The sequence below is a fragment of the Dermacentor silvarum genome, chromosome 11 (genome assembly GCF_013339745.2).
Source record: "Dermacentor silvarum isolate Dsil-2018 chromosome 11, BIME_Dsil_1.4, whole genome shotgun sequence".
Classification (NCBI taxonomy): Eukaryota; Metazoa; Arthropoda; class Arachnida; order Ixodida; family Ixodidae; genus Dermacentor; species Dermacentor silvarum.
In genome coordinates this window covers 39,929,428-40,073,606 of record NC_051164.1, presented here as the reverse complement: position 1 = coordinate 40,073,606, position 144,179 = coordinate 39,929,428, and the positions used below count along the sequence as shown (strand labels likewise).

The 144,179-nt window shown below is 46.1% G+C and overlaps 4 protein-coding genes and 1 pseudogene across 4 annotated transcripts; 3 read left to right on the top strand and 2 right to left on the bottom strand.

Moving 5' to 3' along the window:
- Positions 1 to 13,777: 13,777 nt before the first annotated feature.
- LOC119432530 (neprilysin-1-like) lies at positions 13,778 to 32,731 on the bottom strand. Its single transcript, XM_049658278.1, has 10 exons — positions 32,413 to 32,731; positions 29,131 to 29,286; positions 24,529 to 25,343; positions 22,652 to 23,071; positions 20,238 to 20,497; positions 18,750 to 19,118; positions 16,344 to 16,621; positions 15,278 to 15,572; positions 14,069 to 14,155; positions 13,778 to 14,006 (listed from the first exon to the last, which is right to left on the bottom strand). Exons 1-10 carry the CDS (start codon positions 32,729 to 32,731, stop codon positions 13,778 to 13,780), a joined length of 3,228 nt encoding a protein of 1,075 aa, XP_049514235.1.
- Positions 32,732 to 57,205: 24,474 nt separating this feature from the next.
- LOC125941242 (multidrug resistance-associated protein 1-like) lies at positions 57,206 to 60,510 on the top strand. Its single transcript, XM_049658178.1, has 3 exons — positions 57,206 to 57,337; positions 58,063 to 58,206; positions 60,380 to 60,510. The coding sequence occupies exons 1-3, from the start codon at positions 57,266 to 57,268 to the stop codon at positions 60,482 to 60,484; spliced, it is 321 nt and encodes a 106-aa protein (XP_049514135.1). The 5' UTR covers positions 57,206 to 57,265; the 3' UTR covers positions 60,485 to 60,510.
- A 1,185-nt stretch (positions 60,511 to 61,695) lies between these two features.
- Positions 61,696 to 68,760, top strand: LOC125941290 (multidrug resistance-associated protein 1-like). Its single transcript, XM_049658277.1, has 5 exons — positions 61,696 to 61,712; positions 64,019 to 64,274; positions 66,249 to 66,472; positions 66,680 to 66,800; positions 68,512 to 68,760. Exons 1-5 carry the CDS (start codon positions 61,696 to 61,698, stop codon positions 68,758 to 68,760), a joined length of 867 nt encoding a protein of 288 aa, XP_049514234.1.
- A 2,164-nt stretch (positions 68,761 to 70,924) lies between these two features.
- Positions 70,925 to 89,351, top strand: LOC119432528 (multidrug resistance-associated protein 1-like). Its single transcript, XM_037699692.2, has 12 exons — positions 70,925 to 71,053; positions 76,023 to 76,118; positions 77,009 to 77,129; positions 78,482 to 78,626; positions 79,780 to 79,945; positions 80,989 to 81,315; positions 82,143 to 82,244; positions 82,808 to 82,951; positions 83,657 to 83,815; positions 84,400 to 84,566; positions 85,558 to 85,752; positions 87,529 to 89,351. Exons 1-12 carry the CDS (start codon positions 70,943 to 70,945, stop codon positions 87,698 to 87,700), a joined length of 1,905 nt encoding a protein of 634 aa, XP_037555620.2. The 5' UTR covers positions 70,925 to 70,942; the 3' UTR covers positions 87,701 to 89,351.
- Positions 89,352 to 90,263: 912 nt separating this feature from the next.
- On the bottom strand, positions 90,264 to 104,237 carry LOC119434019 (uncharacterized; annotated as a pseudogene).
- Positions 104,238 to 144,179: the final 39,942 nt, after the last annotated feature.

The following is a 144,179-nucleotide window of genomic DNA, read 5'->3' as shown; positions in this document are numbered from 1 at the left end:
GACTGTAGGGCGGCTGGGGAACCGTTGACATCTTTCAATCGGCCAGGAAGCGGGTCACGAGGAAAGCGGTGCAGGCTGCATGGTGCGTTGTCATGGTGAAGTTTCGAATCGCCACCGATATCAGGCCGGGTGCGATGAATCCTTCGTTTGAGTCGCTTGAGCACTTTAACGTAGAATTTGGCGTTCATGGTTGTGCCCTGTGGCACAAACTCATGGTGGACAAGGCCACTGATGTCAAAGAACACAATCAGCATGGTCTTGGCCTTTGACTTGCTAATTCTGGCCTTCTTGGGGCAAGGGGACGCCGAGCTGTGCCACTTGGCACTTAGCCTTTTTGTTTCGGGGTCGTATTCAAACACCCAAGTCTTATCACCTGTGATGACATTGTGCAAAACATGAGGGTCACTTTCGCACAAGTTCCAAACCTACTGGCACGTTTCAACTCGGTTCGATTGTTGGTCGTCCATTAACATTTTGCGCAAGATCTTCGCGCACACTTTTCGCATCTGAAAATTATTCGTCAAAATCTTGTCAACGGTACTTTTTGGAATGTTTACTGTCTGTGCCACTCGATGACGGTCCTTTGTTCCAACGAACACTCAAACGAGGGTCTGAGTACAAAAGATCTCTCTCACGCGTCACATTTTCGTCGGTGATGGTCGTTGATGGCGGTACAGTGCGGGCTTCATCGCTGACCTCTTCACAACCTTCTAAAAAGACCTTGTGCCCCCGGTAAACTTGACGTTGTGACAATTATCACCAAAAGCTGTCTTTATAATAGGAAAAGTTTCCTCTGCAGACTTGCCGAGTTTCACACAAAACTCGATGGCGGTCCTTTGTTCCAACGAGCGCTGCATTACAGCTTGCACGGTAAATCAAAATGAGTTGACAAAAAAATGCCAGGCCTGCGCGGCACACGCAGCACAGTCAACAGCGTAAGCTAGAGGAGCATTTCGACAGTACTACCTAGTAATTTGAGTGAATGCGTCAGGAACGCGCTTGGGACGCCGTCGCGCGTGCAAGCCGATGCGTTCCATCGCCGATGGCTAGCGCCGTTCGGCCCTGCCATGCAAGCGGCGGACAATGCAACTACGGCTGTCACATTCGCTCCCACTGCAACGCGCCCGACGCGGCCTGCTTGGGACTCCGTCGCGCGTGCAAGCCGACGCGTTCCATCGCCGGCGGCATCATCGCGACCCGAAACGGCTATTGGAATGAGCCCATAACAGCTTACGCTGTAAAACCTTGTCCTTACTCTCCAGATGGTCGCAGACGACTGAGCGACCGCGCGTGCGTAAGCTAACTTCCCCCTACACTAATCTCAACTGGTATTAGCGCGCTGCGACGTATAGTCGCTTCACAATATAATCACTGACATTACTTTTCGGACAAACCCTGTATATGAACACTTCAGCAAGTGATCTCTTTCATCAAGCAGGTTGGTCGTGGAACCGATGACAGCCAATGAGGCAACCGATGACACCCCAAGGGGCAACTAAGTTGATCAGGCGCGAAGGCACTCGCGCGGACATCGGCGTGCTTGGCAAAAGGGACGTCCCCTCGTTCATTCGACGCCACCGACGGGACGAGTAAGGCACCGCCGGCGCCAAGAGGTCGAGGTGTTCATGAGAAAAAACAACTACGGCAACTTCGCAACACCACACCCCGACGGAATACAACTAAGCTTGTGAGCGAGCTAGCTTTACTTCCACATGGCTGATATCACTGGTACTCGCGAAAAATACTTTTGAAGAATGCTAGTGGCCATATTTTTTGCGACAGGGCCGTCCCCCTGTCAGCGAGGGGGCGATGCGGAAATCTGAGGGGGGGGGGGGGGTCAGGACATCCGGACATCCCCCCTGGATCCGCGCCTGCTGCTGAGAGAGTATACCCCCCCATATTCATAAACGCTCCTCGACTTGAACTTGACTTGCCACCGCCTTGGGCAGCGCGTTCGAAACGCGTTGAAGGTAAGGCGGAGAGGCCACAGCGTCTTACACCAGCTTCTTACACGTGCCGTAACGCGCTAGCACAAACGCGTTAGAAACGCGGCCTTTCGTTAATGTTGGGTATTTATTGCCATCGTGGTGCGTGTGTCTATGTGCGCTTCGTGGCGTAGTGGTTAGCGCCGCGCGTTCGGAAGCGAGGGGTCCCTGGTTCGATTCCGTGCTACGGACACAACTTTCGGATTTTTTTTTCATAAAACGCCGGAAGCGTTCTCCGGAAGCCGGCTTCCGGAATCGGAAGCGGAATCGGAAGTGGAAACGGAAGCGGAACCGGAAGTGGAACCGGAAGCGGAAGTCGGCTTCCGGTTATACTATACGTATACATATATATGTATATATGGGTATACATACATATAGGGACACACAACGCCATCTATTGAGCAATTCATAAAACTAGACGTGGCTACCTACTACGACGGGGACGAACGGGTGCCGCTATAAGGAGCTTCGCCCCTAAAAACCCGAGCCCGGCTCGGGCCCGGGTCACAAAGCACATGCCGTACGTGCCCGAGCCTGGCCCGAGCCCGTGAAAAAACTGCCCTACCCAGCCCGGGCTTTCGGGTAAGCCCGAGCCCGTGCAGTGCTCTAGCAGTGTGTCCCCAAAATTTTCAGTTGGACCTGGTGAGAGGCTAAAGCCTAACAGCTGATGCCAGCTATAGGCAAGAAAATGCGGCATTAAAAAAAATGCGTTACGTCCCGCCAAGTTCAACTTACTGCCACTCGTCTGCGTTCACTTTCTCGGCCTAACAACGCCCGATAAGATGAGCAACCTATACTAATCGTCGCCAACAGCAACGCGGCCGGAGCTTGATTTGTCGGCACACGACGTCACGGGAACATCAGCACTGTATGGAGACGCCCATTAAACCTAAATATTTTCAGTGCAGCGTAACGCTCTGATATCTATACAGGAAAGACTAAATTTTAATTGCAACAAAAACAACGTAACTTACCCGCTGTACCCTCTGTGGTCATCGTTGTAGTCCGGGTGTTCATCTCTGCTGCTTGCTTGCTTGCTTGCTTGCTTGCTTGCATTCAAAAGTGGCTCGTACCCACTATGGGGGATTGGCCAAGAATCGGGTGATTGAAGGAAAACAATTATCGGAGTCTAATAAGGATCACTTTTGAAAATTCTTGAATGACGAAAGGAACTTATTCATATAAAATTTAAGAATTTAGCAAGGAAATCGTCCTGATTCAATTATGTACCCCACAACAGCTGCACCAACATCCCTATGACAATGTCCGAGAGAAGAGGCACCCAAAGACAGAATTTAATCCAGCACTCTAAATTTTTCTTCTAAAGCATGTTTTCTTAATGAGGAAAAACGGCGGCATGACAGGAAGAAGTGTTCTATTGTTTCGTCTTCACCACAGTATGAGCACAAAGAGGAGGGCGCCAGACCAGATCGATGCAGATAAAAGTTTCATGTAGGAATGCGACATCTGAATTTGGTAAAGAGGACTTCAAGCTTTCTATTATAGCAGAATTTTCTGTTCCAAGGAAATAGGAGGTGTCGATAATCAGTTCCAGGAGTCTTGCATGACTGCCCGCCTCCTGAACCTAGCCGCGGTTATGTAAGCTGATACAGGAAGAATCGGAAGGATTGGACCGCCAAGGGCAGCTCTCGCTAAGCTGACAGCTAATTCACTGATAATTAATCCTTTGTGACTAGGTACCCATACCAATCTAATTAGTTTTAAGTTAGAAGGTTAGAAGACAATGGAATTTACGCGAAACTAGTGAGCCACTATTTGCAGTGAGAGATGAACATAATGACAAAGAATCCGTTACTATTACAACTTCCGAGATTGATGAGTGCACTTTTCGTAGAGCCAATGTGACCGCCAGAAACCCAGCTAGAAATACTGGTATGTAGTCTGGAAGTCTTAAGGAGAACGACCAGTCGAAAGCGGAAGAGAAAATTCCAATTCCAGATTTTTCTTCTGATTGCGAGGCATCTGTCGCTATGACGGCTTTTATTTTTAACTACAATAAGTGAGTTTATAATATCCCATTTAATATATTGTAAGAAAGGAGTTTTGCGTTGTTTGGATATATATCGTCGAGAATAATTTGGAGATTCTCTCTCTCACTGCAAATTGGAGGGATCTCGCATAATCGTACATCTAAGGGACCAACAAATGCCTGCACGAAAACGACCTGAGGACTGTGGAACCGGGGCCAGGAAGATTGAAAAAATATTGCAGGCGGGGAAATGAAAATGATTTGTAATTTTATAGGGAATTCATACATTTTTAAGACTGTTTTGACCGTTAATAACCAAAATCTGCACAAAAGAGAAGGTAAATGTGTTTCTAGGTATAACACATTGTTGGCAACGAACTTTGGCAATCCAAGGCACAGGCGTAAAGCTTCCCGTTCCAGAAGAACAAGGGGATGTAATTTGCATGCCGGCGCACCTTGATTTAGAACACATCCGAATTACAAAATTGGCCTACGTTTTATAAATCATCACAAGAGAGTCTCTCCGCATTCCTGATCGACTGTTGCAAAGCCTTCTTAGCATTACAAATGCTCGCACCCCCTTTTTATTTATGTATTCAATGTGCGTGCGCCTTCTTCTTTCTGGGGTTTTACGTGCCAAAACCAGTTCTGATTATGAGGCACGCCGTAGTGGAGGGCTCCGGAATAATTTTGGCCCCCTGGGGTTCTTTAACGTGCACTACAACGCAAGCACACGGGCGTTTTTGCATTTCGCCTCCGTCGAAATGCGGCCGCCGCGGCCGGGATTCGATCCCGCGATCTCGTGCTCAGCAGCGCAACGCCTTAGCTGACTGAAATGTGCGTGCGCCAATTTAGCCTGTCATCATATATTATGCCCAGGTATTTTACCGAGTCTACCTGAAGCTATGTTCTGTAGGTGGTAGGTTAGGTTTATATGTATTGAATCTATTAAAGGAAAAACTATTATTGCACATTTACTGACATTTAGGGAGAGGCGAATATTCAATAACCAGTTTTCTATGGCGCAGGTATGTTTGTAATCGATTATATAAAGAGTGGATGTCAATGTCAGATGCAAAAAAAGCAATGTCATCTGCGTAGACATATGCGTATATGTCATTATGACAAGGTATAGAGCTTAGTAATATATTAAATAATAAAGGGGACGTGACAGCTCCTTGTCGAACTCCACGAGATTGTCGACGTCTATTTGAAGAACATCCTTTCAAAGAACAATAAAATTTTCGGTCAGTCAGAAACTCGCTAAACCATTTTTTATGCATTTTGGGAAATCAAGGTTAAATAATCGATTCAATAAAACTTCGTGTTCTACACTATCGTAAGCTTTTGATATATCTAAAGTTACTAGAGCTGCAATTTGTCTCTGGCGACGTGCTAGTTTTATATGGCTTTCCAGGTCCACATGAGCGTGCCAAATGGAACAGCCAGATCTAAAGCCAATTTGGAAAGGGCTGAGCGCTTCTTTGTCCTCTACTAATTTTATAAGACGAAAATTTAAAATTCTTTCTATTAATTTCACTAAATTGGAGGTTAGAGCAATTGGTCGAATATTATCAAGCGTGTATCCGTCACCATTATTTGTAAGAATCGGAATAACTTTAGCGAGTTTCCAACTGGAAGGTATCCACGAAAATTGAATAGAATAATTCACTACGTCTAAAACGTCATCTGGGGACTCCTTGAATAAAATTTTTATCATTTTTGAGGTTAATCCGTCAACACCAGGGGCGGCATGTGGCATACTTTCCACTGCTGGGGCAATTCTAACATTGTGATCTCCGTAATATCCTCGGACAGTATGCGTAACTTGGACGACGGCGATAACAATGACGTGAACCGGATTTCTAGACCTTTTGCAATTTCTTCTACCATTTGCGTCATTTCTTCATCTCTGCTGCCATAGTGATCCTCTTCTTGTTCCCAACAAATGACACTTGCCCACTGCGGTGATTGGCGACGAAGCAGGAAACTTTATTAAAGCAACAATACCGCAGATTTGAGCGACTTTTGCAGTATTATAACATAATTTCCAGCGAAGCTGTTTGTTTTGAGAAGTTGCATTAAGGATTTGAGTTGCTGGAATAGAGCTACACGCATTAAGCCATTGCCCGTGTATGACTCGTCAGTTTGCAATGTTGCCCGCATATAACACTTACGAACATTTGCTTATGAAATGTTCAGTAAAGGCCAACTTCAACCACACAATTTTAACTTCGCATGCATATCAGTGTGAGAATTTAAATATTTGGGAGTGTATTTCACCACTGATTTATATTGGACACGTCACATTGATCATATTACTGCCAAAGCATCTCGTGTGCTAGGATTTATGAAAAGAAACGCAAAACAATTTCCAATCAAAGCAAAGGCTCTACTCTATCTCTCTAGTGTCCGATCAATACTTGAATATGCCAGCACGGTTTGGGATCCTTGGACATGAACAAGCATAGACAAACTGGAAAGAGTTCAGAGTAGGGCTGTGCGCTTTGTATTTAAAGATTAGGAATTTTACTGTAACAGAGGCCAAAAATAAAATTGGGTGGGACATGCTGCAAAAACGACGTTTAATTCATAGATTCAAACTGTTCCACAATAGTTTTCACTCAAGAACAGGTATAAATCGCTTGAATTACATTTGCCCGACTGCGTGTCTATGAGAGTTGATCATGAACTCAAAGTGAAAGAAACTTCATGTAAAACAAATATGTTTAAAAAATCCTTTTTCCCCAATACAATCCGTGCCTGGAATCGGTTACCACGCGATGTTGTGAACATAACTTCAAATGACATGTTTGTACAGACGCTTCACGATGCAATAGTATAGTAATGAGCATGATGTGGTGTTTGGGCCTATGTTACCTCTATTATGTTTCCTTTCGTTTTTTCTGTTATGTAATCCCCCCCCCCCCCCCCCCCCCCACTGTAATGCCTATGGAAGGCGCTGTGGGTACCTTGGTAAAAATATAAATATCAGCTAATAATTCCCGAAATTTCGCGAAGTTCGACCTTGGTGGCTCTAAGAGTTATTCAAGGAAACCAGGCTAAATTCTGCGCTATTCGTATAGTTTACGTAATTTACGGGCAAACGCCATATTCAACCCAAAAATTTTGAAATTTGCCTACACAGCGGGGATAATCTGTGCCCTATTTTTACCAAATGCAAAAAAAAGATCTTGTTGATTTCACCGAAAAAACACTGCACACTACTCATTTAACGCTTGAAAATAGTCAAGAAACGAGGGTTGAGCATTTATTTGCAACGCGATCATAATTAGGCAGAAACGTTGAACTTTACCAACACATAACCCCTAAAATAAGGCCCCCGTTTCCACTGAACGTGAACTCCGTGTTGTCAACTGATGTTGTCCTAGGACACCTGTTGAAGGTGTCGTGGTCGAATTCGGGCCATGATTGAATCCGCGACCTTGAGTTCAGCAGTGCAAAGCCAAAGCCACTGGAATACCGCGGCGCGTCCCAACCAAGTACCGTATAGTCAGATGACCAGAGAGAACATGGAAACTCCAGAAACGCACGAGCGCCGCTTCTGTATCGCTTTGCCAAAAATAAATTGATTACGTGCAGCCTGCCTCACCTCTGTTAACGTAACCAACTGCACCGGGCGTTCCTTGTTGGTATTTACACAGTTATCTTTTTGCGTACTTTTCATTTCTCTGACGTTAGAATGGGTTCCTCGACATCGTGTCATCCACGAAAACATTGCTGAGGCCTTCTTCTCCAGACGGCCTACAAATCAAACAGAGTCTACCACATACCCCTGTACTGCTTATTCTAGACTACGCCTCCTCGTAGGCCGCGAAATTCACCTCCGTCGTCAGACGCGTGCCCTAATTCATTCACGTTCTGCGGTAATCCCCCGTGACCTGACCAGAAAATATGACATGATGCTACGCAGGTTTTTTGGGCGCCGCACTAACACCTCATGCACGTCACGGAAAAGTGGAAGGGAAACAGGGCTGGCTCCGAAACGGGAAATGAAGTGGAAACCAACACCGCCACGCCAGGAAGCAGTGCCAGACACGCCAGTGACGGTCCCGAACGGGTTAACACTGAAGTAGCGGAAGCGGAAACAGACAACAAATCGAAGGGTGACGACAGTACAGAGGGGGTAGGAATCGCGGATTCGTGTGGAAACACCAAGGGCGAGGAGGAGCAACCGAGTTGAGTGGTTTTTGTTGTGGATTCGAACGTGCGAAGGGCGGGAACGGCCATCAGAGGGGGAGCAGGTGCAGACGACCAAGTGCAGATAAGTACGCTTCCGGGGAAACCGTTCAGGAAAGTGATGGAGAAGGCCAGGCAACACGTCTGGCACACAATGAAAGAGCGGAACCTCCTGCATTGTGGTAGGGGGGGGGGGGGGTGCAAAGCATGAATCTGTGGTTCCCACATTCTGCGGGAATCAGTTTAGGCGAAGCTTTCATTGATTTTTCTCGAGAATGCTGTTGATGCTTAACGATCATTTGCAAGTAGCGACCACGTGACCCAAATGGACAGTGCTGATGTCCCCCGTTGAGACCCGCATCGCTCAACATAAGCTTGTTGCACTCGATCATGCGCATGGCACGCATGATGAAGATGGAACGACAAAGCCAGCGTGAAAAATGACGGTAGTATTAGTACCCTTCACTGACACGTTTAATATATCAAATTTAGCCATTCTCTTATGTATGTACGGATGGACGCCGTTAGCGTTTACAACATGATGTTTCAGCTTTGTTACATTGTTTGGATGGTCAGCGAAATCCGTAAAACGTAATGCTGGCAACCCTAATACTAAGAGAATCATATACGTTGGGCGTGTCGGTATTCCATACTTGTGAAAAACAGCGCGAATAAGCAAAGTACAAGGAAGTGGACGAGAGGGGTCACAGGCGCTGACTTACAACAGAAAAGTTAAATGAAAGCACGAGAATAAGTGGACTGCGAGATTACATGTGGAATAAATGGCTCCAGAGATGTAAATATGTGTATCACAGTAACCGATTTCTAGGATCTGCAGTGCAAAACAAAAAATAAATTAGCAGTCTGCAAGGTGGACTGTAGCTTGCTTTTAAATGTTACAATCACTATCGATTTGGTGAGACTGAAGAAAGGCATTTCTTTTTCGACGGATCAAGATAGGAGCGCCCATGGTAGAGCTTGCGGCTGAACACATGGTAGCCAGTTTGATTCATGGTGGCAGCGGCCACTGCATTCGGAGAAACGTGGAATAAAAAAAAAAACGCTCATGTATTAGGCACAACCTGCTTTACGGCGTCCCTCATATCCCAGTGTTAAGTTTCGAGACTTAAAACTTCAAAAAGCTTTTGCTGAAAATGTAACTTTTTAAACAAGCGCTGGTAACTGAATAACCTACCTTGTCTTGGGAACAAGGTTGTTATTACGTTAGAAATAGGGAAATAAGGTAACTAATGCCATACAGTCACAGCTAAATTTTTACTTCGATATGTATGGTGAACCTCATGCAACCTAATTATCCGCTTCTATTACGTACGAAAGAACACATTTATTTTTTTTAAATTCAAACGTAGACACACGCTTACCGGTCACTAGCATTCCCTGACTACAGTAAATAGGGTTGAAAAAGGAAGTGTCCATACACCTCTATATGCTATAGCTTCATGGCCCTCATATTAAACGATATCACATGGTCACACAAAACTTTGTGTATATTCTAATTATTACGCATATATGTGGTCTGGCATTCGCAAAATCGACTTTTTTATGTAGGTTACACTGCGTCGCAACAACCACAGACCAGTTTAAGAAAAAATAACAGTGTTCCAGAAAGCGCTCAAATTGGAAGCGTTCGCTTTTCACATGGGAAATTTAGACAGTAAGAGCGAAGCTAATTAAAGCTTAAATGCAATCTCTCGACTATGGAAATGCTCTTCTCGTCTGAAAAAGAAATATGAACATTATAAAGAGAGTCACAGATGTGGCCTCGCTAGACGAGTCTTCTTTCAGTAAAAAGCCACGCAACGACAGCATACCTTCTCCATACACAAGAAAACAATTGTTTTAGATACACTTGCGAAGGATGACCGGACACACCAATAAAGTGTTGCAGCCATACTTGACAAGCACTGCTTCACGAAAAGTTAACAGGTCTCTAAAGTAATAAAGGGACGTGATTTGATGCCACTTTTATAGAACCTGAACATTTTTCATTAACGTTTGTCTTATTAGCTTACCTACTACAACATGTACTTATTTTTCTACAATTTAATGCCACTTTACATCTCTCACGACTTCAACATACAAGAATATCTGTTAGAGACCGCAGTATACGCAAATATTATGTATGTTAAAAAATGCGCACTGTGAACATCAAGAAAATTGGTCGAAATCCAAAGGCAGAATTGTTATCAAATTCAAGTGACAGCTTACCAGTAGATTTGCTGAGACGTGCTACTGGTTAGCTATACTTGTTATCGTAATAGGCCGTGTGGGGCGCTGTGGCAGCGCACTGCCTCAAGGATTGAATCACTCCGCGTCGTTAACCACATGAAAGTCCTCACAAGGTCTCACATCGCGCAATGCTATCAATATTCGCCTATCAAGTTATAACATTTGATTACACGTCATCCGGGATCGGCCAACCATTGATTTCAGTTTCCGTGTTCGGCCCAGTTTATTCGACCAGACAGCCGTCCACAGAAAGCGGGGAAAAGAGCCAATGAAAGCTTGGCGTTAATAATCTGGTTCTGTATACACAAAGCTTCTAGTTTGTTGTATTAGTTTGTTGTAGTTAGTATGTGCTGGTTGCCGTTGGCCTTTCGCGTTCTCTAACGACATGTTAGCATTACTAACAGTTTTACCGTAACACATTCTTTGGGAATAGAGGCCATGCTTTTTTTTTATCTTGGCTATGACGTGGCGACTCTGGCTGCCGACGCTCCTGGTTCTTTTCGAACTTCAAGGAAGACTTCTCTTCTGCGTCTTTAACATAAGCGTGATAATGCTTAGCAGCTGTTCCGCTGCCTTCGCGGCGCGAACCACCCTCCACTGTGCCAGGCAGCGTCAGTCGAGGGACACAAAGCTCTGAACTTCAACCTTCGGTTTAAACTCAAACACACTGAAGTAGCTGTATGGGGAATTCATGTACTGCAAAGGCTCCTACTAGGAAATTACTCCACTCAAGATAACCATAATTGCCTGTAAGCATAAAGATATAAAATACCCAGTAACCATTACGTTTCCCATTTTTTTTCTGCTGAGGCAACCAAAAAACGCTAATATTCCTGGTCATTTGATTGCTTTACGGTTACATCTGGCGATGCTCATCTTCAGCTTCACTTGAGCAGAGTTTGCTGTTCGGATAGTGGACGCATGATTTTAAAGACAAAAGAGAGCAAGCAACAGGACACGAAGCTAGAAGCAAGGAAGGTGACAAGAAGCAGCTTTACTGTTTTCTTCACAAATTACTTCTCACAGTGAACCACTACGAGTCCAATAAAAATGTCTGAGTGTTGAACCACTAATGGCAATTTACGTATTTCTGTGTGTTTATTTTGTGTATCAGTGTTTTATTGTGCATCACTTCAAATACGTAATCATTCAGCTACCAGATTAACACTTGCCTAACGAGAAAAAACACCAGCCTGGAGTTTTCCGAAGTTCATGTCCAACGCCAAGCAAGACAGGACAGTGCTTTTTTTTTTTTCGAAATCTGTTGCCCATGTTGAATGCAATATTCTTGCAGGTGTCACTCTTGCCAATGTATCGAGAGCACACCTGAGCAGACTTGAGCACATTATAGCATCGACAATGGTGGAGGACGGTGGCAGCGAGCTAAGCATTTCGTTTCACCGATAACCTGAAGTACAGCTCGTTGCCTGTTCGATTAGTAGTACACTACAGACGATGGTTAGCCTCGCTTGATGTGGCATATGCTGGCGGTCGACAGCCAAGAATATCTGATCACAGACGTGTTTACAGCACTTATGCTACTGCTTCCACTGCTAGTATCACCGAGGGGTATGCTAGGTGGCCGGCGGCTTCCTTCTAGCGAACATCGAATGCGCTCTAAACGCATATACAGCGCAGCTTATCGGAGAAAGTTGTTTGCACTACTTCTGCAGTACCGCCATGAAAGGGGAACGGGCGCTATTGCTTCATGTGGCTGACACAGCCCTTCATGCAACCAGCTGGTTTAGTCGTCGATGTAAATGTAGAGCCTAGGTGTCATTTTCTTGTGCTTTTCTTTTTTTCCTCATTGTCGATCGTGTAGGACAGTCTTGGCGATAACCGTGCATAACGCCACGAACGATCACCAACCGATTCTCGGGTACTTTTAATAACTGATCTCTAATAATAGTTCAATAATACTTTAATAATACTTTAATAGTAGTACTAATGACCTGTAATAAATAGTACAAGTCAGTACTTTCAGCATCCGGTTGCACATGCTGTTGTGCTGGTTTGAAAATGTCATTGGTACCGAAGCTTCATTGCCTCTTTACCCCACTTTGTGGGAGCTGGCTGGAGTCTTCATAGCAGCCACAGGCCCATTACCCACTACCACATTGCTCACTAGCAACTACTCGCTATTCTTGTCTGTAGGCGGCGCCAGGGTCCCGTAGAAGGCGCATGCAATGCACTCACGGCTTTAGTCACGCCTTCCGTGTTCTTAGGGCCTGGTGCAACTTAAACTGAAACATGGGGCGAAGTGGTAACCGTTGGAGGCGTTTAGAGAGCAACGCGACTTATTTGTAGGTGCGAACGTGAGAGTATTATGTGCGGGATGAATTTGGTTCGGTGCGCAGCGTCCCACATAGGCTATGGTTCCAATCGGACGTATCACTGCTGTTGGAGCAACACAATTAACCCTGAGTAATGTTTTCGCGATAAAGGCGTGTCGAGCTTGGCGGGGTACTGCACGTGCAAGAGACCATTGTAAACAGGCTTTCACTCTCGCGAGTTCTGCGTGTTTTTTCGTTATAATTTGCGGCATTAGCGTTACATTTGCACATTTTCGTCAAACGTCAAAGAAAGCTTCGCTCAACACCGATTTTTACAATGTGAGGGATCGACAGATTTTTTTTCATCGCTTGCCTCCTTTCGTGATTGATGCCAGAAATTTTATCCACTGGAACATTACTTCCATGATGCATTGCGGATCGTAAATAAGATATTTCGCTTTTGTGACAGCAAACGGTGATGAGCTAAAACCAACACTTCCGAGATCGCGATATCTATAGCATTGTGCAGACTGACTGCACGCCCCATATATAACGTGCAAAAAATTTCAGAGGTCTCGCTAAACCATTGCATTTGTCGAAGAATTGCCACATAGTCGGAAAGCACTTGGTTAAAGCCCAATGCCTCTCTGTTGTTTTCAGTCGATTTGCAGAGCGAGAGCCGTTCGTCGGAGCGGCTTGAGCACGACCCAATACGGCCTCTTGAAAAATATAATGAAGTTGTACTTGATGAAAATATCGTTGTGACCCTCTCGTCACTCATAAACGAGCCCGTGCGACGACTGCGCGTACACGCTGAAGCCAGCTCTCATGGGAAACGAAGGGAGCACTGTGAGAGAAGTTGTGTCCATAGTTAGAACTACAGCCTACATATTAAAAACTTAACGTAAATTAACAAACATCTGGTCGAGTGCATAATGATGGAAGGTTACGTAGTCGCCGACGTATTCGCATATATATTATTTGCCCAGTAAAAATGAGGAATAGAAATAAATACAAATTAAAAGAACAAGTAACAAGAGACACAGCAGGAAACAAAGCGAAACCCACCGGAAACAGTCTCACGTAAAACCACACTTATCAATAGGGTTCATCGGGCTCCCAAGCTCGCAAGTGAACGCATTCGCAAAGCCATTCACGTTGCGGAACGGCTCGTCGCACTCGTCGCCAGTGGAGTAGCGTACTCCGTCGTGACCGCCGCAGAGGACGTAGCACGAGGCAACAAAGAACATAGCGGTGGCACTGTAACCACCGAATCCTTCGAGATACTCGTCATTGTCCCCACTCCTCCTGCGTGGTAAGCCTCGAGCGATACCTCAAGGGCTAGCGTTCGCGTCAGCAAGCGAAGGAACCTGACCGAAGAGTCACTGTCGCCGGAGCGGTTGGCGTTGGTGGCGCATTGCAAGGTGGAGATGGCAGTACCGGGTGAATCCGCGTACCTGCGCAATTAAATTAAGCGTTGAAATACCGAAAATGGACTCTCGGCACGTTAAATTTGAAGGCGTTTGCAGTACACTATATGTAGTGTGGGTCATTAGGCAGCCGGTTGGTAAGGTCATGACGGTGCGGTCTCCTAATACAATGGGAAGTAGGAGTATATGGGCGGAATGTACCACTGGAAAGATGGAGCACACAGTTATAAAAAAAATTAGGAAATGTAAGAGTGGTATGTATGATGAGAAGAAAACTTGACGATGTTGCAGTGGTTGCTTAAAGCAATAACACATCGTTTAAACCTACAAAGCAAGACTATGTAACGTGTACTCTACCTTTTACATGCACAGCCGCTGTCCTACGTCATGCGTTGCGCGAACACGCTTTGAGCGCCTTTTTTATTCTTCTGCGGGAGAAGCCTTAATGTCTGCAACTTACAAACAGTGCTTGTCTAAGTTAAAGTGCTAGAAATGTGTCTTCTATGTTCGTATAAAGTCTGACGGCGGCAGCACGTCATGCCAGGGCAGCTTTACCAGCGCCCAATCAAATTTACCAATAATTTTCTTGTGTAAGATAACTTTCATGGCTTTCTCAAAGGCGAATAGCGTGTAAAATCTCTGTCTAAGAAAACCCCCGGAACATTATAACATTGTTTAAAGGCAACAGCGACAACCAAATCCATGAGATTAGGCAATGGTGCACCTGGAAGCCAGATGCTTTTTACCATATAGACTGTGCAGTGCGACTGAGCAAATGCGCTTTGGCACCAAGCTTTGGCACCACTCTGTTAATAGCCCGTTATACATTAAGCCGAAACCTTTGGCACAACACTCACATTATTTCAATGTTGTGTATGAGAATCAGATACATCGTAGCATACGAACCACATACTGCGTGCACTGCTGATCGCAGATGTAAAACGCTTATTCAGTGGAGCGCAGCCCGACGCGCTGCATTTTCTCTCATCTAAGAGCCTTCACCCTCCATCACCACACCGCGAATTGTCGGAAGTATTTGCGATTGTGTCGGAGTAGGCATGCAGAGTAGTGGCCACAATGCAAGATCTTTCGTTAAAGCTACTTGTCTCACACAGACGGCACTCTTGTTCAAGCGTCCAGACAGGCTACCTCTGCAAGAAGAGCTCGCTCAGCGCCGAAGCCACGTGGTTCCCGAGGCCTCCTTGGTTTATGAACTGCGTGGCACTCTCATCGAACGAAGGAAAGGACAGTCCGTACGGAAGCACAGCCAGGAAGTCAGCAGGAAGTAGAACAGTCCATTCGGCGAACTCGATCTGCTCGGAAGCAGCCCAGCGATCGCGTTCGTCCGCGAGTTGCAGAGCGATCGACTGCCAGTTCTCGACCAGAGAGTCGTCCATATCGCCCGGGTTGAGTACCGGCGCCGTGGCCTGCTGTGCGCAAGTCACTGTGAGCATGCTTTCACACTCGACATAAGCGAGCACAGTGCATAGAGTACCGATAATTGTTTATCAAGCCAGATAGTCATCGTCATACGTAACATTTCTTTTTCTTAGGCAGGTAGGAATGTTTGTGCCACACTAGCATTAAAGGCGAACTGTGCTGCAGCTTCGTCTAGGATGCGCCGTGCTTGTTTTGCACGGCCAAAGAATTTACCTCTTTGACGAGCTTGTGGACGCTTCATCGTACCCGAGAGAGTTTGATACAGTACGAATAAAACTAGGGTATAAAGAAATTGAGTTCATCATTGACTACACAATGATTCTGCACTTTTATATGTCAGGCTTACTCTGACTATAAACTGCTGAACTGATACGCACTGACCCGGCTGAAAATAATTTCAATAATGTCAAATTGAGAACTTTTTCAGGAAGTGCCTAAGACAGGGCACATGGAGGGGAAATGATGTCATAGGCTTATGCCGATGTGGCTTAGTAACTGACATGCATTTACTTCCGTATGGTGAAGTTACTTTCGACCGTCCTAAATTTACAGGTATACTAGCCCACATAATTTAATTTCGTTAAGCTTCGGCTCTCTGTTACCATGCGAAATGCGAAAATCTCAATGTCAATTTGCTCACGGTGACATATGCTCAAGTTCTTGTATCAGTGAGCACATAATTCCCCAGAGAAATACTCTAGGCAATAGGCAACAGGCTTACATCAAAGGTACTGAATACAAATACTACAGTAAACAGTGTCGAGCGGCTGCTTACCTTGCGTCCGCAACCCGGAGTGAGGGTCAAAGTATCCGAGGGCCACGTCGGTAGCGGTGTCCCAGTCCCGGACCACGGTGTAATTTAGGTCCCGGTACGGCCATTTGTCGATTCGCTGCGCGAACGCTTTGAAAGTGTTGGCCACCACACGCCTCGCCGAGTTGACAGCTCGCTCAGAGAGGAGCTCGTCGAAGTAATCGAGGAACAACTGGTTGCCGCCAAGCAGGTACGCCTTGCTCAAGCAAAAGGCGCCATGGTGTAGGTCCGCGCAGTCTTCGCTGTGCAAGAAACCCCCGATATGAAAACACGTACCACGTTTACGAGTGTAATAGTATCGTGTAGTTATCGGACGCATTGATTACCTTGGCGAACTTTCAAACAAAGCACGTTAGCTACTTATATGTGTAGGGATTTCCAAAACACTTCGTACAGCTGCTGCGGAAAAAGATTGACAATCACAATTGACCGATAACAGGAGCAGGGAAATTGCGGTACTCGGCACTCTTGTTCTCGTGCACACTGGTATTTAAAGTGCCAGATGATTCATGTTTCAAAGAGGGGGTGCCTGGCACTCTCGTTTTAGGTGTGCTACGGAACAACAATGTCCAGTGTCCCAATTTATATGCTCGGGTCATTGGTCACTCGCGCTAATATTTTTCCACTGCAGCAGTACTTTTGCAAGGGTAGAGAGTTTTGGCCTTTTTGGTACGACAGATGTTAGCAATCTTTAGTGCTGAATTCTGCAGAGAGGTAAACTGGCCGACAAACCACAAAATATTTCAATATTGATTTTATTAGTAGTCCGGAACGCTGATGTTTATGTGCACCACGCCACACATGCGCATAATAAGCTGCATGAAATCACCTTTCTATATATATATATATATATATATATACAAAGGAGTGTACGTATTTCGGGCCAAGCTTGTCGCACTTTGCCGCTTCCGCTATTCACCATGTCAACCCTTTGCCTCAAGACATTTCTGGAACACGAACATGCACGTCACGTGCTGCAGTGTTCCGTCGTGTATCCGCGATGCAGCTTCTAGTAAGATCCTTCCTGAAAGTCACCGTTTCTGTTTGTCCTGCCTACACTGTCTCAATAATGTTGCGCTTCGTGATAGCGAACCATCTTCGTTTGTCGTCCGACACAGGGGCATGATGATGTAGAACTAGAGAAAGGACATGGTGGTATTCTCGAAATTCTATAACAGACGAAAGATAGACGCTTATCAAGAACGAAACTAATAGCCCCCTTAAATTCATTTACTAATTAATTTACGATGAATATGTATTCACTAAACTTACAGATTCATGTTTTTGTCATTCGCAAAAATTCACAGGACTTAGATTCCACTGTCCAACTCGCCTTGCCTGCGGTACTTTAACATCTCTGCTATTAACACTGTACCCTAATATCATTTGAAATTATCTCTAGCAGATTTATAGCTAATTCACAAAAAAATGTTAGCCAATTCTAGTGGGTTTATATAGCTACTTTAGTACAAGCTTTAAAAGGCAAACCTTGTTATTTTCCATTCCTCAGGAGTATGAGTAGTATCGAGTATGCATCATTTACGGCAACCACCGGTCGTTGAGGAGATGAAGCACTGTCTTCTCAGCAAGAAAGCCTGAATCACGCGTGAATTGTCACTCAATGCCTTTCTCATCAATTTACATAGCAACGGCTCCCCCATGCTGCTTGACAATAACATCGTACAGGATGAGATCGAAATTTGTCTCGTTAAACCAGTTTTCAAGTAACTCCGATTTACTGTTCTACTTCAGAAAAGGCATGTCGAAGTAGGAAATATGGTAGAAGGGCTAAATCAACTTCATGACCTCGACTAGTACTGTGATCAATTTGACTTTAGTATTAGTTAATAGAAGATTCTCTGAACAAATGCCAGTCATTTGGCTGTGATCTTTCATTCCTCAATCAAGAAAAAAAGCGACACGGAGTATGACTGCCAAGTGTTTGCTGCGGAAATTCCCAAGGTAAAGGACGGTCATGAAAGAAGAAAGAAAACGCGTACAAAGCAAGGTCATATGGGTCTTAGTTGTAGTTGCGCTGTACGCTATTGTGGACAATTTTTTTTATTTATGACATTTCAAGAGGGCATAGTCCTTTTCTCATCATGCTTGAAAACGCTCATGATAATTATCCGTGAATTCGCTTGCCACACATTGTGTACCTGAAGTGATCATTGAGTTCCGAGGCCTAGTGAAAGGTTGACAGGTCCAGCTTCAAGCAACCACGGAAAGCTTTCTGCGCACCAGGGCAACGCAATGTGCTACGAAAACTAGGCCAGCACGCTTTCGTGGCATACACTTTCAGGTTTCTGTGTCTTCCCAGTTTTTAAAAATGTTTTTTGAGAATCCATAACCAATGTTTCGGATGCTCACCAACCGTAGAAATTGACTAGTAGCCGTCGGTTGGCGAACAGTGCTGCGGTCTGGACGGTGGACCAGGAGTAGAACGTGTGCATGCCCCGTTCACCGTTCGCTTTCCATAGTTTCAGAAAGGTCGTAACGTAGCCGGGCTTGCTCGTCTCAAAGACCAAGGGACCCGACATGCTACCGTACCGTCCCAGCTCCGTCATCCAGCGTTCTTTGCTGAGTTCCGGCACCACGCTGAACACATCGACCGATTCGAGCGCGCGAGAACCTTTAGAGAGATTCAGTGCCCCTGCTAGAGGGACCATGTAGGTGTTGTGGAGCTTGACGTGGTTCAGAAAATTGAGAGTCTCCCCTGCTGTGCCGCCGAAGTCCCGCCTGCATGGAGAGTGAAGGCGACAGTGAAAATGTTTTGAGATACGTGACTTTTTGAACCAATTAAATAGGGATTATTCACTGCACGGCCTTTGAATTTTCGATATAAAAGAGAGTCATGTTATGTAGGTGGTTTGATTAAAAGGAAACTGTTCGGGAATGTAAAAGTTGTGACTCACGTGCACTTGTTTTAGAAACTCGAGGGAGGATTTCTTTATACCAAAGGTGCTAATGACGTCAGGTGCTAAATGCCAAAACAAGAGGAACAAATATTGAACACCTTCGTACAGCTTGCATTGAAGTTAATGTTGAATCGAGTCTGAAGTTTTCTCTCTTTACCTATTGTTGATGTATGCTTTATTCGTTTACTTGCTACGTATTCGAAATTCTCTTTGAACATTAGATATTGAACGAAGCTCCAGGCCATGTTCTAATATCTACTGCAGTTCCTGCACTCTGTCACGAGATCTTGATCTCACCCATGCAATGATAAAGAACACAGCAGTTAACCAGCCCATCTATAGCAGTACAATATAGGTGACTATGCAGTGAAACCTCATTAGAACGAATTGTATGTAAAGAAATGCTGGATATAACGAAGTACGTGAAAAAACAACACTAGAAACCCGCTTAGAGAGACATAGTGCAGTGCACGCAATAATGAGTATAACGCCTTAATAGGTATAACGAACTAATCCTGACTCCCCCTCAAACTTCATTATAACGAGGTCTTACTATACATATATGCCGATTCGTCATGTGTTATTTCCAGACCGTTGAAGGTGTCGGCCATCCAGTCAGCCATCAGTGTCACCTAGATAATCTCAACGAGGGGCTAGGGTGGCGGGAAAAAAAGCGTGCTGTCGTTCCCGAACAATCCGCCACGATATCTAGGCCTTCAGGCGCCACAGATCTCTCACGCTGGAGCACTGACAACAACAGCACGACAGAGTCTTATCTCGGTAGTGCAAGCGTGCACACCCTTTGCATCGTCGTTGAGGATATGACCACCGACCACCTACAAACCAGGGCGAAAACAAAGCCAAGAGCCAAAGCAGCAATTCCCTCTTAAATGAAACAGCTACAGCTGTCCTAAGTAACTTCTCTAGAATAAACGCTTGCCTGAGTGTTTCGAAGTAGACCTCGGCTGCTCGGACATTCTTGGCCAACTTTCGGTGCTTCTCCACGATGCGCTCGATTTCTCGGAGCGGAGCCAGTGTGACGACGGTTGCATTCGGGTAGCGCTTGATGGACACGTGGAGCACCGCACTCCACCGGAGTCTCAGTGACACGTGCAGCAAAGTTCGAAGCAGATCTACTGGGTCCGAGCCTTTGGGCAGTCGGGGCCAAGTTACGCCGGCATGGAGAAGAGCCGCTTTTACCTTCCATTTGAAAAGAAAATGAAAGTAAATCACATACATCAGCAGGGTTATCACAAGTGAAATAACAATGTGTGAATGGACAAGAAATTTCCGCCTTCGCTAAGAAGCCTTCTCGCAGTAAACTGCATAATCGCGAAGAAGGCATTTCTGGTGACCATCACTCTCTTTGAACCGAACCACAGACTACTTTTCGAGTGTTTCTCACCCTTTCTCTAACGAATGTTCACTAAGAACTTCAATCGACTTTCACAAGACGTGTACTCGAAGGGTTTGTACGGACGCACGTAACCAATCATTGCATAAGGCATACTGTTGAATTGCTCCAGAATAATTTACAAGTGCCTATTTTACAGAGATATACAATGCCGCGACCAGGAGTGTTTCATGTTTTGTATGGGCATATAATACCGAAAAATGCCGTTCAAGATAACTCATCTCACAATGAAGTCGACGGTAACGCGAATAGCAATCGAGCAATGTAGCAACAGCCCACATTCCTAAAGTCACGTTTATTTAACGAATGTAGCGGTAATTCTGAGGCTTTTATTGCTGTGGCTATATGGCACATGCTCCGATATCGTCCGGCTTTGCTATTGCTATTGTAGCTGGCCAAGGTCGCCAATGAGCATTGAGGTGTGAGGACGACTGAATGACGCCGACGCAGTGACAATTCAATGACGAAGAAGGAAGGAATGATGTCGATCGACTGACAAAAGTGTGTAACGATTACGGAACGACGATAACGAGATGTCGATTCTGAAATTATGACAATGATATAACGACGACAACGAGGACAACAACAATGATAAGGACAATGACATGACGACGAGTGTGTGATTACGATGTCGTGACGACGACGCAATGAGGACGATGGCCTGACAACAGCCGCATAATCGTTATTGAATGGCGACAGCATGGCTACGTTACCAAGACGAACAATTGAAACAACGTTGTAGGATCGACGATGATGGTCGTACAACAATGACATGACAATGGGATGATGATACTGAAGTATGATGGATGGACGGACGGACGCAAAACGGCTGAAGTATAGCAAGGAATGATATTCACACTAAAGTAAGTACCACGCTGGGCTATATGGTTATTGTCTCCCACTTGGCAGTCCTATCCGTCTAAAGTCATTAGGCGATTTCTTTGCGGATAACCCGACTTCACCTGCCCATACCACCTACAGCCGACAATTACCTGCTTGCATTTTCGTCCAGGACAACACCTACGTAACTATGACCCGTTATATACATATCGTGTCCCAGCTAACGTTAGCCAAGCTACTGAAAGAAATAAGCAATTTAAATTACACTGTGCAAGATACGGTTTTAAGACCAGGGGTGTTCGGTCGTCGGGCTTTTGACAACCGAGCAACATAGGCCTTATAATCGTATCTTCCACGGTGTTTTTTTTTATTAATTCCCTTCATTTAACAGCTTGGATAGCGTCAGCTGGGACACATGGTATAAAACTCACCGTGTACACTCCTACCATGTTGCTGGAATTTCTTTTATATGTATCTCTTATAGCGGCCACAGAGTAAGTTCTTAGCATCTTGAAGTACAAAAGTGTCTCATCAGTAGCCAATCTTAACGTTTCCCTGTAGGTATATAAATCTCCTTTCTATCCCGTTCATTGCTTCTACCCTTTTTCTCTATGTTACAAATCATTCTATAATGAATGGAAACATTTAAATAACTGTCGCCTCTGATTTCTTGCTTTTCAAGGCCTTGTATTAACTACATCGCTGTTTTCTTTGCTTGATGATTACGCTGTTCATCCTCAGTACGAACATGGGTTAGGCCGCTCGTTCAACGAAGTGTTTTTAGATTATCCCAAAACTTCATGGAGTGCTGTTTATAATTCTTTCGAATCTCTGTCACCCACTGAATGTTTACAGCCTTAATATTTTCCTTCAAAATATTAGCATGCCATTCTTAAGTTTTTATTTTCCCTTTTCCTGTCGGAATTCTGTAGCCGCTTATTTGACTCATGCCCTTGGTACTACTGCCTTATATTTGATTTACAAGTGGAGTCCAGTACAACCGGCGGCTTTCGGCCACTCCAGCAACCACATGATCTACTGCTCCTTGCGAACAACTGGCACACGCAACAAGAATCCAGTAAAGGTGGCTCTGCCGTTACCTTCGGCAGCTCGTCGGCATCGCCGCTGCGCACGGCGTCACAGCTGCGGTAGAAAGCGGCCGCCCTCTGTAGTGGCTTCTGCGTCTTGTGCGGAACGGGCACCGAACGTAGCAGGTAGGACATGCGGCGCAGCTCGGACAGGAACGCCATCTGGCGTACGGAGAGTTGGTTATGACGACGCCATCCACCGCACACGAAGCGCGTGAAGCCTTCGCACGGATTAAACGAGGAGTTCAAGGTCACCGCTAGGCGGTGCGAGTATTCGCGGCATGGTTCCGTGCGACATACGGCGGCGGAGCCGCGCCGCCTATCGCCAACGCCACCTCCGAAGACACCCAGTAGCAGAATCAAGGCGATCCCCGCCGCTAGAAGGAGCAGAACGCACAAGATGGCGCCCGTTGGTTGGTTCTTGAGGAAAGCCTGCATAGTGGTGACAGGGGACGCTTAGAAACTTTCGGTCATTGTGCTCCGTTCTATTGACTGTTGCGTCCACAGCGTCTCTCATGGCCCGCGAACTCTGCATCTCCACAATAATACTTCCAGTAGTCCTGCACGTTGCGCGGGCACATTCCCTCTATTCTAATGCGGATGAACATCTTTTATACTTTTTATATGCGTACTTTTTGTTTGTGTTGTGTCACCCACAGGTGCGAAGCCGGGATAGTGATAAATAGTGCAATAGTGCAAATAGTGCAATAGTGCAATAGTGCAGATAGTGCTGTACGGATAACGCACTTATATGGCACGATGTCGGAAACCTGTGGCCACGACGTATGGAGACGCTCTGAAAGCTTCTGTTACGTCCGCATGAAAGCTGTAGCTGTAATAGCAGTGTATAGTTCACTGGCGATCTACCTCTTGCAGTAAGAATCCAATTGTATAGAGCATTGTAGTAAGCCCATTCTTGATTAAAAACTTAGTCAACTCACGCTGCTTGATTGCGGTTGTGAATGTTACTACGCGCTACTTTTACAGAAACTGTGGACATAGAGAATGGTTATTTTGTCGCGCTTATTCACTGTCATCATTTTTTCCCCTCCACCTTCCCTTTTTTCGATGTCCACTTCCTGTCTGCCGAGCAATACAGTACCTTACTAGCAATAAAATGAAACATTCACGGCAGCTGCAGTCGTTTCTTGTTTGCTACTTATCCGTGAGCTACGCACCAGGTAACCATACAATTAATTATGGACCACCTATAAGGTTACGAAAATACCAGGATAAACAAGTAACAAAATAAAGTCGATCGCGGTTAAGTCAATCAACGTTAACATGACACAGGAGCAAACGGGTGGAGCGTAAAGTCACAGTAAAGTTTAATTCCAGTGGGCACAGTTCATGCAAGTTAGAGCTCCCTGTCATCATGAACTAGGTAATTAGCCACTGAGCTTTATTCGGATCCTGTAGCATACATTGATGACTGGTAAACCCCGACAGTCGTCTTGCTTTATTTGGCTACGAGAGATCAGGTACTCTATTCTTTAATTCATGCGTTCGAAAGTGGTAATGGAAAAAGACTGGCACATGACAACGGCGACCTGAAGGGCGATTGTGCGATACCTGGCTCTGTTCCGAAATAGGAACGGAGCTTTAGGTGCTGGGATTCTTCGCCCGCTTTCAGCGGGGGTTGAAACTGACTACCGAACTACCCTCGAGTCTAAAGAGAGGAATGGACTGCAACTATTATTGTCAGCTGTAACGAAACATAGATAAGTTTCTACGTTCCGATAACCAGTGACTTGTAATAGTATTTTTCGTTGCAGCCGTACAGCGTTCAGAGAAGTTATTGACGGTTCCAGGTACGAGATGCGCCGTAAATGCTCTCAGCTCAGCAATGATTCACCACGAAAAATAAACTATCAATGCATTACACGTACCTTCACACCCCTGTCACCCTTCTCAGTGAAGAATCCTTGCGTCGTGGTCGAGAGGAATTGCGGTGGGCTCTGCAGGCTTCCGAATGCCTCTGAGCGTCTGGAGCCGTTGCGGCGTTCTCCGAAGCGCAGGTGTGACCCCCGCGCCCACGTCGAGGTCGTCAAGACCGCGGCAGTGTTTCCGCGCGACCCGAATGACAGTGGCAGCAATTTGGATTGTCGGCGTGGCCGTTGCTTCATCCACGGCGGATCAAACACGTGCTCCTTCAGCTGCAGGCCAGACGCAGCTGAAGTAGTGGGCGTACGGCAGCCCTCCGAACCCCTCTCGGAGAGGTCGCTGTGCTCCGAAGACTCGCTTTGACGCCAATGCGCGGGAGGTGGCCTCAACTTTGACGACGTTGCCCGAGCAGTGGGTGTTTCGGAAAGCCCTCCGGCACCAACCTCGGTGTTGACAATGCCTTTGCGAGAATCTCGCGCACTGCCGCGGGGCGTTGAGCTTCCTGCAGACTTGGTAGTTGGCAGCGAGATTTTACCTTTCTCGGCGATTTCTTGCTCGGCGGTGTCTTCGCCCTGGTCTACCAATTCCCGACCGGACAACGGTATAGCTGGATGCTGTTCGAGCTGGCCTGACAAAGATGGAGTTCGCCCACCGCGCGCAGCTTTGTTCCTTTGATTTCGCGACGCGCTTGACGGCTTCGCCAGGGACGTCGTCTTCGATGCCTGGTGTTTCCAATCTGTTGTAGGTGCACCTTGCGCGGAATCGGTCGTTTCGACAGGTTCGTCCTCTCTGGAGAATTCTGGCACCAGTGTCTTGGAACCTGTATCGGCAAACGGGAAAGAACGCAGAAAAAGATTGAATTTCGTCGCTTTTATTTGCCTTATGCAAGAAGCCATTGACAGCATAGGTAAATGCACTTCCGAGAATGGGGGAAAGAGTTACATAATATTGAAATCATGCAAACGCAATACTGGCGAAAATATTATTCCTTTTATTTGTCATATATCGTTCGCTACTGGAAGCGTGCTGCAAAGACTCTATTCCAAGCTAAACCTAGTGGTATCGAGAGTCAGCGGCACTGGAACACACAGTGACCCCAACCTGCGCTCAAGTAACTCGATTCCGTGAAAATCAACAGAGAAGAGAGAAAGGGGGGGGGGGGCGTTCTACTCTGGCCAGGCTGCCGTATAATGAAAGCCATCTGCAACGGGGACACAGTCCGCCGTGCGCTGTGTTTTCGCGGCATAGTTCACGTTGATGCGAGACGCAGCAAAGTCAATTCGCTCGCTCGCTGCTGCCGAGCTTCTTCACTCCACTGTTTTGACAACGAGTTTCTGTGGTCATCGAGTGAGATATGTTCATGTTTGCTTGTGCGCGCGTGACACCAAGCTTGTTCATTTAGTTAGTATGTCAATGTTTACAAGTTCATACGGCCGCTATAACTACAATCCTTAATTCGTATAGCTAGCTATCCACTAATTTGGTGTAGCAATGGATGCTTCGCCTTTCGGGCGAAACGGTGACATTAAAAAGGATAAACAGAAAAACGGAAGCCTACGTGTCGTGTGCATGAAACCGACTGCATCGTGTTAGCAGCAACCTGAGAAAAAATGTCGCTGTTTCGCCCGAAAGGCGAAGCATCAATTGCGATAGCAAATTAGTAGAGAGCTTTCGGAGTACGGATAGTAGTTTTATCGGCTGCATAAACTTGGACACATTGACTTACTAACTGAAATAAGAAGCGTGGTGTCAGCGCGCACAAGCACACATGAATAGATCACACTCGATGACCGCAGACAACCACTGTCAAAACGCTGGCAGCAGGCGCAGCCGCCGCAGCGAGCGAAGGTTCATGCGGTGTATCGCTTCAATGGAAACTGAGCGGCCGAATGCACAGCGCATACAAAGGTCAGAGCCATGTGGAGATCGCTTGCAAGATACGGCGCGCGCGACAACACCGGTAACCCGTACGGGCGCAAACATATAATAGAGAGTTTTAGTATTGCGGAAAATGTTTGCGTTAGGGTTAGCGTGTTACGCACGCTAAATCATTGCGGAACGCTGTTCGATAGTTTTAGTATAGCGTAAGACAACGATGCGCCGCTAAGCGCAAAACTTCGCCACGCCATTTAGCTACGAGTAGTCAAAGCATAAAACTGAGTAGCTCGAGAACCAAACTAGCAGTGTGGATTCACGCCAAGCCTTGAAAAGAGCGTGCATGTCAAGCGCTACAGTGCCTAGAATATAGTATATTCTAGGCACTATAGTACAAGCGCTCGGGCCGAGGGTGCCGCCACGTTGGCAACGCTAAAAACTTAGCAAGCGTTAAGCGTCTCTGCTATATTCGAAAAATAGCGGACGCACGCTACGCGCAAAACTGAAATAGCGTTCTGAGCATGCGCAGTTTGACACCGCTATTTTTCTTTTTGCGTTTAGCGTGGCGCCATTTCCGCAATACTAAAACTGTCTAATAAAGAACCAAGCGCAAAGCGCAAAGTACATGAACGCATTTGTTGGCAGAGTAGAAGCCGCCCCCCCCCTCCTCCCTTCCACGCTGCCTTCCCGCTCTGCTCCTTTCGCGTGGGAGATTGCGTCGCCAGTTCCCCTTGCCAGTTCCCCTCGCCGTCGCTGTGAGGTTCCGTATAAAGTCCAAAGGCGATAAAATCGATGATGATGATAAGTGGTTCGTGAGGGAAAGGGAAAGGTTGGCGCTATCTTCTGCAGCCCTTGAGGGAGCACGGCTCAGCGCCAAAGATAAAATCGTCGCCGCGCGCCGTATGTGCGAGTGAAAGGGCGCGTCGGACGCGCGCTATCACGGAGACCGAGCGCACGGCGGAAAGCAAACGCTACTTCCGTGGGGCGAAACGCCGTGGTGGTATGGGAGAGAGGGTGGGGGGGGGGGGGCGAGTGCGGCACCAAATGCGTATCTTGCAACCGGTTGCAAGGGCAACTGGCGACGCAATCTCCCACGCGAAAAGAGCTGAACGCGAAGGCAGCGTGGGGGGGGGGGCTTTTACTCTGCGAACAAATGCGTGCATGTACTTTGCGCTTTGCGCTTGGTTCTTATGTTTGCGCCCGTACGGGCTGCCGGTGTTGTCGCGCGCGCCGCATCTTGCAAGCGATCTCCACACGGCTCTGACCTTTGTATGCGATGTGCATTCGGCCGCTCAGTTTCTGTTGAAGCGATACACCGCATGAACCTTCGCTCGCTGAGGCGGCTGCGCCTGCTGCCAGCGTTTTGACAGTGGTTGTCTGCGGTCATCGAGTGTGATCTATTCATGTGTGCTTGTGGCGCTGACACCACGCTTCTTATTTCAGCTAGTAAGTAAATGTGTCCAAGTTTATGGAGCTGATAAATCTACTATCCCTACTCCGAAAGCTCTCTACTAATTTGCTATCGCAATTGATGCTTCGCCTTTCGGGCGAAAGAGCGACATTTTTTGAAGTACTATATTTATGGAGCACATGTCATTATCATGTGTTAGAGCGACTTCTAAGTCATCAGTTTCAATTGTTTCTGACAGGCTATGTCCTGCGCGGCTCTAGTTTAAGCGCGTTAAACAAAGCCTGCCATATAGAATAATATCCACGTGACGAGCGACACACGTGGAACATGCGGAAAAAAGAGCACCTCAAACTATAGCCTGTCGCACGCAATTGAAATTGATGCTTTCGAAATTGTTCTAATGCCTAACGTTGACATGTCAGTCGCAAATATTCTAAATTACAATGTTAGTCAAGAAATAATTACAAGCTAGTACAACCACAAATTATAGAGACGCTTTTTCAGACTACTGGAAACGACATACAAGTAGTTTCATCCATGTAGAGGGCTTCTGCTTTTTTAGAAGCTTGGTGCATGGTAGCTAGGCCACATTCCACATAGAAAGCCTTTCGATGAATCAAACTCGACTATTCAAGCTAATCTGCAAAGCAACGACTGCCTCAATATGTCTCTGCCTCCGGAAGAATCGCTCAAGGCAGAATCGAGCACATTTGGGCTGGCTCGTTCTAACTTGAGCCTATTTATTTTTCTTAATTTATTGACTCAGGAATCTACGCCGCCGTCTTGGGCATTGTTGTAGGGGATCAATACAATGACTAGAATGAAAACATGGAACGAGGAGGCACTGCTGTCACCTGAATATTCAACTAAAGCATACCATTTGCAAGCATGAGGAAGAAACAGCGTTATGTTCTGTTCCTTTCATAAGTCCTGTTTCCTCGCGCTATTTTTGCTGAAACCATGCTCTGACTGTGTAACGACACCCATGCCTACAAGCACCTGCAAAATATGCAGCCGCTCGTTTTTATACTTAACGATGCGACGTTAAAGGCAATGCTGTTCTTTTAAAATGAAGTGTCAGTATCAATTGTTTGTGACATATCTGCGATTGGGTAAAGCATAACCGATAACAGATATCCGAGCCTTACCATTTGTGGTGTCCGCTGACTTGGTCTATGCAACTCTGGTTCCTTGGTGTGAGGCTCCTGTCTACCAGCAGATTGCGATGCGAGTGTCCGCCGCTCAGTTTGTTCGTCGACTCTTTGCACCGGGCTCTCAACAGGCGATTCCAGCGGAGCCCTCGATCGCGGAAATGGCTGACCAGCTGCTTGCACGTCAGCACCGCTGGAATCGTGCTCCATCGTCTCTGAATGGTCACGTCCTGGCTCAGACGCGTTCGGTGGAGACCTTCCCAGAGCATTCGAAGCGTCGGCATCCTTGGACTCGTCAAGGCGTTCCCGATTATGCTCCTGCGAATCTGTGTTTTATGTGAGGCAGATCAGCATGATCGTATAGCACGCGTGTGTGTTCCCGTGTTATTAGGTAGTTTTCCCGTATCCGGTGGCATAAACGTGAACAGCCAGTTAACTGGCGTCACCTTGTGGCGGGGAGTTATACTAGAGATGACTAACCATATGCTTCTTATCTGCTGGTGTAAAGCGTCGGCAGTCAAGCCATCAACTCCATGCATTTAATTTATTAAGGCGGAAGTCTTAGGTGGCTCATGAGTCGAAAGTTTGACCGTCCGGAAAATTAAATGGCGCCAAAATTAAACGGCAGTAAAATTGGGGGTCGGACCCTCGACCTTTGGTGGTAGCCGAACCCACAACCTTTGGTGTTACTTCTGGCGAAGTTAATTAAGGTTGTTGGTGGCACCATGGCAAATGGTCGTGCGTTCGAGTGCCTTAATTAACGTGGGTTCGAGTGTCTTAATTAACTATACCTTAATTAGGATACAGTTAATTAAGGCACTCGAACCCACGACTATTGGCGGGAGTCGAACCCATGACATTTGGTGTTACTTAAGGCGAGGTTAATTAAGGCACAGTTAATTAAGATACAGTTAATTGAGGCACCGGAACCCAATACATTTGGTGGGAGTTGAACCCTCGACCTTTAGTGGGAGTCGAACAAACTTCCTTTGGTGGTAATTAGGGCGAAGATAGTTAAGGCGCAGGTAATTAAGATAGATCTAATTCAGGTACTCGAACCAACGACCTTTCGTGTTCATTAAGGCAAGGTTAATTAAGTTAAAGGTAACGTAGAGTTAATAAAGGCACTCGAACCAACGACCTTTGGAGGGAGAAAACAAGTAATGGGAAGTAACAACGCATTCGAATGAGAATGTCAAGGAATTTAACGAATGTCATGTGAGTGCGCCTCGTTGGCGGAAGCTAAAGTGACTCTCAACATTTTTTGTATTGCTTTGCCCAGAGCACCCGTTTAAATCAAAAAAAAGTTTCACGTGTTGCTGGACAAAGAGTCACAAGACGCTGCTTCTAACGTTGTTGTCCTTTTCGCGGAGTAATTTGCTCTAGAGGAACGAGATGGCGTTTCGGTGGCGCGCGGCACGTTGCCTCAAGCCAAAGAGCACGAACGCGAAACCGTTACCGTTTATACCTGTCACTTTACGATCAGCTGTTCTAACTGGGTGGTTGCTAAGGCACTGTGCTCCATTAATGCTGCAAGATATGGAACTGTAGACAGATGTGTGCAGTAGTTGGCTGTAAGAATACTCACTAGCATATTAAAGAATGTAATGAATCTGTGTAGCCAATTTCAGGGACCGCTGCTACACAAGGACCTGCCTGTGTTGCCGGCTCTTCGTGATGCAGGGCTTTCGTCGAGGATGAAAAAAAAATGATTTGTCAGCGGTGTATCACTAAACTCCAAAGAAAGAACTTCGACCCCGGAGTGTCTGCAAGAGTGAGTACCACTCGCTACAAAGTGACAAAGGGGGTAGCGCTGCTTCCTGGCATAGTATTTCGGACGTTATCTGCGCGCATCCGCCCCACCTCACACTCAAGCTCACGACCGCTCTCTCGGTCACGTATCAATCATAAGTGAATGGGCGCACTCTTCTTCTTTCTGAGGTTTTACGTGCCAAACCCAGGTCTGATTATGAGGCACCGGGCGCACTCTTGAGTCAAAGTGCCGAAGCATGGGTGAAGGCGACTGCAGCGACAGCACACGAATGTCTGAAGCTGAGCGTTTCGTGACGGTCCACATAGCACGCGAGTGACCAGCGATAACACGTATTCGCTATAAGCTATTACAAAGTACAGAACATCTACGTTCCAAGCCCTTGCGCGCAGGAAGAACAAGTTATCAGGACTAAGCACCCCCAGGAGTAATTAGGCCAAAAAATAAACAACCTGGTAGAAACAATACTGAGTCAGAAACCTCACAAGTCACTGCTTCAAAGTGATTGACAAATAAAGAACGAAGAGTAAAAGCCACCAATGGTGATTTAATTCAGAAACGGAAATTTGGAATAGCTTGGAATACGCTTCTAGCCCAGCTTCCCGCAAAAACACCATATACGCTGCTCGCACCATTTCGAAAAAGGCGTAATGAACTCGGAAAGCGCTTACATGTCCTCTGAAGCTTCAGCGAAAGTTTCGTGTCGTCCACCCAGTCATCGCCTACGATATCCAGCATAAATTCAGGTTTCCTGATCCGCACTGGGCGTCATGCACAGCCGTTTTAAACGCGGAGGCAACGGACGCAGCTGAGGCAAACAATGCGCGCGTCACTACGCAATCAAACATGGCGGCGACCACGGGGTTGCCGTGAAGACGCTCTATGGATTAGATATGTGTAGACATGTATAGATTGCCTGATTAGCTTAAGCAGTCTATAGGTGACCAATTACCAGCCCCCATTTCAGAGGGGATGTCGACTAATTATCATCATTATCTTCTGCTGAGAACACCGAGCATGGAAGATTGACGGTTGGTTGCACATGACATAGACGTATCAAGCAACCACACATTATTAAATCCTGCAAGCGAACGCAATACACAGGTAGCAAGCAAAAAAATAAAATAAATAAGGAATTCAACAGAATTCTAACAATATCAGAATAATCAAACCGAGAACTCCACTGGATCAACCAGCCTTTCTGCCAAGCATTATTTACACTTTGCTAATTAGCGGCGGGTATTAAGAACAGTGTCACCAACGCTGACACTACGGTTTTCTCACAAGCATTTAGGCTGGCTCTACTTACTATCCGCAAAACGTCGCCAGAATAGCACTTCTTAGTAAATAAGTTTAATATATAGCATCCGCTTAAGCCCTCCTCGCCCACCACTCCCCTTACACTGGGAAGTCGCGTTTCCTCTCCGCCGTGCGTTCGCTCCCCGTGAAAGCACGCGTCCCTCTCCCTCGCGCGCTACGGCCAATGAGAGTTTTTTTTTTCTATTGCCGGACGCAACAATCGAAAGGTGTGCCCTTAACAGCTTCGCGGTAAAAGAAAGCAGTAGACGTGGCAAACCCTGAATGGGGGCAATTACTGACACAACAAAGTCCTCTTGAAAAGTACGTGCGTAACGCATACGAAACACTTACACTACGAGAGTCGTATCAATTCCATTCTTACCTTGGCTGTCTTGTGGGGAGTCCTGCTGTTCGCTTTCCTCTCTCTCCTCGGTATTCGAGGCTATCATATCTTCGGCATCTTGGACGACAACAGCGTCGATTTCATTAGCCGCTGCTCTATTGCCGTCTTGCAGTGAGACCGTGTAGGGTGGCGTCGGTTCCTTTTTCGGGTCCCTCGAGGCTTCTTTGGTGCCATGTTCACTGCCTTGCCCAAGATCTCTGGTGCGAGTAGTGGTCGCGAGAGCACTGGCTGCACGACTCTGGGCCACGGACGCCTTGGAAGCTTCGTTGAGCTTAGCACGGTCCTTGTTAGAGGCCATCTGCTGGGAAGAAGTTTAAACGCTTATTTAACAGCGTGGGAAATGCCATGTGCTTAATGTTCTGAACGGCCCACAATTGGGTGCCGGCGAAATGCATATCATGAAGCGGGTAAAAAATGGGAAGGCATCATTTGAACATCGACTCTGAAGTGTTGATGCAAAATAGGTTGAAAACACAAGACACTCAGCTTAATCTAAGCAGTGAATCTTACAAGATATCCACCTGGAATCAAGAAAGAATTCCGAAAGGCTGGGACGACACTCGTTTGGCTATCGCCGATATAGTTGGGACGCCCAATAATAGATGAGCGAAGGGAAAGCAGGGCGAATGTATTTATAGAGCACCAGTACCAAGTTTCTGCAGCTGTTCTCATAATGTGGGAAAGGAGAAGAATCGGGTGGTAACAGTAAATATACAATAGAAATGCTAATACTAAGGAAACATTCGATTATTGAAGAAGTAAACATATCCGAGTGAACTGGCTCGCATACCTCTGAATTTCTTCTCCTTCTTCTCCGGCACTCGCCCACGCGCCTCCATTACTCGTGCCTTGTTCAGACAATTACTGCGATTATTCATAATTGTATACAACTATTACCTCTTTAGTTTATAAAACTACTTTATAGCTTTCTGTTTTATTTCATACAACCGCTGTATTCATCCCCCGTACTGGTTTAAGCAATAACATATTGGGCGAAGTAACTTGCGAGCTTCTCGGTGTTAAAATTGTTATTGAAATAGCTTTTTGCTAAATGTTAGGAAAAGCGACGTCTAGAACAGTGGTGGCGGAACAAACTAATACCAACACAGGTAACAATGTGATTAGCACAGCCTGTATAACTCTGACTCTTTCTTCTGTTTTCTTGAATTTCTTTTCGGCCCGATCCACTTATGTTATCGCAAGCTTTTAAAAGGCCGTGGCTGCATTATCATTATCATCATCCTAGGCCAGCCAAGTTTTTTTGCGTAATTATTGGCCGTTGATGCTGATTCCTTCCATCGTCACACACACCCGCCCGACGGATTGGCCACACAACGAGAAACGCCAATTTTCATCTCTTCTCAGCATAGCTGTCATATCGCTATCATCATCATCGTAATCAGCATTATCTCCGTTCATTACACGTGTTCTCACTACGCATCGCCATCGTCACCTACATCGCGTGCGGTCTTCACAGCGAAAGAAGACGGCCTCGTGCGCACGAGCAGTCGCTCGGATCGTTCACAGCCGGGCAGGATCAATCGAAAAAACCAACCAGATAGGATGGCCGGCTACGGTTCGCGGCTTCCGGCAAACCATCCACAACGACTGTGCGAGACTCCCCTCTGGGTGCGTAGCGTTCCATTTCGTAGGTGTTGCCAGGTGCTGCCCTACCGCTTAGATATTATCTCATAGGTGCTGTGGCACTATAGTGCAGTCACCGCTCAAAGTAGTGAGCACAATGTGACCATAGCGAGAAAGTTTAGGATAATTCAGGAAACCGCTGCCATGAAAAAAATTCTAAAGGAGCGTTCAGCAGTACGTGCTAGTGAAGTGAAAAAAAATATAACCTTCGCAAATGTATGTCAATGTGAACAACTGATGCCTCAAAGACAGCAAATTTGCGTAAACGAGTTCTCACAGGCTTCAGGCGTATCTATAGGAGTCTGTTTGTTGGCGTTTCGGCCAACCTGCCCTGCCAGGGTGCTCTTGCTGTTTTATTGACAGTTGATACTGACCAGTTAACGCACTGACAGCTTTCCCCGTCGCAGCCGTACAAAATGTAGGGGACTTCTAACGTGGAGCTGGTACAACGCGAACTGACAGACAAAAACACACATTACTGGCTTACAAAACCGCGCATAGTTCGTCTATTCGAGTGATCTATACGCGTAGACACTTTTATAATGATTCTTAATCATGTCTGAACGCCAAAATTGGGGACTCCGATGGAGGTTGCGTTGTTAGCTGTCTTTTGAAATTTGACACCGAGAAATCCGCTGCACGACCGCTTTCACCGTAGCAGGTCAACCATTGCGAAACTGCCCTTAACAGTCGCCGTAAATTATTGAGAGACCGTCTTTTGATTGATTGGTTATTTGGCGGTGCTTGTGATCATGCTGCTTCTAATCTAGGCTGCCTCCGACAAAGCTGTATAAGCACATTGGTGAGGAGTGCCGGTTGCACAGGACCTATGTTCAAGTCCTGCGGGTCCTCCCTAAATATTCGTCGCTGCAATTACGTGCCTAAAATCAAGAGATTCTGAAATGACGCAAGTAAATTGGGTGTAGGAAACGGGTGTAGCTGGCATTCTAGTTGTCGTTCAATATAAGAAGTGCATTTGGGCTGGTTATATTATGCTCAGAGCAGATACCCAGTGTTAGAGCAAAAAAAGAAAGAAAAAAAATCGGTTCTAGAGGAAGAGAAATGCCATTAGGGATCGGTATTGTGATGAGATTAGCAAATTTTCCGGCATTGAAAAAAGGTGAGCTGACGCAACGCAGTGGTAATTAGGTTTCAATGGGCCATTTTCAAAAGCGTAAAGCTGGATTTCCCGAAATGCACGACTGCCTAATGTATGATGGCCAGCACAGTATTCATTTGGTTATCAATGGGCAGCTGGTGCACTCCCATCGCTTTAATGCGTCGAATATTATGAATAACAATGCAGAAAAGCAAGACGACTGCGCTATAGACGCATTATTCAAGCATGTTGGAAATCTACGAGCTGACATATATTCGGCAATATGCACCGCGAGTAAGCCGGCTTTGGGACATTTTTAAATGGTCTGTTGGCGCGAAATGACTTCGTCGTGCAGGCGGGGACAAGGGGGCATAAAATAGGCTGTTGATGGTGACGAAAAAGCCGTAGAGATATTTGACGCACGCTCCTCACTCATGAAACGGTATGATCTCATTTTCTTTAGCCTCTTTCAAGATGACAACACCTGGACATTCGCTGATGCGGCATAAACAGCGTCTTGCGCAAATAATATTTCATCAGTTGCACCAACGTTTTATGCACATATTCGTGGTCTGACATTAACTGAATTATCGGCACGAAAGTTGGACCCCGAGCTGTTAGTATACCTGGCGGGCAATGCAAGCAAGAATTGCAAAGGACACCTGTTTGTTCCCTATTTCCTCTCGCATCCTCCAGCTATTTCGGCATCAAGATTATTCTGTCTGCGTTAAATTCACCGGGTACTCTCCACGAGCGCGTGAACGGTTATTAAACACCGCAATCGTTTACACAAGCACAAAAAAATTTTTTTTTCGGTTTAATGTAGGCAGAATGTGCGCTAAATCTCCGCTTGTGGCAGTTCTGTAGCGATTCCAAAGGCACCAGTTTGAGACAGGTTGCGTGGTCGCACCAATTTATTCAAAGATGCTGCGTGAAAGGTTATGCGGTGCACCGTAACCACAATCTGCAGAAATGACGAACAGCTGCCTTAGTCACTGCTGGCCAGTCTTAAAACAACAAATATTACGGATATTGGCCTAGTATAGATTATGCACAGCATTATTGAAAGAACAGAAATAATTGTTACAAGTACGTGCACCGGCTAATGTTGCGTAGGTGCAACCCCCCCCCCCCCCCCCCCTACCCTTTTCTGAAGGAAAAATAAACAAGACATAACAGCCACACAGGACTCATCGAAATACTCGTCAAACCTGGTAGTGCAGTACTTCAAATACTTTTGTCTACCATTATTATCAGTAGGACAGTTACTTATGGCGTTGTTCATGGCCAGTGGGGAGCCATGTTTACCTTAGGCGTCATGTTCGTTTTTTTTTCTTGTTATCACTATTCGTAACACATAAACGCACACGGCGTCTCCAAGTGGAGCCAACGTAAATTCAGGCTTATGTAGTTTCCCACACCGTACGAACACACAAGACATAAACGCCAACTACAGCAAACAAAAAAATGCGCACTCTGAAATGCACGTCAGGAACAGTTCATCAGCACGTTAGGGGTAGGAAACTCTTGATTTAGCGTATTGCGATGTATCAGTTTCACGCCGTTTTTTGTGCTTCTTATTTTGCCTGCAGTGTCCGCACATGATGGCTACTCATTTCAAGTAAACGCCACTATACAGTTCACCGATCGTTCAGATCGACTTGTCTCGTCCTCCGCGCTATCTGTGTGATGCCGAAACCGAACCAACAAGACCAACCTCGTAAGAGTTTGAAGAGAAATAAAAAAGAATAATGAATGGTCCAGGCAATTGTGAAGACAGTATAACACCGGTAGTGGTTGTCACCTTGTGCGCGCATCCTTAGTTCCCGTTAACAAAAGAAGGTGTGAAGTCACGCGTGTCTGGCGCGCTCGCAGCTTGGGGACGAGTTTCTGGAAGTCCACAGTGATGGCGGCGTCAACGCTTCTTGGACGAGATCGGTGCCTCCGGTATCTCCCTGCCTGCGCGGCACTCTGCTCGCCTGGGTGCCCTGCGTGTTCCTCTGGCTGGCTGCACCCTTCGAGTTCTACCGCATTGCTTGTAGTGACTCGAAGCCTCTGCGATGGACGGTTGCCAGCTCCATCAAAATGGTCAGTCCACATGCCCGCTGATGGCGCATACAGTGACGGCATTCTAAGTCCGAAATTCGCTGCAGAGGACCGTTGTTGAGGCCACCACTGGGCAGCTTCCAGCAACATTTTTATAGTGGTGCTTTGCGGTGGACGCGCAAAGTTAATATGAGTGCTTTCAGTAGGAAACCAGTGAAAATGCTTTCAACATCGAAAAAGTGCACTATTTTCTTTATCTGAGTACTGTACTGCTTTCCAAATATGATCCCAAATTCGGTATCGGACAAGTGCACCGCTTCTGGTAACCAGTCCTGTTTACAGACTCAGACCAATGCAGTGAGCTTGAGAATGATACCATGATATTGGTATTGGCCGAGTTCGCTTCTTTCGGAAACGAACCATTGTGCCACTCTGGGTCTTCGAATTCGATATGTTGTCTTATAATAGTCATACATGAAGCCACAGTGCTTATGGGCTTTCTATACCCTGCTGAGACCCCTATTACATTGGATTCGATTCTTTCAACGTAAATCCGAAAGCGATTATGTAAATAGTCGTACAAAATATGAAGTCACAAGGCTGCGGAAATGTATTAAAGTGGCTTACTTATATTACTGCCGCCAGCTTTTGAGAAAATGGTCAATAATTGGCCATAGGCCATTGTGTCCTCACAAACGACGAAACTCAGCCGTGAAGCGTGTTTCGAATTCCGCGAAATGACAGGAAAATCCAGGATGCAGCTTAAACATCGACACTCACCAAGCGATATGTTGCAGCTTCATCCGTATGTTTATGCAGCCAAAAACTGTTTTTACAATTTCAAACATGAGGGTGTGGTCAATTTGTCCGCGTACTTTGGGATGTCGCTTCTGGAATCTAAACGGTGTATTTGAGCAAAAGATTAGTTTTCTTGCACGTCACATACCGGTCTAGTTATTACCGATTTCGCAAGCGATTCTTCACCTGTGCTGCCTTCTTGGTCTGGAAACGATATTATTGCATAGTGGAGCACTGCGCCTTTATCTCCTCTGGTATGAATACACATAATTGGGTAGCCTTTTAACAAGATTGTAAGGGGAACAAACCATGACGAGGCGCTCCGTTCGATAAGATGAAACAGATGCACAGAGGTGAAGAAAAATATGAAACAGATGAAAATATAAAAATATGAAAATATGAAAGTATTAAACTATAGAAAATGAAACAGATGCACTGAGGTGAAGAAAAGTATAAAAAATCAACCAAGCTGGATTTGAGAATGAGATGGGCTTGGAAGGAGGTGAAACTAAAGCGATCGATTTCCACAGCGCATTGCGTAGACCTCCGAAGTGAATTAGGCGACTGATAACTGTGTGAACCGGTTGTAATTATGTGCTTAATTGCTATCGGTGTCACTCGTTGAATTTTGGGTGAGGCAAATAAATATCTAGCAATGAAATATACGTATAGGGCGTGTTTGCATTCCGTGCTCAGAAAAACGCAGCCTCCGAGATCGAGGTCGAAGTTTCTGTTGCTATCTTCATCCTCCATTTGATTCACGCCCGGCTAATTACTACTTCGACATTTGTTTGTTACTTTAGTATATGCTGTCATTACCATACGATGTAATAATAAAATTGGAGGACGCTTAAGCTTCGCTTTTAAGAGTAGAACGCGACAGCGTTATAGGGACCCGTTCGCATCGTATCTTTCGCATAAGGCAGGTAGGCTTCATTCACTGCAACAGTGAACGTGGGAAAGCCAGCTTACAAAGACCAAGCTTACACCAATCCCCTTAAAGTCGGCTTCACTTTTAAACTGAAATGCAGTGCTGGACAGAAGTTTTTCCAGGGGCAATATAAGTGGTCTTATATTAAATCGTAAAGGCCCTAGCACCTTTTTTTATTAGTTTATTAATTGTTTGCTATTGCCCCGACGCGCGGAGGTCTGGTAGAAATGTTTGAGTTTCCTCGTAGTAGAATTAGGTTGTCTCGCACATTCAAATTACAATCCGACGGCGAATCCGACGCCGAATGGTAAAGTAGTACTTTACCATGTTTTTGACGGATTTCACTGTGAGAAATTAAATTTTTGTTCACCAAAACCTTGCACCACGTGGAGGGCCTGCGCGGTCGATGTGGTTGGATGATTTTCTCCGCCACCCGCAATCACACGCCGGTTGCCGACGCCGGATTTTCTGCGACACAGGGTCCTAAGCGCTATCGCGTTAATAATAAACTGATTTGATTTGATGATGTAGCAATAAAGGCGAAATTATACAAACGCAGAAGACAGCACTTATTCCTGTTTGTGCGTCGGTGGTGTGCCTTCCATGTTGTGGCCGAGCTTTTGCAGTATGTCTTTTGTTCACGCACATTCATTTGGCAGCTTCGGCCACTCCCACTCCGCGGTGTTCAAAAATTCATTGGTCATTCTTGCAGATTCTTTCCGTGTCCACTGCCACCGCGCACCTGTCCTTGCTTCTGTCCGAAGACAGCCTGCTGATGGAGGAATTCACCGGCACCACCTTCAAGTTCTTCACGCTGGTGGGCCTCTCTTTTGAAATCGCGACCTTGGCAAATATCCGAATCACACGCGTTTACTTTGGCGCTACAGATCATTGTTGGACTTATGATGGTCCTCGATATTGCTTTGGTCATCACGGCCACCGAGGGGTGCCTATGTGATGCAGACAGTGGCTGTGTTCGAATTGCGACTTATAAAGTCCAAACGTGCGCACTCTAAAACTGTTCACTAGTGGGCTGGCTACTTTTAATGGTCTAAAAGACAAGAAATCGGGCATCATTAGGTGCAAAGGAGTTGGTTTGTTGCGCTAGGAGCAGTTTCACCTACTGCTTTAAAAAAGGCACTGCAGAATTCACTTTGGCGCGGACATACCTGTTCTGCATGTGTGTTTATAGCATAGAAGTTTTCTACGACGCCAAAGTTTCAATCAAAAACCATCTAGCTTTCATCTGGTTTGTGTCACCATCTGGTTCCTTTCACATATTGCCAGTAGATTCTTGTAAACGCATTTCGTGCTCGCTAACACATAACCCACAAGTTTAGATATCAGTTCAATTAACAAAGTGCCCGCCACTTCCTGTTGGAATCCCGTCACGATAAAAAACCTGTACAAGAGGCCTTGCAAACTTTTCATGTCAACGCAATAGATTAGGATGTGTAGGTATTCCTAGAACGCAGAGGACTCCAGCGTTCTTGTACCGTACTTTCGTTAGGCCTTGCCTCAAAATACTGTTCAGACATTGCTACCCGACGCGTTAGTTAACCCTAGTCCCACATTCCTTCTTACGGGCTCCTTCACACCATCACCTTTACTATAATGCTACACTGGAAGGACGATCAAAGCTAGAAGCTATAAAAAATTACTCTTTCATTCAGGATCTTCCCGTGTGAGCAAAAGACACAGTAATGTTGCAAATCGGCAGAAAATCCTTGACTAAATGCAATTATGAGTATTGTATACCGAGGTTTCATTATTATGATTTTGTTTTCTTCCTTTATGTGAGCAGGTACTCGCCTGTGTTCTGCAGTCGATGACGAGGGTGGGTGGCCTGAGTTCGTCGGCAGTACAGTTCGGATTCTGGCTTCTGTTCTTGATGGCATCGTTGATAACGTCCGTCAGTATCTACACGGATGCCATGGTAGGTGAACTTTCACGCTGGGATGTTGCTCGAAGATAGTGACAAGCTAGGGCTAAGATTACGCGCTCACTTTTTGAAATCGGCGGCCAAACCTATAAAAATACAATGGATTACTAACATTTATAAGACACAATATTTGAGTGCAAATTAAAACAGATTTCACAGTTGAATCTGCATATTTCAGAGAAATGTAACTTTAAACTGAAAGAAGGTTGTGGTTTCTGGATCGACGCAGATGAATGGTTGATTGTGTAGACCTAACACTCTTAAGCGTAAAGCTTTTGTATTTTGATACTTCTCGATAGGAGCACTTTAAAGTGGCGTAATATGGCAAGCTACGTTTGCCAACGGGAGGCATGTAGTTCAACATAATGACACGTATGCATGTTTATCTTTAACGGTGGCCGCTTTCCACTGGCTAACAAATGTTAAACGTTATCGCTCGGCGCAGGACGCGCCTGTATCGGAAGTTTCTAGAACGTTATCGATGCTTCTTTCCGTTGCCTGTTTTCACCGACGCTTATGTTATCTGATTGTATGACCGACGCGAATTGTCCAGAACTTTCTGGAAGACACGCCGGCATCAGGGATTAATCTGGAACCTTCGATAACTCAGGTATAAAAGCCGACGCGTTTCGCCGCTAATCACATTTTCGACATTCGCGGACTGTGTTCGCCGCTATCGTTGTGCTTTGAGTGTAGCTTGCTTTTGTGGGCACAGGTTCGCCCAATAAACAACCAGTTTCGTCATACACAGTTTTACGACTGTTTTCTTTACCGTCCCTACTACGTGACAATAATGACTTCACGGCACCTGCCCTCTCTGCTTTCGAACACAGTGAACTTTTTAAAAAGTATGCTAGGAAAACCTCTTATGAACCATGTTGTTGCCTGACTACGCAATGCCGTGCTGTGAAGCTCGGTCTTTCAAGTTCCATTCCCGAGAGCGCGTCCTATACACTGCTATAAACGCGGATTGCAATAGGGGTGCTGGAACTACAAAAAGAAAAAAAGCTGCCTGCATGTGAATCAGTTCCAGCTGCATAGGGGAGATGAAGAGCCCGCGCAAGTTACTGAGCTGCGTGGATGTCAGAGCGCAATGTGGATATAGTTCTCGCGCGCGGACTGCCTCCTCAATCTGCAGATTTGGGAGATATAATCATCGCAGTTGGCCGATCAGTCAATCATTCAAACTTAAAATGTCTTATGTACTCGGCAGTTCTATATGTACTGTACTGCGGTTTTAACCAATGGAGAAGTATTTGTTTGTGCGCTCATCAACAGATCTGTCACCGGTGTACGCATGAATGTGTACATATGTAAGATATACTATTAGGCGAAGCTTTATAGGCGCGCAAGTGTCGGCGGTGTTGTTGGTGTCACGCTGAAAATTAGGTTGATCCTGGTGGTAGTGCAGTAAGGGTCGAAGCTCAATGGCACATACCAGGGACAAAAGAGAGAGAGAGAGAGAGGAGAGAAATAAAGAAAGAGAGAGAGAAATAGAGAAAGAAAGAAAATCACCAGGAAGGTCAGATACACACGCACGCACCATTATAACTTCAGAACGGTATGAATAGAAGCTAGCCGACCTTTCTAACCAGCACATAACTGCATGTTCTATTTGTTTTCATTCCCTAATATGTTGCCTGCATGAAAAGCAATATCAGAAAGGAGATTGGTCAGTTTACTTGTGTATTGACCTTTTTCGCGGAGCAGTTTGCTCTAGAGGAACGAGATGGCGCTTTCGGCGGCGCGCCATACGTTGCCTCAGCGAATGCGCACGACTACGAAACCTCTACTATGCGATCAGCTGTCGGAAATGCAAGTGGGTGTTCGCTAATGCACTGTGCCCAATTCATGCTGAAAAATGTGTAACGATAAAGGGAAGACGTGTGCGATAGTTAGCTGCAAAAATAGTGATTTGTATAATAAGGAATGGAATCAACCTCTGTCGCCGCTGCTACATAAGGACTGCCTGTGTTGTCGGCATTTTGCGATGCACGGCTTTCCTTGAGGAAAAAAAAAGGATAATTCATCCGCCAGCGCTGTATAGATAACCTCGAAAGAAAGGACTTCAACTCTGCAACCGCTCGTTACAAAAGGAAGTAACGCCACTTACTGACATTTACTGTTTCTCGCACGTTATTTGCACACATCTAACCCTACTCGCACGAAAACTTACACGCACCCTATCGCTTACGTATGGGTAACGTAAGTGAATGTGCGCACACTTGAATGAATGTGCTGAAGCGTGAGTGACGGCGACTACACCACCAAGACACGAATGTTGGAAGCTGAACGTTTCGTGACGGTCCACAGAGTAAGCGACGGACTAGCGATAATAAGTCTTTGCTACAAACTACCACAAAGTACAGAACGTTTACGTTCCAAGCTTTGTGCGTCGCAAGAACAAATATATCGCAGCAGAGCACACCCGCGAGCGCGTTTAGGCTGAAAATAAACAATCAGATAGTAGCTTCACCGAGGAACCGAGGAACTTAGTATTACTGATTCAGAAACACGACAAGCCGCTGCTTCAAAATAATTGCCAAATAAATAACGAGAACAGTGATCCTGATTTAATTCATAAGCTGGAAGTTTGGACAGCTTGGAATACATTTCTAGCCTCGCTTTTAGCACAAGCACCGTATACGCTGTTCGCGCCGTTTGGACAAGGCGTAATGAGCTATGAAAGCACTTACATGTTCTATAAAGCTGTGGCCAATGCTTCGTGTCGTCCACACAGTCACCGTCTACGATATGCGTCGAAATGGAGGTTTGCTGCACCGCACCAGCGTCACGCGCTTGCATTGTAAACACGGAGGCAATGGCGGCAGCTGAGGCAAGCAATGGACGCGTCACCACGTGATCAAACATGACAGCGCCCACGGGAGCGCCGGGAAAAGGGTCAATAAAGGAATTTTAGTCTGCTGACCCGACTTACAGCATATTTATCTTTGTAAATGATGAGCTCACATAGGCTGTTAAACCCTTCCGGCGTATTTCTGAAATATTATATTGTGGGCACTTTGCCACTGCTGCACACCGCGAGGCACCCGGTCTGCCTAATGAGGCTGAAATCAGTCAAAGAAACGCGTGTTCATCTGAAAAAAAATTACTAGCGGTCCCTTATGCTACAACTAAGACGACTTGAAGGCGAAAGCCTGAGTGCCGCTAACTCACTGACACGACGACCACCTTTTTTTTTTTTTTTTGCTCCGTCATCATCACTTTGAAACCACAATTTAGTCACTTTTGCACGCCATCAAGTTTTTTTGCAAGTCAACCTTCCTATGATTCACCAAACTAGAATCGTGCCTCAGCACGTTTTTTTTTTGCTGAGTCACTCTCACTTGAACCCTCAAATCTCACATATATTTTTCAGTCATTTCCCCACTCCATTATTCATTGATTCACTGTTATTTCACACTTATTCACTCTTGATACACCCTATCGCTGCTTGGTTCACGTTAATTCACTCTATAATCTCGGTTTTACTTCCATCACACTTGGTTTGCTCTATTACTCCAAATTTCCAATTTTCATCTCTCTTGATTCACCCCTTCACCGCTTGATTCACCTTCATTTACTTTTATTTCCCTCTCATTTACTCCACATTATCATAGCTCTCTATCTCATCATTACCTTTCGTTTGACTCCTATCACCCAACTAAACTCCTTTATTCACCATCAATTCACTCTTAATTCACCTCATTCAACTCTCTGTATATCCATTATCACTTCAGTTCACTTGCTTAATCATTCTTCCACCCTTAATCGCGGCTTTGTGCGCATTATCGCCTCTTATCCTGAAGGATGATTTCGTGTCGACGACGCGCTTTTGAAACGGCCTTTAAACGGAGTCCTCGCCATGAGAAATGTAAGGCTTTCGTCTTAATGACTGTATACCTAAAATAGATAATAGCTAAGACGGCTGCTACGCGCGTATCGAGCACCGGAGAAGCGGTAGTTAGTCAGGTGAGCCGTAAGGCAAGCGAGGTGATCGGGCAGTGATTCTTTCCAGTGGCTGTCAAGACGTAAGAGCGTTTGGTAACAGTGGCTTAGAAAAGCTACTCTGGAGTGCACCATTCCTTCTATTCCATACACGAGTCGAAAACATTTGCGGGTTGAAATGAATAGGAAATTCCAGTGCTTCTTGCACACGAAGTGCCTGAACCGTGTACGACAAAGATATTTTCTTGAAGTATGAAGATTTCTTTCTAAGAAACCAGCATATAATTGTTATGTAGGCGGTAGCAAACGTGCTGTTTTAGCAAGTAGCGAACACGAGTTTTAAATCTAGTGGCTGAAACTTCATTCTAAATCTTTCGCGAAGACTTTACGCATGTCAGAGCACATTGAGTTACTACGACGTTTTGCACATTATGAAAAGCGCACTCAGTTCGCAAAATGTGGCAATTAACAGTAGACGTTGGATTTTGTACAGCTTATAAATTGTTGGTAGTCAGCATAACTGCTTAGGTTATCGAATGTATTCGCCTTTGAGTATTCTTTGGTATATCTTGAGCCAATTAGGCTGATTATTTAATTCAATTCAATTTTATTCCATTTTCCATATAAAGAAATGGAAGAGGCCCGAAAAAAAAGTGAACCTTTGTTCACTTGACGAGGATTTGGGCCCCCCTTACAAGGCAGACAGCATGATCGCAAAGGTCCTAGGATGCTAGCAAAACGAATCAGAAATTGATATCATGTTCATAAAAGTGCATTTAGTACATCATTCGCAACGCTCGCTTCTTCACGGTGTAGGAGTTCCGGTCGTGGTCCAAAGGTGGCGCTCACATGCACGGCTTCGTAGTGATCTTGTCGGCCATCGTACTCGTCATGAATTCCTTCGCGGACCTGACTCGCCATGAGAAGCTGGTGAGCACGTCAATATTGATACACAGCTAGGTTTCTTCCTATTTTTTGATGGTTTTGCGCATGCATGCATTTATTTTATTTGAAATGCGAGATCCTAGGAACCCGAAAAATTAAGTTTGCAGGATCTGACCGGCATTTCACTCTTTCTGGGCACCCGTTTTTTTGTTTTTTTTTTTCAGAAGGTGAAGGCGCCGGTGGCTGAGAGTTCGTTTCCATCAAGGATGACGTTCCAATGGATGAACCCGTGAGTGGCGTGTCACGTGACATTATAACCTTCAGTCTACGCACAGACTGTGATGATGGGCAAGTCGCAAAGGTGAAAAGAATACTTGATAAATTATGGCGGATTGAGCACACCTACGTTTAGTGGTAGCGTTTGCAGTATAAATGCCGATACCGATGTAGACGGCAAGGGAGACGTCTTTCGCCAGTGCGTTCGTCCAAAGACGCAGGCTTCAGTACGGTCGAATAAATACGCTGGTTTATTGTAACACAACTGCATCTAGTATTTAGTGAAGTGTATCGCCGCATGCGCGATAGTGATATGATAGCGGGACGCGGTGATGAGTCTGGTGCTTATTGCAGTGAAGGGTTCACGGTTTTAAATCTAGCCCACACGAGCACGTGCATATGTGGACAAGCCGCATACCCTGTAGTTCTCACTAGCTGCGATGTTGTGCAATACTTGCTGCTTTTAACGTTACACGTACCGACGAAGCAACAGTCGCACTCACAACTCGAATCATTGAGGACATACAAGGATTCAGTGAAAGCATGGACTATGCTTTCACAGGATCTTGAATACGCCGTAAAGGTTTAAGACTCGTTAATGGCCTATTCTGTAGTTAATACGACCTCCGTCTGCAGAAATTCCTTACACGAGTACTTTTTTCCTGTGCACAGCTTGATCGTGAAAGGCTTCCGCACGACTTTGAACGAGGACGACATCCCTGCCCTCGTGGATGAGATGAATCCTTCGGCTTGCTCCAAAATGTTGCTGCAGCGCTGGAGTCCTGAGTGAGTGTAGATCCAGTGGTCTGGCATTGCGATTAGTGGAACACTGAAATTTACGTGACAAAGATTACAGAATCACGTTTTGACGATACCTTCGTTTGCCAGTTGGAACCCGGGTGCTGTACTCACTGGAAAATTGAGTGTTCATCGTCCCTGAACGACACAAACGGCAGGAATAAACTTGAAAACTAAACCTGCTAAAACCGTGCCAACGGGTACATTTTAATTGATTTAATACTGTTTTTTTATTGTTAACATAGTAATTATCATGTCGCGGGGTTTTCTTATAATACCACCACACAAACCCTGTGCCGAAGTCGGATTCCGTAGTGTACTGGGCGAAATGTACACCGCAAGGTGCGGGAAAATAGGATGGTCACGAGGGCAAGGAGCGCCGCGTATCTACTTTTCAGAACTCAGCTCTTCGACCCCGCCCCCCCTTCCTACGGCGAGCGTCGGCGTGTTCCCTCGTAACCGAGCGAGCGAGCGAGCGAGCACGGGGAAGGACGAAAGAGTGAGCGTGGAGCGCGGATGAAAGACTGCGAGAGCGAAGAGAGTGCGAGGGGAAAAGCGGAGGAGGAAAGTACGTAAAATGGAGAGGAGGAAAGCGGAGTGCCGGCAGCGACCAGGCGTAGGGCGAGCGCGGAAACAAAGCGCTGGCGTGGGCTTAGCACCCACTGCGCATGCGCAATTTCGCCTTCTCTGCTGCCGCTAGAGAATGCGCTCCGCGCGTGCCACGCGTCCCCATGTTCACGCTTTCTTTCTGAACAATGAGTGACGCAACCGGTGGGTCCGTTAGTCGTCTACCGCTGCTGGTAATCGAGCTGCCCGAGCAGAGGCGATGCGTCGCCGCCCAGTCGTCTACCGCTGCTGGTAATCGAGCTGCCCGAACAGAGGCGAAGCGTCGCCGCCCAGAGGACCCGGTCGTTCAGAATTAAATAATTTGCCACAATATATCGGGAATTTGAAACGCCTAAACACCTACTAAGCAGTTGTGCTCAAAATTCGCGTTATGGAGTATCGTAATCGTGGGTGAATTTTCTTATGTTTTTCGGACTGCCAAGAAGCCAATATACAGGCACGTTTCACTGGCACCATCTATAGAAAGCGTGTCAACCATGAAAATGTTCCTTGCATCATTCATGAGAGGAACATTTTCATCCCGCGCCATGAGCCCGCACCTTACGGTGTGTATTTCGCACTGTACACTAGAGGATTCAGTTTGAACTAGCTAGTCCGCAAAAAAAAAAAAGAGAAAGCTTTTTGAAGTCGCATGCTGACGTTGCTGGACCGGCCGCTGTATATGTCAGTGGCATTGGCGCTGCACTGCTGAGTTAGTAGTCGTGGGTTCTGTCTCAGCCACTGGGGCGAAATTTCGATTGGGCGGTCGTGGGCTCCCGATAAAAACGCGAACCCACAAAAGAACCCTGAGCGGTCAAATATAATCTGGAGTTACGACTCTAGACTCCATTACGACTCGCCTCATGATCATATATCGTGGTGTTGCCTCGAATGTGTTGGTCAGCTGTAGGCCTCCCTTCAGGAAATATGGCTAGCGGCTAAACTGAGTAGTCATCACCTGGTAGTCATCAACCCTCGCAATACAAGATTATTCACAAGCGCATCTATAGAGCAGTGTATTGCGTGGTTGAACGAAAAGACTCGAGATCCGCTACTGCCAGAATGCTTCTGGACAAGTGACTGTAATGCCTCATCACTTGCTACCAAATCTCTTAAGCGTAACTTTTGTGCGTTTGTCTATACGTGAAAAATAACCGCTTTTAAGCAAATATTCATAACCATAAAGCATAACACTTGTGAATAGATCTGTTAGTCTGTACGAAAATATCGGCCCTTAGCTATTGATTGGCGCGCTTATGCACAACAAGATTACTGTGGGTTTAACCAATAAAGACGTATTTTTTTGTGCGCTCATCAACAGGTCTGTCACCGGTGTGCGCCTGATGGGTACCTATTATATACTATTATAGTCAACAATAGTCAAATCAGAAATGTGCGACAAAAGCACCATTGTATAGCAGCCCCAATCCATCTCACTACCTGCATCTTGAACAACCAATGCTCCAAGCAGACAGTAAGATACAGATTATCACAAGTAAAAGAGATGAGAAAATGGCCTGCACTGCGAGAAGGCGAGCCAAGTGTCCAGGAAATGTTGCATAATGGGGGACCTGTGCTACGTGTCATGAATAAATTAGCCTGTATACCTCTCTGCTCCCTCTTTGTTATAGCGCTGGTTAGTCGTGACGCGGGACTAAGTTGCTAGCTATATATGGTATGGTATTGAAACTGCACTTGACTAAGATTTGTCTGTGGCAGATATCAGAATTTTAACCCTTGAGGTAAGTTACTCCATGAGGCAGCCATTACTCCCACGAGAAATAAAAAAAAGGCTTAATTAGTATTTACATAATTTCGCTAAATAACGCTTTCATTATTACGTTACGGCGCATATTTCAATCCACGCATTGCGCCTACTGAGTCTGCAAGGCATATCAACTTGGGACGAATTCCGAGGATGGCAGTGGTTTCGAGATATGCGCAGTTCAAGAGGCGCTTAAAATGCGCCGTTGAACCACTTACATATTTTTAAAAAGAAAACGCTGTTTTACGCACTGAAGTACAAAAGTAACTGGAACGCCAATGCATTTCGTCGGAGTTATTGAAAATTGTTATCTCGAAAGTGGTTTAGTCCTGAGAATTCGTGTCAAATGGCTTGCGAACTCAACGCGTACAATTCGCAGATGGAAATATGAACCGCAAAGTAATTCAAGGTTAATTAGCGTATTATGGCATTTATTGAAATAAGCATTTCATTTATCGAAGAAGTAATAGCCTCCTATTCGGGTAATTTACATCAAAGGCTAGAATTGTGCTAGCTGCTACAGGCAATGTTTTTAAGTTTCGTGCAGCTAAATCAACAGCCCGCATATACCATTATACAGGGTGTTTACATGCGCGCGGCAATTTTGCGTGTGTTCGGTGGCTGCTTTCACGCTCGGAAAACCACTTTTATATAGCACGTAAGGAGCAACAGAAAGCTACATTGGTAGTTTTTCATGTTGCTGTAAACTTTCTGATGGATACATTTAATCTAATTCTATTATTTGAGAAGTTGATTAAATAGGACTAATTATATAATTAGGCGGAATGCAAGAAATAATCTGAGTATCACGCAAGCGACAGCGAACTTTCCAGCTATGTGGCATTTGCATATTTTAAAATCTTAGTACATGATAGTTGGGGCGCCCTGTATATAAGCGCCATTTGCCTCGTAATAACATGGCATGGACGGCCTAGTTCAACTATTTAATTGACAATGCTAACCGCACGCTAGTTCATCTACGTCCTAACTTCTTTAGCACCCCTGCGTCTCTAAAGCTACTCCTTTATAGACACCAGTACGTCCTAATCTGGAGTATGCGAGCGCTGTGTGGGATTGCACTCAGGAAAAACAAATAACTGCATTACAACTGCATTCAGAATAACTCAGTTCGTTTTATATTGTGCAGCTGTAATAGTACCGCAAGCATATCAGCTATGAAAACGAACCTGGCCATCGCACTACTATCATCGTCATAAAATCTCCGCCCCTCGTTTAACTCTTCTTCAAAGCTGCACCTTCATTTGACTCTACGCGAAGAAGTAATTCCTTAACCACAGTACACATATCCTCGAAATGATCATTGTTATAAGGCTGGTCATGAATCACGTCACACAAACTTTCTTTTTCTTTTCCATTGGCACCTCTAATGCATTGAATGACTATCTTGTATGTTAATAGTCACGGCCAATTGCGCTCCAATAAGACCCTACGTCTACTTACACTAATGCGCTCACAAATGTTCACGATCACGTCCACTCAGGTCCACTGACCGGTACACGCTCAGTTTCACAATAACGTCTACTCATGCTCACCAGCACTCACAAATGGGTGCCCGTCTCCACATTCCCACTATCAATCCCTGGCGCTCACTCACTTTCCCAGGTCTACTCACCCACACGGATGCCCAGTCGTGTTCATAACGACGAACAATGTCACTGACCGGAACTCTCTCACGCTGACGTGTACGCTCGTACCGCTACTTAATCGCATTCGCACTGGCCTGCACTCAGGCTCAATAACACTTAAGCGTGTTCACGTAACCGCGTCTAAAAGAAGGGGGAACCGCGCACACTCGAAAACTAGGACAGCGGCAGAGAAGAGACAACAGCACTCAACTCTTCCCAACTGCTCGTTGTAGCGTATGCGACGTTTTATCACAGAAACGTTTTTTTTTTCTCGAAGCTCGCGGCAGGCTTCCGTTTCACGCAAACTACATCATCGGCCGAAATAGGTGAACAAATGACAGCACACATATATCGTGTCGACCCATACGTATAACCACTTCTACTACCGATAAAGATGCACGAGCCGCCGGCTGTGTTAATGTCTCTACTGTGTTACGCAATGAAACAGCAAACGGCATCTACATGTGATAAAATGCAACAAATATCTGCCGTCAAGCGCATCATCCATTTAGAGCAGCGTATTCTTAGACTCTTTCTCCAGTTTTAAAGCGAGTAGCATTCTTTGGCATTCTCTCCCGTTTTTGTGTTTGGACTTTCCCCGCCGAGGGCACTTGCCCTCATGCATCCAGGATTCACCTGGAAGGAGCGGACACTCCTGCTGAGAATGCGAGTCGGCTACTGCTGGATAGCTGCCCTCAATCACCGACTGGGCAGGTCCTCCTCCCCTACCTACACATACAGCAGGACAGATGAAACACTGGAGCACCTCCTGTGCCACTGCCTAGCGCACACAACGCAACAAGCTTACCTTTCTGCTACCTTCTGCCAGCAGGGCTTCCCAGCCTCCGCCATCGCGCCCCTGATTTTGCCCTCCCGCCATGTCTTCCGGGCAGCCCTCGACTCCCTGGAGCCGCTGTCTAGCCGACTCTAGGGTTCAGCTGCCGCCCACAGCCGGTCCCGCCACGGGACGCCACGTTACCCCTCTAACCATTCTCTAACCCTTCTTTCCTCTATGTTACAATTTCCGTGCCACCACGGTGACTGACCCGTGCTCCAATTAGGGCTGCAGAAGTATGTCTCTTCTTCGCCTCAGCATACACCCCGCCTCCGAATTTCCGGGTACGCTCATCGCCCAATGCCAACTAGTGCATCGAGAGGCACGGGCTGTCGAGCCGAAAATGTGTGGCGTCGGAAGAGTTAGAATGCTGTGTTCGGTGGTAGAACTTCTGTGCCGTTTCCCCGCCGCTGAGGGCACCGAATTGCGTTTGTCGCCAAAATACGATTGGCATCTGCTGTCGAGACGCGCTAAGACGTGGTCTTTCATGGGTAATGTATATTTCATTGCCATATGTCTTCAAATCAATTTGCGACAACTTTTACTAATCTTATGGCACTCACCGGCCGCAGCTTCTTCACTAAAGTTAGTTTGGTTGAGAAATGAAATAGTCCGAAATTGTTTGAAAAAGACACAACAAACGCAAGTCCCTACTCGACCACTCGCACTGATTTTATCCCATTTCAACTTGTCATGCCTAAGTGTGAGCGAATAATGCCGACCCATGCATCCAGTCAACTAGTCTGCATCTGCAACGCAGCGCGACTATCTTTAACCTCAAGTGCCCTAACGTGCCCGGTTCCCCTTGCTCCTTGGCAGGGTGAAGACGGGTGGCCCCGAAGGAGAAAAAGAGCAAGTCCACAGGGGCTCGCTGGTGTTCGCCTTGCTGATGGCGTTTGCAGGTCCCCTCTTCCAGATCGCTGCCCTGGAGACACTCTTTTGCGTTGGCATGTTCCTTCCCATCTACCTGATGGAGTAAGCCTACTGCTGTTATCGCGACAAGTTTCCTAGCATCCCGGCATTAACCCCGTATTTAGCCCGCTATGAACCGCTATAGTAGTATATCGCAGCTGTGGAATGGCTATGTCGTGGCGGTGTAATGCAAGCTTTGGCGCACGATAGATCAGCGGCACCAAGAGAGGACAAGTGTGCTCTGTCGGAAATCAACGCCAGGGAAAAGGGGCAAATTCCAAACGCACGCGAATCTCGTTTACTAGTGAGACGCGATGCTAAGAGTTATAGTTTGCATAGCTTCAAAAATACACGTGTTTTACTTGCCGTACACATCTGTTTCTCCTGTGGTCAGGTAGATGTATCGCTTGAGGCCTATCGTGTTGTTGAAATGAGGGAATCGGCATAACTCGATAAGAGCGGCAGGACAGCCCGCTTTTACGCAGACTGTGTGCCAGTAGTTGGTCTGTACGAATGCTATTAGTCCTTTATAATATGCAAAAGAAAACACATTTCATCATTTGCAGTTGTCAGTGATCTATTAGCAGCACCTTTCGTGGTACCTTCATCCGGGCAACGCACAAGTTATTGAGACACCAGCCCCTCTGTCTCGACCCGTCCCTATGTTTTAAGTTCGGAAATCATTACTTTATTGAAATATCTGTTGACCCCCGTGCCTCCTGACGTGAAAACATAGGAACTGTGCGAAAAAGCGTGACGTGGCCGCGCAACAATGACAGGACAAAACTGCTTTCGTGTTTGCTGATCATGTACCATCTTTTCGCAATGTTGCCAACCTTACACAGTAACATGTCCCAACAAGCTCGGGCTCACGGCCTTCCCTTACCTCCTGTGTCTGCAGCGTCCTCATCCAGTTCGGCAGCTCGGGAGAACCCGCGTGGAAGGGCTACCTATACGCCGTGCTCATGGCGGTGGCAAGCGTGGTGGTCAACCTCCTGTACTCGCAAGTCTACTACCTCAGCAGCTGTCTGGCGTTGCGCATCAAAACTACCCTCATAGCCTTCCTCTATCGAAAGGTATGCGAAGAATGCGCGCAGTCCAATGTTTTACAGCGAAAGCTGTACATGACTAGGCGAAACGAAAAACCGTTCGCCACATGTTTCGATAGATGTCTCCATTGGCTGCGCCGTCAGTTACGTCGTCCTCCACGGTGCACCCAAGCGCGCGCGCCATTGGCAGCGCCGTTAGTGACGTCGTTCTCGGCGTCGTACCTGCTCTACCCGCAACACCGCCTCCTCGGCTTGCCGTTGTCGCATGCGTTCGATAGCTCGAGTTAGCTCGGAGCCGGGGCTAGCAGCATCAGCCCGCCATTAGCGCTTGCCTTCCACTTCGCGATTTCAACGTGGACGTTTCGTCGCAGCCGAAGCCAAAGTGCTGCTCGAGAAACTCCCGCCGAAAGAGGGCGTTGGCCCCGGCGAACGCGTTCCCGCCATTGCCACGTTGACGCTGCTCTGCCGGCAACGCCGTCTCCTTGGCTCACCGTTGTCGCATGCGTTCGATATCTCGAGTTAGCTCGGCGTCGTGGTTAGCAGCATCCACCCGCCATTGGCGCTTTTTCCACTAGAAACACAAACATGTAACCAATAATTGAGAAACGCTTCAATACAGCGTCGGGATCAACCCACTGCTAAACACCGGGGCCGCACGTTTCAGCTTCGCTGGTTAACCGTCTGTACGGAGTGCTTGGGCGGTGTTTTTTAAATTGCTTGTCTCGTTCTGCGCAATTAACGCGCGTGCTCTTTAAGCGCAATTAACCGGCAGCCACCAGTGAACACACTTTCGAGGCATATTTATCTTGTCTCTTCAGCTTGCCGTGCCTCTTACATTATAGGCTTCGCGATTGCGTGCTGCAATACTGGCCGCAATGTGTTATCGCCTTGTGAACAGACTAACAAAATGCCTAATAGCACGCATTACGGACAAACAGTGGGTCACCGACTCGGTAAGAAATTCCATTTCGCCTTATCGTAGGGAACTGGCTGCTTAAGTCAAGGGGTGACGCTGACTTTCAAGGCACTCGGTGTTGACACGCTATAGAAACACGAGATGGGCCAAAATAAGTCGTGGCGATGTCCAACGTATTGCGTTGGCGGATATAGCTTTCTTTTCGGGAGCGTAAGGTCGCGGGTTAGAGTTTTGGGTGCGGGAACGCCATTCCGATAAACCTGACGCGAAAGACAACTGCTCCTCCACGGAGCTTTGAGTTCGCAAATGTTCTCTCATACAGCCAAAATTATCTGTAGGCTCCTAATTTTCGTAATATACACAACAGAAAATGAGAAAGTTAACAGAAACTAACCCTATAAATGTCGTCTTTAAAAGGCAGAAACGTAGACGTGTAAGTGTCATGCTTCACTGCAGCAACGTAGACCCCTTCATTAGTAAACAGTGCAATGAGTGAACGATGTGGCGTAAACCATTGAGCAGACCTTCGCCGCAGCGTTTTCGTTATCCACAATGGTGATCTTCGGCGTCAACCATTCATCTAGGCTTCCGTAAATCAAGCAATGCCCGTGTTTGGTGATGTCCCTTGCCGACGTCCCTAACGCTAATCGCGCAAGCAACGAATTCATGAAGCTAAGGAAGAGCTTCGAGCCATGCAGGGCTGGGCAAAGATACTTTGCATTGTGTCATGATAGGATACAAGATACTTGGGCAACAAGTACTTGAGATACAGATATAACATCCTACCACAATTATTGTATTCGATACGATGCTTTCCATTTGCATTCTTAAGATACTTCGATACATTCGCAAATTTCTTATTATAGATCTATATAATGTAGCAGCAAACGCTTATTCACAAAACGTTTGCTTGGACATTTCTTAACTCCGACCAACCTTGTTTCATTTGAATGAAATGTCTCTTAGTATCTCAAAATGTTTGTCTTTCTTGCTCAAGTATTTTCATTCGAAACAATTCATTGGGGTTTTAGCTGCTTAGCATGAAAGCTTTTTATACGCTGCGTAGTCAGAGGCTTTTACTTGTCGCTTTTTATTTCAAGGGAGTCGCTACCCTGCTTGCCGACCATTTGCGATATCCTTATCTTGTATCTTAAGATGCACGATACATTCTCATCTATCTGAAATAGAACTGATACACCCCTTGCCAGACTTATCATGATACAGAGACAAGATACATAAAGAGTATCTGAGATAGTATCTTAAGAGTCATGTGTCTTTCATACTGCCTAGCACTGGAGCCTAGGTACATTCAGAATACTGCCCCTGGCCTCTCCTCTCCATAGTCAGTCCTGCCGGTGCGTACGTGTGCAGGTGCTGACAGCCTGGTCCACGGGTGGCGAACAGCGCTCGGCGGGAGAGGTGATCAACAGCATCACGTTGGACACAGACAAGGTGTACCAGGCGGTGCTGTTCGCCGGCGAGCTGTGGGGTGCCCCACTGCGCTTGGTCATCACCATGGCCATGCTGTGGCAGTACCTGGGCCCCTCTTGTCTCGTCGCCGTCGCCGTCGTTATGGTCGTGCTCTTTGCCTCGTTCTTCTTTGCCCGCATGGTGCAGGTCGTTCAGGTACGCAACCAACGGAAATTCCATATAGAAGGAAACCCCCCCCCTTTCCCTCCATAGAGTGATGCCACGCTTGAGCCCACATGCTACCCCACTAGTTATGATGTACGTATGGGATCGACTCGTTGGTACAATCATGCAATAGCGCGAAACAAACGAAATGCTAAATAAGAGCACCATATAACGTGCGGTGAACATCAAGGCGGACGCCTACAGTGTGACACCTTTCCGCGAAGTGTAACCTTCAATGAGCCCAGCCTTTTCGTGCTTTGCGATCAGGTGCTCGCCGTTTCCTGTGGTATCGCAGAGCAGTTACCCTTTCTTTATTAGCATTTGTAGGGAGTTAGAGGTGGAAAAGAGGGGGGGGGGGTGCTGCAGCTTGCATGACTAATGAATAAAACATCATTCTGGAGTTTTGCGCGTGTCACGTTTTGACCATATCCGCGTTCGCACGCAGACGAGTCAAATGGAGCAGAAAGACAAGCGAGTTAAGTACGTGCACGAGCTCTTCAGCGGCATCAAGGTGAGAAATTGTCTTGTATTTGCTTTCACATCGTCACTGGGCGACAAATGGTGGAAACTTAGATACTGTTCGTAATGTCTGTTATATAAGGTGTCTTAACTAGGAATATAATGTATATCGGTTAGTAATCTTACGTGCTGCTCAGAAGGAGGTGTAGATCCTTGGATTAGCGTGACATACCAATTAGCGGCCACTGTGTGATTTGATGACGACGAAATGCCTTCCTTGATGTGGCTGAATTACATCGTGGCCTGTGCTTACTACCCTTGAAAATACTCTGTGTATAGTTTCCCGCCTGCTGTGCTTCCACGTAATATTTTTAGTGGAGGTGCGGGGTATGTCCAACTGAATCGGCCTACATCATGTTCCTCAATTAGCCACGTAGCAATATATTGCACGCATGCTGTCCACGTCCTCTTAAGCATCGTCGTCGCTATCTATTGCTGTTGCCTTAACCGCTTGAGGCCTACACATCTTCACATCCTTCCTGACCGACACTCTTATCTTTTCTTCATCTCTCAAAGATCCTGAAGCTATACGCATGGGAAGAGCCTTTCCAGCAACGCGTGGTAGACGTGCGGAAGAACGAGATGGAGATGCTGAGAAAGATTGCCTTCTACTTCAGCCTCATGAACTTTGTTTGGAACTGCATATCCTTCCTGGTGAGAGTCATTGCGCCCAGCGATACCGAAATTTAGTTAAACCTTAAACGTCTATATGAACGCAGTGCATAGAGAAAGGCGGACGGGGGTAGACTACGGTAAATAGCAAATGGTTAGTAAGAAAAAGGTCGGCAAGGTTAGTGATTTAAGATTACCTATGGATTTCTACGTCGGGTGTACAAAAGTGTCGCTTTAATTGGAGTAGCTTTAATTCGGCATTACCGCCTCTTTCAGCTAGAGGTCAAGAAAGTCATAGGAAAACAGTGCAAGAACACACGACACGAGGTCAAACAACCGTATCCGTTACTTTAGAAACAAGTCAATGCCAGCCCTGCAGCGACAGGATAATGGTGCTTTGTTGACGTCGGATGAATGAATTTTTTTCTGTCATTATTTTCTTAATTTAGGTCCTTTTCGTCGTCTAGTTTTCGTTACCTGGCGTTATGCGAGGAATCTTGGGTAGTACTTATTACTAAATGTGAGTATTTCAAGTTTCTTATTGGACGATACAATTAACAAAGGCAGTTGTAAGTAAATGCTGACCTCATTTCTTTTTAGACTGTCCAAGTTAGTGATGTTTTCTACGCGCTCCTAGATGAGCCAACCACTGCAACGTCGCACCATTTTGCGGATCAAGCCAGTGCCTCACGGTCGCGAATTTGGCACCTGTGTATTGCAGCGATTCACCGATCAACTGTAGAACAAGCAATTCGAACTGTTCCCAGGTGTCCCTGGTGACCTTCATGACCTTCCTGATGGTAGGCTCGCACGGTCTGGATCCCGTGACGGCGTTCGTGTCGTTGGCGCTGTTCAACACGTTGCGCTTCTCGCTGCTTCTCATCCCGGACCTCATCGTCGGCTCTGTAGTGGTGAGTGACGTTTTATGCTGAACCGAGACAGCCGGCGTAACGGCATGGTCCTTGCGCACCGCCGTATCTCAGGACCCATTACGTTCGGCAGCTAAGTAAGAGGTCGTGGGTTCGCTCCTCGACTGTGGTGGCCGCGTAAACAGAATGACGCAATTTGCAAACAGTGTTATTGCGCGGATCTTTTGGGGCGCGGTGATGAAACGCTGAAAGTCTTGTCCTTCAGTACACCGTCTCCCTTACGCCGACGTTGTATGCGGAAACAAAGCTCACTCAGCAATTCTTGTCCTTCCCGTTACTCGCGACAACGCGACAATCTGTAACTGACTCGCGTATATAGCAGTTACCTGCAGTGTAAACCATTGTGGGCTGTCGAATAAAGCTGTCTTCGTGGTATTTTGTAGAGTCCTTCCTTCTGAGGTTTTACGTGCCAAAACCAGTTCTGATTGAGGCACGCCGTAGTGGAGGGCTCCAGATTAATTTTGACCACCTGGGGTTCTTTAACGTGCACTACAACGCAAGCACACGGGCGTTTTTGCATTTCGCCTCCATCGAAATACGACCGCCGCGGCCGGGATTCGATCCCGCGACCTTGTGCTCAGCAGCGCAACGCCTTAGCTGACTGAGGCACTCCGGCGGGTATTTTGTAGAGTTGTAGTGTCCGCTAGCAGGTCTGCAAATATGTAATAACTGGCTCATCTATGTATATACGGGGTGTCTCAGCTGTCACGCAGCACGATTTAAAAAAAGAGGAGCGGCGTTACGCGAAGCAAACCTATTCCGTATTGTTTCCAGTAGAGTGGAGTAGCCGCCAGTAATTTTTTCGTTGCTGAGATTTAATTAGGCAATTTTAAATAATTATATTACTCGAGAAGTACTGTCCTAATTATCAAACTCTCAATGAGAAAATTGTAGAGCAACATGAAAAACACCCGATACAGATTTCTGTTGCTCAATACCTGCTACATAAATGTGCTTTTTCCGAGTGTGAAAGAAGCCCGTGAATACACGCAGAATTGCCGCGCGACTGGCCGCTCGAGGCACTTTGCGTGTATTCGCGGGCTTCTTTCACGCTTGGAAAAAACACTTTTATGCAGCACGTATTGAGCAACAGAAATCTGTATCGGGTGTTTTTCATGTTGCTCTACAATTTTCTCATTGAGAGTTTGATAATTAGGACAGTACTTCTCGAGTAATATAATTATTTAAAATTGCCTAATTAAATCTCAGCAACAAAAAAATCCCTGGCGGCTTCTACACTCTACTGGAAACAATACGGAATAGGTTTGCTTCGCTTAACGTCGCTCCTCTTTCTTTAAATTGTGCTGCGTGACAGCTGGGACACCCAGTGTACTGTAAAAAAGAGAAGGAAAGCCTCCCGGCCCTTGGAATACCTCGTTTACTTCTACCTTCTGCTTCTATCTTCAAACATCACTATATATAGAGGGTGTTAATTTTTAAGTTTTACGTTATTTTTAGAAATCGTCTGTGGCAGGTACCACAATTCTTATCATTGAGCTGGGTTAGTCGATCAAGGCGGACATTAGTAGCACGAGAAATCGAAACACATTTTCAACTAATTAACAAAGATTCACTGAATAACTTCTTAGTTAATTTCTTTGCGACACATATTGCAATTTACGAATTGTACCCGGTGAGATTGTCAGGCGTGTCCGCTTGGAATGAATTTACAGTATGACACCAGTTTGGAGATATGCGCCATCAAACTCGGCGTAAAAGATGCACTGTTGTTCCACTTACTTTTTTACCAAAATGCTCTTTTATACATTGAAGCACTGGAACGCCCATGTATTTCGTCCCACACTTTGGGAAATACTCTCGAAACTGATGTCTCACTGGAAATTCATTTCAAGTGCGTCTTGCAAACTCACCGGCTACAATTCGTAAATTGCAATGTGTCGTAAACTAACTAGGAAGTTAATTAGTCAATTCTTGCTAATTAGGTGATTATGTATTTCGATATATCCTGCTACTAACGTCCGCCTCTTCGAATAACCCTGTTAAACAACAGGAGTTATGCTTCCTTCCACAGGCTATTTTTAAAAATTCCGTAAAGCTTAATTTCGCACACCCGGTATTCCAAATGTATTTTTTTTGTTTTTTTGAGCCCGTAAGTATGCTCTGTGACATTCATTTTGTTGGTATTTGTGCACAGTGCAACGTCGCAATGGGCCGCATGAAAGAGTTTCTGCTCAGTGAGGACGTCGACCCCAAGCAAGTGGGCAGCCAGCCGTACTCGGGTACGCCATGTTTGGTATAACTTGTGACGCTGCAACTCGCGATAACACACGGGCGGCATGGTGGCGTCCATTTTGCTCAGTGCTTGAATTCCAGCCTTGGGCTCGCTTTGCTGTGCGGGCACAAGGCGAGCACCCTCGTGTAAAGAACGTGTTGCTGGGCAGACTGTTCATGTTGGCACGTTTGAATACGCACACAGCTGAAAAAAAGAAAAAGAAGGTCGCAGTTTCTTCCGAAAGGCGACGCATGGATTGCGATAGCAAAATCTGTCCAGGTTAGTAGTTTTATTGGTCGTATAAACTTGTAAACATACGCATACCAAGTCAATGAACACGCATGGCGCCACGCGCGCACACGCAAACATGAACACATGTCACTCCAGGACCGCGGAAACTCGCTGTCAAAACGCTGGAGTGAGGAAGCGCGGCGGCGAGCGAATGGACGTTCGTGCGGCGTCTCGCATTAACGCGAACTAAGCCGCAAGAATACAGCGGACGGCGGACTGTGTCCCTGATACAGATGGCTTTCAAGCTACAGCTGGGCGGGCGGGCGCGCGCGTTGTACTCCGGGCCGCTGTATCTTGAAAGCCATTTGTATCAGGGACACAGTTCACCGTGCGCGATGTTTTCGCGGTCGCCCGAAGTACAACGTGGCCCCGCCTCTCCCAATCCTTTCCCCCGGAGCGCTGCGCGCGAAGAAAGAAGGCGCGCGTCGTTCCCTCTCCCCTCCCTTGCGTGCGCGAGATTGAGCCGCGATCGTCGGCTCACCTTCGCATGCTTTCACTCTCACATATAGCATACGGCGCGGGGCGACGATTTACTCGCCTTTGGACTTGTTACGTAACCTGACGGCGACGGCGACGGCAGAAATGCGCCAGGAGGGTCATGTAATTGCAATCGCAATAAAACGTTTAGCACCAGGGTTTCGATAACGTGCACCTGAGTGTACGTGCACGAGCGTTTTTGCGTATTGCTCTTATCGAAATACGGCCGTCCCGGCCGCAACCAAAGCCGCGGCCTCGAGCTCAGCGGCGCAACGCCGTATATCAAAAAGATACCGCGGCTGGTCAGTGTAAACGAAGACGAAAAGAATGGGGACGCCGGCTCAAAAGGACGCTGAAAGGATTTCTTTAAAGTTAAGAGACCCTGCGTCTATTATAGTTTCAGTGTAACCTGCTGATGTGAATATTAGTCTACCGCCTTGTGTATATGCTTGCACCTAATTTATGGAACTATGCGACTGGCGCTTAGGTTAGAGTAACCAGTCCGAGCTATTTCTCACTGGCACGCAGTGCTTTTCTCACGCGGTTCCGGCTGCTTGATTGATCCCCACACCCGCATGTCATTTTCATGTTTTCATGTTTTTTCGCAAATCTACGTAACTAGACAACTGCCCACTCAGGACTCATCAAAACTACACAAAGCGTGATAAAGAGGCTGTTTGCGTCTTTTTAGACTGATGAAACGAGAGTGAAGCTCTGCAGATGCTTCTCAGAGACTTGGTTTTGACGTCGCTTCTAGCTTACAGGGAGAACGCGAAGCGCAAATGCATTTCTATTATAAGATAATCTTGTATGCACCATCTTTGGTGTTATGCTATATGCAAAAATGAATGTATACGCGTTCAGGTGTGGTAGACCTGCACTCCATCATATAAAAAGATAGCGTATTTTAGCTAGTAAAGCTCAGGTTCATTAAATGTATAACGGAGATTAGGCTTCAATTTGGCTAAGCAAATTGCACAGCTACAGCGGTAAATTTTGAATATATAGAGCTTGACAGCGAATGCTTTCTTAAGGAAGGCGTGTCACGACAAGAGGAGCTTCAGCAACGCACACTGCTTATCGCCATTATACAGGATGTTCACTTAACTTGGGCTATACTTAAAAATATGCAAATGGCTACGTAGCTGGACACAACCAGGGTAATGTTGTTTGCCGTCGCTTGGAGATACTCACATTTTTTTGCATCCCGCCCAAGTTACGCAATTAGTGTTAATAAATAATCAAGTTCTCAATTATTGTAATTAAATGAAAAGTGCCAATGAAAATATTGTAGACCAACATGAGCTTTCTGTCGCTCAATACGTGCTACACAACAGTATATTTCCGAGCGTGATAGATGCCCGCGAATACACGCAAAGTGCCTCGAGCGGCCAATCGCGCTGCACTTTGCCTGTACTCGCCGGGCTTTTTTCACGCTTGGAAACATACTGTTATGTAGCACGTATTGAGCGACAGAAAGCTGTATCGGGAGTTTCTCATGTTGGTCTACAATTTTATCATTGACACTTTCAATGTAAATATTACAACTGAGAAGCTGAATAATTAATTAAGACTAATTATCTAATTAGGCTGAATGCAATGAATAATCTGAGTATCTCCAAGTGGCAGCAAACAAGATTACCTTGGTTCTGTCCCGCTGCGTAGCATTTGCATATTTTTAACGTTTGACCCAACTTAACCTAAACACCCTGTATATACACACATTCTTATATCCAGACGAGCCGATTACATCTGGAGGACCTTCAGAGTTTACACCACAGCGTTGAGCTCCTTCAACGCCCTCACTTCGATATCACTCACTGCTTGGGACCAACAAGATAGTGAGCGGGAATACGTAAGGACAAAAATAATCGGTTCAAATGCAGGTCACACGGCGGTTAGCGTCAAAGTGCGCTTTGCACAATTATATTTAGCGACACGATACTTTCTGCAACATTGTCTACTAAATTGTACAAAAGTAGACGTCACTGAGGACCGTTCGCACAAACTGTGCAGCGAAGAAAAAGCTGCCGCGCAAGTTTTTCGAGCAACGACCGTCGCAAGCAAACACGAGCCGAAAGTGTACGTGATTTTTCTCAGCGGACTACATGTCGAGGCTCGCACACCTGTTTCAGAGGGTACGTCCCCTAAGATTGTTTCTAAAGAGCAACAGTGGCTTTCTAGACCCATGAAATATTTTTTTTCAATTATTTTTGCACATTTATTTGACAAGCGAAGGTAGCTTAAATTGATAAAAAGAAAGGGCTAGCTTATCTTTCTCTGTTTCAAAGTTAATGTTCTAATCGAACCAACTGTACATCCCAACTTGATGTTAGACATGTCAAAGTGTTTCTGCATTAGCGCTGCTCTTGAGCGAAAAAATCTTCTCAAAGCTTTCTGCTTTTGAGTTCTCATTAAGAACTCAAATAATACTCCTTAGTCGATAAAAAGTTCAACTAATACCTAGTAGACGCTGTCGAAATCGCTGACGTCATGGGAACCTGGTTTTGGTATGCAACATAGTTTCGCTATCAGTCTTACGTTTTCGCGTCATTTCTGGGTTAGCTAGAGTCGGCTAATGGTAGCATCGACTTTTTCTTTTACTGTTCCGTAGGCGTGATGTACCAATGGCGTATTTGCAACACTCCTCTTGAGCGTCGTTTTACGCATTTCTTTTTAAGAACACCCGCATTGTCTCATGGCAGTAGACAGGAAGCTTCGTGTCACATCATAACTGCGGACACATTTACCATTCGTCCCCAGTGAATATTTCTGTACCCCAACTGCTTTTAGCACAGCTGTACTATACGTAATCGCCGATACCTGCAAAAATCCGTGGCGGCCTCCGCTCGCAGGCGACGCGGTGTCCATACGCCAGGCGTCGTTCAGCTGGCACAGGCAGGAGCGCCTCGTACTGCAGGACGTGGACGTCCGCATCGCTCAGGGCCAGCTGGTGGCCGTCGTCGGTCAGGTGGGCTCCGGCAAGACGTCCTTCCTGTCTGCCATCCTCGGCGAGCTGCGCTGCGTCAAGGGCTCGATCAACAGAAAGGTACGTGCAACTTATTCTACGGTATGTTTCACACGCGCGAGGCATTTCGTCCGCATATTGCTGCAAAACGGCGAACTCTTACGTTTAGCTGGACGGGTCTTTCTGTGAAAGTGGTTTCGTGCTAGCAGCTGAACAAATAAGCAGACTAAGTTTGTTATATGCTGTGAGATTAAGATACTGACGCCTGTTCGGGAAATTCATGAAGTTTCCATTTCAGACGACAAACATTCACTATATTCATATTTGCAGACATAAGTTAATTATGCCATGTCATGCGCTGCAATTTAATTAGGGCGAAAGCCTTCTATGTCTAATCAGTTAACCTTGAGCGAAACCGCGTCGACGACACGAAAGGTACAAAAGAGGTACGAACCGTCAACCTTTGGTGCGAGTCGAACCCACGACCATAGGTGGTAGTCGAAACCATCACCATTGATGGTAATTAAGGTGAAGTTAATTAAGACACTGATAATTAAAATAGAGGTAATTAAGGCATTCGAAACCACGACCATTGGTGGGAGTCGAACCAAAGACCATAGGAGGAAGCGAATTAAGAGGGTTGACCCAACGAAGTATACTAAGCGAATTAAGGGGGATGTGTACGTCATGTGTCCCTCTTTGATGCACCGGCACTTGGGCTTTCGCCTTGACGTCGTCTGAGAGATAACATAAGAGACCCGCTGAACTTTTTAATTGTCTTGTTGGGCAAGATACATTTTTGCGAGTGTTTCCTGATTGTATTCTTTTTCATCTCCATCTCCTCCCCCCCCCCCTCCTTTTTTCGATGGGTTAAAAAGAGTGAATTCTGTGAAAAGGGAACAAAATTCGCACCAGATTTTGTACCAAAGTTGAAACCTTTTGGCAGGGACCAATGTATTTAACATTTCACTTTGAGGTTTAGTTGTTGAGAAATGAAGTGTGCGAAGGAAAGTGAAGATAGGAGTCATATTGGTTGAACATCGAACCCGTTCGCGAGAAGCATCAATGTATATTTACGTGTCCTAAAAATGTAATTCACCAGGCTCTGTTATTGACTAAAATACGATCAGTATCCGATACTTACTCGAAGTTAATGAAACCTCTTTCAATAGCAGTGACGAAAAAGAAAACACGAATTCGAAAACAGTCATGCTGATTGTTCCATACGTGAGAACATTTCTTGAAATAACACTTTGCAACAAGAAACAACACTTTTCGGCAAAGTATTCTGTGCTACTTCTTGCATAAGACTGATGGTCAACTAGGCTACATCAGACCCTCCTTCATTCCTGAATTTAAAACGTGCTCAGTATCACCACTTTCCGTACCCTAACACTACCACCACCACTAACAACAACAAAATCATCAGCGGATCTCTGTCGCTCTATAAATTGAGACTTGCAGGAAGTTTTGCGACAGAACCGCACTGTGGGATGCGTAAAGTCAGAACTTTTCGTATGGCGGCGACGTTTTTTTCTCTTTAGCTGATTGCGAACAGTGATTTATTTTTATTGACTGGATGACTCGGAACATCCGAATTATGCGATGTCGGTGATGCAGCAGAACGATGTAATGTGTAATTATGGCTTCCTTTTTACCTGGAGAAGTATTTTACGACAGTAATTTGGTATTTGTATCTCATTTTAGCCTCAGTGTCACGTGTTATTTTGGTTTTCGGCGCACTTTTATGAAGAAAAGTAAACCAGAAGTACCTCTCCACGGATGATAGCCATTATTCTGAGAAAGACAAGCCCTCTCGCGCATACATGCTTTTACAATGTTAAGGATGGACCATGGCTCGCATAGAATTCTTTCTTGTCGTTTTTGCTAAGCCTTCACGATTTTTGCACAAGGTTTCTTTGCCCGATATATTGTCGCACTGATGTCCCCAAATTCGTAATGCTTGCTAGTAGAAACGACCTAAGTTCAAGCAAATGCAGTACTATTACACGTCTCTACCTGCACGTCGTTGTCCACACATGCACCGTCGCGCAGGGCAAAGTGGCGTACGTCGCCCAGCAGGCGTGGATCCAGAACGCTACGGTGCGCCAGAACATCCTTCTCAAGCGGCAACACCACGCGTGTTTCTACGATCGCGTGGTACTGGCCTGCCAGCTGCAGACCGACCTCGCCGAGCTGCCCGCCGGAGACCAGACCGAACTGGGCATGCGCGGAGTTAACCTCAGCGGCGGACAGAAGCAGCGCATCAACCTCGCCAGGTGACGATGGTAGTTGAGGATGTCCACGGTCCTCGTAGTTAAGGACGTGCGTTGGGGACTCCCCCCTTAAAGAACCCCAAATTAATCCACACACCTCCACTGCGGCATTCTTAACAGCCCGCTGCGAAGCTTAGGGGAATCAATCCTAAAGTAAATATTTGCCAACCATCTGGGTTTGTCAGCTGATGAACTGCATTTCACTCACAGGGCAGTGTACCAGAACGCGGATCTGTACATAATGGATGATCCGCTGAGTGCCGTCGACGCTCAGGTGGGCTCAGCGCTTTTTCACGGCGTCATCGGCCCCCGAGGACTGCTCAGAAAGAAGGTACTACACGAACAGAAGCTACCAGCTAAATGTGTTGCCAGAGGTTGTAGCACAATCGGCAGTACATTTGCCTAAAGGGCATGCGAACGGAGTTATGTGGGCTGCGTGGGCGACGTCTTGGTATAACGCCTGATTCGAGCGATACTACATTTGTCGCTGCACCGTCACGCAAGATGGCAATGCTTTCATCGTTTCCGCCTAGCCGGTCATCGCGGCTTACTCGACTTCAATCGCCTGTGATCCCCAGCGAAGACGTCACAGAGCCGTGTAACAAAAGTGGAAATTACGCGTCTCGGTGCGCGCTGCCCTGAAAGTGTTGCGTGTTACGCACGTTCCGTTGAGCTTGTCAGTAAACATTACATCCCAACGAAACGTTCATACTCATCCCAGCCTTCACGCCGCAGAAATTATTTGATCGTGTCGTTTAATGACAACCGCCTACAACATTTATAAGATTGAGCCTTTAGCGAACGTGGCGCGTCATCAAGCTCCCGGTCGCAAGAAAAGCCCCGCAGGAAAATGGTTTGGCAGTATGGTGAGACGAAAGCTGCTGCGTCTGAGCTGCTACACGGAAAAATTTTAGTCGCGTATGCCAAAAGTTATTTTTCGTTTTCTTCCATGGCCTTCCAACACATCCCCGGTGGTCGCAAGTTATTGCTGCTGCACCGTCCCAAATGAAAATTTATTTTTCACAAGAACGGTCTCAAACCTCCCGTAACTTCAGTGTAAACTGGCACAATGGACTGGCATAATGAAGGTGCTTAGGGAGTTATGCAGGCGTGCAGTCTTTGTAACGTTGTGTCTGTACTGTTTCTTCACGTTGACATGCGTGATTCGCTTTGATAATCTAAGCATTGTTGTCTTCTGGACGTTCTGAAAAGCAGCAAATGGTAGAAATTAAAGGCAGGAACTCGGCAAATTCTTGATCAAAAGCGAGTTACAAGATGGTCTCGCACAATATTTATACGAAGCAATTCCACCCCCCCCCCCAAAAAAAAAAAAAAAAAAAAAACGCGTACTGCTCAGCATTCTGATGCTGAACTGCCATACAAGATGCATGCGCACCTGAACATTGTCGCACCCTGATAGTGTACTGAACCAATCGGAGAGCACATAGCTACCCTGTGAGCCAGTCAGATTTGGAAAAAGGTGAATCTAACAATACTGCTGATTTTCACGGTGTCTATCATCAAAGACACAAAATTACGAGGAATCATCAAGTCGGCTGGCTATTCTCTGTAGAGCAACGTTCTTTGATATCACCTCTCCCCCCTACCCCCTCCTCTTATCTCCTTTTGTGACCCAGATCTTCGCGTTGACTCTTGGAAAACAGGCCTTACCAGATATCCGGAACTTACAAGGCATTTTTGTGGGAGCTGTTAGTGACGCCCTTCTCACAATCGACACTCCCCACCCAGTTCTCACCCACTCTGTGGCCCACTCTTTCCATACTCTGCGCATGCTATGTTATAAATTACGGAATGCCCATCGTGTGTCGAGGGCGTGTTTCCCTCAAGCCTCTCCTGAATATATTTTGAAGGGCGCACTTCGCAATTGTCCCGTGACGATCCTTCCTAGTTTTTAAGCTTCCTCCGTGGTGTTCAGTATAGCAACCAGCAGCCTTTGCAATGGAGTGTCAATGTTCCTGAATACCTCAACGCTTCGGCCTCCAATGGTTGTCTCATTCTCTTACGCCACCTCGTGTGGACAGACTCGCGTGCTGGCCACCAACACGCTGTCGCTGCTGCCCCTGACCGACATGGTGATAGTGCTGCACGAAGGACGCGTCAAGGAGGTGCACCGCGCACCGTTTAACCAGCGGCTGTTCGACAAAGGCCTGGCACTCAACGCGCTCATTTCTTCGCCACCAGCGTCGCAGCAGCACCCGCAGCAGCATCACGGCGCCATCGACAGCGGCGTCGCCAGGGCTCCGGTCAAGGTTCTGCATGACGAGAAGTGAGTGAGCCTCCGATCGATCGCCTCCAAAATCAGCTATCAGACAGTGACATCCGGGATCTGTATGCCAGCCCATGCGCGCTGTGTAATCCAGGAGGCCGCGCAGATAGCTGTAAACATTTCGTAACCTGGCGAACACGAGCTAAAACAGGGCTTCTTGTTCCTTGTGTCAGAAGTTCATCCACCGCAATAAAACACGAAGGAGAATACGCCACACGTCTTGCGCTTGATGAGCAACAGGGGTGTAGCGGACGCTAAGTGTGCTTGAGCCACAAAACTAAACTTCGGATCATGAATAATAGGCCGCGGCTATTGGGGCGTAGACACGGAAACTGGCCTCCATAGCAGGTGACAACCTTAGAATAAAAGGTTATGCGTACGCTCACTCAGGCACAATTTGCGTATATGCCCCAGCAAATTAGGTTTGCTTATCAGCGTGACATCGAGCGGGTTTGCGTGTTTGAAACAGGCTGTCTTTTTGTATAAATATGTCCTTGTGTCACTGGATTCAGGGTGAAACCTGACCATGTTGGTAAGTTTTCTGGGTGATCCTGATATGAGTTATCAGCCAAAGGTAATGTTCAGTCTGAAACAACGAACTTTGATTTTCCAATTAGCCTAACATTTACATTAGCACATCTATGTCATTAAACTGTGAGCAGAGTCCAGCAGGATCACTTCTCTTTCAAAGGTGAAGGGCACTGCAGGCGCTGTGTTTTTGTAGGTGGAGCTTGTACTGAGTTCTTAGGTTGCCCCCACCTTTAGTTCACCTTCTCATGTTCGCGCTTCATTCCGACGCGACACTACGGGATAGTAAATGCGTACCGTGAATAGCGATCTGTGCCATACCACCTACGTTTCTACTGTTAATAAAAATGCGACTTTAATAGGGGCAGCTGACAATCCTCTCGTGTAAACCATGGCGCCTGCGTGACATGGCCGCTTAGAAGTAACTCCCCACACTTTGCGTCATGAGCTGTTCCTTCAAATGTTTGTTGTATGCTTTGCCGCCCCATCCTGCTCCTGAACCAAAAGTGCAGATATACAGCAGATAGCTGTTATAGGGTCACTCCAATAGCCGTTGCGGTTCGCGATGGTGCGCGCCGCCGCCTCTGCCGTTGGGGACCGTAACCAATATCGCTGGAAGTGTAAAAAAGTACCCGGTTCTCGCCGGGATCGAACCCGCGCCGGCTGCGTGGGAGCCAGATACTCTACCACTGAGCCACGCAAGTGCTTGCTATCGAGCAGCGGAAAAATGCCCTATAAACGATCCCTACGACAGGCGCTCAGGCGCAGACGACGCGAGCCTCCGCTAGTATGGTGGCGCCATCTAGGTAAGGCGCCTGCAAACGCAGCGTGCGCAGGCGCACACGACGAGATGCTATTCAGACGAGACGCGCAATCAACGCGATCTCGAGCTGCCTGAGCATCCGCCAGTATGGTGGCGCCATCTAGTTAAGGTCCTGCAAATGCAGTGTGCCAGACATGTAAGTTGCAGTTGTAAGGCTAGATCGGGCTCAGCAGACTGCTGTGCAGAGAGCATTACAAGCTGCAGCTCGCCGTCGACGCCGGGCGGACAGTTCAGATGGTTCTCATCAAAACGAGGCGAACAGACTGCCGCGAAGACCCTGTTGTACGCGGTGACCAAATTGGAGCTCCTCATGAGCCGCTCCACCAGCTTACGCTTTGACTGTGTTGCGCGTGCTGCGCAGGCCCGTGCTTTTTTTAAAGATCCTTTTTTTTCTACTCATCAGAGCAGCCTCGGACACTTCAATTAGCTTTACCGAGCGCCTCTTCCACCTTTCCTTTCACCTATTACACCTCAATCAAGGGGCCTTCGCATCCTTAAGATTACTATAGGCGTCTTCCCCCATAGATTACTAGAAGAAAGCCTCCCCCCCCCCCGTTCTTGGCAGGAATTGGTGGAAGAGCACATCACACCTTCTTTTGTCGCTCTGTGTCGTTAATTGTGTAGAGTTTTGGCGTGACAGTTGACAGTATTTCCTCAGTTCACTGCATAAATTACATTCACAGAATTCTATCTCAGCGAGAGGGTTTTATGAAAAATGGGTAACCTAGCCGACATCTATAGTTCAAAACGCACAGCATAACTTAGCGCCGCAGCTACTTTACGATATAATATTATTGTGCACGCGTGCAGGTCATATGACGTCACGTCCGGAGACATGTCCTCGCTGTCTGTCACGATGGCCAAGAGACCGAATCCCCAAAGCACCCGTTCGGGTTACGCCAAGCCCGGTCAGCTGGTCGAGGACGAAGCGTTCCATGTGGGCAAGGTCGGTCATATGAGACGACTGAGTCACCTGTATTTATTGGCAGGCTAGGTGTGGCTTAGCATCCTTTCGGCTGCAGCGAACAACTGACGGGAACACTATAGCATAAAAATACCCACTCCACATGAGCTGTCCGTACCGTGTTTTTGCATTCTTGTGCTGTGCAGCATCCCAGAGATTTCACAACAAACTACACCAGGAACTAGTGCTATGCCTGTTCATATAGCTAGTACTTCTGGCATACAATGTTGCGATGAGGACAAACTAAATGTCACCACAAGATTTCTTTCATTTGGTAAGTGCTAACTACTAACTACAAGCAGAACTTTTTGTTGGGCTAGTTGGTGCATGTTACTGAAGTAATAAAGCGCCAAACAGACGACACAAGAAGTGACATGGACCAGTGCTTATTAACAAGTGATATTTTATTGAGAGAAACACACAATATATAGGCATATCTGGCTGCGTATCTCACACGTTGTCGAAATTCACATGGTAACCAGGCAAAAGGTGATAAAAAGATTGTAAACGATGATGAAACTCGAATAAAAGATGACGTTCGCGACAACGACACGTGGTGTATAGAGCCACAAGACCATAAAAGATAATGGTTAACGATACACAAAACAGCGCTGTAACCCCATTAGAAAGCTAACGACTAAGATTTTTACCAAGCGCATGCAGGCGGCGCATCAACGTGCTAACTTCTAACCAAGGGCTTCTAAAAAGGACAGTTCACTTGTATACAATATTTTTGACGGTTCGCTGACGCATTCCAGGCCCTTCATTTTAATGTGGAAGGCTTCCTTCAGCTCACGGGTAACGCTGTCTCGACTTCTCTCCAGAACAATGCTATCTCTTAGGCGAGGCTTGCACCCGCACTCTTTGCAATGGATGGCCATATTGTATCCAGTCCCTTTCTTTAGTGAGCGTTCATGTTCTTTTAGTCGTTCATTCAAACATCACCCCGTTTGGCCAATGTAAACCTTTTGGCATGAGAGTGGAATTTGATAAACCACCCCTTCCTTGCAACTGACAAGTGGATCGGTATGCTGGATTCCGCAGGTCGTGCGTTCTCGCCTAAGAGATAGCATTGTTCTTGTCGCCGTTATAACGCTTGTCGCCGTTATAAAGCACTGACACGGGATGCGAGCGATGCTCTCAAGTTTTCGGTAAAAGAATTGGGAGCAAGTACGGCTACAGCGCGCCTTTATTGTACTGACTGTTTGCAGGTCGGCTAACAATTACGTTGCGTAATTGGCTGCAGTAAGTAAAGATGATCACTCAATGAACCAACACATTAAACACTATTCACAGTAGTACTACCGTGCTGCTTTTAACACAACATCACCACGATAGACGATGAATGACATCACAGCAAAGTGCTCACGCACTGTTTGCCAACAACGCTACTTCGCGCATAAAGAGCTAATGGAAGCGTGAACATGCCCTAGCCAGGTCAGCACAGCAGAGTACTATTATTTGCCCTTTAGTATGCCACCCACAACAAAGACATATCATGGAGTCAACAGTAACTGCACTATAATGATATGCACGTGCTACGAACACAAAAAAGTCAGAAGTTTAAACTATCCGTAAACATTTATATTGGCCGAAAAACGTTTAGATTTCCAGCCATCGTTCATTCTGACGAAAGCGTCTTGCTTTGAAGAGGTCAGCGTAATTGCCGTTCGTGTTCTGTACTTTGGTACACGCTCCTTGGCAGGTTTTCTTGCCGTGCTCATTCATACTCTAGCGAAGGGGTGTATCTCGAATGAATACATTTAAGAGAATTCCAAATATGTGTCGATGGTCGCGCCCAGCGCCGTGGCTGCTCGCCCAAAAGCCTGACAGCCCTAAGACACTAAAGGAACGCCGCTCCGCTCACTCCCGCTTTTGTATGTCACCTACACAGCAGACGAGTTAGAGCTCATGCCAAGCACCGTCTTGCACTTCTTGAAAAACAAATTGAGATATCCGGTATCCTCGGTATTTTATGTATTGAAACGTTTTGTAGAATTCATTCATTCTCGGGCAGCGCGCAAACAAACGAAGCACATTTCGTGATTCGTCTGTTCTTGCGCTGCCCTAAAATGGTTAGGTTCCAACTCGCCCGCTTTTCAATCCCTTCTCCTGAAAGTTCAATGGCTTTTCACATGGACCACGTTATTTGAACGAGTATCTAACTATTCCATGACAGATTGCTCGCGTGTCTCTTTCGCCGCGTGAGTGAAAAAGTAGCAAATGATTGACGCTATAGTCAGTACAACATTTTTTTTATTAAGAACACGCAAACAACGGCATTAAATCAACCTTATACTGCAATTAAAGCGCCAATAAAGCCACCCGGAGAAAGAAAGTGAGCGAATTAGCACCATGATATATCAGGTTTTTACGAAAAGCTACGGAGAGACTATTCAACGAAGTTTTAAATAACTCGAGGACATAACTTTGCAGGAAGAGGGTTTTTAAATGTTTGTACTCACCTGTTGTCTTTGGAACGGAATAAACCATGTAGTAGCACATGTGAAGCCCTGGGCATGCCATCTTGTCATCCAGTGCAACGCCTCCTGTTCTTTTTGCTGCCGCCTGGAACCTTCTTATGTTTGTTAGCTTCGCATTTATCGCAACTTCATGCATTGCCTTCGCCGGGCCCACGATTTCGGAATAAATTTCCTGTTACTTACGAATACAAAATAACCAACAGCTATTTGCATTTTAGTTCCTTCATACACTCCTATTGACCCCAGCAACCACCAGGATCACGTTGCACACTGAAGCCCGAACTAGACCTCGCTTCCTGTCCTGTGCCGATACACGATAATCTTTTACTCAGCAAGCGCTCTTGATTTTGTCTCCCGTCGCCAGTTTTCTACGCAGCCCGTTTTGGACTAAGCTTTACTTCGGACGGCAAGCTCGGTGACGACACAGCTGACGACAAAGCCACGGCGATGGAACACTGGTGGGAAGGATGCGATAAGAACAGGCTGAGCGTATCGTGGTTGTTCTTTCACTCTTTCCGCCAGTTCCCGCAATCTTCGACAAAATATGGCTGACACCTACACAAGCGCTACAATTTCTTGTCTCTACCTGTTGAAGACGTGACGAAGTTCTCTCCCGGCAGCCATCTACAGAAAAGCGTCCATGCAGTTGTATTCTGGGGTTCTACTTGCCAAAATCACGATTTCATTATGAGCCACGTTGTAGTGGGGGACTCAAGAATAATTTCGACCAGAAGGGGATCTTTAACGTACCCCTAATGCACGGGACACGGGCGTTTTTAAGGTGAAAGCCTTCAATGGCTCATACTCGCGGCGTCCGACCGTCCGTCCGTCTGTCCGTGCCCTGGAACGGTGCCAGCTGTGGCCTCTCCTCCTCACACTCCCTGCTTAAATATGTGTTGCTATGCGCCGCACAGCGGCGCATAGCAAAACTTGCGCTGCCACAGCTGTGACCTCTCCCCATTACATCGTCTCAGCAATCACGTGATGGCACAGTGGCGCGCGCGGCAACGCTCCTTTGTCAGACGTCTCGTTGCAGCAGTCGAGTAATACACACACGGGCAAAAGTAAAGTCCTTTGCAGGGAAACCCCTTTGTTACTCCGAAGGACCCTTTGCAGAAAGGAGTTGCGCCGATGACACAAGGCAGCGCACTAACTTCTTTAGGTGGTTCCTTAAATGAACGCTGCAAAAAAAAAAGAAAAAAAAAGCGCTGCTTGTTAAAGCAGCAAGAGAGAAAACATTTACAAGAAGCTGCGCACGTAGATTACATTTAGTGATTGTAGAACCTAAAATAAATTTTCCCATTTTTGATGGCTTATAATGCGTATATTTGGAATTTAACATGGCGGCGCTAGCGACGTGGTGCGGGCGTTTGAGAGTATAGCTAGAGTAAATCTTCACTGTTCGACGAATCGCATTACCGCTAAAATCTAAAACATTTTCCACGGTAAAACAAATACTTACGGGGCACCGTAGTTATGTAGCAGGTTTTCTTCTGGTGATGGGTTGTGCACGCTGTATGCGAGAGTACACCTTTCCGCTTGAAAAGTAGATGCCCGATGTTCTTTCCCGCAAAGGAACTTTGCCGGGAGGGAGATACTCTATTGTCGTGTGTCACTGCACTTGAATGCCTTTCCAGTAGATGCCCCCTTACATAAAGGACTTTGGAGTGCCCGTGTGTCAGGGGTATTAGTCTGATGGATCCCAAGCGGCCCGGAAATGATTTCACGGCAAGCGGTTCACAGAAGCACCCCAAAAATGTGGATTCCCCCTATACCAAACGCCAGAAGAAGAATGAGCGAATGCGCATGCGGCGGTAGTCAGTCGAATGGGCACAGGCTTTCGCCGAGCACACTTTGGAATTCACAAAGTGTCCTTCAATTTTTGCACTTCGCCCCTATCGGAATGGGGCCACCGCGGCCGAGATTTGATCGCGCGACCTCATGCTTAGCAGCGGAACACCTACCCGATAAGCCAGCGTGGCGGGTGCGTCCATGCAGTCGCAGACACGTTCAGTAAATGTTTTGCATTCAAATTAACCATGGTACAGACCCATAGAACTGGTCAAAAATCACATCCTTGTGCTGTGGTCGACAAAATTTTTTCGATCGCGCTCACAGAGAAAACGCTGAATTTCGCTGTGGTGTATGCATGCAACATCCAATACAGGAGGGTCAAGTGAATTTACTCTCGTAGTGCCTAACTACGTTCCTGGTTGTGCAGCCTGTGTTCGAACAAATTGCATGTTTTCCGTGTGGACAAATTTTGTCCCAGACTGCACGTCTGTATTAAAAACGTTTGCCCTCATATAAGACTCTCTTAAGGATTTCATTCGCGTTCATTCCAATCTTTCGGCTGTCGACAAAAAATCAGTCGCCCGGATGCTGCCCCACCCTGTTCCTTTCTCTCTCTCTCTCTCTTTCGCTCAAGCTGTCCCTGTGTAATGATGCCGGTGTAATCATTTGTGCAGGTGGAGTACGAGATTTACCGCGACTACGTGCAACGCTTCGGTCCCGTCATGTTCGCACTGGTTCTTTTGAGCTACGCCGCTTGCCGGACGTTTGACGTAAGTCAGACTATTTCCGCGTTGCAGCGAGTGCATTTTTTGGTTACGGCCCACACGAAATAGTTGATTCATGGCAACGTTACGGGGCTGTGTCTAATTCGATTACATTCTTTATGGTTGATGAATAAGAGCTCACAATGCATTTAGTACGAAACGGTTCTTGAAACAAGACAGCTGGGGTGCTACGAATGCAGATTCCTGTATCGTTGACTTACTAAACTATTCCTGTGCTGTGACATCGTTTCAAAGAGACAGCAAGCAAATCCTGGATTTGTGGAGAATATTGGTACGTGGTATTGTCTTTGAAGAAGAAACGTGTCGATCTCCGTGAAGCGGAATTGTATTCTAACAATGTGAATATTTTGATAGTTGCATTCTTATTTTATTGCGGTAGTTTGTCACCCAATTTTAATGTGCGTGCGTGAATTTGATCGTTTTCTGCATGTGCTCGCGGGCAGCCGCTATTAACTGTAGTATCTTAAAGGAAATATCTCTTATAAGTAGTAATGCAGCAATAGTTTGTTCTATCCTTGTCTCCGCGTTTACTCAGAAAGAATTCGCTTTTCGAAAGTAGCAGCGCCATCTTCTTCTGTGCGTTTTGTGCAGCAACACAGAGGTATGATTATTGACATTCGTCTAAGAAGGAGCCCATTCAAATAGAGTTGCTCTCAGCAGCCGCGTATTTCGAGTGGCGATTAGCGACTGTGATCTGCCACGATCAGCATCGCCCACATGTGTAGGTTAGGCTAGAGCTCTCAATTTCGCCCGACCAAAATGTCGGCTTTCAGACTTAATTTTCTTTTCTGCCGAGCTACGTAACTCAAAGAGCCCCAAACAGTATAGTTGTTGCATTGCGGAGTGCTGCATGCAATCACTCTTCCGTCTTCCAGGTCCTTTCGTCGGTGTGGATCAGCAGTTGGAGTCAGGAGGTCCTCCAGGTGGGCGGAAACGTGTCCCTTCCGGACAGCGGTTGGAGGCTGTCCATTTATGGACTGCTGGGTGTGTGCCAGGGTACGTCGACATCTGCGCTATATGAGCGTTAGTTAGAAGTTATAGAGGTTGTAGTACTGGGTGGCCATCCGCTGAGTGGTTTCTTTGTGTTTAGCACGCCTTCTCCATCTTCCAAGGTGCCATTTCTTGCTCGAGTGCTATATAGCCACAACACACCAATACGACAGGTTAAGGCGTGTTGTGTCGTAAGGAATACAGCACTAATTCAGCGACAGGCAAAACGTTATAAGCCCACCACGGTTACCTGCACTAGCTTTATCTCCCTTTTGGCGTTTTCAGAGTATATATATATATATATATATATATATATATATATATATATATATATATACTCTTCTCGCTGTGATCCCATTTTGCTGTGGCAAACGTATCCGTAGCTTGAAGCCAAGACTGCAAAGTGCAAAATAAGCACTTACACAGCATTCGTGCGGATACCCGCAATAACTACGGAAATGCCGCAAGATAGAGGTGTTTGCGGGGCGCCCTTCGGATGAGTATGTGGACACGTCATGCACTGAAATATGCAATAAGTTCGATGTACTGCTCCCAAACCGACGCACCCAAGTGGTAACTGCCACTTTCTATTAGCTTCAAGCGGAGGAAAGACAATAGGCAGAAGGTGCGAAACTTGTTTAAATTTGCAGGAAACGGCCCATATTGCAGAGGCATGACCTGGGAAATCTTGTTTTCAGCGAATCACGTCTATTACTCCATCCGAACCTTCCCAACCAAACCATGCCTCCCCAGTTTATCGCTGTCCTTCGAAAATTAACGAACTGCACATTTAAAACCATTCTTTCTTTTTTTCATCGGGCAGATGCTCACGAGTTCACGCATCGCTACAAAATACCGGCCCAGGCTCGCGACCTAAAACTGCTTACTTGCTAGTCCACGGTCGTGCAATGATGCAGTGTAGCAAATGTTAAACTCCTCTGGAAAAAGAAAAACAAGAAAACGTTTAAAATCGGAATATTTTCATGTACATACATTTTTGTACATTTTCATGTACATCCATCCTGTTCATGTACATGCATTTTAGCGATAGGTTGCAAGAGTATTATTTTTGTAAATTACCTCAGTCCAGTTATAACAAGTATTCCGCTTGAGGCTACGTTGAAGAGTTTTCGGGGTCGAATTTATTCCGGGAGCTCTCCGCGATGCACATTTCGGAGAGTAGACTTCATAAGCTGCTTTCGTAGTCTGTGTTTCCTCTAATATTTAGGTGCTAGTATTCCGAGCACACCACGGTATGCGGGTGTTTATCGTCTCATGCATTATAACGGTGCGGTTAGCAACAACGTCACAAAAAGTGGTCGGCACGAGCAGCTATGACGGATGCCGCGCGCGTGCAGGCTTGGCCATCCTTTTGGGAACCTTAATCCTGGGACTGTGCGCTCTCATAGCGTCCGGCAGCCTTCACGACGAGGCACTCAGCCGCCTGGTTCGAGCTCCAATGTCCTTCTTCGACACCACACCGTTGGGACGCATGCTAAACAGGTTCATGATACAACACTTTAAAGTCAGCGTCTCAAGTGTGCACCACGTTCTCGCCAACTTTGTTGGATTGCGTGTTTGTATTATAATGTCCTCGTCGTCGTTCAGAAAAATCAAATATTTGCTTGTAGGAACATAACCAATAGCCACGCGTTATAAATCTTACCTTGGCATCGCTTGCAACCGAATGCTGTTAATCAATTAGGTTGAAAGTCATTGTTAATGAATTAGATAATATTGAGTGGTGGAGGTACCAAGGTGATTACAAGGCTGTTCTGATCCTTGAGTGACAGCAGCGTCAAGTGTCCACCTTGGTGCGTTTTAATTAACGAATACACCCTTGTCGTTAGGTATTCGTTAGAAACTTGCTTCGAAGGTAGGCTGGAAATATAGATCCAGTCAAGGCCGCCAGCAAGAGAGAGAAGTGGCCTCGCAACAACACGTCGGAGAAATTTTCACAAAAGGAATTAGCTGCAAAATTATTCAATCTATAACATGGAATGCTTCTCCATGCAATCAAGTAAAGGTGCCGTCTTGCATCGTGTAATTATGTGTGTGCAGCCATGGAAAAAGAGCAGAGTAAGGAGGAAGCGTCCCGGCGACAATTTTAAGTCTGGTCTTTAAAGATATGAAGTAATTAGGGCTAACAGGAAATCGCCCATGAGCGCACAATAGGCAGGCGGTAATATCTAGCAGCGACGCAACTGGCGAAGAGTGCCAGAGATAGAATGAAGGGTACAGCGTGCAGGAGACTGCAGTGAGCATCGGTCCTGCTGTGGGCATCAGTGAAAGCAACCACGAACATAAGAATAGCCTAAAGTATACGGCAGTCATATGCAATCTTATTTTCTGGTAGTTAATGGGCCGACGGTTCACTATGGGCAAGGAAGGGGCGGCATCGGAGCAGGATGCCTTTGCCAAGCTCTATAGCTGCCTGACGTCATTGCTCCCTCCTGCAGCCTTATACCTTGACCCTTGTGTGTAGCACGCACGGCATTTGTGTGTTGTGCGCCTGGTATGAACGTCACTCATTAGTAAAACTGCCATCAAATTACATGGTTGTCCCATCTGTGGTATTACCAGTGTCACCTGGTGTTTTACGTCAATACTAAAAGGCTATATCATAAAGCGATCATGGCTACGCGCTTGTACGCAGGTTCAGCAAGGATTTGGACCAGGCCGATATACAGATCAGCCTTGTAGTGGACTGCGTCTTGGAGCAGCTGAGCGACGTGCTGGGCATCCTGCTGCTAATCACGTTGTACATCCCGGCTTTCCTGCCAGCCGTGGCGCCGTGCGCGCTTGTTTACTTCGTCGTGCAGGTATGGTCCCAGCCACTGTTTTTCGCCAAAAGCGAAGCGCCGATGCCTACGAACTTTAACATCGCGAGGTCATGGGCTATAGGAGCCAACGTTGCTTGACCGCAGAGCCACTTATTCCAGCAGAAAGCCGTGTAGTAGCAGCGTAGATTAGTGAATGATATATTAATGCATGTAATGCGCTTGTTTAAGGATAGCGGCAAGCAGAACACGACATTGCATGCGAGGCGTATAGTGCAGGTAACATGGGTGTTGCTGTTCTAAGAAAGTGGACACGAATGTGCTACAAATTTGGAATCTGCGGTTAGTCGCACGAAGAAATGACATCCGAGAATTCCCTGCTTGGTCCATCTGCCACAGCAGGGCGATTATTCCTGATTGTTGAATATGCCTTTCCCTCTTGAAGAAATTACTGCGTCTACGAAGCACCAGCCATGATAATGAAAATGTTAAAATGACCTGCATGTCAGACATAATGAAGGCACCTGGTTTTTGCACTCTTATGACAACGCATGGGGGTTTGTAAAGGAAGCAAGGAAAATATGTGCATTTATTTGTGTGGGTGTGCAACGTGTTTGATAAGTCTGGTAAGATCATGAATGTACAACTGATGCAGCTTTATAGACAACTTACTCGGAAGTACGTCGCCATTTTTTGTGTGTTGAGACCATGTCCACTGCGCTGCATCAGCTTCTTTATCAGCAATGAGTCAACTGGCCCAGATTAAGCTGCTTCTCCCAAACGACTGATACCCGAGCTGAGGTCGTTAGAGTGCGACGCTAAAGAAGACATGTTGCTTCCAGATTCTGTATTAAAATGCTCTCCCTCCTGGCTTTTGAGAAATCTTGACGATATGCCAAAAGGGGACGATAAACGAACGATGCTAACTAAGTCAATGACCTGAGCGAGGTGTTTCAACAGAAACCCTCACATATTAGAAAAAATAAAGGCTCCAGTGCAGCAGTTTATCATTTACTCCTAGGCCTAACTGGATGCTCTGGTTCTGCACTCAATGTAACACACCCTCCTTCTCACGGCTCGTGCAGAAGCTGTTCGTACGCACGTTCCGGCAGCTGCAGCGGCTCGAGTCCGTCTCCCGGTCGCCGGTGTTCAACTGCATCGCCGAGACGGTGCCCGGCGTGCAGACCATCCGGGCGTACGCCGTGCAGCGCGGATTCGTGGCCATCTCCGACTCCCTGCTCGAGCGCTGGATCTCCTGCGCCTTCCACCTGATGGCAGCCGAGCGGTGGCTAACGGTGCGCCTGAACTTCCTGGGCAACGCCGTGTCGCTGGTCACCGCCTGCCTGCTCGTGCACGGACGAGACACCTTCGGACCAGCGGTCATCGGCCTCACGCTACTCTACTCGCTCAGGGTGAGCAGCCGTGCTGCAACTGGCTGTGCCGTAACTTACATTCCGGTTTACGGTAGCGGCTACCTAACTATACCAGGCCGAAGATTCTAAATTTTGCCGTTGCCACAACGAGTGAAACTGTTAGTTTAAGTATTAAATGAATTCTGCAGCTGACGCACTTGTCAGTTAGCCTTATCCGGTCGACGGCTACTGGCCTCTAACGACGCTCTGCTGCGTGGCATTTACTCTGGTTAGGCATGGTATGCCATCTTATATACGTTCCGTCACCATCAGTAGCTACCCATAACATTAGTAGAGGGCAAAATTGCAAAAATTGACTACGCCGGTGTTGGCTACCTAGACAGCAAGCCTAACGCTTCATCAATATCAATTAACTGCTAACAAAATTACAAAAAAATAACCAGAACTAAAAATATGGATTTGGAGGTCGGTTCATGAACCATATGGAACTGCTGGTAAAAGACAGAGAGAAAAGAAATAATGTGCTCACAAGTTTTTTTTTTTTTTTTTTTTGGAGGGGAGATCACGCTATATACATTATGGAAACATTAGATCTCGTACAATGCAAGCAAACAGATTCTACACAGTGATCCAAACAAGCATCAATTAGCAATAACAATATTATTCCGCAAACAAATATGGCACAGAAAAAAAAATATATATATATATATATATATATATATATATAACTTGAGTTCCTGAAGTCCAAAAACTTATGGCACATACAAATGTGGTTAGTTTGCCAAAGTTGCTTTCTGCCTTTGGCAATAACCCTGGATTTTGTTTGAACGTCATGATTATTTTTCTTTCTTTCTGCGTGTTCCCAGCTGACCGATGCCCTGAACTTTCTCGTGCGCTTCACGGCCGAGCTGGAGAACTCGCTGATTGCCGTGGAACGTCTCCACGAATACACCAAGACACCGACCGAGGTTGGTGCATGCTCAGAAAGGTAGTTCTCACGAGCCCGTGTACAATCACAAGTTTGAATTGATGCCGTTGTCTCAACATTACAGGTCAGAAGAAAACGCGCATGAAATGAGCTATCAAAACGCTGCGCATGCGATTTATGAGCGAATGAAGACTATCACTAAGTATTTGAATACGTATCTTAATCATATACTTGTCGTAGGTGTAAACAACATAATTTAGGTATAAGAAGATAATGGTAGGCGTGAAAACATGACATGATGTTCCAGATAGTTATCGCTGAGCCTAAATGGCTAGGTTTCGAAATCGGCAATGATGTGGCATCATGAATCAGTAAGTACACGAGGATTACCAATAATCATGCAGCGACTGAGACGTTTCTCATTGCATCTATTTGTTCATTTCGGGCTAATTTCCTTCAATCGCAGGCCATTGTGTGGTAGCGGTGCCCCGTAAGACATTATTCATAAGTACACCGATGACTTCCGGTGAATGACGTCAGCGAGATCATTTACCGGTAGGAAATAGCAATGTTGACGTCACCGGTGGCGCGAAACTTGCGCAGGCGCCGTGGCGTGTAACCCCAGCGCCGAGCCCCGATTGGCCGCAGGAGGGTGCCGTGCAGTTCGTGAACTTTAGCACGCGCTACCGGAAAGACCTGGACCTCGTGCTACGACACATCAACCTGGAAATGCGGCCTTCGGAAAAGGTTTGTGGGCTGGTCACGCACGGCGGACGCAATTCAGCCTTCGGACGTAGGAAGAGGAACAGACATCTCGGCCGTTCATTCGCACCTGAGAGCTCATATACGGATAGAACACGGCCTTAAACAGACAGGTCACAAATTATCATGTCATTTTTCTCCTTGTCGTATATATTGTTGTGGTTTGTTGATTTACAATTACTTATGTTTGTATCCAAATCCTCACTCAGTATCGCAATAGCACTAGAACGTATGTGCTTGAAAACCGCCTTCGTTCCAAATCATGGATTAGATGCGATCAAGTGTTCGCATGGCTGTTTTCTAAATTGCCTTCTTTTTCGCGGTGCACTTCATTTAAATCCAGAGGGCAATCAGAGAGCTTCAACTTGCGTTCGTGCTTATAAACATCCCGCAAGTTGAATATTAACCACTTTAAATATTGACCCCTTGCACTAAATTTGTACTCTTTTTTCCCATTTTAAAATCATTCTGCTTTTACTATTCTTTTTTTCGTATGTTTACCCTGTCTACATCCCATTCTATACGTGCGCCTTGCTTCTTCCTCCACATTTTTATCTAATACCTCTCTCGAGGATTTTGAGAGTTAACTAAATAGGTGATGACGATGATGGACACATTGCTAGTTGGAGTTGCTTTTAGTGCAGTGTAACACGATTTCGTTACATTTTGTTGAAATACTTTCCTTACTAGGTCGGCGTCGTCGGTCGCACGGGATCGGGCAAGTCGTCCCTGACTCTGTCCATGTTCCGCATCTTGGAACCGGCGGAAGGGGACATCATCATCGACGGCGTCGCCATATCACGCATCGGACTGCATGACCTGCGCTCGAAGATCACAATCATACCGCAGGTAAAGGAACGGACTGAAACGTAGGCTTTTTATTTGTTTTTTTTTATTTCGTCGTTCATAATTGACTATGCATTCTTACGCTGCCAAAATTACCAACGGTCTGCTGATATATTACCAATTACCAACGGACTGCCCGGCCCATATCAACCGCGCGCACAAAGGGTTTCAACTGCGCATTCTCTCCTTGTATCGTGAAAGGGTTTTCCTAGCTTCACATGGAATTTTTCGACCAACACGCTCTACAACGCTACCCATTAAATTACTAGGCGCAACCATCTGAGGTTTCAGTACCAGTACGAAATAAGCCATACGATCACGCACAATACCTGGAAAATTGGTGTATGCACAATTTTGCCTGCTTGTAAAAGATGTGCCGTGGCGTCTTTTCATCTCGCAAGACAATCTTAAGCGATCCAGTTGCATGTTCTCCGCGTTTATTGAGATGTCCTTCATTGTATAGCTATCAACTCTCCTTTGGGAGAAGCGCTTCTTCCTTGATTAAAACAGGTGAAATGGTGCTGTATCCTCGTACTGGTCCCTGGTCTATATGCATTTCTAGTATCTCTATTTATGGCTCTCCACAGGAGCCAGTCCTGTTCTGCGGATCACTTCGCCTTAACCTGGATCCCAAGGGTGAACACACGGACGATCAGGTCTGGGCAGCTCTTAACAAGGCGCATCTAAGCGCATTCTTCCAGAACAAGGCCGAGAAGCTCGACTTCGTCATCGAGGAAGACGGGCAGAACCTCAGGTAAGTGTCAATGGCCGGCTTTTCGATGCTGTGTGTACAAAAATGTTCATGAAATACAACGTGGTCCAACAAAAAAACCGGAGGGGCCCTATCGTGATAAACAGATAAACAGGCATATCATGATCAACAGACATTTGAACCAACTGTATTTGAGAGATTTCTGAAAACATCAGTAGAAATCTTCGACGTTTCTGTCAACGGCGTTTTTTTCAGAACTGTTGGCTAGATTCGTCCTCGTACGGCGTTGTATTCCAATATTATCAAGCCTATATTGAAAATTGAAATCAGAAAGTTAGACCTAGCAACATCAAATGACTAATTGAAACGAGCGTTATCTTTCCAGAAGCACTCGCAAATGCAATAGCATTGCTTCATTATGCTGGTAAATCGAATTAGTTCCCAAATCCGCAAGTGTGCGATTGCGGCGCTATTGTTCTTACATTGGTTTAAGATGGGTTATATTAGGTTGTTTGGCTGGTTTCGATTAGGTTATTTTAAGTAACGATAGCTGTCTTAGGTAAGACAGCTCGTGTAGATAACGCAAGCAGTCACAAGAGCTCTGAACATGCGAATACGACTTCAAGCTCTCTGTAAGTATCTTGCCGCATTATGTGCAGAAACATTCACCGTCTTCTTAAGCACTAGGCCCAACATACACAAAAACAGAGACATCACAAAAAAGAAAAAGGGAGAGGAGATTTCTTAAAAGGTGCGAACTTCAAGGGTCTCCATGCCCCGTACAATATATAGGCTACACTCGACTGGCTCAGAAATCGTCATCTTATCAAGGTGCTCCACATTTTCACAATGCTGTTGTCAGTTTCTTTCAATATGCACGCCCAGCGATGTCAATGGGTCTCACAGCAACGTGACACGCTATCTCTCTATGTTCTTCGTTGCTTTAAACTGCAGTGTTTATTGCAGCCTTCTTTGTCGACTTCGTGTCATTCTTTCCTTTGACATTATGTGGCTTTTCCGTTTTTGTACACAGCATCGGCCAGCACCAGCTTATCTGTCTGGCCCGCGCCCTGCTGCGCAATACCAGGCTGCTCATCCTGGATGAGGCCACAGCGTCTGTGGACCCGGACACGGATGTCCTCGTCCAACAGACCATCCGCCGGGACTTCGCCCACTGCACCGTGCTCACCGTGGCGCACCGGCTTCAGACTATCCTGGACGCCGACAGGCGAGCACGGACTTTTCTTACCTGATTGGCTGTTGCCTAAACTTTTTTTAGTCTGTGTTTAGTTTTTCGCGTCACAAATGTATTTTTTGCGCATCTGTACCAAGACGGGAAAAATTACAAAAAAGAAAGACATCTGGTGTAGATTTTTGTAATAAGACGACGCCTCCTATATTCAACTTTCAGCATATTATAGGCAGATCGTGCCCTCTCATGTCACCGTAAGTGGGTCAAATGCGGTCACAGATTATTTCAAAGCTGTTCACATGCGCACAACATCCACGCAGCCGGCCTCAGGTGGTAGGATAGACGTGTGGTACAGAGGCCCAATCTCCCTGTGTGCCTCGACGCCTGGACTATTCATGCAATGTCTTAGGAAAATCTAACGATCTGCGACACCATGCCACCGTAAATTGGGCAGTCCGCGCTACTGGATCGGTCATTTCTCGTATTAGGTATTTACTGCTGCTTTTCTCAATGTCGCATGTACCGCATGAGCAGTGTGACTCCTTCAGGAATCATTGGACCTGAAAGGGTGAAATGCTGTTTAAGGTGCACGTTACCAAATCACTTTTGATGACGTACAATTTAGAGCGCCTGCTGTAGAGCGATCCTTCTTGGCCCGTGTCATGCCCCGAGTCTGACCTGTTTAGCGAGGCCCCCATTGGCCTCGTAATAAGGAAGCATTTGCTCCCCGTGGACTCGAGAGCGCGAAAGCTTCCTATTCGAGAACAAGAGCATACTTCCACCAAAGTGAATGAAAAGTGGCTCTTAAAAGCCCTAGCGTTTCACGAAAAGCAAGTTCCTTCTCTTCTAAGACTGATTTTTTTTCGGCTGTGCTCTTGGTATTAGAAGTTGAAATGCTTCACACTTCACCGGAACTAGTGAGTTTTAGCATGTCCGGTATTTTGGTATACGCAAGCGCATTGGCCGGATTTCCGGGTGAGTAAAAGCGTAAACGTGAGTGGCTGGATTGGTGGCGTCACCTGGTGACACGGAACATTGTAGTAACCAAGTGTACTCTACTTGGCTGCTAGTGTAAATTTTAAGCAGGGGCGTAATCGTGAACACTAATACTCCGCTGCGGAAGATTTACGCCAGCCGCGAAGTAGAGTACTACACGTTTACGCCTCTACCCACCCGGCGATTTCCCCACTCCACCCGCGTGTACCGGAAAACTACATAAGAATGGATAGTTGGGCACACCAAAACTGGACACACCAAAACCCTCTACTAGCAAATTCACGTTCGCCCTAGCTTCAAGGAAGTTGCAACGCCGCATACACTTTAGTTTGTAGGAATCGCAAAATTTCCACACAAACAATTCAGCCACTCACACGATCGCCACACTAAGCTCTAATCAGACGCGCCTGCACACAACCAAGCGAGACTGCACCCTCCCCCTGCTTCCATACAAACACACACAAACGAAATAAAAGCTACGAAAGTGGTCTCCCTATCATGGGTTCGATGCCAGTCGTGGTGGCCAAATTCTGACGGGCGCGACAATAAAATCAGAACAAAAGAACGCTCGTGTAGCCAGATATGGCTGCTCGTTGAAGAACCCCGGGTGGTCAAAATTTATAGTCCACCAATGCGGCGTGCCTCAGAATCAAATCATAGTTTCCGTACGTAAAACGTCACAGTTGTGACGCACGAGAAACCTCACTATAACCTCGCAAAAGTCATCAGTATTTCCGCGGTCACTGCACTAAACATAAATGGAACCCCGTGTGCTGTGTTAAATACAAGGAACTCCGTGTCTTCTGCTGTCCACAGGATTGTCGTGATGGATTCCGGCGAGATACGAGAAGTCGGTGTCCCCGGTGACCTGTTGCGGAATCGCAAGTCCGCATTCTTCGCCATGGCCCGCGAAGCCGGCTTAGGCAGTGACGACCGGAGTTCCGGCTTCGAGCACCGGTCGTCGAAGCAGTCTTCATCTGGGCGCTGAAGACAACGTGTGCCAGACCTGCCCGACAATATAACCTGAAATGCCATTCTCGTTTACTGTGGAATATGTAGTAGCCTCGCCGCTTCTGCAATATAATCTCGTTTTCCTAAACAGATTTATCTAGTTACGGAGATGCTAAATGGAGTGTAGCGAGCGATGTGGTTAATATTGTACCTCTTGCTTACGCATATTAGACATCAAGTACATTCTGTTATAATTTGTGGGAACTAAATCATGCATGTGCGGTTTAATTGGCCATTCATACCAATTTCATGCATGTGCCTAATAAGAAATGCAAAATTTCGCTCCTTTTGTAATCACTGGGCGCGGCATCGAATTAAATCAAGTTTTATTTTCTAGTAAAACACTCAACGGTCATTTTGGCTTAAAAGCTACACAAGTAGTTTCACTGTGGCCCGAAAGATCTTCAAAGGCAGTAGCCCCATGGAACTACTTACACAATTCATGTAAACACTAAGTATACATACTGTCAGCATTCTCATGTTAAATCTCCTGGGCTTCGCGTTGATAGTAGTGTGTTAAGCCTGCTAATACAAAGCAAAATGCCTCGAGCGTCCAGTTGCCCAGCAACTTTGCGTGTGTCCGCGGGCTTTTTTTCCGCTCGGAAAAATACTTTTATGTAGCACGTATTGAGCCTCAGCAAGCTGTATCGGGAGTTTTTCATGTTGCTCTACAATTTTATCTTTGACACTTTCCATCTAGTTATAATATTTGAGGACCGCACAAAAAGCGATGGAACGAAAAATGCTAGGTCTAACGTGGAGAGACAGGAAGAGAGCGGTGTGTATCGGAGAGCAAATGAGGATAGCCCATATTCTAATTTACATTAAGAGAAAAAAAATGAAGCTGGGTAGGCCATGTAATGCGTATGATGGATAACCGGTGCACCATTAGAGTTACTGAATGGATACCAAGAGACGGGGAGCGCAGTCAAGGACGGCAGAAAACTAGGTGGGTGATGAAGTTAGGAAATTTGTAGGCGCAAGTTGGGATCAGCTAGCGTGAGACAGAGATAATTGGAGATCGCAGGGAGAGGGAGTGGACATAAATGTAGGCTGATGATTCGGCGGAATGCAACGCATATTCTTAGCATCTCCAAGCGTCAGCACACAACATTCCCTTGGTTCTGTGCAGCTACGTGACATTACATAGTAAGCCTTGGTGCATGATAGTTGTGACACCCTGTGTAATATATATATATATATATATATATATATATATATATATATATATATATATATATATTCTACTGAGACGTTTTTTTACACGACGTTGCAGCCGGAGAACCGGTCTTTATCAGGAGTGTTTATGCGAGGTTACCTGAGGTCTCTACTCGTACAGTTTTATCTGTGGGCGGAGCCAGCAAGGGGTTCTGGCTCCACCCACAGCCAAGAACTGCATACGTAGAAATACCACGTAACCTCGTATACACACTCTTGATAAAGGCCTGTCTGCCAGCCGAAACGTCGCGTAAAGGAACGTCTCAATCAACCATGCTTTATAAAGCGACAAGAACCGCCGAACCATTTATTAAGTGTGGGACTCGTTCTCTGAAGCTGTACCACAGAAGCCAACACTGGGACGACCTTGTTTCGTCGACGCCGCCTCGTCTCTTTCGCCGGCTTTCTCGTGTCGGACGTTCCAAAAATAGAGCGGCCGCCTCGGGTGCGCTTGTACCCGCCGTCTTTTCAAAACGCGTGTGCAGGGGCGTGGTCGTAGGCATCTCGATTGAACGGTGATTGAAGGGGCACGTTGAGTGCCAAGTGGGCCGCCTGTACGAACCATGAGCGTGGCCCTACCACGACTTCAAAGAGCGCGAGAAGATTCGAGGCAACTAAGCAGCTTCGTGTTAGGTTGGGTAACTACCATATGAAGCCGAGAGACACTCAATTCAGGCAAAAGCTCTATGGAAGAAGGCTGTGTCAGTTACTGATGAAAGCCGGTGATAGCCTCAGGGTTCACTAAGAACTACATGTAGCAACTGCGCCGGTAGTAGCATTTACTGCACAAAGAAGCTTGCACGAAAGCCCAGCAGTGTTACTAACAGTTTACTGAGAACTTCTTGACCACCGGTAATAATGGTACCGGCAGTATCAATTATCACTCCAAGTTGCTACTATATCGGAAATTGACTGCTTTTGTTAAGGATGCGTCAACCACTTACTGAAACCTAGTAACAGCTTGTAACAAAGTTTACCAGTCTTAGTAGCCGTAGGTAGCAACGGCACCGGTAGCACTATTTAATGCCTAAGGAATTTGGTACATCCGAGCAGCACAGGTAACACTTTGATAATGATATACAAACCTTATTTGCAACTGCATCAGTAGTGCTTTCTACCTGTAAGAAAAGTTGGTATAACGAAAATTGACGGCTTTTTGCCAAATGCATAGGTTATTTAGGGTAGGAAGATATTTTTAGTTAATTGCTAGGTACTCTTTTCTTTTTGCTGAACGTGATCGTCGTCATTGTCATCTTAAAAGTCGCGTTGAACGGTTTCCTTAATTGAACAAAGGGTGCTGAGATTGGCAAACGAACCCATGCTGCAAAAGCGCAACATTGACATTTTTATTATGCCAGAAACGTCGGCGATGAGACTTGCTCTTCTGGGTTTGCGGCGGTGATTTCACGATGTCGCTATACTTTGCCGTAAAATAGAACCTGAGGTAATCGTGATTGTATATTTAATCATAAGCGCTAAGCCTATGTTACCACAAGGGGCAGGGCGGAATTCCAGGAGGAGATCTCGCATTAAAGGCAGCCTTCCAGTGCATGAATTCTATTCGGTTTGGAACCAAGGTTTAGCTAGAGCCGAGACATGTGCCACACAGAGTGGGGGATGTTGAATTCTTGTGAAATTTGGCCTTGTTGCTTGCCCCAATAACCGGCATATAGCGAAGTATTTACTCCCGTATAGGCAGACAGCATCACAAAGGACGTGACATCTGGAAGTGAAAGCTTTGACAATTTCACGAGCTTATAACACACTTAGTACTTAGAAATCCTGAACGTTGAATGGGCGATTGCTACCGTGAGGCAGTGGCCTTCCATTTACACACTCTAAATTGCTCAATAAATTTCACGAAAACAAAGATGGTGTGGTTGTCGCCTGAAGCTCGTGGCGCATATCCACAGGGGGGATTGACCATGAATTGGGTGTTTAAATTAAGCAATGGAGGCAAGGCATTTAACAGTTTCAATGCTAAAAGTAAAAAGTTAAAATTAAAAGTTAAAGTTACAAGTAAAGTATATAATAAAACAACGCCACGAATTACAGAGAAATCGATGTATTATTTTGCGGCTGCCATCCCCGTCTTCATCAGCCCATTTTCATATATATATATATATATATATATATATATATATATATATATATAAGCAATATTATGCCCCTACCTTTGGTTTTCTTTGTTCTTACTCTGTTCTCGCGCGTTCTTATAGCGGACCTATAGCCTCCGTCCCCATACAATGGCGACTCGGGCGTGATCTCACTGTTCACTTGAGATAATGTATGCCACGGCCACGGATGGGAAGCCAAACAGCGGAGCGTGCCGAATCTGAATGGTGACTGATGGAGAACACGATTGGCACTAGATTTATTCCACAATTCCGGTGACTAACTTTTATTTCGATAGCAATTATATGGACCCTCCAGTCGAATTCCTGCCATCGCCGTCCATATAATGTTGCGTAAATATTTAAATATATGCAGGCTAAAAGTTTTGCTATGTCGTATATGCAAGTAAGATGCTATATATAACCGCTAAAATTGCTCAATGTATTACCTTCTTGACTGAATTATTCCTGAGAAGTGTGACAGTTGTAGTGCACTAACAAAAATAATTAAATTACAGTCTTAATTTTTCTGAGACCTTTCAAAAGTGCGCTAAACTATTAGGGCTACCAATCCAAAAGTTATCTTTACAGGTAGTGCCGTGGCTCCTGTGGGATGCTACTAAGAGCCCTACACGGTGTGCTAAAGCTTTTAAGGAAGCCAGAAATTTTGGCCCGCCCTCGTATGTCCCACCCGCGAATAGTTCGAACACCGTGCGAGGAGTACAAGCGCACATCTAAATTTTGGTAGCGCTGTCAGCGGTTCGGCCTTCGGGTGGAAGTGACAATTTGTTTAACACCAGTAGACTTTCCTTAGATTTGTGAGCTCCCCACTGAGTTATGCGGTATGCATTCGTGGACGGTACCATAATGAAACTTTTCTTGACCCTTTCTGCGGTATTCTGAGCTTCTCCATACGCTACCAACAGTTCACAGGAAACCATACGTGCATGTTGTTGTTTGCGCCATGCCTAGGATCTTAATTACTTCTTATTGCTGTTTTTCCACCTGCTTTCTTTTTCTTGTAAGGTTACCGTGCGCATTTCGATAGTTTAGATGTCTGCTCATGTAAGGAGACCAAGCAACATTTGTTGTCTGGAGATGCCAAATTAAGGGCAGCCGCCCTATCTAGCAAATCATTGCAGTAACATTTATTATGTACTGCTGTATTATGTACTGTAGCTGCTCCTTTCCTATCCGTAAACATAAAACAAAGGATTAATTGATTATCTGTTTGTTTGATCAATTGATTGATCTTTGTCCACTGTCCACATGAAGTGAAAGTAGTTAAAGATTTCACTTGAACGTCATCATTAGAGGTCATTTTTCGCAAGACAAACTTGATAGCAGTGTGATCACTGTGCATTCCGGCATCACATACCTGAACACTTGCGGTCTGCGAGGAGGTACTTACGGTGTGAAATTGGCAGAAAAAAACAACAACATGACAACGAAAGCGTGAGTTCAAGATACAGGCTTCACCTTATCTACAGAACGCGTAAACGACATGGACGAACAATTCCACAAAAACAAACAGGCTTATCTCTCGGTAGGTAGCGCAAACAGGTGAATATGGACTATGAAAACTTCATATACAACAGCTCAGCAGTACGCACCCATTATTTCACTCACAAGCTGCAATTCCTGTAGGCGTAAAAGAACCACTCAAGAGGCAAAAGGAAAAAAAAAAAGGTGGGGGGTCATCCCTCAGTGCGTTTTTATACATAAGTAGTATATATGCATTTAAATATGAAGCAATGGATGCAGTGAAGGTCGTTCGCAGGAAACGTCTGGTCAGTGTGCGCGTGCTAGTGCAATAGCTGTATTTAAGCGCTGTGGCTCCACCCTAATGTAGTTCACCTGCTTTCGTTCAAATGAATTACAGCTATTGTGTTTCTCCAACTCTCACCTGCTCTGAAGCGTCTTGGTCACGCATTCTTCACAATTTTGAACTTGGAATAAAACTATCATGGTATAGAGCACGGCAGCAAAGCCACAATGGTTGTAATTCAAGACTCAATGGGCACGTCGGAAACGACGCGTCTGACTTTATCAACTACTAACGTTAGTGAAAGCGTTTCCACGGAGCGCATGGAGTTCGATGCAAGGGCGTATCAATGGATCTTGCCACACAACCAAAACGTGGGCCCGCACAACGTGTTTCAGTCGTACGAGCTAGCGACCTCGCGGCTGAATACTTTGCGCAACACTGCTTGGAGGTAGCCGAGTCTGCAGCCTGAAGGGTCAAATTGGAGCGTCGAAATTATGCAGTCTTTGGGCGTGAATGATAAGTGACAGAAAAAAGGACGTTATTTGGTCGTGACAATTCGGAGGAGCATTGCCTATAGCTGTCAAGCAAAAGGAAAGCATGGATGTGAAGCAGACTTTCTTGCTTTGTTAATGACCACTCTTGACTTCAATTTTTATGTTCTGGTAAGAAGCTCTATTCTAGCGTCACAAGTGCCTAAAAGAAGCTGCACACTCAGGGTGTCTCAGTTAGACACGCCATGGTTCACTGTGTTTCATATACTCGTAGTTCATCTCGCAAATGCATTTCGACTTACTAGTATGTATTGAATGTGTACCCGCTTTTGAGGATGTTGACAGTGCACGCATTGTAAATGGACTATTGTTTTCAAACCATGAAAGAACAACGTGAGTAAGGAGCACATCACATGACGCCATGACATAAACGCGGCCACATTTTCTACGTTATTTTGAAAACATACAGCAATGCCTAGTAGCAGAAAGCCTGTTCATAGAAAGCCTGTCCACACAGTTTTTTTTTCTATTTCAAAGCTGTCGCGAAGACGAATCGATGCTGATCGTGAATGTTCGAAGTCCGAAACGCACAACCAACTCTCGCACGGTTTCCGATTGAAAAGTATCCTTTTCTGGCACTCTCTTTTGTTGAATTTTAACGCACTATTTTCGGTGACTGGAAGTGAGAGTAACATGCTCGAGCTTCGCGATGCGACCGAAGAATGATGTCACAAAAAAAGGATTCGAAGACGTGGCAGTTCCAGTTATTTGTTCGCGTTTTCTATTTCTTGCAACATTTGCTTACTTCTCACACTGATATGGTTCCACGAAAGTGCTGTGCGTTTGTGTGCAAGCCGGCCTTCTAATTATTCACTTATCTTCTTGACTCATCCTGACGTGGTGCCGCGAAAACAGCGCGCACCCAATACAGCGGAGAAGTCTAGCAAACTATTGACATAACAGCTAAAATGCATGCTTTGGAACATAACGAACGTTGTGAAATCCACCCCCCAAAAAATCAAGCGTTGTTTCGAAAAAGCAGCACCTTGAAGCGGTATCGATCGCCACTCCTGAATTTGTATCTTATGCTATATCTGCAAATGAGAGGTGTATACAGATTGGCATCCTCGAGATGGCCATCTTCAGCGCGATTCGATCATGACGAGGCTTCCAGGTGGTAACACGTAGACGGTTCCTGGTGGCTGCCTACCCAGGTGCAACACTGGTGCATCGTCAGGGGCCATCACGAGCCGTGGCTCGTCCCTGTAGCCACTCTTCTTGCTGGGCAGGCTATAAACTGGCTCCCTGCGGAAGTAATTGACTGTAATAAGTGCCAGCACAGTGACATACACTACCAAACCATACAGAACATCCTTAAAATGACACAGCAAACGTGAAGAAAAAAAATTCAGGGCTATCCACAAAACTAAATAGAGCTCCCCTATGACAACCGCCCTTCGTTCGATGATTACTAACACCCCAACGAAATGTTCTTCACAAAAGATTAATACGAAGTGGCTCCGCAATTGGAGGGGTGAAGAGCAGGTTTTAATAGATATTAACGCACGGACATAATAGAGCAATGAAACGCCGAAAATTTTCTCCTATTTCTCGATGCGGTAGTGACAATCGGAGAAGATTATTATTATACTTTGAAAAGCGACACTATGTTTAGAAGACTGTCGACCAATATTGAGGGAGAGAAGCTTTCAAATGAAGAGAAAAGCTTCGCGGCAACATTTAGTTGGCGTTAATGTTCATCTACAGAACTTTGTAGAGGGCAAAATAATAGAAGTTCAGCTTTAGGAGAAAACGAAAGTGTTGACAGAAACATGCAGTGGCATCCTCGAGATACTTTTTGAACAACCCTTCGTTAACATATTGCTGATAGTATGTTACAGTCTGCGTTGCATTGTGGATAACTTTCTATGGATCAATTCCGATGTCTCTTCGGGTGAGGTTTTGTACAGGCAGTCTAAGGCCTGAAGCCAAGCAGTCATGGGTATATTATTTTGGTATGGTAATGAAAAATTACAAGCGCTCAACGATCAATTTAAGGCAACCACAATTGTAAAAGTATATCTGAAAGGTTGTACAAAAGAGAAATAATTATATACCCATAGACTGCAACAGCTTTTCTCCGACGTTCTTTAAGATGTAGTCGCTCACGTGACAGGAGCACAGTGTGGTCAATTAGTTGGTGTCTTCAACCGAGTCAGCTTTTTTTCCTTTCTCATATAAGCCATGATCTGAAATCAATTTAGCATCGGCGTGAATGTTCAGTGCAGCAAACATTTACGTTATGCGGTCGCAGGCCACTTTTCTCGAAGAAGTGTCTTAACTTCACCTGCACAACATACATTCGGTTAATGCAGAAGTCCTCTGGTATTTAGATTTATTTGAGCGTTAAAGAATGCGAGGTGCTCGAAATTATTTCGGAGGCGAATCCGAAGGCATGTATTTAGATATGAGCTCCTGTGTATCTTTTCTTTGTCTTTTTAAATACTTGTTGTTGGTATTGGCCCAGGTAAAGGTGGGATTCGCGTCACTTATGTATAAATAAATATACTTCACTAACCTCACAATGCCCGTATGTACTTCCTCACTTATTCGCTACGACATCTGCAGGCATATTGTTATTTGGTTATTAACAGAAACTTCCCGCTTTTTATTTCACCATGAATCAGCTTAGTTGTGATATTTTTGTAAACTATTATTTATTACGTATAACAGTGTGGTCTCCCTGTGCAAGTAAACATATCAATATGTAATTTATATTCTTCTTATGATGAATTATGTTGCGTAAACTGCTTTTCTTTAGGAAATATTAGTTTGCCTTTGTGTTCAAATGGAACGTGGTGCTAGACGCCTACCAGTCGGGTGACTCATGACGTCACCTTTCGCATCAGCACCACGGTCATCATGCACTCGCGTATCGTGAAATAAACGTATAGCCTAGAACAACTATAGGCTGCTCATTGCGACAGCCAACTCGCAGTCACGGCTTACCGCTCCGTAGTGTGGTACCGCGCTGCGGTGAGCATGGGCATGTCGGATTCCCCACGTGGTCTTCGCGGAGGCAGACCGGGCGCGTACTCCTTGCGGCCGTCGGCCTCCTCGTACTCCGGGAGGCACCGCATGCGGCGCGTACGCGACACGAACACCACGCAGCACACGGTGGCCGCCAGGGTCGCCAGCAGTGCGATGACGTCAGCGGACAGGAGCGTTATAAGCAGCACTGCAGCTAGGTTGTCTAGGGTAACCTCAGACGTTTCTGCATGGACCAAATAGAAGGGTTTAACACGATCAAGGTGTCAATTATACAAATGTGCGTGTCACACCTGCGCTATATACACGCGCGGTCGTTGTCTGCTGTGCTCAAACTCAAAAACGCAAGTTGCGAATCATTTTGCCTGATCATTAATGTGCTTCTACGTAGAAGTGTGGTTTTTCACAGGCTCAAGTGAAAAATAAGAGCGAAAAGTGTATTTCAATCCAGGCTTCATCTCTGGAGCCTCAAGAGAAAAGGTTTTCAGATGTTCGGGTGTGCTACTATTGTTTTGTTAAGACGCTATAATACATTAGAAAAAAAAAACCCCGCCCTTTGGAGGCCTGTCTCCAAACAATAATCTTGCATGCATTCGCTTTCATCAGCAACCTGCGCCGCCACTTCGTAGTCATGAACGCTAGGTGACGCTGAAATGGTCATGTGGTTGGTAAACTGCATGTACAGGGCGCACAACATCGACGCAAATTGATTACTGTTCAAGAACAAGATATTTTAGAGCGGAGTTCGGAAGAAAAATGTCTTAATTCTTCAGCGCCATCGCAGACACGGGATACCACAACTGCTTCCCCCTTAAAGCTTCCAACAGGCGGAGCGATCCTGAGCGTCGCATTGGTTGAGCCTTTGATTGATAATAAAGCTATAGCCCCAACTGCCTGCGTTTACACAGACGCAAGTATGCGCCTCCATTTCCGAGTATAGAAATGAGAGCTGTTCTGTTATTGTTTGTCTTTGTCGGAGGCAGCGCTCCTTGCAAGACTGCCGGCGCACGGGAACCCTCCTGTTCGCTAAGCAACTGTGTCTGAAATTCTTTCAACGTTCTCTGGGACCACGTGTTCCCTGAAGTAAACCGTGGAAGGAATGCGGCTTCATTTCCGGGGTACAAAGGGAACATGTGTTTTCTACAGAGCTCAGTTTGTTTTGACAAGCGATCAACGCCCCTCGGCATTCCAGCTACAGAATCTATACATAACATGTCTCGCCAGTAAAACGGCGCCGCCGCTGGCTTCCTGTTGGGCGCCGCGCGGAATCTCTATCAGAATGGAGTTTACGTCCGGCTACAATCCCCGCATGGACTAAGCACTGCACAGTTATTGCCCCTAAATGCCTCAAGCTGAGCACAAGGGAGAAAGCAAGTAATTCTTAAACAGACGTTGTGATAAAGTCTTCCGAAATCTGCATCATGTTATCCTTTAGTAAGCTGTTGCAGCGTTTTTCTTTTTCCTGGCCGTCCTAAACAAAAGATAATACTCGCACATTTTCCCGTGGCTCAAATTCACTTTTGCAGTTTAGTCTGGCACCGCAGCGTACTAAAAAGGCTTTCTGAGAAAGTGATCGTGCAGCGCCAAGCCAATTAGGTGATGGCTGTCCCGAACCTGGCACCACCTTTAGCATTCCTGTGGTCTCAATGCCTTCCACAAACTGAACCCCTCAAAGACAACACATGCTTTAACGCATTTACTTCAGACGATTGGTGATATTTCTGTTATTATAGATATTACGCCTGTCGCACAACTTCAGACGGGAGTCATCGCTACATAGACAAAATGATCACAGTTCACCACATAATGAAGGCTTTTCACGGAGATGTTCAGTTACACTTCCCTGCAATTTTCATGATTTTCTAAAACATCTAATCTTACCATCCACTCCACATTCCCCTCTCCCATAGAGCGGTCTGTCGCTACATAAAAAAAGAAAAAATCACACGGAATGATGCCATATATATATATATATATATATATATATATATATATATATATTATTCATTCACTGGGTTAGCATGCAACACTACGATATGATTATAAAGCAAGCCGTTGTACGGAACTCCAGAATAATTTTGACCACCTGGGGTTTTTCAACATGCACCCAATGCACACCACAAGGGCGCCCCTATGAAAATGTGACGCCGCTGCCGGGTTTCGAACCACCATTGCGATAACGGAGGAATAATTAAATGATAGCCTTCGCTACATCAGCCGGTAAAACTGTATTTTCTGTCATTAGTTTAATCAATCACCATGCCGTGAAAAAAAACAGAGGACAGAAAAACACGAAATGACGAGACTAAATAAACACCATCAAGGAAAGGCCTATCCCTGTCTCTTCCGGCTATTATCCCAGCGATGAAAGCATGCGAGACAACTAAGAGTGAGGTAGAAGGGAGGGATATGTGGCTATTAAAGCATAGAGTAAAGGCGCCGCCACTGTCTCGCGCACTGGCGAACGCTTCTTCTGCTGTGTGATGGAGTAGAGAAACCAGGAAGTACGAGAAGGAACGCTACCAAGCAAGTTGTTATGTAGATGTAGTTTATTCTAGAAATTACTAGAGATAACATTAGCGATTTGAGTGCTAGATGCGAAAGCTAAAGACATAGGGTGGGCATGGTGAGGAAAGCAGACGCAGGTCGCGAACATCGCATTCAATGCATAGAAACAGAGCACTGCTTCAGCGCGTGGCTGCGCCAATGACCTGCTGGTTAGAAGAAGATGAGGTCTTGAGGCGCCGTTTCTCAGCGTTGTCCAGATGTTATTTTACTGCAAGAAGCTTATTTATCTCCTGAAAAACTGTTTTCTTTGCGTAATTTTAGTTCGTTTCACCTAGATCACCCGTCCAGAGGTTGGGGCTCGTTAATTCTGGTCTCAAGCAAGTTTTGCCACAGGGCAAATATATCATTCCCTACCTGATCTCTCCAGAATGTGAAATTTTAGCGGTAGAAATTATTCTGCTTGGCAGTAGGCCTTTATTGTTGGTTAACAGATACTTTCCTACAGGTGCGCAAGATACACGCCCACTTGACTCAGTTCTGCTAAACTGCGGTAAAGAAATTGTAATGACTGGAGACTTCGACTCACATCATGTATCATGTGGATCCAGATCAGACCAGTGTGGAAAGCGTGTTTGGGACTCCACAACAACTAACAATTTTTCATGTCAGAATTCGGGCTCGGCTACGTTATTTGGCGGACAGTTTAGATCTGTGCTGGATGTTACATTTTTGGGTCCAGGTCTTTTCCTATCCTTATGGGATTGCCCCGGGCTCAAACCTAGGGCGGAGCTCGAACTTAATAACACTTCAGACTGGGAGGTAGCGGTGTCCAGCTCGGATCCCGCGGTCCAGCTGTGGACCGTCAATTGGGCTTTGGAGGTCGCCGAAAGTCAAGGGCTTACGGCCACCTCACGCCGCCTAGCAGAAGAAACCCTGTAATTTAAATAACTCTGCATCTGACGAAAATAAAGTTTTCCCTCCTCTTCCTTATGAGGAATGGTAGATGTTGGGACAAATAGTGATCATGTTACAGATGTGTTTGAAGTTATAATTCCGCAGTTCACCCTGGAGGCTAGAATCGGTTCTTTGGTGGATTTCCATAGAATTGAAAAATTCGGAGGACGCTTAAGCTTCGTCTTTAAGACTGGAACGCGATAGCATTCAAAGATCCCTGGCTGCTTATCAGGTTTCTCGGCAACTGCAGATTTTTCGTCCAACTTCTCCTGCGCGGGCGGCTCGATGGTGTTTTTGCTAGGAAGTAACCGCGGCACACCCCTGTATGAATTGAGGAAATGCTGGAAAGGGGGTTTGTATTTGAGTTTCGACGTAAGAGAATGATGTTTTCTGGTATATTCAAATTACAATCCGACTCTATCACGTCTGCATGTTGTGGTTAAGTCATGCTTTACGATTTTTCTAACTGATTTTACTTTGAGAAATTCAATTTTGTTCACTAACGCCTTGTCCCACGCGGAGGGTCTGCGCTATCAGGGTGGTTCGGGATGATTATTTCCGCCAAAAAACGCCGGCGCGCCCGTGCCCACGCGAACACCGACGCCGCCGCCAGAGTTTCTGCGTCACGGGGCAAAAGATGAAGCCGCAAGGACGTCTGAAACCACAACCACGAAGATAAGACAAATCCATGCACCAACTATCATTCACATGTTGGCTGAACGATCGCAGCGCCACCATTTCGTCTAGTTATTTTAGTGAAAACTGGACATACATTTGCTGTAGGAAATTAGCGCAGTGTGCTGCCTCATCTGCCTTCCGCTGTCCGTGTCGTGCGTCCGCGCTAGAACGAATGAGAACCTAACCTGGTGCATCGATGAGCTGCAGGAGCAGGAGAAGCTTGTAGGCGAAGCAGCACGGCTGTCAGGCAAGCGGCCACCACGGCTAGGACGGCGCACGAGCCAACCAGCGCGTGCAGTCTGGACGACCGCTGGCAGTAGGCGGCCAGGCCGCACACGCCAGCCATGGCCAGGAAGAGGCCCTGGAAGCGGCACGCCACCTCCACGCTCCCAAGCTCTGGAACAACCTGCCACACGCGATGCAGGTCACGTTTAACTAGTGTTACTCCGATTGGCTTCTTAAAGGGACACATGAAATCAACAATAAATCAACTTAAACTGATCAAGTATTGTTTCAAAATTGCATTTTCGTTTCAATGGTGGAATCAGCATGTATAATACGCTCGAAATTGATTACCCTTAGTGCAGTGTCTCAAACTGTGTGCCGTAACATCACGAACCGGCACATCAATGCGACTTCAAGGATTTCTACACATAGCATCGTGTTTTATTTATTTATTTGTTGATTTATTTATTTTAGTAGGTTATTTCACATACTATTGCTCTTATTTGAGAGCGTTGCAACTGGGCATTACCGGGTTTCTTGTTATAAATCAGCTCAAGAGCTGTAAGCAAAACACACAAACACAATCAGTCATACGATGGAAAGAAAGCGTTGACACGTTACTGATAGTTTAAGTTTTTTTTGTCGTGAAATGTAAATACTCATTTATTTAAAATGCAATGTAGTGGTTGATTACGAATAAAAGTTGTATTCTAAGGTGAAGGAGGAGGGCCGTGCTAGCTACAGCTTGATTTAGCCTTGCGAAGGCTGCTCTATTCGCGAACAGGTGCTGCGAAGTTTCATAACACCCAAGCGAGCTTGTACGGGAACTACAGGATCACGACACCACTCATCTTTTTTTGTGGCTCACCCAACCTCCTTTCAGGATGACAATGCCTGCTTTACTATAGCATAATTCCAATAAAAAAACGCAGGTTTAGTTTATGTTTATGTTTAGAGCCCCTGTAAGTGTTGGGGGAAGAAGAAATCGCCTGCATGCCACGCAATCAGCCCTCGGCGTTATCAGGTGGGGTCCCTCGCCAATACTGACATAGTTCCGATGATCTGACGAGAAGCGGCGCACTCGGCGTGTCGTCGCGGATCACTGGTGGCTATTTCTTGTATAGTAGTGAAGGCAGTAGCATAGGACAGGCATTACCGAGTCCCGACCAAAAGCTTACCACTATTCGTCAAAAGAAAAGTGTACGATCACTGCACTCTATCGGTACTTACACATTGGGCAGGGCTATCTATCTGTAGGGCTCCAATGTGTCATCACGAACAGCATAAGGTCACCTTTCCTCTAATTTATTCCTGTCTTGATCCTATCACTTCAAGTCTGCTACGCTTCTGCATGCGCAAGCAAGCATGCGTGCATGCGATATTGAAATATTTCTGCAAGGATGCATCGGCGGGTTGTTTACCACAGCAAAATGACATAGTCACATCGTGCAACAAATCGATGTGCAAAACTGTTAGAAAACTGAAGTAGCCGACGGAGATTACGTCCCTGACGTGCATAACCTACAATTCGGCATTTTCAGTTGAAAAGGAGCACTTCGGTTAAGGAATACGCTGTATTGAAAGACTCCCGATTAATACTGAGAACTGGGATTGCCTTCTTTACTAATTGTTTTTCTTTGCATTCTGCATTTCTAGAAGGTGCCAGCCTTAGCGAGAGATAGTTGGAACCCTTGAACAACTTTCTTGCTTCTAGGAAAGTTTACATTGAAATTGTATAGTTAAAATCAATTTGCAACTACTAAAAGAAAGTTGTAAACTCACAGAAGACCAGAATCTGAAGGCGTAAGCCACCCATAGATTGACGGAATGAAGCAGATTTGCTCTGAAGTTCGTCTATGCCTTAAAGGGGGCACGTTGAGCATAAGTGCCAACTGCAAATATTCGTGGTAGAATTTATATTTATGCAGTCGCGTGTGAACATGAAGCTGATACCAGCAATTCCAAAAAAAAAATTAGTGTCACCTACCCATTGGTGCTTTCTTTTCTTGATGGGAAAGCGCGTTTTTTCTATCCCAAGCAGACAATGATACGCGAGTCTCAAGACGATTCGACGAACGAAGCATTGTGATCAAACCGAACAAGACAAATCTCCACAGCTGTTGCACCAAGCAGAGTTGTAGAAGTACCTGCTCTGCGCCAACAGGACATGTAGGTATAGAGGCCATAAAGTAAATAAACTACAAGGGAGAACATTTAGCGCAAGAAAAACAGCAAATGCTGTAAAAGCTTTTCTACAAATTTTGATCGGTGATTTCACGGAGCTTGACATCAAAAAGAAACACAACGGTTGTGAGAGGTGCTGCAGAAAAGCGCTGCGCGTTGATTTCGACAGCCCGGACTGTTTTACAGTGCAGCCATAGTTCAGTGCACAAGCTTTTTTGGGATCAAAGTCCCCTTTATCTCATCGTGATTTGGCCATAGTGACGTGAAATCAAACGCATTAATATGATATTACACTGAGCTGGAATCCGCCATTGTCAAGCCACCTTGGCGGATTCCATACATTTGCATTGGTGACATTTACCTGCCATAGTTGGCCGAGTATTGGGAGGAGAATGACCAGCAGCGCACAGAGCACGAGGACGCAGCAGGCGAAGAAGTTCACAGAGAGGGATTTGCTGGGACTGGCCATTGTTGTAGGCTGTGTGTCAAGGCCTATCGTCAAGGCCTCTCGACGCAAGCCGTATTCCTGAGACCAACCGCTTCGAACCAGCGCACTGTACTTAGCTCTTCCCGAGATTGCAGTTTACACGGTGTTTCTAAATGTCGAGCATCTTAGGAAAAGGCCGCCAGGTGTTCTCCAACTTTCGGTGCACTTTCAGGCAGAACTGCCGCGAGCTCAATCCAGACGCTGCGAAGGTTCAAGTCTTGGAAGTCAGAACCTGGTCACTATAAGCGGATCAAACGTGGCGTTATACAGTGCACGAGAACCTCGTCCACCACGTTAGAGAAGCCTGTTGCCCTCAAGGACACGCGATCTTGAAAACAAACTTGAGGGACACGTTTAGAAAACACGCACAAATCACTCCCAACCGCGCGCACCACGCCCTCGTTTCGACACGACGGGGACGCCAAAAGTGGAAACCTCTAGAAACGAAAACGATGAGGTTTTCTTCTTCCCACGAAGATCACTGGGTCACAGGCGCAGCGCCCACAAGGACTGCGACGAATCGTTCACTCGGGCGATCCGGAAACGAGGGTTCGGCGAGCCACGAGTCTACGTGGCTTTGGCGGCCCGGTCAGTGGGCTCACGATGAGGAACGGTGTCGAGTTCGGCAAACTTCGGCTGGTTCGTCGGACGGCCGCCCTGGCGTGGCACGTAGCCCACATCGGAGCCCGGGCTCCCCGCGAACCCTTCTCTCGGAATCGCCACCGGGGGCCGTGCGCCAGCGCTGCGCCGGCAACGCTGGCTCCCTTCCGGATGAGTCGCCAAGGCCTCGCCGCTATTTAAAGCCGCCACTACTCCCTCCACCGGCTGACCCGACTCCGGCTGTTGGCGTGCCTGCCTGTGTTGTGTTTGTGCGTTTGTGCGTGCGTTTCGGTGTGCGCTTTAAAGGGGGCACGGGGGGGGGGGGGGGGGAGGCAGCTACGTGGTTGCGTGTGCGAGCATTCGGTCTCTTGTTCTTTCGGTTTATGTCACTCACGGCCGGGTTGGAGCTCACCGCCTAACACCCCCAGGCCCCTTCATTCAGTACAAAAGCGTGCAGCACTGGTGACAGATGAATCGTGCTCCGGCTTCACAATGACTGCTTGTCAACCTCGATTCACTCGAATAAAATATATTATTGACGATCAGTTGTATTCGACCAAGGCATTGTATTCTTTTTAAAATTATGGTTGGTCCAGGCCGTGTGCTCCAAACATTCGAATGAAGCCCCGCCATTTCGTTCCCCAACACGCGGACACAACCTTTATGGCTTCTCGAACACTGCACAGTTTTGCTGACGGAGTGTGCGGTTGCATTCCTGCGGTTCGTTCAAGACTGCGAGCAGGTCGCCACGGTGGTGGTTCGTCCGTCTCAGTATTTATGTGTCTACGCGTTCTTTCTTTTTTTTTCTTTTAGCCGATGTAAGAGATTGTTTGTGTATTCGGGCTGGATAGGACATGCTGCCGGGACCATCAGAAGGGGGCCTTTCTTTTGTATGTGCGAGCTTGTTCAAACTGATGTTTACGTGCGTGACTGGTAGGCTGCGAGTTTTCGAACGCAGTGAGCAATCTTGAGCTGTTTTATTGTTCCCGGCTGCTTGGCGCTGCACGTGTTTGAGCTCAAGTTTCGTATTTTCTTATTTTTTTCTGCTGGTGCATTTTTTCTTTCCTTGCGCCTATAGAGCTCGTTTCGGTGGAAGAACACGAGAACGGCTGAAGATGAACAAGATGGAATGTTGGTAATCTTTAAAGGCTTTGGGCTTTGGGCTTATGCTCTGGCGATGAGAGAGCGAGGAAACAATATGGAGCGGTTCCTTGTAACTTGCTGAAATGGCTTTTAGGAAAAGAAAGCAGTACTTCTGCGGTTTGTAAAAATAAGCCGAGCTGTTCTTGAATGCATTATTGCGTGCGAGCTGTGTGAGGGTTGTATGGTTATCGCTAGTGCTGTGTCGTTAAGCGTTTGGATGGATTGTAAATAACTCTGACAGCTGATGAGGCCGGAGTTTTCTTAGGAGGCCCGTGACAATGATGCAGTGCCTGGACTGCTCTGTGTTATTTAACGAGTGAGTGTGTTGTGAATCTGCAGGTGGGGTATATGCATAGCTGAAGCCCGTTTATATACAATGATAGTGCGCATAGCCAGTGTCGAAGGTACGATACCGGGTTGCAGAGATCGCACACAAATCGATGAAAATGAAATGCCGACGCCCATTTCTGGGTACCAATTAGCATGCAAGTTAAAAGAGGCCTTATGTCAGCCCGGAGTTTTGACTTACTTGAAGGTAGATAGTTTTCACTTTTGTTTTTGTACATTCAGCTGTCGAATACCGTTAACAACGCAGAGAGAGGAAGAATGAGTTTGCGCGCCTTGTATTTAAATGCAATTGAAACCTAAAAATGCTCTCACTAGCTGCGCAATGGGTTGCTTGTTGAAGAAAATGGAAAATTGTACTGACTGGTTGCTTGTATTCTTTTTTTCTGTCATGAAATGTCTCATCTTGGAAACAAAAAGCATTTCCGAACTGTTGAAGCATGGAAGTTTAAAAGTAACTTTGCATGAGGCATTGTTCTGATGTAAACTGCGTTACCGAGTGAATTCGGCAACCAAAACTTACGTGCATATGCGTGTGCGTGCATTTATAAAAAAATAACGCTGCTTTGTTATTAAAACCAAACGAAATATTCCCCGCAACGCACATACTACGTCACAGAATATGTACATTGGCAAGTTCATGCTGACCGCGCTTTAAACACTTTGTCTACGGCGCTTTACAAAATTTCAATGTCCGCTTGTGTTTCCTAGTTGTGTGCTAAAGCTCACCCATGGGCTTTTCTCAGGATATGTAGCCACTAAATTATTTATTTTGTTTTAAAGAAACTTGGAAGCCTACTTCAAAAAACTGCTCGGAGCAGTACCTATAAATTTGGCTTCTAACGGCAGCAGCAGGCTACGTCCCATTGTTAAAGGGAACATCAAATTAATATTTTGGGCCAAACTTGAACGCCCCACCAATTGTTTTTTTTTAACGATTAGCATCACAACAAGCATTTTTTTTCTCGTGAAGTTGATAGCACGTTCAAGTTATGTTTCGATTACAATTACGGAGCACTTATTTTGTGGAAATATGCAAGCGGGAAAATTATTCGTGCTAAGGAAAGTATGTACACCTGACAGTAGCACAATTAACGCTATACATAGGAAGCCCATACATGTCATTTTCTGTAGTTGAGAGGAAATTCGCCCTGATGCGGAGTTCGAACCCAAGAATAGCGCTTTTTCATCGTTTTGTGAAGACCAGTTGGTTGTTCTCTTTAAGAGTGGACCGTGCTGTACTAGTTGTGATCTGCTCAATTATGAAATCTGCGTTGTTGTTCATTCGGCTGCCAGCCTAAAAGTCCTTTTCGTCCTTTTCGCTCTTTTTTTTTTCGTCTGAGAGGATCGCATCGAGAAAAGCTTTTAACCCAAAAAATGCATAGTTCTGATTCGCTCCATCGCAAAAGCTTTGGTGAGGTTAGTTGGTTCGCTAGCCTAACGTCTATCCTGGGTTCTTTTTTTTTCGTCTAAGATAGCATCAAGAGGCTTAACTCAAAAAGGAATAATAGTAATAAATATATCCCTGGAAAGCTTGAACATTCTTCCAGATCAAACAAAATTAAAATAACTTGTACACATTTATTTTAGCCATGGGGAGTACATTAGTACTGAAAACAGAAAGAAATGTTATTTGGATTAAACCTCATTACTTGTATTATAGCAATTAATTTCGGTTGGCTGAACAGTCCACAACTGAAACTCAAATCAAGCGCATATGAAATGGATTTGTATTTGCGGGTTTCAAGCTCGGCGCATCAAAAATGGTTCGTCTTTGCGGCATAATATATCATTAATCGCCAATCGATCCCCTACCGTGTGCGCGAGCCATGTCTAGATAAGTGAAGAAGAAGAACGTAGGGGCACAGCTTGTCGCGGATAGAAGAAGGTGTCTTGTATTTAACACGCCCAAACACGGCTATGCATCTTTCTCCGTCTGCAATTCATGTGGTGAGTGCTTCTCAATGAACAAGCCCGTGTGCACGTCAAGCGGTTTTTCGAATGAAGGGAAGTGACGCCTCTGCTCATACGTTTTATCATCCCCTTCACGCACTAATAATTGTGGCTATTTAAAATTGAACATCAACACCTCTTCTTTCTCATCTTTGCATCACGAAACGCGTAGAGCAGCAGAACGAAATATGAACTTCGAATTATTTGGTGAGTTCTGTGAAGTTTACAGAATTTAGACACTACGCTAGCACTCTCTATAGGAAGGAAAGATATGAGAACAACTATTTCATCTGTTGTGACTGCATTTGTCCAAGAACAAAGGACAAAGCCAAGAACAAAGGACAAAATATATTCAAATAAATAAGTGAACGTTCTTTTCAGGGAGCTGGGTATCAGTACGAAGATGCGCTCTGGAGCGGGAAGAAGGGCTCACGGCACGAGCGCTTCTCCAACGAGCTAATGTGCCTGCTGGTGCTGGTGCTGCTGTGTCTGTCCGTGGTCTGCTCGCTGGTGGTGGTGTTCTCGCCCAAGCAGGTGATCGCCATCATCGCGCCAGGGGACGCCAACGAAGCCGTCCTGCAGTTGGAACCCGCGTCGCCGTTCGGGGACCGCGGTTCCGAGAGCGGCTACATAAACATCAAGGTGACCCAGGCTGACGACACAGCCTCCAACAGCTAACGACACTCAAAGCAGCATGCAAAACAGCATATAGAATAGCGAATATTACCTCAAGATAACTCCGTAGGAGAAAGCCTTATGGGGGAACAAGGAACGCTTTAGACGAAGAACAGACAAGGAGGCGGCTGGTGCGATTTCCCTTTTCTTTCCATTTCTCTTTTTCGTTTCGTTTTTTGCTGGCACCGTTATTTTCATGTACAGGGGAGCTACAGCACTACAGCGCTGTACCGCCTCTGCAAAAACGGCTCACACTACTGAAACAGCACCTAGCTACAGCCGCAAATCCAACTATAGTGGCAATCAAATGTTTTGTTAATGCATATACATTCTGTGCATTTGAATACACATACACGCACACGCACATATTTATACGTAAATCAGAGGAGGCAAGCAAATGCTATATTACCACACAAACGAGTCCATTTATTGTTTACAAAGCAAACTTTCGTCACCTTATTTTATAGAAATATGTAGATTTTTCTATGGTTGCGTTAAAATGCGCTCCTTAAACTCGCCTGCGTAAACACTTGCAGCCCATGCCTGCCGTCCCCGAAGCACCGGCCGAAGCGAAACAATTCGAGTCGGATCCCGAATCAGCCGTGGAAGTGGTTTCCTTCGGAGTAACAGACCATGGCCACGACGGGCGTCAGTACGGTAGAGATAACCGCCCATCCCTCCGCCACGGCCGCAGGCTGTGGAAAGCTATTCGCCACCGGGCCACTTTTGCGTCCCGGGCACACGTCAAAGACATGGACGGCAAGAATCGGCGACTGCCCCACGTCCTCAGTATTGAAGAAGTGCCCGGAGGGCATGTCCCTTCGTCGGCGGCCAGGTAAATGATCTATAAACAAGCGCTCCGACGTCACTATTATTTTTCATCTTTTCTGTTAAAACGGCAGCTTCTTTGCAAACTTCAGACACTTTCCATGGTCGTTGGTATCGATAATGGCGTTGCTAAACGAAAATCAGCTGATTGGCTGATACCCGTGGCGTTGGTGAGAAGGAGAAAGACAGACCGTGGGTGTGTTTCTCATCAAGTAGACGACGGAATGGTCGCTGTGCCGACATATCAGCTTATATATCCTCCTGAGACCCCTTGAACAACGCGCGTCGCTTTCAACCCTTCTCAAAACTAACTGGCAAGCGAACGTGACATGTTGACCGCGGATATGATGATGTCAGGTGCGTGCGGAACTGTCTGAACGTGGTTTAATCATATTCTTGTCGTAAGCGTTCAAAACAGCTGACACTTTTTTGATGTAGATCGCTGTGCCATGACAGACGGCGAAAAGCACCAAAGCACCAATAAAGCGTGTTTCGAATACCGCGACGTGACATCGAAATCGGTCATGCTGCATCAACATACCAACCTGCCTCGCGATGTAGTATGTTCATCTCCGCGTTTGTAAAAGAAACGCACTTTTATTGCGATAGCAATTATATGGACACTCAAAAGCAGATTTCTGCCGTCGCCGTCGCCGTGAGGTTCCGTATGACGTCAATGGAGATGAAATCGTCGCCGCGCGCCGCCGAACGCTGTATGTGCGAGTGAATGGGCGCGAGGGGCGCGCGCTTTCACGGGGAGTGAACGCACGGCGGAGAACAAACGCGCGTTCTGCGCCGTGCTTGCTTAAGGGCTGCAGAAGTAGGCGTCTCTTTCCTCCTTTACAATCACCATATATGTAGAGCAAACGCGCCTAATTCCGACGCGCGAGAGGCCGTGGGGGAGGGGCGGGAGGGGGAGGAAAGGGAGGCGACGTTTAGCTGCGGCACCAAGTGCCTATTTATATCAGAGGCTCCGGCAACAGTCACCAACGCCGCACGCATTTTGAGCGAACGCGGGCAAAACGCCGACGGCGTCGACAACAGTTCTGCGTGTTGCCGGTGCTGCTGCATGTCCAAGTTTATACAGCTGATAAAGCTAATATCATTTACTCCGTATAGCTCTCTACAAATTTGCTATCGCAATTGATGCTTCGCCTTTCAGGTGAAACTGCGACAACTTTTTACCAAATCGAAGATGAGGAGACGCTTACTTTGCCCACGTACGTGGACGGTGCTGTTTCCAGCATCTAACCGTGACATTTTAAAACGGACGTTTTACAGCAAAGCTGTTAGCGTCTAATTGCTCGGAATTTTTCGCGAGCTCATTCCGTGCCCCCCAAAAACAGTGGCGCCACCTAGCTGCCACGCCCACTCAGACACACTTAAAACGGCACCTGGAAAAGGCCTTTGTCTTCGAGTTTCCGCGTAACAGAATTATGTTTTCTCGCACACTGGAATTACAATCCCAAGCTATCATATCTACAGCTTGTGTGTAAGTCGTACTTTACGAATTTTCTGACGCAATTTACTGTGAAAAATTAAATTCGTTGAATTCGGCACTTGCGCTTGGTGGAGGGCCTAGAAGAATGATGATGTATGCTGCACTTTCCGCAACAGTGTTGCCAGAGTGGGTTATTTGTAGCCAAATTGGGCTACTTAAAGTTTTCGTTTTTGGCTGTGTTCTAGATGAGTTATCTATGTGGCTATTTTTGGGCTAAATGTTTTATGCTGATCAGGAATCGTAAAGTGTGTTTCAAGATTCGCAGTACGTTCGACTAGCTGTTGGCGCAACTTTTTTTCTGTTTGTTTCCACATCTGCGTCCATGATGTGGCGCTATGCACCGGATTTCGTCCTAGAACCTAATTTCTACGTCCGCCCGCTATGAAAGGAAGATCACCATACGATCATCATCATCATCATCATGTTAGCTAGAAACACTGCATTTTAGAGCTTCAGATAATCCTACGCCTTTGGCACTGGGAAACCATGGCGAATGACTTGTATTGAATATTGTTTCTTCGTGTGATTTACGTCTTGTGGTCAACCGCTTTGCTTAGGCGTGTGCTTGATGCTTGCATATGGGATATTTTTACTTTCTCCGTTGTGTGCTAGTCTATTCAAATACCTGGTTTGGCCGTGTATTTGATTCTTTTAGTTAGCGCCATTACTGTAAATGAGAAAAAAAAAAACGTTACTAGGTTGTTTCCTCGACTCATTTTTTTTTTACCATTTTACGCTAGCAGAAACGATGGCTACATCTCGGCTACAAGCTACCGAGATCCGACTGCATGGTTGGCTACTTTTGGACTATAATATCCGTCTGTTTGGCTATGTCACTCTGCGCCATCTGGCAACACTGTACCGCCCACGTGCGTGTGCTCGCGACGTACGTCGTTTGTGGTGGTGGTGCTTGACTAATGTCGGAAACAGCTTAGCTGTGCATCCATTTTCACAGGGTGCAATGGAGGCGGATTTTTTTGTGTGCTCTTTGCGCGCATTCGGATGATACACCAGTGGGACAGGAACTTACACGAAAAGCGACGATGTCCGTCACCTATGTATTCGGGTTTCAACGGGATATCTGCACAGAACCCTACACGTGTATGGGCCACCGGCTTTCTTCTCTGTGCAATTGCTCAATGAAACTACAAGCAGCATACTTAGTCTCCACATCAACTACGACGGAACTCGAGCGAGGGAAATACACGGAAATACTACACGTTACAGCTGGGATGCGAAATCAACGATCAGCAGTTGTCCCGCGTACACTTTTCTTTCACTGGTTTTCGTCTTAGTAAAACTTGTACCAACTCGCTCAGCACATAGCCTGGTCGCTGGAGTCCTCATCATAACGAGTATCCGCCTAGAAGCGCGCGATTCTTTATCAAAGCGATGCCTATACATTGTGTTCCTCCTCTGGGGTTTGGAGTGGATGCTTGGTTGGTTTTTCATTGAGAAAAATGAACCCATTCCGAGGACAGCGTAAAAGTAAACTGTAGTTGGTGACAACCTGACAATTACGAGGTTATATCTACAGTGTCCAACTACAGCACAATTTGCCTTGATCACAAGAAAAGTTATTCACCCGTATAGGCACGCGTAAAACTGTGGCATGAACATTGCGTACAATCTAACGTATCGCATATGCAATACATCCTTATTGGAATAAACTATACAAAGGAGCAAACGAAACAGTAAATGGCGTCTAGGGTAAATTTTATGAGTGGCCTTGATATCAATGCTTAGCAATAGCCAACATTTGAGGTTAAAATAACTAATTACCACCATTTACATTAGTAGAGCAAAGTAATTAAGAGGAAGCTTTAGCTTGGGGCCTCCTATCTAAATACATAGGAAAGGAGAAATAGCTTTTCTCGGCAACCAATGCACCAAGTTTGATGAGGTTTGATGCATCTACAGGAAAACGTTAAATTGTAGAGACTGTTGGTCGCGAATTTTTATTTAGGATGTGAATTGTTTCAAAAAATGACAAAAATCTTACATTTTTATAAAACGTAACTATCAAGTTTACAACTCTGTAACTGAGCAATTCACCACATTCCTCAGTAGTTGCGTGGGCTCACTAAAAAATACAAAATCGATCATCATATGACAGTGACTTTCTTTCAGATGAAGTCGGTTGCGCTTAGAAATTTATACATACCACTTTGACGGCACTAATTTCCAGTCCATCGCTATTCGCGACTATGCGCAATTGAGTTCTGCGCGAATCAGACCTAAGGCTTTATGGGCCCATGCTATTTTTTCCCCTCCAATCAAGAGTTTTGGAAAGGAAAAAAATTGTCATCCAACATGTAACATGAAGCTACAAAGGAGCTCAAACCGGCTTCGCAGAAAGAAGGCTTGGGAGTCGGAGCTTCGTGCTCCTCCATGATGCATATATATGGATGTGACGTCACACAAAAAAGGTACAGAGAGAGAACGAGGGAGAAATTTTGAGAGAGAAGACAGAAATATGAACCAGCGTAACTGGGCAGTTGGCTGCTCTGCACTGATGGAAAATGAAAAGGGTACAAAAGGTGATAAGGGCCGAGAAGTTAGGAAGAAAATGAGTCTGAAACAGCAAGATGCAGGCACCTGATGTAGACTGCTGTCTATATCAGCAGCAGTCTTTAATATAGACTGCTGTCTATATAGACTGCTGTCTATATAGACTGCTGTCTTGCATATAGACTGCTGTCTATCAGCGGCAGTCTATGCAGCGGCAGTCTTTCATATGGTCCCAACGGCTTTAAAAAACACTAACACTAGTGCATTCAGAGCAAATCACACTGAAGAATTTCGCGAGAAATCACACTGAAGGGTGTGAGAATTTTGTTTTTTGTAACCAGACGCTTGTCAAGTTGTCGATTGTGCTGCAGAACGCCGTGCTTTTTGCACTGACAAGGAGAGTCGTACAGAAGGCGGGAAATCGTCTCTGTGCCTCCATACTTTAGATTAGAGACTTGTGGCCATTACATTGGGGAAAATTTAAGCATTCGAGAATACGAAAGGCAGAATTCTCTTCATACATAGCTCACACAGCGTTCTCGCGTAGAGCTCGTTTAGAAATACGTGGTTCTCGGGATCTTTGATATAGAGTTCTCATATTGAGCTGGTCATATAGAGTTATGATATAGTGCTCACGAAGAATTCGCAGAGTCGGTTGCACCTTCGAATACAATTATGTCACATCTATTTCCACTCCGTGATAGTTTGTGGCTAAGGTAAATGAGTTCTGTGGTCGCAAAGTGCGACCACAGAACTCATTCCACTAGGGTTTCCTTTGTAGTTTCGCGCTGGGATATAGGATTAATTGAGTACATTGTTTTTTTTTCTTGTCATGTTTCGTATTTGAAGCGGAAAAGCTTGTATGGGCCCATTAATCTGCTGGTCTGGACGGCCAATGACGGCATTCAGAGAGCACGCCATCGCTGCTTGTTGCCAACTATACAGAACTCGTACATTGCAACGACATCGTTCGGACATTGTGCTTCGTGTGACCTCAACGCCGTACGAAGGACGCCGCAGCGGCATCCAGCGTTTATCTGGGTGCTATTTGGTGATTTACAAGACAGCTCTTGAGGCTGGACCTCTAAAATACCGGCAATGACAGCGTCCAACGTCGTTCCGAAGTAAATCTGTGGCGTGAAATGCCCGCACACTATTTTCTTTAAAAAAATAAGAATATTTGAGAATATCCGTTTCTGAGACAGTTTTCCTTTGTGAAAATAGGACATCAGATATGCGTAATGCTGCTTAGTCATCTTTTGTCCTTGCGCCAGATTATTCCTTATATCATCATCAGCGGCGGCAGCACTTGCTGCTGTGCTGTTTAATTTTGTTCGTTATTCGCACTATTTTGTTATGTGCCGTTATGAATGCGTTCTACACTACTTGACCTCACGCGCAAAAAGTGGCAACATCACAAGACAGCATTAAACCTGTGCAGCATTGAAGTTTTACATATCTGGCGCTTTGCAAGACCGAGAAAAGAGAAGGACTATTAAAATGCGGCGCGTGACAGCATCCAACACCCTCTCGAAGTTAAATATGGTTCGGTATATCCGCTGTTATGGAAGTTTCGTTTCATTAAGACTAGGCAGCAGGTATACATCACTGAAATATTGATTGAAAAGGTATATCACTGACTTCTCTATATAACCGTTATTTGACATATCCCGTTTTTGCCAGAGCGAGTTTCAGCTCTACATGTGTTTACGACTAAGACGCAGCAGCACACTGAGCATCTACAGGGTGCACAACTATCATGCAGCAAGATTTTAAAATATGCAAATGCCACGTAGCTGAACAGAATCAAGGTAATGTTTGTCGTCGCTTGAAGATACTCAGATTATATTTTTGTATTCCGCCTAATTACATATTTAGTCTTAATTGAATAATGACTTTTCAAGTATTATAACTACATTAAAAGTGTTAATGAGGAAATTGTAGAGCGACATGAAAAACTCGCGATACAGCTTTCTGTTGCTCAATACGTGCTACATAAAAGTGTTTTTCGAGGCTTGAAAAAAAAAAGCCCGTAAATACAAGCAAAATGCCTCGAGCGGCCAGTCGCGCGGCAACTTTTCCTGTATTCGCGCGTTTCCTTCAAGCTCGGAAAAGCACGCATTGAGCAACAGAAAGCTGTATCGGGGGTTTTTCGTGTAGCTCTACAATTTCCTCATTGTCACTCTTCATCTAATTATATTTTTGGGAAGTTGATTAATTAAATAACGCTAAATATGTAATTAAGCGGAATGCAAAAAAGTAATCCATCACCAAGCGACGACAAACAGCATTACTTTGTTTCGGTCCAGCTACGTGGCATTTCCATATTTTTAAATCTTGGTACGTCATAGTTGGGACACCCTGTTTATATAACTCCAGACTGTAAGAAAGGGGATCTGGACATGGGCCACCCTTTTCGCGAGCAATAAAATCAAAGGTGCTCCTCTCTTCAAAGGTCCCAAGAGGCCACGGCAGAGTTCTCCCCCTTCCACGGCGCACCGAAGCCAATAAATGCAAGTGAAGCGGAACGGTTCACGGTTTCTGATGGCGACTTCACCGGGAAGCACAGCCCGTCATGGAACGACACCACAGGCTTGGAATTTGGCCACCCAACTGACTCGTAAATATTTAGACATTGTGCCAGCACCACTGTTCATGCAAAGCCGTTCGACGATTCTATATTTGCGGATTTAGATCTTATTAACATTCTTGTGCATTTATTATTTCATGTGTGGGCCGTCAGGTAAATCGAAGTAGGAACAAAGCCTCGATGCCGTTGATCTTGTGTGTTTTAGAGTTTGTGTATCTGTGTATGTATGTGCCATCATTTTGAGCCCAACATTCCCTCGGCTTGACTAACAAGATAAATTGAGAGTGTCACTGACTAATCCTGAGAGAGAGAAAGAGATAAACATTTATTTCTATGCAGGTGGGGTATTTTCCTTGTAGGGTGAAGCCCTCAGTTCAGTGCCTCATTGGCTCGCATCACACCACATGCCCACTCATTCAGCCGTCCTGTAGGGGAATATAAGGTATCCAGGTGAAAGTGGTACTAAGCGATCAAATTAAGTTTGCTATGTCGAGCCTTTGAAATATTTTGGATCACTGATAATTACTGAAGAGAAATTTTCGCAGAGATTCATTTTCTATCATTGATTCACATTATGGAGACACTGTCACCTATACGCAGTTTTTTTTGCTTCATTGTCACCAGTTGCATTTTGATGAGGTGAACTGGTTGGTCGACCTTAAAGAGACACTCAGCTGAAACACTAAATCTCACAAAGTAGTCTTTCGAGAATGATAAGGTATGAGGTTCTTGCCTACCTGGGCTTTGCTTAACCGAGCAGTTGAGTATTAAGACTACACCAAAGAAGTTGAAAAAAAACTTTTTCAACCTCCCTGGACTACGCAGAGATGGCAATGCACTTGTTAACTCGTATGTGGCAGAGCCTCCGGTGTCATCTACTAAGCCAACACTGAACTTGCAGTGTCGAGACACTGCAACGGGCAGCTTCGCCATGGGACACCGATCTGCTTTAAACCCACAGAGAAACGCGCTTACTGTAGTGATAGGTGATATCCAGAACATGGCGTATATGACCCCTTTCCGGCTCCGCAATGCTTTCCGGCGCATACAGCTTGGAAAAGCCACGCCTTCAAGCTCGGTTTCTTTTTTTCAGGAGCAACCGTAGCTACGACGTGGATGTGGACACCGCTATCTATTTGAATAGTTCTGGGTGTTTGAGCAAAACTTTGATCGGTTATTTCCCTGTTGCTCTGTGTGTGGCGGGCGAAAGGATGGCAAATAAAGCTTCGTTTACGATGTAGCGGTGCCCCACGAGGAATACAACTCCGGACACTTAGACTGCCTAAGATTCCACCTCTGACATATTCCGCCGATGCTGCAGCGAAGAATACTGCACCTGCAGAACAATATCCATGGGCTCTTGATCCCTGCTAAACTAATGGCTGACGCCATGGTCTGTTACTGAAACACAAACAGACTCCGTGATGCAAGAATATTAACGAAGCCAGCGGTAAGAAGCAAACGGCAGGATGGGAAAGACGAGAAAGAAAAAGCTTTACTTCATTTGCACACTTAGAATAAAAATTTCTCTATTTCTCTTGGGCTACCTCACCCTCTCCCTGCCCTAGGGCAGGGCTTCTCAGTACCTATTTAATAAAGTTCTTTGTCTGTCTGTCTGTCTGTCTTGGGTTACCTCCCGCCACATAATTCTTGGCTTATCCACTTTAGTGGGTACGAGCCATAAATGCCGATTATCAGAATCATCATCATTATAATTATCATCAGCCATCCCAGGGCAGCGCCACCTCCACAAACGAAGACGAATGGAAATATAGACAACACTGTATAAAGTATTTTATTTCTCGGAAGGAGAATGTTCGCATACACCCTAAAAATGTGAACTCGCTCCCGTTGCATATTCTAATGGGCTTGTGCAAAATCGTCCTAACGGAATTCCGTCTTGTGTTGCGGTTCCCATCGTTCCATACCGTTTATGGAAATGGCCGTAACTGGAGTTTTATATTGCGATTAGCATAGTTAGGGTATTTCATACACTTTTCTGGGGCTGTCTGTCTGTCGGCTAATGTTTCTAGCCATTTTCCTGCCAAATTGGTTCCGTGGGTAGTTAAGGTCCAATAGTTAGAGCTTCGCGGCTGTGTTGAGGGAACCGGGTTCGACACCAATCGTTGGGACAAACAGAGTCATGTGACCCGTTTCACACCAACCTGTTTTACTGGGTGCATGCCATTACTTATGTGTCGCTCTTCAATGAAACTCGATCACCTCAACTCGGATAACTGGGTAAGTGAAACTAGGTAAGCGGCACACTTTAATGGGCCTCATGGATGTCAATTTGGCTTACTGGGTATGTGCGGCTCTTCAATGAACCTCTTTACGCCAAAGTTGGCTCAGTAACGGCTGATCCCGAGTTCCCAGAACGAAGCCCAAGCTGAAGGTACTCCGGAATGAGGACACCTCTCCAAAGCTACACTGACATAATAAAGATGTTTAGTCTCTCTCTCTCACTGGGAATGTGCCACTTCGTATGTGCCACTCCTGAATGCCAAAAATCACACAATTTTCTCCAATGCTCGGCGGAGACAAACCACCGTCATAAATATTTAGGCAATGTTGTGTGGATTTGTATAATTATGTATTCGCACACGCGCCAAGGCGGGCACTTCTCTGCGGCGGCGCTAGATAGAGCAGCGTCTGCTGAGGGAAGCGCGAAAGAGCATCCCGGTTCCGTACATACCTGATGTACGGTGCGTTTCGGCGGCTGCAATACGGTGTGTCGATTCGTCGCTTCAATGCTGATCGCAGTAAAGGTCTACTTTCATGGTGAGATGGGTCATGCCAGTATTTCTTCTAAGCTTGATTGGACTTCTGCCTTTCTTTTACTCGTGACTATACACAAATTTATAAACTAATCTATTCATTATTGCCTTGGCCTCGAAAAATCGCGGTCCATAGCTTGTTATTGCAATCAATATGACCGACTCTTCCTCAATTCGTGCGTGCTTAGCCTGTGCTAAGACGTCTGCACTACCCCGCCTTTTTAACAGCGGCGCTATTTAATGCGGCCGTAAGTTGTGCCGCGAGCCGTAAAACATCGCCGAGCGAAGAGTCACCTGGGTTGCCTAGCAACCACCTCGCGGAGTGGCGTGTGCTTTGCCTCCTCTTCGTGCCGTGCACATGTTGCCTTGACCCAACACCCCCTAGACTGGACGACAGCGCGCACAAATTTGTACATATACTTGCGGGCAACTTTCTGTGGCAATGAAGGAAAAGCTACGGGCGCGTGGATGCTGCACATGGGGTTACAGCGCCAAGTAGTCCGGCAGCGTTTGACAGTGCTTGTGGTTGCTCGGAACAGACGCTGAATTGATGCAGCTTCTACGTGCGGATGGTTTCGCATTTGCCCAGACGCGGAAGGGAAAAGCCGCAGAATAATTGCTATCGCAATAATAAGCGCACTTTTACACTCAGTGCATGGTGTGTTCTGCCTCACTAAACTGTTGCTAATAAGCAGTTTGTGTTTTCTCTTCTCCAGCCTAAACCAACGTAGATTAAAACGCGGGACTTTGCCGAAGCGCTCTCACTTGTTCGCGCTTTGCCTCCGTAGCTTTCCCTTCATCGCCACAGAAAGTTGTCCGCGAGTATAGTTACGCAAGAACTACAAGCATATTATGGGCTTCTAAGACATGTACTGCTTATTAAGCTGAAGGGTTGAAGATTGAGCTGTGCCGTTCATTCGGAGAGGCGCTAGGCGACTAGACGGTACTGCGCCTACGTTTTGTGTTTTGTTGCCCCGTCGCCCAATGCCTCTCTAAATTAACAGTGCTTATTATTGCGATAGCAATTATATGGACACTCAAAAGCAGATTTCTGCCGTCGGCGTCGCCGTCGCCGTGAGGTTCCGTATGACGTCATTTGGAGAAAAATCGTCGCCGCGCGCCGAACGCTGTATGTGCGAGTGAAAGGGCGCGAGGGGCGCGTCTTTCACGGGGAGTGCACGCACGGCGGAGAACGAACGCGCGTTCTGCGCCGTGCTCGCTTAAGGGCTGCAGAAGTAGGCGTCTCTTTTATTGCGATAGCAATTATATGGACACTCAAAAGCAGATTTCTGCCGTCGGCGTCGCCGTCGCCGTCGCCGTGAGGTTCCGTATGACGTCATTTGGAGATGAAATCGTCGCCGCGCGCCGAACGCTGTATGTGCGAGTGAAAGGGCGCGAGGGGCGCGTCTTTCACGGGGAGTGAACGCACGGCGGAGAACAAACGCGTGTTCTGCGCCGTGCTCGCTTAAGGGCTGCAGAAGTAGGCGTCTCTTTTCTCCTTTACAATCACCATATATGTAGAGCAAACGCGCCTTCTTCGGACGCGCGAGAGGCCGTGGGGGAGGGGGAGGGAAGGGAGGCGACGTTTAGCTGCGGCACCAAGTGCCTATTTATATCAGAGGCTCCAGCAACAGTCACCAACGCCGCACGCATTTTGAGCTAACGCGGGCAAAACGCCGATGGCGTCGACAACAGTTCTGCGTGTTGTTGCTACCAAAGCCGCTCACCTTACTTCGTATGACATTGCTGTGTTGCTATCGCATTCATTGCTTCGCCCTTAGGGCGAAACTGTGACATTTTTCTCCTTTACAATCACCATATATGTAGAGCAAACGCGCCTTCTTCCGACGCGCGAGAGGCCGTGGGGCAGGGGGAGGGAAGGGAGGAGACGTTTAGCTGCGGCACCAAGTGCCTATTTATATCAGAAGCTCCGGCAACAGTCACCAACGCCGCACGCATTTTGAGCGAACGCGGGCAAAACGCCGATGGCGTCGACAACAGTTCTGCGTGTTGCCGATGCTGCTGCATGTCCAAGTTTATACAGCTGGTAAAGCTAATATCATTACTCCGTATAGCTCTCTACAAGTTTGCTATCGCAATTGATGCTTCACCTTTCAGGTGAAACTGCGACAACTTTTAAGTTTGATCTGTCTGAGGGGAAGCTTGTATACTTTTCTTTTATTTGATCGCCGATGCTTACATGCTGGTGCTAATATATGACGCAAAATACCCTTGTAGAGCAATCCAAACATGAAACTTTATTCGTTTGTAATCAAAAAAGGCTTTAATGTGGATTTCATCCAGTATCAGTGTCACAGTGCCCTGGTAGTCATCCAAGTCGGAAATCCTTGTAGCCATGTATTCCAGGAACGCCGAATTCTCATGCTCTAGATGACGGTTCATGCCGTATGATGAGCATATTGAACTAATGGTCATGGGGTGTGGCAAAATGACATTCCCGTAGCTGAGCACGTACTTGTAGGCATGGGGAGAAATTGTGAAGAAATGGCAACAGAACACCATAAATTCAGCTGAATAACGCCTCCGAACCTTGCTCATTGGCAGCAACTTCAACGGCTCACGAATGAATTGGCGGGTGCAAACTCTTTCCTCTGATGTGTCGCTAAGCTTATCGAGCAGGAAAGAAAGGGCTTTGAGGATTTCTTCCGATTTCTCAGTAGTCGATTCAAGCTGGCTATCCCATTTTCGGACGCCATCGAGAAATTCGTCTAGTTCCCTCTTGCTCTTTGCCGTATAGGTGGAACGCGTAAGACAGACCCAAGCTTCGTGGTCAAGCATTTCATGAAGTGAAACGTAACAACTAAGTCCACTTTATGGTCACAGCATACTTAATCCATGGAGCCTCGTCTTCAACTATGTGCAGGAGAATAATCCGCTCATTGCTCGGAATAGTGTGCCTGAAGGTGGATTTCTGTAGTCTCAAGTGAGCAACTATGTCCTTAATTCGCACAATTTTATCAGCTTCTTCCTATTGATGAAATGTCTATTGACGGATCCGCTTGGCATCAATGCTGTCCCGTGTGGCGTTCTCAGTCGACAAATACGACGGAAAGTCTGGAAATCTCGATGGCACTGCGTTTGTTCGAAGTCGAGGATATGGCAAAGGAGCCTAGGCTGTTTTCCCTGAAGCAGCATCCAAGTACGTTTCCCTCAGGATGTTCTCTGGGGAGAAATGTGCTCCGCATACCTGAGGAAAAATATCACCCACGCATGAGTAAATTCCCTCTCTCTAATGCACCATACACGGGAATTAACCAAGTGAACTCTTTTTTAAACCACGCTTTTCTTAACTCTTTCCTCATCGCCGGCAAGAAGTTGGTTTGGGGCCATGAGCTAAATACAATACAACGATATAGCTATAAAACCCAAAGATAAATGAACCTAAAGTTTTCGTTATTCGCGGCATATAAAAATGAATTCCCTTCCTCTGTGTAGAAAGGAAGGATATAAGGCCGTCGCTTAATGGACATATATATTGTTCTAATACCTATCATAATCGTAAAGGACAGTGTTTGACGTAATTTTTCAGCGGAAACTCACTAGGTGGAGAGAAGTAATTAAAATGGAAAATGAGACATCCATCCAATCGTAGCAATTGCTACACAGGAAACCCATGCGGGTTCCTCGAAAGGAAAGCCTCGCAGTTGAAGAAAAATTCGTCTTCCATGTAATTTTCCATTTAATTACTTCTCTCCACCTAGCAGGTTTCCGCTGAACTATTACGCCTGAACATATATTCATACACGCGCCACGCAGGGACTTAAAGGCGGCGCTAGATGAAGCAGCGTGTCCGGAATGATAAACGACAGAGAAACCCGACTGCGTACGCGCTTGATGCACAACACGTTTCGGCAGCGGCATTACAACGAGTCGCTACACTGGTTCAATGTTAATCGCCTTAATGTCGACATTCATGGTGAACTGCGTTTTGCCGAAGTTTTTAATTTGGCCTTCCACAGCAGCAACAAGGCAAGAGGCATTACGTTGGTGGAATTCTGGTCACATTACACTGCCTGTAGCGCACCTTTTGTCCCCGAAAAATAGTACCGTTTCTTTTTCATCCGCCAGAGTGGGTCCTCGAACGTGCTACCCAGTGCTAGGCTGCAGAAAAACGGAGGCATAGCGTCGAAGCCAGAGTGCTTCATTTTGAATGGTACAAGTCGTTACACTGTTATTTCTTCGAACTTTATTACTTGTCTTTCAGTAAGTTTAAGTATTTATATGTTGGCTTTTCTACCGGAGACGGTGTCTCGGCAGAATCCATCGTAGTGGGCAGGAGCCACCATCTGTCACAACTGACCCTAGCAAAGACCGAATGCATTGCACGTGAACCTCGAGGCCAAACGTGACACGAGACTGCCCCGACCAGCGGTTCATTTCCGCTCGTCGGTCTGCGAAGACGAGCGGACGTCGCTCTTCGTCGCTGCTCCGATCTCTCCACTCCGGCACGACCGAGCCGTTGGCTGTCTCTGTGACCTTCATCGCCCCTGACCCCATCTTTTGTCCTTGACCAGGCACCGAGAACCTTTCACCGCTCCGGGCGAACAAGGTTAGATTCAATTTAGTTGAAAGTGCTCCCCAGCGACTGTCGTTTCAGGTGGGAGCGAGATAGAACCGCAGGCACCCGCCTCCCGTAAGCTGTAACGTAGGCTTCGAAAATTGAACGCTAGGGCCGCGAAAAAAAAAATAAAGATGGGCACTCGAGTATGGGCACTTAGGTAAAACACGCGATCTGTACCTTCAGCAATCTCACTGACAGTTATTTTGATTCTTGTCCATTTACACCTCGTGCCAACGTCACTCTTAATCGTTTTACATGTAACTTCAAGCTAGTAACTTTCTGAAAAACAAAAATAAATGTTTTTTACGCTAACGCAACACACAGCACTGGACTTCGTTCGACCTTTAAACATTTACTGTAATGACTAGTAAGAATCATGGCGATAACAGAGAGAGTACTGTCGTGAAATGGCGAGGTTTGATTGTCAGGTTCGCGCTGTTTTCCCTTGAGCGTACGTAAATAGTTTTTTTTTTGTATGCCCATGTTATTTACGCCACGGAGTGGCCTTTCAATTGCTAGTGTTCAGTACTCAGCGAGTGAAATGTTGTACTCAGAGTGCGTGGTTGCCGGAATTCTCGCGCCAATGAAGCGCTGTGGTCACCGAGCCTTAAAGCCGATGGAAGCATTAAGCAGTCGATAGGAGCAAGAAACTTTTATAGTTCGCAAGAAAAAAAAGACAAGAGATTGATAGGACCGGATTAGCCAGATATAGGTAACTGTACGATGTAGTCAGAAATGTTTTAAGTATATGAGGGGGAAAAATTAGGAGAGGTAGATAAAATTGCAGACTGAGAAATATATAGATTACTTGAGCAACTCAAGTAGGCTACTAGACTATTTGTCGCCGCCCCACATGGGTGATACCAAGAATTCATCATCATCATGATCATAGTGCATTTTTATTGTACTCCGTGAAAGCGAGAGGCTTTTTGATCCACTGCGACTTCATTCGGGCACTTAGCCATGACCCCGCGCTCACCGGTTGCGCAAAAAAAAAAAAAAAGTTTACAGTGACGTTTCACTTTGTGAACGTGGGTGACGTGCAGGCGTATGGGTGCGGTAGCGCACACGAATCTATCGGCCTTCCGTGCGCCTACACGCCTGCACTTTCCACATCGCAGATCGTATTCAAGACAGCTAGGGCTCGCGTGGGCGCGCCATACGCAACAGCCACCTGAATAGAACTAGAAATAAAGTCCTTGAGCTGGTCTGCTCGAAGAGGTGCGCACGAGATTGAAATGCATAATCGACTAAGTAACAAAAATCACTAATTAAGGTTTATCTAATCACCGCACGGCAAATGTTGCAATTTATGAATTGTAGCCGCTGAGCGTGCAAGGAATATCCAGATGAAACAAAATTATGTGAATTACATTTTTGTAGATATGCGCCATGAAACTTGCAACAAAATTGCACTGTAATTCCACTTACGTTTAAAAAAAAAACACAGTTCTATGCATTGGAAAGCGAAACTAATCGAACCGCAAGTGTATTTATTCGCAAAAATTGGGATTCAATATATCGAAATTAGTGTCATCCAACGAATTAGTTAAACTGAAGCCACCTTGCAATTTCGAGGGCTACAATTTGTAAATTGCATTGTTTGCCGTATGGTAATTAGTTGGAACCTAATCAATGAATTTTCGCTAATTGGTCGATTGTGCGCATTGACATTCCTTTGAAAATAATGCCCACCTGTTCGACCAATGTAGCCCAATGATTACAATCCTGCTCTCTGCCAAACTAGATTTTCTCTTTAATTGCAGAAACAATCTAACGGTGACTGTCGGCAGTAATGCGTTCAGAATTGAACCACTATAGCGGCATAGCATACTGCCACCATCGAAACGAATTACATATGCAGCGTGCACTGTAGCGGGACTCCTTTTTCGCGCTGCCGTAAAAACACTCAGCGCCATCTAGCATCACCGCCACGAAGCCTGCGTGTAGTGTCCGAAATGCATGGCGCGCCGGTACAGTGGCTAGAATGGGGTAGGCGCCGGTGCAGGCGAACGAACGCGTCATGCGGCAACCGAGCTCCTATCTGGCGCTCCTTTTTGGACACGCTACGCCATCTGGTGGCACCACCGGGAAGCCCACGCATGGCCTTTGGGACGTGAAGCCGGGCGCGCCGGTGCCTGCGAACGCTTAGAATTGTTTTCCTCTTTCGCCGCGCACTCAGTGGCACGTAATTAGTGATTCAAGATGGCGAGACGTGCATTGAAGAGCGGCCCGCACCCATTACACTTGTGGTACAGCCTGCGCTAATGTGTCGGCTCACAGTCCTTGAGGAATCTTTGTGACATTGGTTCAATTCCACTTTTGATCAGATTTATTTAGGAATCTTTTTAGTCACAGTGGAGTGGCACGTTCCCTGCGGCTGATACCTAGTATCCCAAGTTTGCGTCTAAGGCTCCATTGAAAAGTGACACCAATGCACACATTGCTACAAACCAAGTGACACGAGTTAGTACGATTGCTGGTCTTGAATCCTGCTCCCTCAGCACGGTAGCTGAGGTAACAGGAATCGAAACCAACCATCGTACCGACGACGGGCTACTCAGTGACCCAGCTGTAGGGTCAAATAGTTAAATACGTAGAAATATGCATATATATAGACATAGCTACCGGAGACTGCGTGAATTATACTAAGAGTGGTAACGCAATAAATCGTAGTATTGGCATAAACACCCGGTATACTCACCCGCCACTGTATATGACTTGTAGTTTGTGGCGGCTGCATCCGTCTGCATACCTGTGCAGTGCAGTGCAACTAAGTCGTTTCTTGTCACAAAACATGCGCTGTGGCATTTCTGCAAGGGTGCTTTATCAGTTTACGTTGGTTTATTATTTGCCTTTACTATCCCATTAATGTGTCGTTTCGCCTTCTGCCTGCTTAGTAATCCAACGAAATTCGCGCATATATGCACTCTGACGCGGAAGCAGACATCACAGAGAAATTTGCGATCGTCCGCTCAATGTGTTCATGTTTTGTTGCGTTGATCGCGCAGAACATGGAGGACGCTTATTAAGCTTCGCCTTTAAGAATAGAACGCGATAGCGTTGTCGGGCGCCGTTCACGCCGACACCAACACCGGTTTTTGTGCGACATGGGGCCCGACAGACAACAATGTTGGGTCAATTCCGGCCGTCATGCAGAGCAGCGGAATGGGTCATAATCCCGTAAGCAAGGAAAGATGGGTCTGTGTTTCAGTTTCCGTGTAGCAGAATTATGTTTTCACGTATATTCAAATTATTTTCTCGTATATTCAAATTACATTCCGACACTAACTTGTCCGTAGGTTGCGTGTAAGTTGGACCTTACGAATTTTGTTTGCGCATTTTACTTTGAGAAATTCCATTAGTTCAGTAATGCCTCTGTGCCACATGTAGGGACTGCGTGGTTGTGGTTCGGTATGATTTTTCTCACTGAAGACAGTGATTCGCAGCGGACGCCGACAACGGATTTTCTGCGACATGAGGTCCTTAAAGCTGTCGCGTTATTATGTTAGCGGGCAAATGATTGTTGAGCGAGCTTGTGATTGCTCATAGCATGGCTCGCGCGAGAAACACACTGAGAAGGAAGAAAGGGGTGAACGACACAAGACATCTGTCGTTCGTGCATTCCTTTCTTATCCGTGCTTTGCTGCGCAGCCCACAGTATGAACTGTCCAGCAGGTTGGCGCGCTCATCCTAACCGCCTAGTTGGAGGACGAACACATTCGCCTCTCGAACAGTGATTCCACCCTGGTTGGCTTCGTGGACGTATAAAACACAACTTTGGAAGCGAGGCTCACAGCTCCTCACCAGCAGAGGTGAAGCCAGCGCTTGGACATAAATCACCTGTCAAACAGGGGCTTTTAGGCTGAAGTCGGGTCACAGATCAAGTGCATTTTACTCCGTTAATGCAAGTGCGAGGCTAATTAAAAAAGTAGTATCTGATGGTTCCAGGCGAAGGCAGTCCGTTTGGCTAAGTATTCATTACGTTATGTCCAACAAAGTTTGCCAAGACATTCAGGGTTCGTTCTTAAATCAGTAACAGAGATATCGACCAGTATCATTACGGCAATATTACGCTTGGTAAAGTCGTGGTAGGTGCGGGAAAAGCGGACATTTTTATTCTCTCTAAGCTTATTTTTTTACCGCGCCTCTACTAACATGCCGGCAGTCACGATTCATTTTCAAAACATCATTTCCACTCCAGAATAAAAAAAAAATGTTTATACCTTCTTCGGTGGTTCTGCCGTGGTTCGGGCACATATGCCATTAGTGTTCGCACCGCGTCTCTGCGACATCAAAGTAGGCTGACCATGTCAGTGTTGGCTGTGACTGCGATGTACTAATGTCATCCTAGCCGCTATTTTATGCTATTTTGAAGGAACAGCAGGGGGAGGAGCTGCGCCAGTGACGTCACGCAAACGCTATCGGACCGCATTTTTGCACACGCGCACGAAAAATGCACGGAAGCCTAGCCTTATAAACAGCTTCACTATAAAACCAAGATTATTAGAAGCCGCGCCCATGACGTCACGCCCACGCTATGTAATAATCTCGGTTTTATAGCGAAGCTGTTTAAGGCTATAGTTTCCATGCATTTTTCTTGTGCGTGTGCGAAAATGTGGGCCGATCCTGATGATTGTGCAGAAAGGGTCCAAGCGCAATAGCACATACACCTCTTGAGTCCGGGTGGTAGGATCCGTGACCTGTAACACGCCCTTGAACTACCCTTGTCACACCTGGGACCCAAAGAGGTCCCATGAACAAGGGTAACTACAGATACTACTGAAGCAGTGTATTGGTCTGGGCTGGTTGGTACGTTATTGAGACGGGAACAAACAGCGCTAGGACGGCACAGAGTGAGTAGACAGGCAAGGCGCTGAACTAACAACCACTGGTTTATTGCTAGGAAAGCAATATATACAATACACTGGTTCAAATACTACGATCGGATCTTAGCGCAAAAGGCCGACCCACGTCGGCCATGTCTAAGTTCGCACCGCCCTCTCTTTGTCGGCGTTCCAACCGCTTGCGTGCCTAGTTTGCTGCCGCTCTCCTGGGGCGGCGGCATATTCGCGCGTGTGTATAAGACAAGGTGCCGTTCTCCATTTTTAATGTCACTTCCCTCGTCCTAATGGGGAGGCCGCGTGTAGTGCGAACTCCCGGCGACGATTGCACTCTCGTGTCTGTTCCGGCCGTCGCTCTTCGAAGGCGAGTTGCTCCTCGGGAGCCCGGACTATATGCCGCTTCCCCATTCTGTGTCACCTCTGTGTCGTGTGCTAAACAGCTTCTCTGGTCATCCACCTTCACAGGGTGGAATGGCTGACGATTTCTGTTTCTTATTCTTCTTTTGTTGTTGATGATTTTCTTTCAATTCTTTCCGCGAGCACAGAGTGCGATTCTTTCGAGGCCGCCTGCCGGTGCCCCCTGACCTTCCGCCGGTTTCGAGTGATTAATACTGCCTTGCCATGTGTAAGTCCTCGTAGCCACTATCAGTTCCGGAATTTGATCGTCGATGAACAAGCTTTACCTCGTCTAATTCTTAATTTTTTCTTTCTTCAGCTGAATTTTCCAACCAGTCTACATTCAAGAGTAAGTGCGGGCATCGCATGTGTGGCTCTTTTGGAAACGTCAATGTGTCGTCCATATTTCCGGTGCAGTATGGCAGCGTGCGCGTTCACGCCAGGCAGCGCCAACACTACGGACTAACCATGACAGTCTTCTACACCAGGCCATCATTTCGACATTAAAACTTAATAGGCGTCGTGTAACTGCAGAACTCCATGTCCTGTTATTTGTTATTTCTTTCTCCCAACGGTCAAAATGTTACGCTCATAGACGTCAGATATAGAGGCATTTTAGCATGCATGTGGCTGCTGTGTTCGGGATCCCAGCTTCGGAGGTTGAAAACCCACACAAGACACTGTGGTGCCTGCTGCTACCTTTTTATTCAATCAGTGTAATTTTTGGCATTTATGAAATGATACCAAAAAAAGAAAAACAGCGTAGCAATCACCTTTGCCGACATGGCAAAGCGACATGGCCATTGATTTTAAAAGAACTTCTAGCATCGAATTCAGCCCAAATACTTGGGTTCTAGCACAACCATTGAAATGCAGATGTGCGGTTCGATTTGAATAAACCGCTGTATCTATGCGAATGAAATTTACTGCATTTAGAAATGAATGTTAAGCCCTACCCATTCCAATTCTACTCTCTCAATAGAGAAAAAAATTATTTGTTTGTTTGCAACTTAGACAAAAGCGTCGACATCCTTGCATCACTTATAAAACTTTATTCTCTATTTTTGAGCATTATATTAGGCATCAAGTTCATTGACACGAAGTCAGTGATAGACACGCGATAAAGGAAAAGATCGAAAACTGTGCGTAAATACCTTCCTACATAGTAGTAGTACAGGCTTTTGCACCCTCGTATTTGATTTAACATTTTGTTTATATCGCCATTATCATCGTGATTCCTTTTTCGCATCCATATCACTATAATACTCGAAAACTGACCAAGTAGTGGTGATGCTGGACCAGGCATGGTGAAACGCAAGTTGATAAATTACTCATATTGACGACAAATGCACATTTAATTGACAAGGTATTAATTTTTTGCCATTTTTTTTTCACGCTTCCAGGCGGTCTTTCCCAATTTGAGTCGACAGGTAAGAAATTTATCTAAAGCTAGAAACTCGAATACGTTATGTTAGATTAGTAAGCACACAGCGACAGCACATCGTGTACGCATGCACAGGAGGTGCTTGATTATCTTCAAATTGTACGCGTGCATTCAACAGACGGGTGGCCGAGACGTATTAATGGAGAGTGGAAAAAAAGGAGTCCCCTAATTATGTCCTACGCATTCGTGTTGCGATGTTGCAGGGTGATTCCCTATTATTTCGATGACTAACATGTTAACTTGATTGTACCGCTTTGTGGTATTTGTATGAATGTTATACTCAAAAACCAAGCGTAACTAGTTTTGCCAGCGAATGCGTGATGGGGCAAGAAATCCAGAAATTAGAGAGATTGTGAGTAAGCACGCACTCCCTTAATGCCTTAATTTCTCACGAGGTCTTTTTCACGTTTGCAGGTGGACTCTCCCAAACTGGCTCGTGTAAGAAATCCTGTTGGTCCGGGTCCATGGGGTTCCATGGGGATGTAATTTACCGAAGCGGCATGCTTTCGAGTGCGAAATAAACTAGCTGTCTTTGCACTGTAATGGATGGTTTCTCGCAGGACTGTTTCAGTTTGTTTGAATTAGGCGAAAGTCAATATGACCGCAGCCGGAATAACCGGAGCCCACTGCAGAGACAATGTCATTGTACTTCAACTGTGGCAGGGCAGTATTTCCCTCGGGTAATTTAGCCAGAAAACGATATGCCGATAAATGCAATCAGACGGACGAAGAAGCAATACGTTTAAATAGAAATTGATAAGCAGTAACTAAGACGGTCTGTATTTATTTATTTATTTTTTTGTCTGAAATGAAAGATACGGCTCGGATGATGCTCTCGTCTATTAAGAAAAAGCTTTAGCTCTGGTCCAACTCTGATAACTCCTATGGGAATGCATGTAAAAAGCAGGAACGCTTTTCTGAGATAACCACTTCGCCGACTTTACTGAAATGTGATGCATTTGAGAGCTTAAGTTAAATTCTAGTGACTCTTGGAAGCAGAATTTTTATTCAAGGCTTGAATATTTAAAATCAATTTTCAAAAACTGGTAAGTTAAAGCTTTCTACTAAAGGGATGTATCGAACCTACGCCAACATATTGAGGGAGAGAGGCAGGCGTACAGACGTAAGCAGGCGTACCTTTGCATCAGATAGGCAGACTTCATGATTTCTAGGTAAGGGTCTTCCTTCTCTTTAATAAACCACATTTTGCCGCTTGTTTCTGGCTTATATATATTCTTTAATTAAAAGAGTACCTTTTTTGTACGATATACGACTATGCTTGTTGTAAGTATGGCGATGTTATCGGTAACAAATCTTTCTCCTTCAAGATCATATTTTCCCATATACGTTTCTAGATGTATTCGAGTTACACAATTTACATCGATCTTTCACACAGTTTCATTATCTCATTGAAGTAGTATGCCAGTGTGTGCCTCGAATTCTTTTGTATGCGGCTGCTCAACCGCAGTGTGGCCATTGCATTACCCGGGATGTTGACCAGGAAGATGGAACTGAAAAAATTTATTTAGCATCACAATGTACTTGCCATGTGCCCTTGTGCAGTGTGTGTGGCTGTGCAGGCCGCTGCTGCAATGCACGTGCGCGCCGCCGGGCACAATACCTTCTGCCTGACGATTGGCAGGCAGGCAAGAGTGCGGTGCCTACGCAAAAGAACTAAAAGAGAGCACTGTTCTGATGAAATCTGTGTTATGTTTTCGGTATTGCAGCCATCGATGCCAGCGGGATATCGTGTAAGTGTCCACATGGTGTTTCTTTATCACATACACTTCCTTAGGGGCGTAACAAGACAAATATTTCAAGGACATGACGTCACGTATTTCAAAGTGGTTAATTGCTCGTATATACGGGGTCATTGAGGCACCGGAAGAAATTTGTACACTTGCACCGTTCAGTTTTTTGGCTCCTATATGACGCAATGCGGTGTAAAAATTGTAAAGAGTGAAGTCTCATTTCGGAGGAAACGTTTCGAATAGATGAATTGGTTATCTTAGGCCAACTTCTTTCACACAGCTGGGTCTATTACCTCCCTCTATCCAAGGAGGATGTGAAGTATCACAGTGAGAAGCGTGGGGCGGAAAAGAGCGTTGGCAATGCTGAACATGAGGGATCAGTTTTGATACTGAAATAAAGAGAGGAGGTAAAAGAACTTCAGTATATATATATTCTGTGAGTGATGGTAGTAGGTATTTCCTAAATCTTCGGCCTTTATGAAACTGCGAATGTTGGGAAGGGGCAAGGAGAGATCGAAAAAAAAAAAACAAGTTATGCGTAATCGCAGGTAGTAAACCTGGCTTTCCTGGTTTCGCCATAAAACAGGAAGTGGAAACAGGCTTCAATTAGTAATGTCAATTCGTAAGGGAAACAATGGAAGCGAACACATCTACCGAGTGTCAAGAGAGAAAACATGACGAAACAATGTTATAGGATACCCAGGTGAGATGCCTCCGGATAGATTGCCACGAAAAAACCAGCGTAATAACGCCACAAGAAAACAATAACGGACCAAGTGATGACTACCAACGGTCATGTTTATTGACTCGAATGTAATAGCGTCCAGCATAAAGCAGCAAAACATGTTAAAGCACGAATGAAACAAAATTTGCCGATCTAACGCACACTTTGGAATATCTATCGGAAGCGTTAAAGGCTAGACAATCTATTCGTACGATCTTCTTTATTTTTATCCTACGCAACGTGTAATCTAGTGACATGTTTACGTTACACTGTTTTTACACAACTTGATCTTTACATACATGACCCGAAGTTACGTATTTCAACCCGTTTTCTAGTATAGAAGACGTTCAGGCGCTCGAAATGTTTTGCGGAAGCATTCAGCCTGGGAGCCTCTGCAATGCAGTGTAGCTCACCGTTAGCGACATGAGTATTATTTAGGTCCAATCAGACGTCGTGAATGTCCGTGACGTCACGGTTTGCTGGTGCATGAACTTGAAGGCGATGTCGCTACCTGTCTTTCTGTATTGCGTGTTTTCCGGCTTACCAAGCTTCCTTTCGTGCTAAGAGCGGCCTTTTCGGTATTGAAGGGTACTTTCATCACACATCTCAAAATATTTGTGTCTTTAGTGAAACGACTACAGCGCACAATCGGGCAGACTAATAACCAGATTGACGCAGCCGCTTGCGTGTGTCTTATTTGTTCTTTGTCTGTTTCTGTGTTGTGGTCACCTTAAAATTTTAAATGGTTAAGGCGCTCAACGCCTAGTACTTTGTAGACTATTGCACGGAAGCGTTTAGGTGCCGCCACCTTGTGCTGTTAACGCTGCTGTTTTCTGTCTTTAACAAAAACGTGTACGTTACAACAGTCTGTTTGCAAGCAGGAAAATAGTTGTATAAATGCGTTCAGCGTTTCACGACCGTGTTATGTGATGCGACTTCTCATAAAACTTAGAAATTGTTTGTGTAACAGTCCAAGATGGTGGCGCCCATGCATCCAATAAGAAATCCTCTACAGGCACTTCAGGCTAGAGCACTGTACGGGCTCGGGCTTACCCGAAAGCCCGAACCACGCCCGGCCCGTGGGCCGGGCCAGGCCGGGTAGAGCAGTTTTTTCACGGGCTCGGGCCGGGCTCGGGCACGGCGTGTGCTTTTTGACCCGGGACGGGCTGGGCTCGGGCTTTCTGGTGGTGTGCATGTAACCTGCAGCGAGTTATTCTCGGGCGTCTCAACTCTGAAAAACCTGTATTTTTCGGTCTCGGGCCGGGTTCGGGCCGGGTTCGGGCCGAGTTCGGGCCGAGTTCGGGCCTAAGGTAAAGGGGTGGCGGGCCAGGCCGGGCGGGTCACGTAGAATATTTCCGGGCCTGGGCCGGGCCCGGGTCTCGCCATAAAAGTTTTGATCGGGCTCGGGCGGGCAGCCGAACGTAAAAACGGGCCCGGGCCGGGCCCAGGCTGAAAAAATCGACCCGTGCAGTGCTCTACTTCAGGCACTCAGCGCCTAGGTATGACTCTGGTGCCGCTCGTAGACACGCTTGTAGCTCGAGGCAGCGTGTGGACAGACTCATAAGTGTGATCTTCAGGCACCGATGGCGCAGACGCGTTCCCCATACCCCCTCTTCCCTTACTAGATCTGCAGTACGGTGGAGAGATCGCACATCGACGTGGAATGCTACCCAGGACGGCAGGCACAATGCACTTTTTTGGCGGTCTTGTAGGCAATGGCAAAGTGGTTCTTGTTGAAGGAGCGGATGCAGCGTTTGCCATTTTAGAGTCTCGTTCTATTTTCTGCCTGATTGAGCAAGGCAGATCATTCAGCAACAGTGGGATCTGAGGCCCGATATCTGGCAGGAACGAGTGTAGGAGGACCTTATACTTCGGTTGAGAAAGTAATGGCGCAGTGTGGGGCTCAACTCCAGAGCCCAGGAAATATATTTAAAAAGCCCTAAATCGTCTTGCGGTCTAACTGGCTTCGCGCAACAAAAGACATAAGCAGCAGAAGCACTTGTGTTTTTTTCCCCTTCAATTGCGTGTGTCTTTAGTCGCGCTAGCCCCTCTCATAAGCTACCCAGTGCACAACTACTATTCGCGTCTCAATCACTCCACGAAGCCAGAAGAACGGTATTCAGGCGACCACACTGTCAAGTTGTAGTGATGGTGAACAACCAGAGGTGCGCGACGCAAGTCGCAATACCAACTGTTTATTGGGCCCAGCAAAACATGCGCCCAACAAAACGAGTAACACTCAGCACAGTGATACTGCTGATCACTCTCGCGACGATCGTCGAAATGTGATCTACGGGTCAAGTGCGTCGGCTTTCACGACTCGTCGAAGGTTTCAATGTAATCGTTGGTGTCTGAGTGCCTTCCAGAAAGTAGTAAGCAATTCTTGTCGTGCATAAAATATTATACACAAGGTGACAACCGACAGCAGATAGAACCAGCGATAACATTCGAGACACTTTAGATAGAAAAAGGCGCAGCTTGCACTGAGCGATAGCCTTTATCATTTGTGAGCAGGCGAAACGCGGTCACAGGTAAAATATAAATATGTAAGAGTGTAAACAGAGTTTGCCTATGTCCGTGAAGTAAAATCTGTGCCGTCCGTGACCAGCTCGCCGGAGGATCACTAGATCAGGAGACGTTGGACCCATCTCCATGATGGCGCACCATGATATAGTTCCAGCTGACGTGTGCACAGATGCCGCCATCAAACGAACGAGCAGATCTGGTTGGCTCCTAAGTTTACTGACGCACTGACACCAGGCATATCACTTTGTTATTACGCAGCTTATGGCAGTAAAAAAAAAAAAAAAAAAACTTTTCGCAGGACGGTTCAGGGCGTGGCGACGCAACTTGAATCGTTATGCGAAAGCCTCGACGTCACTGGCAGCAGAATTGACGAGCCGTCTCTAATACCACAAAGCCCAGTCGTTGCCGGTTACGTAGCTCTTATGCATGGGCAGATGCGCGATTGACCACGCAGGTCCGCATCAACCGCTAGGGTTCGATAACACCGAGAGCACGTCGTACCTCCAGATTCTCGGGATTTCGCCTTCATTTCCTTCGGCCCCGGCACTCACGATGCCTGCGAAACCCGAGCCGTACAGCTTCTTAGAATGCGCCTGTACGTTCAGTACCAGACGAAAACCAGCTGCGTGCACCAGGGATGCTGTGTTTTCTTACCGCACGCTTGGAAACCAACCCGCGCATTGACTCCGACGAGCAGGGACAATCCGCCCGTCGCGAGGTACGCAGCTCCGTCCAGGCCTCCATAATTAGTGACGCGAGCTGGCATGGCACAGTCCAGAACTCATCGAGTCAATGCGACACAGCCAAAGACGTCACAAAGCCTAACAAACAGTACCCCCACACACGTGCTCGCACTTGTTTTAAAGGTGTGCTACGTGCTCGCTTCAGGCGTTGGGCGGCGTCCGACCACATTCAGCTGGTACGGACACGGTGACGCACGCACGCACGCACGCACGCACGCACGCACGCACGCACGCACGCACGCACGCACGAGCCTATGTGCACACTTTAAGTATCCTAATATGGAGGAAGGAGCTTCATAATTAGCAAACGGTTAAGCAATGACAGATCCTCAAATATATCGTACGAAAACCACTAACACACACGACTCACACTTCACTATACGCATTATATTGAAATGGACCCAGGCTCCCTTATTAGCATACAGTGCGGTGCTTATCCATAAATACACCCTGGAGTAGTTGCCTGCAAACTCCATCTACAGAAAGGCAATATTTTTTCAACTACCACCAGTGAAGCACGTCAAGAACGTGCTTTGCCAGGAGGCATGAGCTTAGCAGGAGGTCCGGACTAGCAGGAGATCGTTTGGGACTAACAAATGTTATTTCTCTCTCTCTCTCTCTCTCTCTCACACACACACACATATATAATAGGCGTGATTTTAGAGTGAGCGGGAGGGGGGAGAGCTTAGTGTTTTGAAGCATGGTTCAGGCGCTCAATGCTGATAAAGTGTTAACAAGGAGCGGGCCTGATAAACCTAGCTACTTAGAGTACTTCACAGTACCTATCAGTTGCCTATTAAAAGCAGCGCTTAACAACTAGTGTGTTTAATTCAATTGCGCAACCTTCTACATCCAATATTCGAAGCCACGTAGCGGATAACGGCCGCAGCATGAATCACGATTGTTCGAATGGTGCAGCCTTGTTCTGCTGATATATTCGGGAGTATAACATGATTCACTGCAAATAATATTCGCAATAGGTCAGTTAAGTGTGACTTTGCAGTGGTCGTCCTTGTGATCACGTTATGCAATTGAGTTATCTCCAAATTTTTGCGCTTTATTACTCACTCAGTACGCATTCGGTACACATGGCTGCAATGCAATTTATGCAGTAATAAACAATGCTTACGTAATCATTACTTAGTAATTGCACTACTGCAATTACTACTACTACTGCTGCCTGATACCGAGAATTAAGGTTTTTGCATTGTTGTTTCCAGCTTCTGACACGTAAGTCAATATGTCGCCAATTTGGGCCTCCTTCAGTCCACATATTTTCTTCGGTTTATAAAGGAGCTCTAGCGCACGGAAACAAGCATACGGTGTTTTGAACGCTGCCAAATGCTCCCTATATTTCGACATAATACCCGTTCTAATGTAAACACAGCACCTTATTTGTATATAAGTCTTCATTTTACCACAGCTCGCACATCCAAATTTACTTTTAAGGCATTCAGTGAACTTCTTTTTTTTTTAAGTGGACTTGAAAGCCTAGACCAAACATTCAGTAATATGCTGAGAAATAACGTAATGGCACCGCGAATATAATTTCAGTTCTTTCAATGCTGGAGTAATTTCTGTCTTTCAGACGGATCGTCTCGTTAACTTCTTTATACCGGTTGCATAAAAAGAATTTGGGTGGTACGGTAGTCTTCATATCAGAGAACCTTACGTGTAAGAATTGAAAAGGATGTGCATGCTTGCGCGTGTGCCTGAATAATTCATTTACACTCGACTGAATGAACTCTGGATCATCATGGTCATCATGGTCTAATCTCAGGGTAATCTTAGGGTAATCTTCGAGGTAATCTTCGAGGTAATCTTCGGCGGGCGCAAAGTTTGGCCTGGCGAGATCGCAGTGGCTGCATATACACCTTCTAGCACACGTAAAGCTGGAGGCCGGGTTACCTTTATTTGCGACGGCGTGTGCAAGCGAGAGTGAGACGCGGCGTTCGCTACCCTCTGTATGCGCTTAATTATCACGCCTGCGCTGGGACAGCGAGTGTTCGTGCTCATCAAATAAGGTCTGTTCATGTTCGCCTGTGCGCGCGCGACACCGTGTTTCGTAAGTGAGTTAATGAGCGAATGTTCACTGCAATTAATTCGACGCATAAAACCACGAATCTTACTACGTGTGTTGTACGATACTGTGCTATCGCTATCTATGCTTCGCCTTCCAAACTGAAGGTTAGCAGAAGTTTGCAATGTCACCCATGGCATGCATCACATATATTCATTGAGCTGGATTCCGCAAAGAGGCGGCAATTGTACACTCAAAACAAAATTCACACCTGACAAATAAAGAAAAATGTCACTCAGAGTTACAATTACTTTAGCTCACATATTGCAGTAGACAAATTGAAGCCAGTGATTTTAAGGCATATTCTCCCTTGGTTACGAATTTTCAAACTAGCTGCAGCTTTGAGATAAGCGCTGTCAATTTCGGGCTCAAGAAGCACTGCTGTTCCATTTACTTTTTAACAAAACGCCTTTTTAGAGCGCAGCTCCCAGGCGACCGTTCCTGTTATCGTCGGCGGTTGGCGTCGTCACTCGTAACCGAGTGAACGAGCGCAGCGAAGGATAAAAGAGCGAACGCGGAGCGCCGCGGAGGATGAAGGAAACGAGGCGGAAAGTGGAGGAGGGTATGGCGAACGCGTGAGAAGAAAAGCGTAGTGCGGCGACGTAGGCTACGAGATAACGCGAGAGTAGCGCGCGTCGTCTTGGAGGTCTGTCGGCGGCTGCTGCCGGGAATCGCGCCCATGCGCCACTTACGCTTAGCCCCTCGCGCTGGCTCTCGCAATCTCCAGATCAGCGAGGCAGTCGCGCCATACTTCGCTCCGTTTGCAACGAGCCGCACGAGACAGATTGTCCGCGCCAGCCAATATATCGCGAAATCAGAACACGTATAGAGCTGCGCTCAAATTTCCCATTATGGTGTATCGTAATCATCGGTGAATTCAAAAATTCAAGAGAGTCGGTGAAGCTAAAAAAATTACTGCAACGAGAATGCATTTCACCCCAAGCTTTTGGAACACACATATACAAGCTGATGTCATTCTCAGAATTCATCCCAAGTGGATATTACTTTCGAAATCACCGGCTACAATTCGTGAATTGCCGTATGTGCCGCAAAGTAATTAGTTTAAAGTGAATGCGTGAAACGTTGTTATTAGATATTCGTTTTGATTTCCCGGGAAAACATTGCCTCGCAGTAACGGACCTCAAGAATTCGAATTGGGCCACAATGGCAAAGTTGATTTGTAAAAATTCTATTATTGCTAACAAACAAGAAAATAAATACACCTTCTAAGCTACGTCTAAACATGGGGGCCATGACGTGTTTCCGGTTCCGTAATCATTTCCGGCGCATAGAGCCTGCAACGACATAGCCTTCTAGATCTATTTCTGTTGCACAAAAGCAACCACAGCCGGAGCATCAGTTTGGAGACCACCTAGGCCATTTCGTCGCCCTCCGGTTCGCGCAAGAATCTTATTTGGTATAATTACGGTGGGCTTCCGCTTTCCTAATTTTCAATGCACGATTGCAAAACTTCACTGTAAAGGAGTGAGACCGACACGTACAGTTGTCATGCAAGAACTGAAATTATTTGCCCGCGCACCGGAAGTGCTCTAGCGCGTTGCCAGACTGGCTGGCGTACATTGCCTTGTTTAAGCGGTTACCGCACATAGTTATTTTTTCCTCTTTTTTATGGTGGTACTTTGACTCTAAGCTTGATGCGGCTTATTCAATCAGTTTAGGAACATAAAAATAATGTAGTATTTCCGTTCAATATACCTGCGGCTTTGTTATATGTAATTCAACATTTCCGGTAATCACAATAAATATTTGCAAGATTCTTTTTTTCAGCTATAACAGCCAGTTGGCTAATATGCTTAAAATACACACGCACACAAATATTTTCTGGCATTAAACCATGCGGCTATGACTTGTACGCTAAAAAAACTTAGTGACACATGGGCGACGAATGAACGGATGTTATTATCAACATTTCAGTTCATATTAAGGGGGGAGTTGACATCTAGGATAATAAAAGTAATATTGAAGGAGGGTTGATAATGAAAGGACGGGGAGGGGAGAGAGTCAATATTGAGGAGAGCAAATGGGTTTATCCGATAATGGCTATTTTTGCTGAGCTAAAGGAGAACCAATGAAACGCTTCGCAAGCCGTTCAATGCATAGAACATATAAACTGCGGTTTAATACACTGTAAAAAAAAGTTTACAACCTTTGGGCCGTATCTTGACCCCAAACAATAATCGGCATCTGCCCCCTCCACATTTCCTTTCTTTAACGCTGCGAGCCCGGTACTTCCGAGTCACTAAAGGCTTGCGCGTTATCAGCGTGACACAGCATTCTCGGTAGGAAAGTAGCGAGCGCTGAGTTTTCAAGAAAGGCAACGCAAGCAAGGCAGATTGACGATTACTGTTTGCGGGGATAAGATACGACCCAAAGGGTGTAACTTTTTTTAGAGTGTAAAGAAGCAGCAAAGAAGAGAAATGCTGCGGTGGACCGCTGAGAACTGCGCGGTGTGATAACACTGAAGGCTCAGGATGGAGTCGACTGACACAAGGCGCAGACATAGTACTGAAGAGATTACTCTGAGTGGCCTTCGTCTCACAGTATGCACAGTGTATAGCTACTCGATCGCCTATTCGACTACGTCTACGGTTATCGCCTGAAAAGTCTTAGTGACATTGTTGCCCACGCCAATGCTGATTATGAATGCGAACAATACCATCCAAACTTCCAGCGGTAATTCCGAGGGAACGCGGACCATCTTCGCTGCCCTCTTCATGTGCGCCTTCGTCGCTATCGCTGTCTTCGTCGGCTACCTGAATCTGGGATCATCGGATAGTAAGTGAAAAAGAAATTCCTTCACGCAATCGAAGTCTAATGGCAGGCAGCCATGTATGTCCTTCATCATCGATGTCAATTGCGAAAGCCTCGAATGATTTCCGTCGAATGGAGTAAACTGATTTAATTTGATTTGACAAAGAAGAAAAAAAAATACACTGTCTAAGCTACGTCTAAAACATGTGTGAGAGGCAGCTTCAGTGCCATTGTCGAATATATACATATTTTATATAAATCGAGGCTTGGCACGTCTGCCGAATAATGTAAGACTTGTTTTGTCGACAGAATTCCTCCCCCTTCCCCTCCACTGTCGACGTGCGACGCCTGCAACGCCACTGGCGTAGCTGTTCATCGCGCCAGCGTTTTGTGAGACGTTTCGTAGCTGACATGGCGCTTTTACAGCTATCCAGCAGCTGCTGCTTGAAGTGGTGCGTCGTGCCAAGATGTACCAACCGCGTATACATTGAACACCGTTCGAGCAGTCTAAGCACAATACTGAACGTACTATCGCTATCAATACTTCGCCCTTCGAGCGAAGCTGCTAGTTTTGAATAAACGAGTCAACAAACTTGTCCAAAAGCCGCATTCAAAAAGAGCACTTCTAGCAGAGAGGCCCGATATTTAAGCCACTACGCCACAGATGCTCTAGTTTCCTAAGTGATAGCTTCCGCATGTAGATCTCCGTCAATAATTTAAAACAACTGCACGTCATCATACATTCAAATGTGGACCGATCCCGAAAATAGTACTGTCTAAAAACGTAATCCCGATCCCGAACATGTTAAACACTGAAAATGCGTGCCAATCCCGGTGATATAAGAGCAAAATATGTAAGCTGTCCTACACAACTACTATTCTCCTCAGTCAAGCGGTGACGCGATAGAGTGCCGTGCGCAGTGACTCCGCCCATATTTCACCCTCAGCTCGCTACGGAAGACTGCCTTTCATCGACTTCAACGTGGAGGTTGAATTGCTTTCCAACTTTTTATTTAGGCTGTCACTCGTCACAAGAAAATTTATCGAAAATTTCTAGCTTTCAGAAAATTCCCTAATAATGATTAAAACTATCACTAGGTGACAAAAAAGTCGCGTCACACTTTCTTATACTCCGCCAAATAATACATTTAGAACCTAAAAATTTGATATATTATGTAGCGTTGTGAAATGTGCCAATAACTCGTGATTAGTACCTTTGCGAAACCATCGTGAACATTGTAACGATCTTCCGTAATCTGTAAATTCATACCAATTTTTTCCGCTTTACATAACAGATCCAGCGTACAAAACCGCAATATCTGTTTCTGATGCCAATTGCGTAATTGATGAGTCAACATAATTTAGCTTTCACTCTCGTTTGCATCAAATTTGATTGAAATCGGTCGAGCGGTTGTCTCGAAAAACCAGTTATGCGTTTTACTTGTATTTGAATGAGAAAATCGGCGTTGGCTACGAGCCAAAGCTCCTTTTCAATGAACATAGGAGTTGATGGCCACATCATCAGGTAAATACGTTCATCCTCCGCAATCATATTTAAAACTGCGCATATAGGGCGAAAGACGTGGGAAAAAAGCGTATTCAGGACAAGAGATTGTCCCGTGCATTTGTCCCTCGTCTTTCGAGGACAAGTACTTGTTACCGTGTCTTTCGTCCCGTGTGCGCTGTTTCAAGTATATGCGTTGCACAACTCGCCCAACTGTCCACTTGCGGCTCGTCCCATCTGCCTTAGACTAAAAGAAAACTGAAGCGTCTTCGATGGTCTTCCTTCCGTACAGGTCATAGCGTTACACGTAACGCGGACTCGACTAACATAACCGCAATACCGACGAAGATAGGTGCCGCACCGTTCGTTGCCTTCACATTCTCCCTGTGTGTGCAGTTGACGAAGCGGGCGACTCGGACGTCTTTGGTGATGGCGGTGGTGGCGGTGGTGGCAGTGGTGGCGGTGGTGGCGGTGGTGGCGGTGGCAGTGGAGGTGGTGGCGGTGGCAGTGGAGGTGGTGGCGGCTCGCTACCACCAAACGTGCCCTTGCCACCATACCTCGCTCGAACCCCCGGTGAGTGTTCGTCGCCTTGCATTTTAATTTTGTTCATCCTTTTTAATTTGACGAAAAAAAAACAGGCAAAAGTATTTAGACGCCTGTCCAATGCCCGGTAGGGATCTAAATACACGTAACTTGCATTAGTGAAGGGAACCTAGCAACCTGATTGACAAGACAAATAGTCGCAGAAATAAAAATGTAAAATAGAGTTATTAGATAATTAGCATAGCTCGATTAAAAAAAACAAAGATTTCACCTTTGCAGAAGCAGCAAAACACAGCGCTACCGCGCGTAAATTTTAATACGCGAAATGTATAAAGGAGTTGTTTTACATAGAAATGATGCTGAAAATGACTTTCACGTTCTTTGTGACAACGCGGTTCAATGCACCCTGGCACAAGCGTTTGAAAAATCAATTTTCTAACGAAATTGTAAAAATAAGGCAGCTTAACTGCTCGCGTCAACGGTGGTTAATGCAGCGATTTAAATTAAACATCAAAGCGTAGCTAAAAGTTGTTAAAAAACAAAGCTAAGTAGCAGTGTCCCCAGTCAAAACAAGTGAGACCAGCTGGGAACACCCGAGTTTTGATGGCTTCCCGTCTACCGCAGGTAGTTCAGGTGTCCGTCTTGAGAGAGGTAGCAGAACGTTCTGCTTAGTTCATTCAACAATTAATAAGCACCATGCAACAGTATCTCGTGTCGAGGACATAAGGCGCTTGAATACTGACACACATACTTCCTTATCCGGTGGCCGCATTTAGAACGGTTTGCGCTTCTACAACTTCACGCTCATCTGGTGTATAGAGTTAATATCAGCAATACTTCATCTTTCGCGCTTCGCATCAATCCCAGCCTCCATACACCTATCTCCCAGAAAGAAAAGAATTGTAGGCGGAATACATAAAGCCCATCATTCGTAGGTGGCCTTGCGCAGGCCACATTAGCTCGTGATAAGTCCAGTGTCAGGACCAGCTGGAACCATTATAAACCACGTGTTGAAGAAAGCCCGCGAAATATAAACCACGTGATTTCGCGCCAGCGCACAGCTACGACAACGCTTTGTATACCCCTGTTACACGGGCACTTGCAACGGCCGTTAACGCAAACGGCAGTTGAACGCAGTAATGGCCGGAGAAAGGGAACGGTGGTGGCTGCACTCATACGGCACTTTCCATGTTCAGTCGGTTCCCTTCGGTTTTGACGATTTATCACGTGACTCTTAAAATGTTTACTTCGCCAGCTCGAAAAAAAATGTTTCTCTAATTATTTTCTGCGCTACATGCTGTACAGTGTGTTCTCTTTAACTATTTGTAAGAGCTGTTTGGAGAGGTAGCGGAGTTTGCAAAAGTTGCTTGCAAAAGTAACTGCTGGGGGCTGCCATCTTGCCTATTTCACGACGGAACGGACGGAAACGGCGGCGGAACGGAGACCGGCGAGCTCCGTTGGTGTCGATCGCCGTTGGGTTTCCAACGGCGCTCACGCTGTCGTGTAACTACGCCTGACGGCCGTTAAGGCCAACTGCCGTTTTCCCTAACGGCCGTTAAAGTAACAAGGGTATTAAACTGCTGAGTGGGAACGCAAACATCTTGCCTCTAGCGCTTCACCAAGCACAGCGCGTCGCGTTTGGCCTGGTTCTCAAACGGGCGGCGCGCGCCAATGACAAGGAAATAAAGAAACAATAAAAACTTCAAGAGAGTTATGTTCTTATCGACTTTAGTTTTATTATCGGGGCCTTGATCACAGATGGACGTTTTACCCGTTATTTTATTCTTGTGCCTGTAATCGTTTCAATTTGTATAGTGAAAGAAAAACAATCGTGCAGATCCGAAGCACGGTGGGAATCGATGTTGTGCCAAGCCTTTTGCTGGTGCCTGGTTATATAGCATTGTTTCGGGTTCCGCCAAGCGGTACCAGGTGGACCAACAAAGTTTCTG

Excerpts from the sequence above, each read along its gene's own strand:
- LOC119432530 (XM_049658278.1), bottom strand. The coding sequence starts at position 32,731 with ATGGCCTCTAACAAGGACCGTGCTAAGCTCAACGAAGCTTCCAAGGCG. Across the intron at positions 25,344-29,130 it reads TGCTGACGTGCAAGCAGCTG|GTTCCAAGACACTGGTGCCA; the intron begins GTCAGCCATTTC and ends TTGCCGATACAG. Across the intron at positions 23,072-24,528 it reads AGGGTGACAGGGGTGTGAAG|GCTTTCCTCAAGAACCAACC; the intron begins GTACGTGTAATG and ends ACCACTATGCAG.
- LOC125941290 (XM_049658277.1), top strand. Across the intron at positions 64,275-66,248 it reads AGGGCTCGATCAACAGAAAG|GGCAAAGTGGCGTACGTCGC; the intron begins GTACGTGCAACT and ends ACCGTCGCGCAG. Across the intron at positions 66,801-68,511 it reads GAGGACTGCTCAGAAAGAAG|ACTCGCGTGCTGGCCACCAA; the intron begins GTACTACACGAA and ends TCGTGTGGACAG.
- LOC119432528 (XM_037699692.2), top strand. The coding sequence starts at position 70,943 with ATGTCCTCGCTGTCTGTCACGATGGCCAAGAGACCGAATCCCCAAAGC. Across the intron at positions 79,946-80,988 it reads TTGTTTACTTCGTCGTGCAG|AAGCTGTTCGTACGCACGTT; the intron begins GTATGGTCCCAG and ends CGGCTCGTGCAG. Across the intron at positions 84,567-85,557 it reads GAAGACGGGCAGAACCTCAG|CATCGGCCAGCACCAGCTTA; the intron begins GTAAGTGTCAAT and ends TTTTGTACACAG.
- LOC125941242 (XM_049658178.1), top strand. The coding sequence starts at position 57,266 with ATGGAGATGCTGAGAAAGATTGCCTTCTACTTCAGCCTCATGAACTTT. Across the intron at positions 57,338-58,062 it reads GGAACTGCATATCCTTCCTG|GTGTCCCTGGTGACCTTCAT; the intron begins GTGAGAGTCATT and ends AACTGTTCCCAG. Across the intron at positions 58,207-60,379 it reads TCATCGTCGGCTCTGTAGTG|TGCAACGTCGCAATGGGCCG; the intron begins GTGAGTGACGTT and ends ATTTGTGCACAG.